We start from the raw sequence: 126,004 nt of genomic DNA, 5'->3' as shown, positions 1-126,004 counted from the left end.
GAGATGGACCTCTGACTTATCCCAACACATTTGAAAAAAGTACGTAAATACACAGATTTCACCAACACACACAGACACACGCGCAGGCACACAGACATACACACACTCACACACACATACACACGCACATACACGCATATTGACACGTTCGATGAACAACTGTTGCAGACGACTTGCATCCACCCCGACAAATTTGCAACTCGTTCATTTCATCTTGGCTCGCCTAATTAAGTTTGTAATGTTTAACGAAATAAAAAAAAACTTTACAGGGAGGCGCGAATAGAAAAGATAAATTGCCAAGTGCAAACATGCAACGAGCAATTAAATGGCATGCAAACATGCAAGGATGTGAACATGCAAACATGCAAAGATATGAACATGCAAACTTACAAACAAGCAAACGAGAAAACGTACAAACGTTTAGATCGCACAAACGTGCAAATCGTCCAAACTTGAAACAAACACACAAACATGTGAACACGGAAGATGCAAACATGCAAACGCGAAAACATATGAACTCGTGAAATGAGAACATGCGAACGACCGAACAAGCGATGGTGCAACAAATGAACATGCAAACTATTAAATGTTCAGCCATGCAAACATACAAACATGTTAACATGAACGTGCATCGATATACCAACAACTACTAAACAGTGTAGACAACAAATGTCTCTTTTTGAAACGAATTTATTTTTTCTGGCCGTACAAAAAACAAAAAAAATATTGAGAAAGTAGAAAAACAAATGACTTCCTGGAGTTTTTTATATTGCTTGTTATTTGCAAGTAAAAAAACGGTTAGTTTAGTTGGTTGGTTACCTTGTTGATAGTTAGTCGGTCGGTCGGTTGGTTAAATGATTGGTTTTTTGGTTGGTTGGTTGGTATGTTGGTTGGTTGGTTGGTTGGTTGATTGATTGGTTGGTTGGTTGGTTGGCTGGCTGGTTGGTTGGTTGGCTGGTTGGTTGGTTTGTTGGTTGATTGGTTGGTTGGTTGGTTGGTATGTTGGTTGGTAGGTTGGTTGGTTGGTTGGTATGTTGGTATGTTGGTTGGTTTGTTTGTTGGTTGGTTGGTTGAACGATTGATCGGTTGATCGGTTGGACGGTTGGTTGGACAATCGACATTCGGTCGGTCGTCCGATTTGTCAGTTGGTTAGAAAATTTTAATAAATGTTTCATTTTAATGGTTGATTAGTTCTTTGATTGATTTATTGATTATTTGGTTGAATGACCAATCAACCGGCTGATTAATTTATATATATAATTTTAAATTACAAATTGTTGTGCTGTTTTTTGTTTAAATGTTATATAAAGGAATTTTTTTTTCTTCATTTGATTTTATAGTGCAATGTGGTTGAGTAAACAACCAACCAACCAAAGCTCGTTGGATTGTCAATAAATATATGTTTGATTATCAACTGGTTGGATGGTTAAACAAGTTAATTTCTATGCAGCCTGCCAAACATTTTGTTTTTTACTTCTCATATCTGATTATTTTGCAGTTTCTTTTCTGATTTTCATGTTTGCGTGACTACAAATTTGTGCTACACATTTGCATGCAGCTAGGTTTGTATGTGTGCTATGCAATGTGCCTGAAAGTCTGCGGTTTTATTCGAACTATTGTGCTGCAGCTGTATAGTTCTTTTTTTGTGAATTATGGTTTCTTAACCAAGTGTGTTTTTAAAATGCTAACAAAATTTTCAGCCTAATTTGTTTGATGCTCATTTCTTTTTTCTATCGTAACCTCTCAATCAATATTACGGTGATGTCTTTTATTATATTAAATTCAAAGAAGCATAGATAATTTCATAATCATTCGTTTTCATCACTCAAAATGTAATTGAGAAAATATTTAATCTAATTAATCTTCTAACCAAGCACGTTTCGTCTGCGTTCGTATGAAACACGAGCTGGAGCACAGCGTGTACAAGATGTTCAAAACGTAGTACACACAATACACCTTTGTACTTTAGCGTCCAATGTGTAGTACAATGTTGTACGATGGTATAGTAAGTACAGTTAGGGTAGAACACTCGATCATTGATAGGCTCAGGTTGATTGACATGTTGTTCAGGTACGTACTCGTCGCTACGATCGCTGCGTTCCGTCTGAGCATGAAAGTTATTTGCAAATATGTATTGATATTCCAATCTATTGTGTTAGTGCATGTTAGGCCTTTCGTTATTGCTACATTTATTTTACTGTTAGACAACAACAACAACAACAATAACAAAAACAACAACAACAACAACTATCCTAACGTTATCGAACGTTAGGATAGTTTTGTTGTTATGTATCAGGATATTTTTGTTGTTGTTGTTTTAATTTTTATAATATTGGGATATTGCTGTTGTTGTAATTATTGTCACAATGTTGTTGTTACAAGCAATACAACTTATTTCATTAACATTTATAAAAGTGTTTTGTCAGTGTCAGTTCAATTTCAACGCTGTTAACATCATTTATTATTGCTGTTGTTATTATTGTAATTTTTCTTTTTCTAATTATTATCATTATTATTACTATTATTTCTTCTTTCCTCTTCTTTTTATTATTATTACGATTATAAAGGTTTTTCAAGCTGGTACAAACAAACCATATCATCTGCGATCTGCCTCTTATAAATTTGTCATTTCCTCATTCTCATCATCATCGTCGTCGTCATCATATCGTTTTTGTTCATTAACATCATCATCGGCAATCAATGAAGCATTCATTCTCATTAACTGCAATATACACTTCCATGACCTTTCATCATCATCATGACCATCCCCATCATCATCCTCAATATCAAACTTATCATCATCAACACACACACACACACACACACACACACACACACACACACACACACACACACACACACACACACACACACACACACACACATATATATATATATATATATATATATCATTATCGTTATAATCATCGATCATTTGATAAATCATCATCATCGTCGTCGTTGTCGTCCTGACCATCACATGCATGAGTAAAAATTAGTCTACGAAGTTCTTACCGCGTGATTCAATTTTATGTTCCACTTCATTCACAGTAATATCCTGAATTCCACATGACAATATGTATAAATGTGTGTGTGTATGTGTGTGTGTGTATGTGGTGCGTGCGTGCGTGCGTGTGTGCAAGTTCATGCGTCACACACACTTTCTCAATGAGAGTGTGTGTGTCAGTGTTGTGTGCGTGTTTGTCAGTGTGTGTGTGTGTGTGTGTGTGCGTATGAGTGTGACGATAACATTTCTTAAGTTAATAATAAGGTGAAATAAAAAATAACATTAGACGAGAATTTTTTACATTTTTTTTTTTGAAGTAACGCTCAACCCACTATTACATGAATGGGTCGGTCGTGTTCTCTCATCAACAAACGTTCAAGTCTGCGCTTGAGTTTTGCAGTGCAATTTTCGGTGTTACATTATTATTATAATTATTATTATAATTATTATCATTTGTTTATTTATTATTATTATTAAAAATATTATTTTATGCTGTATTAATATTGTTGCAGCTGATGTTTTTGCAATACCTACCTCAACTCTCAGAACATGCTCGTGTGGTTTTGGAGGAGGAAGTATGTTGCCCTAATAGCTGTTGTGCACGTTCAACTTTTTTATCACTATGTTACACGTGCTATACTTGAAAACAATAACTCTTCAGATGTTAATAGCGGAAAATGTAATAATATTTGTCCAGTTGCTTGTGCTACTGATACGAAATTATTTTCATTATTCTCTACAACTTCAATATTTACTGTTAATTCATAAAAATTCAACCGAATCCACAGCTTGTGAATTTATTATTAATCAGGCTCTGGAACAGGAAGAATGGAATATTTTTGACTGGCCCTTTGAATTCTAAATCAGTAATTAGTTGAAAATTGCGGAAAAGATTACATTTTTAAAAAGTTTTTAAAATAAATTCCTAAGGCTACGAGGCTATCTGAGTTTAAAAAAACCGTTGCAATAAGTTTCCTAGCCATTGAAACAAATAATAATACTACCACGCTTGGAATATTTTTAAACATACCAGTAGGGCCGCAGAAGCAAGATGAACTTTCTGTACACTCAAATGCATGAAAATTTATTCGCGATTAACAGCTCAACACCACATTCATTTGCATCTCCGAAGGCTTGAAAACGTTTGTTAATTAATAATTCTTCCATTGCATTTTGCTTCATAAATAAAAATTTCACTTTTCGTAAAATAATTTTTTCTATCAGTTGTTTAATTTTCGCATGTGAGAGAGGGCCGCATTAATCAACCCGGATTTAATTATATAAATGGTAGATATAATTAAATAAAAAAATTAATTTAGCATGTTGATTGTAGATATGTAAATGTTGTAGTTTCGTAATTCCTCAAAACTGGTTATGATTTGAATTGAAAATGATAACGAACACACCACCTGAAATGATGAAAAGATTATTGAGCCAGGAACACCGGCCTCATTTGCTGGAGCACCAACGTATGTCAATAACGCAGACATTCATAATTTGTTTGGTCGATAGAACTTTGTTCAGTGGAATGTAGTACCGTGTAAGGTATAACACGTTTGTTTTGTAAAATCAGTTTTGAAATTATTATATTGATTTAGTGGAAATTAGTGAGCATTTCAAGTATTTTATTTTCCTTCAAATTTTCTATCTGATACGAATGTTTATTATTATTATTATTACAATAATCATAATTAACAATACTACTAACGATAATAATAATAATATTATTATCAGATTGCAAGACATTTATGAAGAAGCCATTGAAATGTATGGTATTGAATGATCATGTTGATTTAACGATGCTTGCGTCCCACGGCGAGCTCGATGCAACCTTTCAACTTACATGCGTTCCTTCGAATCGTTTCTCCGTCATACCTGGGTCGTATATCTTTCATTTAGATTTCAAATATGTTGGTAATTTTTTAAGCAGGGATATATTTCAAAGACGTGGTTCTTTCGATTGTTAATACATTGATTTTATAAGGATTTTTAAAAAACTACATAACCAGGAGCAAATTTTAAATCAAAAGACATTGATGGCTTTAAAAAAAGTTATTTAATATGAAGTACAACATAATTATTTTTTTCTTTTGTAATAAACATAATTTTACAGGAAGCATTCGTTTGCCCATAACTCTGCATTGCTGACGCAAACGTGCCGCGAGAATTTGCAGACGTCTTACAGGTTGGCGCTAAATTATGGGCTCCTGCTGATATGTCATTGCCTGTCATAATATGTTTTTCGTTTGTTGTGTGATCTTTCATTTGTGTAAACAATTGATTAACTTCATAAACGCTTGAAAATAATTAGGCTCCAACAAAAAGGTTGGCAATGAAAAATTGTTTTAACATAAACTACAACATATTTAAAGGTTTATAAGTTTGAAAATCACATCCACCATACGTCATCGACACATCTTCATCAACAAAATTTAATAATTTATTTCGTTACAGTAGAGCTCCAACAACAAACATTTGTTGAATCGCGCTGAAGCGACGCGAAGACTAATTAATTTTTGCCGGCTATTTTCACTTTATAATGTAACATTAAATATATACACGTTTGTTTAATATTTATAGCAGAATTAACTTAATCAATGTTATTGGCAAGCTGGTTTGAAAACTGGAACAAACAACCATCGAGCGTTCTCACGACCTGACAACATCTTTTAAATGCAAACTTCACAATGAGGCCATCAATACTTCTGTCTCCTTATCACTGGTTCTGCTTTCCTCTCACTTCTGCAGGTAACTTAGTACCTACTTGCACAACTTTCAGTTGTATCTATTTCAGTAATTTTCGATTATCGCACACTTCATATATTCGTTCTCAATAAAACGGAGATAGCCAAGTAAACAAATCAAGAGCAAAAGTGTCTTAAATTAAAAATTTTCAAACATTTTTAAAATCTTATTTTTAATATTAGCTTACGTAATAATATATGCTAAAATTTTGTATTTATGCTTTTTAATTTTTCAATATTTATTTTTAAGTTTAAATTGGCAGCACTTAAAATAAAATTTAAACATTTTTTTATTAAACCGGTTTAAGTTTTTATCAAGTCAGAATTCAGGATTTGTTGCTGTTGGAAGGTTTTCAATGACAACTTTGCTACATCCATTTCCGTGTCGAAAATATCCTCATTGACTTGATTTTGCAAAAAAATTTATTTAATAAGTTTTAAATAGAGAAATTAATAAATAGTTTTAACATTTTTTTTAAAAAACTTATAAAAGTTTCAAAAGTTAAATTATAACGACAAGCAAATTAAAACCTGGAATGATTGTTTTTCGGTTCTTGAGGATGTGAAAGATGCAGAAACAATTGATGAACACGTCGAAAATATATTTGAATTACAGCTTGTTGGTGAAAAGGTTGAAATACTAAAAAAAGAAAAAGAAACCCTTTTGAATGAATTGGAATTTTGTAAGTTAATGATATGAAATTTTTAATCACGTTCAGGAAAACAGTGCTGAAAGAGTTTTCGGATCTTGATGAAATTTAATTTAGTTGTATGTATATATTAAAGAAACAAATTCAAATAATTTTAAATAATGGACTACTGGTCGGCAAAGGAATAAATCATCATTTTATTTCCTTGTGGCGTTTTTTAACATTCCGATTGATAAATAATTTTTATTCAAATAAATAAACTGTACGATAAATTTTACAATTTCTTGTTATTAATGTCTTCGATAATATCTCCTGATATGTGGGTTCTAGATAAAACCCCTAAAATGGAGCTTTATCAAAACTTTTGAATATTCAAAGTTGTCACGTGTTGTCAAATGAAAAAACTGGTAGTGCTAAAACTAGTAAAAAACAACAAAACATTCAAATTTTGTGCCAAAATTAAATTTAGGAACTTTATTTAAAACTAATCCTGGTCAATCAATTAAAAAATTTGTATTGCTTGGTTCAACGGCCAACAACAACATTCAACATTTGAAAATTTCGAAAATTTTGTCTTGAGATTTTTTTCAAACGTGCAACAAATGTTTTAAATGTATAAAATTTTGAAAAAAGGTTTACAAAAGTAAAAGTGCTTATTTTTAAATTTTATATAAGCTGTATTAAAAAATATATATAAGGTATTCAAAAACGAACGTAAAAAAATGATTTAGTCCTATACAAGTTTTGGAATGTATCAATATCCAGCAGAAACAATCAAACAATTATTTCATACACGAAAGTTAAAATATTGACACGAAGGTTCGATGAAAAACCTATGTTCAAAAATAAAAAGTGAGAAAGAATGGGACGTGAAAAAGAAGACAGCAAAGGAGCAACAACAACTAAAAGACTGACAACCAGCAGAAATGTTACGCACCGAATCAATAAGCTTGAAACGCAATAATAATAAAATAATAAGAGGCATTTGATCTATTGAAGATGGCATTAGTGAAAGTATAATTAATTATACAATGAGGAAAATAGAAATTTTTAAAAATAGAAGTTGAATAATTAAGCTTCATTTTTGATTTATTTGGATATTTAGTGTTTGTTTAATGTTTGTGTGTTGATTTAGTTTGCGTGAGAAGACAGCAGATAAGAAGGATATTAAAGTGTACTTTCAGTTTTTGATTTTTTGAAAAGTAGTTAGATACCTAACACGAAATTTAGACAGGATGATCATGACTATATAGGTACTTAGAGTAACTAATTCACTTAATACTTCATTTCAGATGTCTACTCTTTGAATATTTATTTTTTAACTTTTCTTAACTTTTGTAAAAATGTTCTTTTCCTATTTATCTACATTACCATTTAACAGATTCATGGCCATGGAGCGTTTTATCAAAAAGGACATAAAAGTTCTAAGAGGCTATGAAAACTATATAAAAGAGTTTTAAAAAAATTATACTCTTGGCTTTACTTAACTTTCAAATCGGAAAATTCATGTTTCGACTATAAGTTGTTCCTTATAATGAAAATCGTTTGAAAAATTCTAACTAAAAATATATATATATGTATTTTTTGATAGCAGCTTAATTAAACTACTTTTTAGTTTCTTCAGATTTGTGAAGGCTAGCTTGGCTGGGTGCCATACTATAAGGTCTTCATCTTTATACTACCAAGTTAACTAACGTCAATGCACACTTTATTCTTTATTTTTATTGTATATATATAAATAAACACAGTTCTATATATATATATATATATATATATATATATATATATTATGTACTTGATACAACGTTCCATAGCTATGAACATGGATATATATATATATATATATATATATATATATATATATATATATATATATATATATATATATATATATATATTATTACGGAAATTTATATACAGCGCTTTTTTATTGTTGAATCTCAAAAGCGCTACTAAATCATAGACAAATAAGACGGACATTCATTGTGCAAATAAATAAGTTTTAAGTTGACTTCGAAATTGTAAATATGATAGGTTAGGGTCACGTAAGTATGGAGGTAAACCATTCCAAACAATCGGGCCAAGAACCGCAAAGTTGCGGGAACCCGTCACCAACTTTGTGGTCGGGATAAAAAATAAATTGCGCTCGGTTGATCGGAAGGAATATTGTGAAAAATGAGATTTGTATGATTCCAATCTATCGATGAGGTAGGGAGGTGCTGTATTATTGACACATTTAAACATCAAAACTGCCAACTTGAAGGAAACACGTTTTTCAACCCTCAACCAGTGCAACCTATTCAAAATAGGCGTAGCATGATCGAACCACGAACCACCCAAAACCAGCTTGGCCGCACGATTCTGTATTGACTGAAGCTTTGAAAAAGACCTTTTGGTGACATCATAAAAAAGGCCATTGCAGTAGTCTAGTCTAGAAAAGACGAAAGAGGAAACCAAGCTTTGAAGAACAGACGTGTTTAGTGATTTTTTGACATTGCGTAATAAACGGAGTTGGTTGGAGCAGACCCTCACTAAATTATTAATATGTAAATCCATCTTTAAGTTTGAGTCAATAATAACTCCAAGACTACGGACAGATGTGGAAAATTCAATGATGTCATTGCCGACACTGATCGATGAAATTTTGACCTTCGACAGCTGCTGCCAAGAACCAACCGGTAATATTTGTGTTTTAGATTGATTTAACTTTAACTGATTCATACTCGTCCAAGATCCAATTTCGATGAGACAGTCAGTCAGTTCATTCAGAGAAGCATCAATCGAATCAACAGGACAAGAAACCAATAACTGAATATCATCAGCAAAGGCGTGGGAGCTGAACTCATATTTTTGAATGATATCAAAAACATCAGCAGTGTACATAAGAAACAACAGAGGTCCCAACACAGATCCCTGGGGGACACCAAACGATAGTTTGTTTATGTCAGAGAGGGTGTTGTTGTAAGAAACCTGCTGGGTGAGGCCTAAAAGATAGGAAGCGAACCACGATAAGACTGAATCAGAGAGAAAAAAATTTGTGGAGAGTTTATACATGAGACGAGTATGATCGACACAATCAAATGCAGCACTCATATCAAGTAATGCTAAAAAAGAAACGCATTGACTGTCAACTGAAGAGAACAGTTGGGAGAAAATATCAATGAGTGCAGTTTCTGTGGAAAAATATTGACGATAGCCGGATTGATTCTTTGGCAACAAATTGTTTTTGTTTAAATACTGTAACAATTGTTTGATAACAACTCGTTCAATGACTTTAAAAATGAATGAAAGATTAGAGATAGGACGGTAATTTGATAAAACGTTGTCGTCCAAATTTGATTTTTTTAGAAGTGGGGTTACAATAGCATGTTTCAAAGGGTTGGGAAAACTGCTAGTTGATAAACATTGGTTGACAAAAAATGTCAAAAATGGCAAAAAAAGATCTATAAATTTTTTAAATATGTATGTTGGAATCAGATCAAGAAAACAAGAACTGCCAGGGGAGTCACAAACTATTTTAGCAATTCATCTAGCGTGCACATTTGAAAATTTGAAAGATTAACAATTGCTTCAGGTAAGACGACCCTAGAGACATACTCAAACTGGATTGGTTTGTTAGTATTTTCTATAGTCGTGCTACGAATATTATTGATTTTATTGACAAAAAATGTCATAAAATCATTGGGGGAGAAATCATTTGAATGGTTATTATTGTGATTTTTAGATAAAATTTTGTCGAGGATATTGTGAGGGAAGGTCAGAACTAGAGGCAATTAAATCTAATGTTCCACCATGAACGTGGATTGGTTCATTTATTCTATTTATCAATTGATATAAATCAAAAATTTCAAACAATTTCAATGCATTAGGGTCGTTCAAAAGTTCAACATGAATATTCACATCTCCAATAAAAATAACATAATTTGCTAAAAGCAATATTTGATCAAAAACAGATGATAATAACTCATCAAAAAACAATGGTGATGGAATAGAAGACCCAGGACGATAAAATTTCACAACTATAGCCTCAAACGTCTTAAATAAAGGCAGCGGAATTCTATAAAATTTAAAATAATTTTTAAAAAATACAATTATTCCACCATGGTTAGGGTCGGCCGGCCTCAAAAAATCTATGAACACAAAATCAGGTGGTAGAGTGAGTCTAAGTGATAAATTATCGGACGACCCATGCCAGGATTCCGTAACAACAAAAATATCAAAATTATTAGAAAATAAATCGCGAACAGTTTTGATCTTATTCATAATTGACCTAATGTTCAACAAACCTAATTGCAGTTTTAGTTCTGTGTCTTTTTTGGTAACTTCAGGATCATTACTACCACTTTTATCGTTGCCATTACAACCATCTCCGCCACCGCAAATACCACCATCATTACCACCACCGTTAACATTACCACCACAACCATCTCCACCACTGCAAATACCACAACCACAACTATCATAATCACCACAGCTGAACAAACTTCCACCACCAGCATCATCAGCAATACCTTCACCAGAAATCACTTCACCGATGCTCTCTGAGTTTGACGATCCGCCACCTTCCCACCGTTCCCCTCACCTTGAATAAAAAACCCGGGCACGAGATTTTTCTTGATTTGGCTTCATCAATTAGTTTTTTTAACTCGGCACGCTGATCAACTGTTAAATCATGACTGATCCATACTTTATCAAGATCTTCATGCATAGTTTTTAATTTAAAGGAATTTTTTAAGACTAAATCTTTAATTGCACAACTCCTCATTTCAATCAGCACCGGTCTAATTTTAGTTTCAGCTTTTGGACCCAGTCTAACAATTCTTTTAATATCCTGATCCTTGACTTCACTGGATAACTTTTTAATAATTCCTTTGACTCTATCTTTATCATCATCAGTTTCTTGCAAATTGAACATCATTATGTTATTCTCTCTTTCTTTCATGTCATTTGCATTGGTTAAAGTTTTTTGAACACTTTTTACCTCATCATTAACTAGTTCAATATTTTTCTTCACTTCGCATCGGACAGCATCAGCAAAACTTTTGTTCAAATCGTTTTTAAGGTTACACAGCTCGGTACTCAAATCTGTGCCACCGAATCTTTCCGCCCCATCAACATTTCTCTGAATTAAACTTTTGATAGCTTCAAGTTCGCTCCTCAACAAATTGTTCGATTTATCAATTTTGTCAATTTTAGTGTTGAGCGCATCATTGCTATCACGCACAGCTTTATTTAATTACTTTACATCAGGAAGTAGTTTCATGCATTCATCACAATACCACTTAATATTGGACACGGAACTGATAACCTTGAAAGCTGATTTACTTATTCCGACACAGTCTTGGTGAAAAGCAAGTTGACATTGAAAGCACTGAATTGCGTCTTTATCTTCCATATTTCTAGCACATTGACATCCTTTGATCGACATTATTATTTCAAAAAGAATGTTTGCAAGTCAACTTATAAAATTATATTTCAAATGTCTTTAGAAAGTTAGCAGTCCGCAAGAATAAACACACAAGAAAAAAAACAAAAAATAAAAAACAGCAAAACACTTCAACTTTCAAAACAGTGCAACTTCTATAAACTATCCTTTATTGTTTACAACTTTAACCTTATTACCGCGAATTCAAAATTTAAACCAAAAAATAGTGAAAAATAAAACAAAATTAAATTGCAAACAACCAACTGAGCAAAATTTATATCCTCTTATTCTTCTAAATTTATACTATAAAACGAAATCAAAATTAAGTCGAACACTCTATAATATCCTATGAAACTTTAGAAAAATACGGAGAAAATCGAAAACACTATATATATATATATTAAGACTTTTTATATGTATATATATTATTCTCTTGAAGCTGCTAGATATTTCTTTTAATATCACTGATTCTTTCGGGGTACCTCAGGTTTCTATCCTTGGCCTTCTTCTATTTATACTCTATACTTCTGAACTACCACGTATTATTAATAACTTTTCTTTTACTAGTCAGCTATATGCTGATGATACTTATATTTATTCTTCTTTTTCTCCGTCTAATCTCAATAGTGTTCTTCATAATCTATGTCTTTCTTCAATTATCGCTTGGTCTGACTCTATGTGTCTTAAACTTATTCCTTCTAAATTTGAATTAATTTGTTTTAATAAATCTAAAAACTCTATTACTAGTCCTCCTATTATCTTACCTGATACTAAAACTCTTGATGTTTCTCACAAGTTTCGTAGTCTAGGCTCTATCTTTGATTCTTGTATGACTCTTTCTTTTCAGAGATTAATAGTGATGCTAGAAGTTCTTACTTTCATCTACGTAGAATAAAAAACTTACCTTTTCTTGATGATTCTACTCTTCTTCTTCTTGTTACTTTGTTACAACAACACACACGTTTAGACGACATTTTCCCCGAGATCGGGGGTTGCCGTTTGGCTACCTATGATGAAGCCGAAATACCCCTCGACGCCATCCACATCTGTCACTCGCCTCAGTATCACGCCACCCCGCTTTCACCCTGTCCTTCTCCACCTGCTCTCTCCATCCCAATCGCGGACGACCCCTTCCTACCACTCCTTCAACCTCGAACTCCAACGCTTGCCTAATCCCGACCCTTTCATCCCTTTTCAACACATGTCCATACCACCGCAATCTCGATCTCCTTATCAATGTCACAATGCCCTCATTCAGTCCCATCATCGACATCAGCTCTGTACTACTCCTCCTATCCTTCACTTTAACCCCACACATCATCCTCACCATAGCTCTTTCAGCCCTCTGCAGTACACTTTCTTTCTCTCTCCTCAACACCCAAGTTTCACCACCATATACCATCGCTGCTCTCACACATGCTTTATATACCCTCCCTTTCATCTTCACTGACCATTTCCTTCCACACAATACCCCACCCAGTTCCCTAAATTTCATCCATCCCACACGAACTCTAGCCGTAACTGCGCTCAAACATCCTCCATCCGCGTTCAGCTTATCCCCTAAGTAAACGAAGCTTTCCACTCTTTCAATACCACCACTCAACCCCGTCCATGCGTCCGTCCTATTAATCACACCATGAACACATTTCTTACATTTGAACGTGCCTTCCACCTTTTTCAGTGCCCCCTCACACCACTACATCTCTTATACACCCATTTCTGACATCCTATACACAATACCGAGTTAGCCTTCACTCTCCTGTCACATACCCCACATGGGTCTATTTTACTTATCACTCGCTCCCCACCTTCCCCACTCACCATTACTTTCGTTTTACCAATATTAACTTTTAACCCTTTCTTTTCAATAACACTTTTCCATCTGTCTTCTTGTTACTTTTTATTTTTTATTTATTTATTTGATTTATTTGATTTGAAGGATGACCAAAAAAGATAAACTTGTGGATAGGCCACCCTTAACTAAAATTTCTAACTATAGATGTAACAGAAATGTCATGAAATACATACACATAAACTCACGCTCACACATACTTACAAACACGCACCATACTACAATTCATATCACAATACTGTTATACCGAACTGAAGATACAGAATCGATGAAATGAAATGATCTGGAAACCAAACATACGCTCACTTACACACTCAAATAAATAGACACATAAATAAATATGGCCACACACCATACACATATAGGGCGTAGCCACATGTCTCAGGGAACAGCCTAGTGAATGGACATCTTACACATAGATATGTGCCCCTCCACATACACCCCCGCTGTACCCTGGTTAACGCTCCTAGAATACAATATTTATATACATATATACACATATCTACACATACACATGCACACACTCACACACATAGACACACTCACACACACATAAACACGCACACTCACCCAAACAAACTCACGCACACTTACCCACACACACTCTCACGCAAACACTCCCGCTCACACACAAACACACACACACACACGCACTCACGCACCTATACCCACCCTCAGACACACACACACACACACACATACATATTTCGTCGAACTTGATCGAATCTCACAGATTGTTAACGACCCGGCAGACCCAACCAAGCCCAACATAATTCATATTCCTAAAACACGCTGCCCGAATACACAGATATATACATACCTATAAAAATTCATAATGATTTAAATATGAAGTATATTTACTACAATTACGTATTAAAAATATCATTTATGGAAACATATGAAAACCGTATACACATGATAAGTTGGCCAAATGATAAGAAATTCTTGTTCTAGTAAATAATAAATGTAAATAAATGTTGTTCAAGAAAAGGTGACTATGATACATACAAACACAAACACACCCAACACACACCTGACACACACACTCACCCACGCACACACACATACATACAAAATATGATTGCCTTTTTGATATCAAGTTAAAAAAAAAGTATTTGGCTCAATCAAAAATTTTTTGACTTTGTTTTTAAATAAATGTTTTTGACATATATTTTTAATTTCTGTGTTAATAATTTTATCCCAAACTTTTGGACCAGAAATTTTTAAGCTATTATTTATTATTTTCAATCTAGAATAACTGGGACAAAAAGTTGATGCATTCCTTAATACTTTAGTTTGGATCGAGCTTCTTAAGTTGAAGAAATGTTTAAAAAACAACGGGAGTTCACAGTGTACATATTTATACATAAAAAGAGCTAAGGTATACAAGTGGATATTTTTAACATTCATAATTTGTAAAATATTGTAATAATTAGAAATATGGCAGCGAGGATGAAGATTGAAAAAGAGACGAATGAAACGGTTTTGGCTAACGGAAATATGTTGCAAGTGTAAATTTGGACTGTTTCCCCACAGCAAATTACAATACGTTAGGTTTGGGTAAATAAGGGTATAATATAATTCTAATAATACACTTTTTGTTATTTTATTTTTAATTTTATATAATATACCTATTGTTTTATTTATTTTTTTGGAAATAAAATTAATGTGCGTGTCCCAGGATAAGTTATCGTTGATGAAGATACCTAAAAATTTTGTTGAGCTCGATCGATGTATGGGATTACCATTGATTTGTATATTTAAGTCTGTGATACAATTGGTTAGTATTCTTGGTCCAAATATCATATATGTGCACTTTGTATAGTTTATTATTAAATCATTAAAGGTAAACCAATTGGCGATGGATTGAATTTCAGTGTTGATAAAATTTAAATCTTTGTTAGGTTCTTTAGTATGAAAGTATATAGTCGTGTCATCAGCAAATAATAAAAATTTAGCTGATGTAGTTATGTGGCATAGATCATTTATAAATAAGGTAAAAAGTATTGGTCCTAATATGGAGCCTTGTGGGACTCCGCAGTTAATCTGGAGCCTTTCTGATTCATAGGTTTCGATTGAGACATATTGTTTTCTTTCTCCAAGGTAAGAGGAAAACCATTTATATGCAACTCCTCTTATACCGTATCAATAGAGTTTTCTTAACAGTTTTTCATGGTTTATTAGATCAAATGCCTTTGATAGATCTATAAAAATTCCTAGTGTGAAGATCTTTTCATTCAATTTTTCCATCACTCTCTGCGAAAATTCTACTATAGCAAGCTCCGTTGAGTGGTCTGCTCGAAATCCATACTGACTTTCATGAATAATATTTTTAAACTGTATAAAAGATTTTAATCTCTGGCACATCAATTGTTCTATAATTTTTGAAATAGGCGAGAGAAGAGAAACAGGGCGGTAGTTAGATATATCTAACCGATCTCCTTTTTTGTAAACTGGTATTACTTTAGCGGTCTTAAAGCATTGAGGAAAGTAGCCCTGTGAGAAAGAAAGTTTGCATATGTATGTTAAAGGCTTTATTATTTCGTTAATCATCTGTTTGATTAAGTAATTACTTAAGTTATCCTGAGAAATACTTGTTTTGTTTTTCATATTTTTAACTATATTTAAAATTTCTATTTCATCAACTGGTCTTAAAAAGATGGATTGACATATTGAATTTGCAATTTTAAATTTCTCATGATAATGTTTGGGTTTATTTTGATTATCCAATAAAGTTTTGGCAATGTTGATGTAGTAGTTGTTAAATTCATCACATATTTCTTTTTTATTTTCTATTAAATTATTATCAATTTTTATGCTACTTATGCTAAATGTATTCTTTTTTCTATTAAGTATATTGTTTATAATATTCCATTTTTTCTTTGCATCATTTTTGGCGTCTAGGAACTTTTTATTAAAATATTTATTTTCGTTATGTCGTTTAAATGTTGTAAATTTGTTTCTGAACAGTTTATATTTATTTAAATTTTCAGTTGTCGAATTAAGTAGATATTTCTTGTACAATTTATACTGTTTATTCGACATTTTTTAAATATCAATTGTTATCCATGATTTTTTGTTTCTAGGTTTATAAGTTTGGAAAGGAGCAAACAGTTCAAGTGAGTTATTAATTATGTTGTAGAAGGATAAGCAAGCATTATCGAGATTACGATCATTCATTAAAGGAGTCCAGTCAGCTGCTGCAAGATGGGTTTTAATTTGATTTACAGTTTTTTTACTTAAATTTCGCTTATTAAGAAGTTGATGAGAACGGTTTAGCAGATTTGGATTATTAGATATTGAGTATATAAGAAAGTGATCGGAGAAGTCTGAGATGATTACTCCACTATTAAAAGATTCAGACGAATTTGTGAATATATTGTCAATTAGTGACGCTGTAGAAGGAGTTACACGAGTAGGAGATTCTATTAGCGGAATATAACCATAAGAGGACAATAAATTTTCAAACATTATTATGTTTTGTGAGTTTACGTTTAGCAAGTCAGTGTTAAAGTCGCCAACAATATAAGATTGTTGAGTTGGCTTTAGCGCACCCAAAACCAGTTCAAGTTTATTTAAAAAATAATTAAAATTAATGTCTGGCGGACGATACAAGGCAATCACATTTGTTGACTTGTAGAAAAAATTTGATTTTATATTTATGCATAACATGTCTACATATTCATCATTAAGAACACTATCATCACAAACAGAGCAATCAAAACCACTTTTTACAAATATACCAACTCCACCACCCTGTCCAACATCTCTATTTTTATATATAAATTTATAATCAGGTAAGTTTATGCAATCAGCCGTATTTTCATTCAACCAAGTTTCACTTATCACAATAATATTAAAAAAGTTATAAAATTGATCAGATAATATGTTAAGTGCTGACATTTTATTAACTAAGCTACGCGCATTTATATGCAAAATCGATATATTGTTTTGAACTAAATGTAATTGAGGTTTGATTAAGTTATTGATAATAATTTCAGATGTAAAATACTTATAATCTTTAAAAACAGAGTTTAATGGATAGTTATCAGCTGTTGCCTCCATGATTGATGTTGATTGTTGTTGGCCGAAAGTTTCCATCTTTCTTCTTACTTGCTGACATGTTGTAATCCCACTCGCGCAAGAACGTGTGCATGGGCCATATGTCAGGATTAACCAGTTTCTCACGTTCATTCAAAGGTATTATAATTTTGAAAGCCGTCGATTCCGTAGTTTGATTTTTCTCTACCAGAGGATCATCCGGATTTTTCTTACGGAGTACAGGAAAGCATTGTAGAAAAGCTATGTTGTTTTGTTTCAGATGGTCCTCAATTATATTTTTGTTGCATGTACTGACATTTCTGATATAATAGGGAATTTTTTCCTCTATTATTTTCGACGCTTTCAATGGACAGCTGATGCCAGTACCGTAGGTTTTCATTTGTTTTGAAGTTGGTTTTGACGCAGGTTTTGGGGATGCCAGTTGTGGAGAGGTTGACGATTTTTTTCGTTTCTTACTTCTCACCACTTGAAAACCATCGTCGCCGATAATTTCATCACACGACTCACTTTGCGACGTGTAGCGTTTAGCGGTTCTGTCGGCCCAAGATTTTTTACTAGCGCAGTTGTCAACATTATCACCTGAAAGAAGGCTTGCGCTGTTTACACTTTCAATACGTTGCAAACGACTTTTACCGTTATTGCTTTGTTGTTCACATGTGTTACACGTTCGTGCACTATCGCTTCTATTATTCAATTGTTTAGCTAATTGCACAATCAATTGTTTATTTTTCTCTATTTTATCATTTAATTTTATTAAATTATCATTAATATTTTTGCTATTATCTCTCGCTAGTCTTAAAGGTATTCGGTATATATTATATATTGTAAATGTAGGTAACAGGTCCATCAAATTATTATCAAAACATAATTTAATAAGTTCCAAAAGTTCACTAACTTTATCATATTTGGTATTACCACGAGCCATTAACTTAATTTTATCTTTTTTTAAACCTTCTATTTCAGTTAATAAAATTTTTTTGCCATTAAGTATTTCATCATTAGTATAGAATTCTACAACTTCCAATTTAAAACCCTCGTCATTTAAATTTTCTTGATTATTTAACAAAAACCATAAAATTTCCGCAATACAAACACGCTTAGCCGCCATTGAAAAAATCTGGCTGTCCTCATGTTAGTCTTATCTAATATATTTATCTTATCCTAATATATCTTATCCTAATTTATCTTATCTAATATATTTATCTTATCTAATATATTTATCTTATCTTATCCACCAATACCACAACAAAAACAAAACTACGAGGCGGATTCGTTTTCACAGAATTCAAGGCCTGTTTTCACTGGGCCGTCAAGTCTGGTCGGCTTTTGCACAACCACGGGCCTGTTTTCACTGGGCCTGTCAGTCAGTCGGTCAGTCGGTCGGCTTTCGCACAACCCTGGCCTGTTTTCACAACCATCACAAAACAACAAGAGTCAGAACGACACTGGAAACAAATTGTGTGACTTTAGTACGCGTGCGAAACTATGCCAATGAGCATAGAGTCTCGTACCAAATCCACTTTTGAGAACTTAAGACGTTTCTGAAAGTAGCATGAGCATAGAATCACGCATTAAGTCACTTAGATACCAGAATAGGCACTGATTACTCGAAGCTGCCTAACTGGTGAACCCAAGGAAGACTCTTTTCAAGAACTTAAGAGGTTTTCGTGCCAATGAGCATAAAATATCGAATTAAGTCTCTTAGAGACCAGAATAGGCACCGATTACTCGAGGCTGCCTAACTAGTCAACCCAGTTCGGACTCCCCCTCACTAAAGATGAAAAAAACTCTATATCAAAGCAAAATTAGATTTTGTTTCGGGTGTTTTTAAACATAAAAATTTCCAAGGTATGTCAAAATAATCAAAAAAACTACTAATTAAATTTTAAAATAATTTGTAATAATTTATGACGTCATCTAAATTGCAAAACAAGGAAAATCGTCTAGTCACCTATCAAGTAAATTAACTTGCATCAGGCCACCTATCGAGTGAATTAATTTTGCGTTGAAGGACTTTGAAGTATTTTTAGTCAGTATTATTTCATAATTCTGACAATATATATATATATGTATTTATTTATTTATTTATTTTTTATTTTAAAAATTTTATTAACCACAAAAAAATGGCTTGGAGACCATACAAGCTTATTAAGCTTTATAGGCCCCCAAAAAGAAAAACATGAACAATTTAAAAAATTATCAAGCGAATATACGATAACATAAATTGTTCGTTCAAATGTTTGACACAAAAGCATAGCACACTGCACATAAATTAAACGTTCGTAAAACAAAATGAAAATGAAATGAAACTAAAATTTGATCCTTGTAGTGTTATCTAAAATGTGTAAGATCATACAACAAATATATAATTCAAACTAAGGCCAATAAATAAATACTAACATATATTCATGACATGCATTCAAAAAATAACAGCAATATAATTAAAATGTTCAATCATATGATTTTGCCTGAACAAACAACAAATTGAATTCAAACTAAGTCCAAGAATAAATATCAACATACATTCAAGACATAATTCAAAAACCAACAGCAATAAACTCAAAAATATTTAATCATATTATATCAGCATAATAAATTTGAAATAACAAAGATTATTTGGAAATGTATAATAATATTTTATTAGAAAAATCAGAAATGCTATTTAATAATTTGAACTCTGAAGGCAATCTATTCCAAAGTGAAACCCCGGAGGAGAAAACCGATAATTTATAATTTACTAATCTAGGGTAAGGTTGAACATAATCATTCATTTGTCTTAAAACACGTAACTTTTTATCAGGAGCTTTAAAATGAATGGACAAATTAGGAGGCAATAAATTTTTATATAATTTAAACATAAATTTTAACAGACCAAAATTATATATTTGTTTTATTGTTAATAGATTAGCTTCTTGGTAAAAATTTGAGACATGGTCCTACTTTTTCAAGAAAAAAAGACATCTAACAAAACTATTATACTCCAATCTCAAAGAATTAAGATGGGTCGTGCAATTATTATTATTATTATTAAATGAAAATTTATAAATCGCTTTTTAATAAAATCTCAAAAGCGCCTACAATAAGTGCAAGAAAAAATAAACAAGAAAAAAGAAAGAAAGTTGATTGTCACTCAGTTAAATGTCAAAACACACATATATTTAACACAAAATCAATAAATAAATAGATGACCAAAAAGAAGTAATACTAATTCAAATGACGATTTTTAGGATTTATCCACACAAGTTACTAGGTATGTACAAAAATTCAACACAATAATCAACAAACCTCACAACAAATTATTAAACGACACAAGAATTAAAACAACATAATGATAGTACTGACTAATAAAGAACATAAAAAATAAAAAAATAAAATTTTTTTTTCATAATCACATTTAATTACAAGAACCGAAATGCTGCTTAAAAAGTAGCAACTTTAATTGTTTACAAAATAGAGGAAATGATATTCCAGGTAGACGGAGTGAGGTTGGCAAATTATTCCACACCATCGGTCCAGCAACAGCAAAATTTCTTCTACCAATCCCCAAACGGGTTTGAGGAACGTCCAGCAAATTCCTATTATTGGATCTCAATCCTGAATAACCAGACGTTGAATCACGTTTAGTTAATCTACCGACCAAGTACGGAGGAGCACGCCCATTTAAAACTTTGAACATCAAAACAACAATCTTGTAGATAATTCTCTTTTCAATCGGAAGCTAGTGTAGATCCCGTAAAATCGGCGTCACATGATCAGATCTAAAACCTCCGTCAACTAACTTGGTCATGCGATTTTGAATTGACTGCAGTTTGGAAATTCCCAACATGGAGACACAGTAAAAAAGGCTGTTGCAATAGTCCAGCCTCGAGTGAATAAACGCGTGAGCCAAACTCTTTAGGGTAATCTCATTAAGTGAATTTTTTATAGCCCTCATCATGCGAAGTTGTCGATGACATTCACCAGTTAGGGTGGCACTCCATTGTCATATTACCATCGAAAACAACACCAAGATTACGAGCAACTTGACATAATTCAATCTTACTGTTGTTAATCTCAATTGAAGTGAAATTTAATTTGTTTATTTGCTGCCACGTACCAATTGGCAATAACTTGGTTTTGCATCGATTCAATTTGAGTTTGTGCTTGATCATCCAAGAATCAATCGCCTCCATGCACCGACCAAATCTTTCAACAAGAGTTTGAAATGAAGTAGCTGGACCACTGACAATGGTTTGTATGTCATCTGCAAACCCATGATGCTTGAACCTGAATGAATCAATGATGTCGAAAACGTCAGCAGTGTATAGCAAAAACAGCAGCGGTCCAAGTACTGAGCCTTGTGGTACACCATGCTTTACTTCCTGAACAGATGATAAAACATCTCTGCGTAATACCTGTTGTTTTCGCGCAGAGAGATATGATTCGAACCAAATAAGAACAACACCTGAGATTCCAAAACATTGACGTAGCTTTCCAAGTAAATTCTCGTGATTAACACAATCAAAGGCCGCACTAATATCAAGTAATGCCAAGATTGAGATATTTTGATCATCAATAGCAGCAAACAACTCAGATGAAACATCTATCAGTGCAGTCTCAGTTGAATGAAACTATTACCCTATAACATTACGCCATATGTTAAATACGGATAAATTAAACTGTAATATAATTTTTTAGTGACATCAAAACTAAGCTTGAACCTCAATTTACGAATGATACCAGTAATTTTAGAAATTTTACTTGATATGTGCATTATATGATTTAACCATGACAAATTGTCTGTAATTACAAAACCTAAAAATTTATTTGTATGCACTCTTTCAATACTGTTATTATCAATTTTAATAGAAATCCCTAAATTATTAGTAACAATCTTAGAACCAAAAATCATATAGTTTGTTTTTTTATAATTTATATTTAAGTCATTTGATTTAAACCAACTGAATATTTTTTCCATTTCAGTGTTAAATGTATTGATCACAGAATTATAGTCTTTCCCAGAACATAAAATAGTGGTATCATCAGCAAACAATATACTTTCAAGTGATTTACTGACAGTGGATAAATCATTTATAAAAATTGAAAATAACAAAGGCCCCAAAACTGAGCCTTGCGGGACACCAAATTTAATCAAAACATTCGATGACCGATGATTACCCAAAGCTACATATTGTTTACGATTTGATAGATAACTTTCAAACCATCTGTGTTGTACTCCACGAATACCAAGAGAATATAATTTTCTCAACAATAACGCATGATTGATAGAATCAAACGCTTTAGATAGATCTAAAAATAACCCAATAGTTATCGACTTATCTTCCATTTTACTAAGAATTCTCTCAACAAGATCTAACAACGCCAACTCAGTAGATCTACCTTTTCTAAATCCATATTGAGATTTATTGAAAAATTTGATATGTTTCAAATAATTATTTAAACGATTTGACATGATTTTTTCTAAGATTTTTGACAAAGATGGTAGAATTGAAATTGGTCGATAATTGGACAGAAGATTAGTGGGACCATTTTTATGCAAGGGAATAACTTTAGCAATCTTAAAAAGATCAGGAAACACACCGGTGGCAATTGATTGATTAATAATATGACTAAGTGGATCAATAATGTTATATATTGTTTTTTTGATGAAAGAAGAAGAAATACCATCATGGTTTGATGAATGAGAACACTTCAAATCATTGACATGTCCGAGAATTTCATCATTATCAACTAAATCCAAATAAAAAGAGTTTACGGTAAAATTTGAGGAAATATTGTCCAAAAAAATATTACTTTGAGAACCATCATTGTGTTTAATAATAGTGGTAAAATAATTATTGAATGCTTCACATATATTCTTCGGATTATCTATTATCAAACTATCTACATTTATATATATATATATATATATATATATATTTATATTATTCACCGTTTGAGTTGTGTTGTAGTGGTATGTGGGCGTTCATGGAAATATAAATAATATATCCATGAGTGGTATGTGGGCGTTCAGATGTTATTTAAATAGCATTAAAAATTGCATAAAAATGAAGCGCCTTACCAAATATTAAATACCGGAAAAGGTGTTTTTTAGTGGTTGATACATAAATTAGAGGTTTTATTGTGAATTTTGTAGGATATATTTGAAATAAATTTAAAAAATCGCAATGTCTGGCAGAGAAGATGAATATGATTACTTATTTAAAGGTTGGTCGCTTGGATACATTTTTCGTCAGTGGCTCCACGTCATATTCTGTTCGTTATTGATATTGTTGATTGTTGTTGAATGAAATCTGAAATGAATTTTAAGTAAATTCATGAAGAGAGGTGTGTTGTGTACTTAAAAATTGTGATTTATTACTTTCTACACTAACCTTTCATGCAGTTGTCCTAATTGGGGATTCTGGTGTTGGAAAAAGTAATCTGTTATCTCGATTCACCAGGAATGAATTCAATCTGGAAAGTAAAAGTACCATAGGTGTGGAGTTTGCTACAAGGCCAGTTTTATACTTTTATAAATATATGAATTTATGAAGATGATGATTTTATAATTTATAAATTTTATTCTGTTTTTGTTGTTAAAAATTTGGAAATTCATCCTTTTTTAATTTTAAATTCATACATATATTTATAACAATTTAGGAGCATAATGGTAGACAACAAGCGAATTAAGGCCCAAATATGGGACACAGCAGGACAAGAAAGATATAGAGCAATAACAAGCGCGTATGTTTTTTAATCATTGACATATAAATAATATTGTTTGTTCTAAACCATGCCTGAAATATTGATGCCTTTATACACCCACAGGTATTATAGAGGAGCTGTTGGTGCATTAGTGGTTTATGACATAGCCAAGCATATGACCTTTGAAAACGTTGAAAGGTGGTTGAAGGAGCTGAGGGACCATGCTGACGACAACATCGTCATAATGCTCGTTGGAAACAAAAGTGATCTACGTCACCTGCGAGCAGTACCAACTGATCTAGCCAAGTCCTTTGCTGGTTTGAACTTTTAATTAGCACTAATATTACATTTTACAAATTAATTTAATATTAAATTTGATATCCTAGATATTTTTTTTCTTTAAACATTAAATGTCGTTGTTTAAAAAAATGTGGGATTGAAGGTATAAGGATGACATATTCAGGCTTAAACTTTTTTCAACTAAGTCACTTCACATTATACGGCACTAGTATTTATTAAAGGATCTAATGTTCACAATTGCTGAGTGGTGCTTATTTGTAGCCTAAAAATTAGTTGTTGGTAAATCACCAGTTTTTGAAGATTTGGTAGCAGATGATATGTTGGATTTACAAAGGTCTTCATCAAACATCTCCAAAGAATCATCATAGGATCTTTTTATTACAAAAAGTTCTAGCTTATTTAACTTTTTCATTTATGGGGATACATATATACATGTCGCTTAGAAATTTTGAAATGGCAGTTTATATTTATGTAATTGGTTTTTTTTTGTCTATCAGAAAAAAACTCTGTATCATTTCTTGAGACATCAGCATTGGATTCCACAAATGTTGAAGCTGCATTCACTCATATTCTAACTGGTAATGTTGTTTTTCTTCATGCTAACTAATGTTAATTATTTTTTTTGTCCTAACCTTATTTCAATTTGATAATAATGTTATTAGTCAATCGTTTAATTTGCTTTAAGGAACAGGTAATTGTATATAATTCATGTAAATCGTTTTTGTCATTCTGGATATAATATGCTAATAAATTTTCATAAATTTTACTATATATAAACATCATAAAATAATATTACCAGTCAGTTTATTTGCTAAATATGCGAGCTTAGTTTTAAATCAAAAGTTTAAAAAAATTAGTCTAAGAATAAACTATTGAATGGTAAAATATCAGAATATATGTATGTGTATATTGTATATATATATATATATATATATATATATATATGACTGGAAGGAGACCATAATTGATTCAATATTTAATTAAAAAAAGTTAAAGAATTTTTAGATTTTGAAAGTTTACGGTTGAGCTTTTCAATATTTCTAACAGTAAGACCTATGATTTTAATTTTAATAAATTGGATGATAATTATAAAATTACTGTTAGAAATATTGAAAAGCTCAACCGAAAAACTTTCAAAAGCTAAAAATTCAGTAGATTTTATCAAATATATGTATATATATATATTAGGGATATGACAATTTTTAAAGACCCTATACCCATGTTATTTTTTGTGGAGTTTTTATGCAAAGATCAAGAAAAATCCAATGGCAAGTGTCAACTTTAAAAAAATGTCACCCCCTTAAATAAATTTATATTATATATACATTGTACAAAATGGTTTTTTTAATCAGAAATACAAACATACAGGTTTTAGTGTTCATTTGTCAAAAGAAATTTAATGTTAATTTTTTCAATGCTTTTACACAACAGAAGTAAATCCTGCAGAACTTTAATTGCCTGTTCAGCACAAATGTTTGACCTTTGAGTTGACATTGGAGTCGGCTCAACTGACCAAAAAGTCCTTAAAGTCTTTATTGCCTTTGATCTTTGCAAACGGCTGCCAAATTATTGTAGTTATCCTGATTATAAACCTGACAAGAAAACCAGATGTCACTCCACGTGCCAGTAATAGTCACATGATGACTGACCTTCGGCTGACTGTCAAAATTCTGGAAGTAAAATATAAGCTAGCAAAGCATAGATTGCTCAGCTATTCTATCTTGCATTGCTCATAATTGGCAAAGTTCTGAAATTTACTTCTAGGATGAACTCCTTGTGTATCTTCAATTGTGGTGCAGTAGCCAGCTCTACCATTTCTTGACTTCTGAAGATTATAGAGGGCTTTATCTTTCTACACAACTATTCTCCATTCTCATCAGTTACGTTGAACAAGTTGGTAAAGTCTTTGGTTCCTGGTTTTCTGCTGTTTTTTTCATACTTGTTTAGTACATTCTCAATTTTTCTTTCCACTGTAGATTTGCCTTTTTGAATTGGAAGATTCAGTTTTTTCTATAAGATTTTTACTTCTTTGATCGCTATCACAACTCTCTCCTGTCTACTTTTCACATTTGCAGCCAAGCACTTAAATCTGTCCAGGATATGCTGTTCTGTTGGCATTTTGTTCATTTGATCAAGACTGTCAACAATCTTTGCATACTTTTTTGAATTCTTGGCTTTTTCAAATCTCATCAAATTTGATTCCCATAGTTTCTTATTCAAATCTAAAGGAAGACTATTTTTAGACATCTTGACTATAGTCCTGTCGAATTATAATTTGAGTGTAAATTTAATTATCTACAAATAAACAAATCTTATGAGTTTAGGTTATCAAAATAAGTTTATAAAATATCAAAAGTCAGATGATGATAACAAATATAATATATAATATGAAAGATTATGTAATAAGCATGCGTACATATAGCAAAATCACACAGCAATAAACTGAAGCTGTGATACCTTAAACTGTACTGTATCTAACAATAGATAGATGGGAGAAAACGGTTTTCAGCTTAGGGGGGTGAACTTTTTTAAGATTCAACACTTTCAAATGATATTTCCAGTTTTAAAATGTAATTTCTCCACTCATAGTGGCATGGGAAACCAAAAATTGCCAAAAAAAATTTTTAGTCATATATCTAATATATATATATATATATATATATTCAGTAATGTGCCTACAGCATACAGGAATATTTCAAAAAGGTTAACAAACAGGATGTAAAAAAATTTAAAAAGATTGAAATTTAATTTTAAAATATTGATTAAAACTGATAAAAATGTTGGTGCCTAACAACAGCGATATACAAGATAGTTTCTCAGAAGCACATGGCGGACACGGGTGATGATGGTGTGAGTAAACCTTACAATGCACAAGCCATCACCATTCCTCCCACTTCGACGCTCGACAAAAAGAACAGCAGCTGTTGCTCTGGCTGATCGCAGCTCCATCGAACCACCACTGCTTGTTTGTTGTCGTCGACGTGGAATTTAATTTATCACAATTATTTACTTATAATTTATTTATTTCTTTATTATAATATTTTGTTTACAAAATTTTTGTTATTATTGTTAACATTTTTTAAAAATTGTAGTAAATAATTCTTCAGATGATTCGTTTAAATTTTATATGTCTATGTACGGCACACATTAAGGTGTCTATTTTTGCTCATGTGGTTGTATGTTAGCATGGTTACTTTGTCCTTAGCACATTATTATTTACGTTTAAATTAGTTAATATTTAACAAAATTTTAAAGCTATCATATTTTTATGTTATGTATAAATGAGTGTATGCATTTCAACTCGTCTAATGTGTTGTATACTGGATTGCTTATAATGACTGTCAACCCAATGTTTCCATTAACACATTTGCATAACAACTTGTTATATGTATTTTTTTGACTTATTCACTTAACGCTTGTTAAATTATAAATTTCAATTAATTTTACTGCTTGTACATTATTATTTCTGAGAAATAGATTCATTATAAATATACACAAGCCAATGCTTGTTGTCTCACACAACACTTCATGTTATAATCCTATTTATTTTCTCAGTGTGCTTTTGAACCCGGTCTGTTGGCAACATTTGCATATTGAATTCTATTAAAAACATCTTTCCATTATGATGAGAATGAGAATAATAACCCTGCTTAAGTACCGTACCAGTCTACCTAATTGTCGAGGTCCATTAACTTTTTCATTTTTTCTTTGAAATAAGCCGGTAGATACATGATTATAGCTTCTTTGTCATCAAAGTTTTACTTTAGTTTAAAAATGAGCTCTTCAAAGTGAATTTCTAAAGATTCAGTGATTTCTGGAAGCCAAATGTTGACCCACTTTCGACTGTTGCCCGTTAGTCTAATGCAATCGCTTGTTGCACATATTAATTCATGAATTAATTCACGAATTCATGAAAATATTGATTTCTCTACTAATTCTACGGGGTTTAATTGAGGCTAGTTGGTTTTGTTTAGTTACATAAACTTAATAGTGGCATTGTTTATCATAATGTATGTGTGGATATCCGTTCTGCATCTTTGTGATCAGCACAACATTAATTTTCATTTTTTGTTCACCAATCTTAGTTTAACCAGCAAATATTTTCTGTAACTGCTGCCTAGTAATAATATTTAGATTTTTTCAAAATATTATAATATTATTTAAATTGTGATTCTCACACGTTAATAAATACTATTTAAAGCATTTTCAAAACTTTGTTTTCAGAACTCCAATATTTGTCATTGATTTCTCCTTTCGTTTGATCTTCCACATTCATAACCAGCCGTTACCGAGAAATTAGCAGCTCGCGTGGTGCGCCGTCTGCACAAAGTGTTCGCACCTACATCAATTCTCAACTCGGCTGTTGAAATATTTTAGTAAATTTTGATGTCTACGTGAATAATGAAATTTAATGCATCCTCTTATCTGTGTGTACGTGCGCATTGTTATGTAAATAGTAATAATCTTCTTGTACATAATAATTAATTCTCTTCCATCAAAATTGTTTTTGTTTCTTCATAACTAAATTGTTAGTATCTGAATGAATTACAACATAAATATTGAATTTAATTAATATCCTAACACTTGTGCTAATTTGTAACGTTGATACTCTGTTTTGTCCTAGTGATAACGATGATGTTTCATTCATTCCCTTTTGTTCGAGTGTTAATATTTTTCATTTCATTTTAAATATCGATATATCGTTGTGCTTGTTATATATAAATATTTATTTATATTAAATATTTATTTATATATATGTGTGTGTGTGTTTGTGCACGCGTAACTGCTAGTTTGAACGTACGGTCTTCATTTTAATTAAACCAAAATAACTCTTAACTCAATCACATATGATCCTTATTTGTTTATTTCATTATTTGATTGCATACATCAATGATTGCATTTTGTACTTTTTTTTGTTGAACTTTTGTTTCACCGTTTATTGAGATTGTGTAATTAAAAATTAATTCATTTTTTAAATAAATTTTTCATTTGTATGCATGGAAAAGGGATTTATTTATTTATATTTACAACTAGTTTACAGTTTAGCGTTTCGGGCTTTTGCAGCTGTGTCGTTAGCTTCTTGGACAGCTTTTGGACAAAGTTCGTGACGCGTTATTTTGCCGTTCTCAAAAAAACCTTCATATCTTGGCAAGCCACTGCTCATGTCTTTAAATGTGATTTTTCCTGTTTCAAAGAAATAGGAAATTTGCTACAATCACGCAAAACATCAAAAATTCAATAAATCCAAACAAACGCCTTGATGCCAGTCAGTCCGAATTTATCAATTTGTTTTAATGAAATAATAGAATGTTATTAAACCTGATCCGTGAATTTGTCCGTTCTGAAATTCTCCCTCGTATTTAAGACCTTCATTTTCAAGCACCCCGTACCCGTCAAATTTATTGTTTTTGAAATTCCCACAGTATCGACTGCAACGTTTGTTCAATTAAAACTTCTTAGCTTTATATTTTTACAAATAATATAGTGAATTAAATTAAACTTGGCAGAATTAAAGTTAATTTGGCAGATAAACGGTTAACCCAACCCGTTGACAAACTCGTAAGTTCCTAATCCGTCGCACAAGCCGTTGGCAAAATGACCGCAGTATTTCGTTCCTTGTGTTAATTGAAAATTTCCTATTCCATCTTTGAGGCCGTTTTTAAAAGAACCCTGGTAATTGCTGCCATCATTATATTGAACGCCTTTCATCTTATACGTTCACAAAAATAAAGCAATTCAAATTTATTATAAATATCACCGTGCTAAAATTAATTAGAGTTGAACACAAGCTAAGCTGTAGCATATTCAAGAGACGAAACAAAGCTAGCTCTTGGTGCACAGCATAGAATGAATGCTTCATGAATATTACGGTGCTCGAAAGAGATCAAACTTTTATGAATGTCTATCTTTCCTTCCATTCTGTAACACGTTTAATTTCATGCTTTTGAATTTTTCATTTATTTATTTGTTGTTCTTTAAAAATTCAGACTGATTGATACAGATTTGGTACAAAGTGAAAGGCAGAAAATGAATAAAACATGATGAAATTAATAGAAATTAAAAAATAAATATTATAAAATAAAGGTTTAAATAAGTGAATGCACTGCCGATTTGAAAGATAAGATTTTTTCCACACACAAAAAGAGATTACCTGAAACAAAAAGTTTCATAAACATGAAACTGTTTCATATTTTCATATCTTCATATATTCATATATATTCATTTTCATATATATTCATTTTCATATTTTCGTATATATTTTCGAAGTTTCATATCCAGCAATCACAACCACCTTCAATAAATTGAGAAATCACCGCCATAAAGAAACCTCAAAAACGATACGTTTTGGGTTTATACTTCACACATCTTGTTATAAAAATGCCTAAACTAAAGCAATTGCATTCAATCAATCAATCAATTAACTTGTAAAGCGCTATTTCCACGATGTTCAACAGCGCTCCTCTGTAAATTTTACAAACAGATGGGTCTTGGGATCCGCTCTGAACTTCGCAAGTGATGAAGAAGGAGGTAGAGACTTCCAGAGAAAAGTGCCAACAAACATCTAGCACATACCTCACCAATGCATGCTTACTTATTTTTATTTTTACGTTATTTCTATTTATCGTTAGACAGGAATGGCCTTATCAAATTTTTTCAAAATAAAAAGGACTTTTAACGTCCTATATTTTTTACATTTTATATATAAAATATTTAGATGAGGTTTTATATATTGGTTATGATTGGTTATGATAACGCCATGGAATTTTAAACTGGAATTGCCCTATCGTATCCTCTCCATTGTACGCTTTGCAGTAAGCAAAACAAGCAATGACGTCACGCATTTATGATAATTGTTGCTTAGGCACTCCATCGTGAAATATAGTGTAATGAGGTAATCTAACAACCACTGGAAAAGATCGCGGTCAATAACGAATAACATTCGCGAAGTACTTTTGTCACTTGTTGAATATCACCACATTTCAACTCTTACAATGTGTTAAAGATCGGGTTTTGTGAAAGTCGATGGTCGCCAATGTCCTGAAAGGATAATCAATCAATCAATGATCCTCCTTTGTCCATCAGGGGACCGTCGAGGCCGATGGTGTAACATCTAAGCATGCTTTTTACATTTCTATTTTTTCTTTTCAATAACTTTTTCTATCTTTGGCCAGTTTTATTGGATTCAGAATAGCAACACCAGTCCATCCAGTCCTGAAAGGATGAGGCACGAGAAATAAGATGAATGAGGTAATTGTTTCAAAGCCAATGTTTAGATAAAAAAAACTCTTTATTTTACTTTATATATATAATGCAATGTATAACGCTAAATATATGAACGCCATTGCTTTTTAGTCAATGTTTTAGTTTGAGACTATAGTTCGATTACTGTTGTTAGGGCTTTATTATATTATTGTTCGTAGCTGCTTAAACTTGCGTTGGGGGCTTCGGCTTTAGTTTATAATTCTCGCTAGTAAACAAAGTTGTTCGAAGGTTTATTAGTATTTTTAAATCTGGCGAACGAAAATTTTATAAATTTGTTGAAAATTAATTAATTTACAAGTTAATCATGGCTGGAATATTGCTTGAGACTATGAGCAATCGAAAGCTGATATGTTATTTCATTGTTCTCTTAATTTTCCAGATTGCTTTCTTTCTCATTGGAGGACTGATTTGTAAGTTAAATTAATGAATCTGATGTTGTTATTTATATTATTATTCATTATCATAATTAGTCAATTAGTGTAAGTTTCACCAATTTTCATACTTACAATTTTCATAATCATGAAAATGTCAACTATGCTGTCATTATGGAAAGCCAAAACTTATTTGAATACTGAATGAATACTAAACAATAAAACACAGAATAATATAAGAAGAAAACCAGATTCGAATGAGAATGAGGTTATTTAGAAAATTATTGGGTAAAAGACAATAAAAAATTTTGTTCAAATTACTAAATTAGTTTTTAATGCAACAATAACTACCTTTAAAAAAATAAATTTGATATATAATATAAGAAAAGATAAGTTAGATTTTAAAAAAATCTGAGTAGGTCTTCCTAAAAAATAGTATTAAATGAAAATTATTATTTTTAGTGAAAAAACAAACATATATTTTTATTATATCTTTATCTTAAAAGGGTTTTAATTTTTAGAATCTTGTTAATTCTAACTACAACAAATATAATGTGATATATAAGAAAGAACCAATATATAAAAAACATAGCAAACTGTGCTATTAAAAACTGAAAGTGTAAATATTAAAAGCATTTACATAACAATTGCAACATGTGAATGGTTAATATTTCATTTTATGTTTCTCATTAGCATTCAGATAGATACTGTCTGGATAAGCCAACTTTAAAAAAATATATGTTATTATCCCTAAACACTTTCTTTGTTTGATTCTTTATTTATTCTGTTCTTACATTTGTATATATTTACACAAAATCATATGTAGTAATTCTGTTAGTATTTATTATAATCATTACAGTTTTAAGTAAGTTTTTCTTATCAGCAGCAATCATTCTTGACATATACAATCAATTATCTTTCAGAATATGTACATTACCTCCGTACATTTTAATGGAAACATCAAAAAAAATTTTGGTCTGGATTTGAGTTTTTTTTTTAAATGAATTAATTTCAACTACAAAACATGTAGCTTTTCAAACAAAATATTTGATAAAAAATTCAATATAAATAATGTATTTATTGTATAAAGTCTTCTAGATGGTTATGACCTCTGTTTTAATAGTTTCACCATATTTTACCTTCACGACTGACAATCAAAAAATGATGCATTAATTTTATCTATAAAGCCATCCTATTCACCTCATAAGCCCATAAGATATTTGGTTTGTCAAGTTAGTTCAACTTTTCACTTTAATATCAACTGCTCTGTTATAGAACATGATTATTTGAATCTTTTGTTACCCCGTTTTTATTTGTCTCGACAGAAGTAGTTAACTTTTTGAGAGTAGGAGTGAGATATTTCCAAATAGTAATATTTTTTATTTACCAATTTTTATTTGTTTTAACAACATTTCTCTAAGAGTTTATTCAACAAATTAATTCTACATCTAGCTCCTCATCCAACTAACGTACAAGGACTTCTAAGCAATATATGCCTGAACCCAAAATCTGATGATTTTATTTGGTTTGCAAGAGGCGAGAAGAATTGTCTTCGTCCATTATCAGACTCTGACAAAAGCCTGGCTGAGAAAGCCAAAGTTTACAACATTACTGATGGCAAACAACTTGTTTTTTCCTGGAAATTTCCTTTGCCAAAAGATAATGAATATTTGCACATGTCTCCTCTCCACCAGAACATGATGGCCATGATCAGGATACAAATGAAGATGCCTGAAGATCAGAACAATTCTGCTTCAAGTAAGTTTTCAATATGTATTCTAAGTTTTGTACTTGTTTGTGCTTTTAACTGTTGATTCTGATTAAAACTCTTTCCGATGTTTACCTACTATTAAATTTGTAAACTAGGAATGTTCCCAGAATCCATTGTAATGGATGGTAGATTGGGATATCGAGATAATGATAAAGAAGAATGGCAAGAAATATCGAGATCTCAGTCTATGAAGAGATTTCTCAAATGCAATTCTGAAAATTACCACGATGGAACAAAAGTGCTGTCTTTCCTATTAAAATAAATTAATTAGTACATTAATGTATCTTTTAAGGGTTCCAATACTGTCAACATAAATTTTCAATACTAAATACAACCTCAAACAATTAGCTTGCCATTATTTACTGATTAAGTTTTTGAAATATTCTAAACAAAATTTATTTTTTTACTAGGAGCTTTTGCTTGATTGTGAACTTCTTCCATTTTTTGAGTTGGGAAGTGTTCATCACAGCGAATACCTCATCAATGTCAGGTTCCCATCCGAGGATAACGAATTTTTGGGAGAACTTTATGACATCTGGATTTATGTTGGTGTTATCTGTTTTATAATTTACATTACTTAATAACTTCCTTGATCATAAATTAATTTAAAGGTGATCCATCAAAATGGCGGATTCACATTTGTTTGGTTCTCCTTAAAAACCCTGGTCTTCCCTATTGTCACATGCGCTTTGGTCTGGTATATTTGGAGACTCTTGCAACTAAACAGGAAGCCTAGTGTCTTGGAGAGGTGCAGTGCATTTTATTTTTATTTTTCCTTTTTTATTTATCCTCTTTTAAATTGGAATATATTTAAATTATGGTTTCATCCAAGCATGGAAAATTAAATGAATAGCAAATTCTGATTGAATATTTTAAACTTTTCAGAACTTTGTTAGCTGTTGGCGCTGCAATTACTCTAATGAATTGTGAGTTTTTGAACATTTTGTTTTAATTTTGCATTTAAATGCAATAAATATTTTGATTAGTGTGATGCAAATTGATTTAATAATCCAAGTGACAAATTGATAATTTTCCAAACGAAGTGCCAATTGATTGGTTGACTCTCTGGCTGAACATGCCCTTCATGATGTTATACAGTGACATAAGGCAGGGCCTCTTCTACTCTGTGCTCCTTTGTTTCTGGGTCATCTTTGCCGGAGAACATATGATGGTGTGTTGTCATTCATTTCTTTCACCATTTTATTTTCCATCATCCTAATATGATTCTGCCGACAGATTTATGACTGTGTTGTCATAATGCTATAAATTTTTTCAAATAGAAATAATCCTTTTTTATGGTGCTTACAATAGACAACTGCTTGCAGTGTGAATTGATGCAAAATGTTTTTTCATTGAAATTTGTTAGTGTTTTGTTTCACTTAATTGTCATCAGGATTCAGTGAAGAGAGATGACTTGAAATATTATTGGAAGCAATTAACAGCTGTTGGAGTGGCATGTGTCTGCATGTTTCTATTCGATTTCTGCGAGAGGTTGGTTATCACACATGTGCTCAGGTTTTTGAATGGTAACGTTCGTTATTTAGATATGAAATTTTTAACAGAATTGTTTTATTGCAGTTTCCCTTTTATTTTCATGTAAAATTTTTTTTTACTTACCATTTACTGTGCTGTTCACTTACCAATTCCTATTCCTTAAAAACATTTTTAGCTTCTCAGGACGATTTGCTTGTACGTTTCTTTTACCTATTTCATTCCAATTAGGTTGATAATGAGATGCCAACTTTCTTCCTATCAAAATATTTTAATCGAACGTTAATTTTTTCTCAGATTCTTCACTTTGATTCTTTTTTGGTCAGCTTCTGTTGAAATTCGTGTCTGTAAAAACAAGAGCTTGTTTTCAAAACTTTCTCCAAGTTTTTCCTATTTATATAATACTTCAAACTGAAAAGTAGTTGATAAGAAAATGGATTTGTGCATATGGTGAACATATATTGGTAAGGGCCAAACATAGGAAGTATGTGAAGAATGTGAAGGCGATACCTGGTATGCTGCAGCATAAGTATGGTTGTGATGGATGTGACAACAAAAGAAATGGGGAGGAGGAAGAAGGATAAGTTTGTGGCAAAGAGAAAGACATGGTAGTTGCAGGATGCAGAGGTGAGGAAGGCATTTGAAGTGAAGGTGGCTGAAAATTGGGAGAGTGGTAAGGATGGAGATGTTTGGGAGAGATACAGGGACTGTGTGTTGGCTACGGCAGATAAAGTATGTGGATGGACGAAAGGAAAGTGTAGGCATGGTGAGACGTGGTGGTGGGATGAAGATATAAGAAGGGTTTTGGAAGTCAAGAAGGAGAGGTTTAGGGTATGGAGAAGGGGCATGACGGAGGAAGCGGAGTCTGAGTATAGGAAGGCTAAGAAGGTTGCAAAACAGGCAGTGGCAACTGCAATGACGAAAGCATCAGATAGGTTAATGAAGGAAATGGAATTTGATGTGAGTTCGAGGAAAATGTTCAAAGTAGCAAAGCAGTCAATGAGGGATAGGAAAGATGTTATAGGGAATGTATGTGTTTGGGATGGATCTGGCAAGTTGTGCATAGATGAGGAGGAAAAAGCTCAGGTGTGGAAAGCTCATATGGAAAGGTTGATGAATGAAGAGAATGAGTGGGATGGAGATGTGGAATCATCGGTTACACACGGACCTATAGAGAAGGTGACGATGGAGGAAGTAGAGAAAGCAGTTAGAGAAATGAAACTAGGTAAGGCGACAGGGGTTTCGGAAGTGGCGGCAGAACATATAAAAGCGAGTGGGATGATAGGAATTGAAGTTATGATGAGAATTGCTAACAGTATGTTTGAGATGAAGGTATACCTGAGGATTGGCGACACAGTGTGTTGGTGCCGTTGTATAAGGGCAAAGGAGATGTGAGAGATTGTGGGTCATATAGGGGTGTGAAATTGCTAGAGCACGGAATGAAGGTAGTGGAGAGAGTGCTTGAGAGGAGGTTGAGAAATATGGTGACAGTTAATGAAATGCAGTGTGGGTTTATGCCTGGTAGGGGAACGGTGGATGCGTTGTTCATGGTGAGAATGTTGCAGGAGAATTATAGAAAGAAGAAACGAAGATTGTACATGTGTTTCGTGGATCTAGAAAAGGCTTTTGATCGAGTACCGAGGAAGGTCATTGAATGGGCGTTGAGGAAGAAAGGAGTGAATGAGAGACTTGTTAAAGCTGTGATGCAGCTGTATGAAGGGACAAAGACAAAGGTGAGGGTTGGAAGGGGGGGGATGTCGGACGCTTTTAGTGTTAAGGTAGGAATGCATCAAGGATCAGTGTTATCACCGTTTCTGTTTGCAATTGTGATGGATGTTGTGTGTGGAAACATAATGGAGGGGTGGTTATTTGAGATTTTGTATGCAGATGATTTAGTCTTGATGGCTGATAGCATGGAAGAATTGCAGTTAAAATTTGACAGATGGAAAAGTGTTATTGAAAAGAAAGGGTTAAAAGTTAATATTGGTAAAACGAAGGTAATGGTGAGTGGGGAAGGTGGGGAGCGAGTGATAAGTAAAATAGACCCATGTGGGGTATGTGACAGGAGAGTGAAGACTAACTCGGTATTGTGTATAGGATGTCAGAAATGGGTGCATGAGAGATGTAGTGGTGTGAGGGGGGCACTGAAAAAGGTGGAAGGCACGTTCAAATGTAAGAAATGTGTTCATGGTGTGATTAATAGGACGGACGCAAGGACGGGGTTGAGTGGTGGTATTGAAAGAGTGGAAAGCTTTGTTTACTTAGGGGATAAGCTGAACGCGGATGGAGGATGTTTGAGCGCAGTTACGGCTAGAGTTCGTGTGGGATGGATGAAATTTAGGGAACTGGGTGGGGTATTGTGTGGAAGGAAATGGTCAGTGAAGATGAAAGGGAGGGTATATAAAGCATGTGTGAGAGCAGCGATGGTATATGGTGGTGAAACTTGGGTGTTGAGGAGAGAGGAAGAAAGTGTACTGCAGAGGGCTGAAAGAGCTATGGTGAGGATGATGTGTGGGGTTAAAGTGAAGGATAGGATCCCCGTAGTACAGAGCTGATGTCGATGATGGGACTGAATGAGGACATTGTGACATTGATAAGGAGATTGAGATTGCGGTGGTATGGACATGTGTTGAAAAGGGATGAAAGGGTCGGGATTAGGCGAGCGTTGGAGTTCGAGGTTGAAGGAGTGGTAGGAAGGGGTCGTCCGCGATTGGGATGGAGAGAGCAGGTGGAGAAGGACAGGGTGAAAGCGGGGTTGCGTGATACTGAGGCGAGTGACAGATGTGGATGGCGTCGAGGGGTATTTCGGTTTCATCATAGGTAACCAAACGGCAACCCCCGATTTCGGGGAAAATGTCGTCTAAACGTGTGTTGTTTGTTTGTTGTTTGTTTGTTTGAACATTTGAGTAGAAGATAATGAAATTACTTGCATGTTCAATATCATTTGCAAGAGTTTCTCTCCAGTCTACCAAACCGACCCTTTTCTAGGGTTGGGATGGTTGAAACCATGTTGTCATTCTGCCTTATCCGAAAACTTGTATGTAAAAAATTTTACGTCAATTGGTTCAGTAATTTTTTGAGTCGACATTGATCAAGCAGACAAACAAAGAGAGCTTGTTGTTTTTTTGTTGTATATAGAAAATATATGTTGTTTATTTATAAAATGTAATATAAATATAATATATATGAATACAAAAATGATGAATATTTATGATGCAGAGGAATCCAACTGACCAACCCATTTTTTTCTATTTGGTCCACCAGAGCAGGGGCCAATGTTGCTGTGAGTTTGTATTTCTTTTTAATTTTATATTTTCTAATTATTTAAATATTTACTATTTACCACTGAATTAGAAATTCATTATTTAATCTTTGTTTCTCTTATTTAAGAGACAAATATTTTTATACACTATTTTGCCACATCTAAAGTTTTCCAATTCTCTTAATTTTCAACACAACTGTACCTATTTTATTAACTTTTTAGCATTTTGTCAAAATATCTCTCTTTATTTTTATATATACAAAATAACTTTTTCTGGTCTTATAACATCATTTCAAAGTGTAGTCTGGATGACTAATTATGAATTTATATTGATTCAACTTTTATAAATTAGTTTATAGAATGAAATAGTTTTGCTCTTGCTTTGTCCAATTTTTGTTTTTTTCCAACTTCAGTTTTGCAACTGTATTAACGATTGCTTTTTTAAAAGTTGTTCTGATATATTGACTCATCCATCTGTAATCATGTTATTGATGTTTGTGTAGTTATCAAAATTTTATTTTTTATTTTCTACATTTAATCTACTACTACAGAAAAAACAAGCTGTTCTTAAACTTTTCACCATTATTTTATGTTTAACACTTTAAAATTTTGTCAATTACGATTATTTAAGATTATTTATTATCCAACTTGTGTGAACATTCAGTTTGGCTTCATTGTGTTGGCTGGCATGGCGGCATGCGTGTACTTCATATATTTGATGGTCACCATTGTTTGTGTCTTCAAGAATATTTGCGCCAAGAAGCATGTCATCCCGTCAATGAGCAAAGCCAGGCAGAAGTTCTACAAGGTTTTACGAATTTTGATCCACCTTTCGCCTTCTGGAAACTTTGATTATTATAGTTTTAAAGGAATCATTAATTATTATGCTGGATTTATCATAAAATATTAGTGATTAAACTTTTCTCCAAAAACAAACTTAAAATTATTTTTGAAATGATGCTTCATACGGTTATATTTCTTCATCACAAATATATTGAATGATCAATTCAGAACCAGATCTACCGCTTCTCTTTCCTGATGACCTTGACATGGTTGTGTGCTGGCATGACTGTGGTCTTCTTCATTGTTGGACAGGTGGAGGAAGGACATTGGAAGTGGGGCAATGAGGATGTCCAGTACACGAGCGCCGTGCAGACTGGTTCGCTCGTGCTTCTAATTTACAATTCGTTTTCATATTTTGTTTTAATTTGGTGAAATGTTATTGTCTCAATTTTCTTTAAAGATTAGCTATGTTTAAATAAAATTAATTATTAATAATTTATTTGTACACTATTTTTGATCATTTCAATAAATTTTTCAAAGGGCAGTGTTTTATAATTTGTTGTAACATATTCACCTGTTCTTGTTATTTAAAAGGAGTTTATGGCATGTGGAACTTGTACGTGCTGACTCTACTGATCCTCTATGCCCCGTCCAACAAAACTGTATGCCCAATTGATCTGGACGAGAATTCTCTTTATAGTTTGTTTCTTAAGTAACAACTGTCAGTAAGATTGCAAATGGGTAGATTCAATTTGTTTGCTTGCTTGATGTCTAGAATATTTGGTGTATTGGTGTAACAGTGAAGTCTTTGGCAATGCTAATGCAGTGACCAGGTTTGATTACATAAAGATCCATCCCCGCCAATCACATGCAATGTGTTTGATGCTTAGTTTCACGTGTATTTGCATTCACTGTGTGTTGTTGATAACTGTAAAGAATGTTGAAGGGGGAATTGAAATAAACACATAAATCTTGAAAACAAATTTGAAAATAACATTGATGAATAAGACTGGATGAATTTATTTTTTGATAGTTGTTGAGCCCGTGACAACGACCAGTGATGCTGATGTGGTCAAATACTCAACAGTTCCCGCTACCCTGACCAAGTTCATGCAGAAAACATCCATCGAATAAACTTTCTTTTTCTAACAATGACGGGCTGTCTATATTTTTTCTCTATCATGTATCCATATTTCAAAATCATAAATGAACTCATTTTGTTTTAAACCACATATATATATGTTTTATTTAGATTTTCATATTTACATGCACAACTTGAGATATTAAGAATTTTTTTAACTCTTGTCTTATTTGTATCACATTATATTGATTTTTATCATGTTTTTTCTGCATTAATCAATTAATAGATTTAACATTTTCGAAGAAATGTTCACCTGCTGATTATTCAAATCAAAAACATTATTTTTATTTTGAGAAATATATGTGCTTATTTTTGTCAAAATAATTTTTAGCAATACAAACATAATTTTTGTAGTTTAAAATGAGCTATTAAATATAGAATTTTGTCTTACGATATTTCTCTACACCACTTAATGTTCTCAATCGTTATGCCTCCAACGAATTTCACTTATAAATTTTGCATTATTGTTTGTAGTTGTACGTGGATGAGTTTTTATCATTTGCCATTTAAAGAAATATATTGCTACTGAAATTTTTCATCACTTTGTTATATTTCCTAATTTTTCAAGTAAATGTTTATCTTTTTTATATTTTGACGGTTAGGATAAAGATTTTATAAAAAATCTTTTATTAAATCATGTTGTCATATCATACAGGAACATCTCAGATTGAAACTTTAGACCACCTGATCTTCATTTTTCTCGTTTGCAGAATTTTTATCTCTATATTTTACAGCTGCTGCTAACAACGTGTAGCCGAAATTTCACTATTTTACCTATTATTTAACACTAAGACTTATTGAACTATTTTCAAATGTTCCAATTATTGTTTATAGATGTCGTTTTTTAAGCTTTTTTATATTAGATGTCCATTGTTTGTTTTATATTTTCGTTTTATATCCAGTGAGATGCGGCCCATTTAAGTTGGAAGCAAAACAGCCAAACCATTTCTTGCATGTCTGCTATAAAATATGTCCTATTAATTAATACCTAAGTAATTAGATTTCCTGACCCCAGTCCAAACTCTTTTCGTTTACCTCTGCGTAGCATTTGAGTTAGCCTGACCTCACCAAATGTTGGTCATTGCCACTAACTGATTTGCTGATATTTTTTGGTCTCATTATCTTCATGAGATATTTGCACGTTTTTAAACATTTGTCCAACGACAGTTATCAATCTTTTCTCATTTGCATGGATTCAACTTATTAGTTTTTTCAAATCTTCATTTTCTTTCGTTTTTAAAGTAGCTTTTTTGTAATTTATTAGTTTTTACGTTAATTATGTTACATTTATTATATGTTGCCTACTGCTTGTTATATTTTGTAGCCTAGTTTTGTTATAATTTTAGATTAGTCGTTATCAGCGTAAAGCTGTTTACATTTTGTTTAATAAAATGGTTGTCTTATTGGTTTTTGAATCATCGTCTTGCATATTACTATAGTTCACTTTCGGAATAGTAGATATTATTATTATTATAAATTGATGTCGGAGAGCTGTGTGTTTAAACATTTGTTGACAACTGGTGAATTGCTTTCTGGTTGGCGCAACTGAATATATGAAGACGAACGAGTAGAATAGATAACATAATGGAAAAAAATAGAATATTACATTTATGTCATATTTTTAGATAAGGGCTTCTTCAGCTTTTGTGTTGGCATACGCGTTATAACTTTTTGCCCAAGCGTACTTGAAAGACCGAAAATTGAATGAAAATTAATTAGATATTTAATATTTAGATATTTAACATTTGACAATGAAAATTGAATGAAAATTAATTAGATATTTAAAATATTTGTTAAATACATCAAACAAACTATAAAAACTTTAAAATTTAACACTTGAATAGTTTAATGAAATAAAACTTTATAATTGCTCACTTGGAATTTTGTAAATGGAAAGGATAGCTAAATCAGTAAGACGATCTTTATTAAAACTATTTCTTGGAAAAATTTTCATTCTTTTCTATTGTAAAAAGTTTTTTGCTTTTGATGACGTTGAAACTGGCTGCGTTGCCAAAATGAGCATAAATGTTTAAAACGTTTGGGAAACGATTGGTAGTGCAACCTACTAATGTCTTAATAGCTGATTTTGATTGTTCGCGGGGCTGCATTTTCTGAATGGCTGAATGTCGAAAGATGCCTATCCATAAATTTCATAAAAAAGAAACTTTTTCGAAGTCAATGGCGTTTTCTTGAGAGATTTTCAATGTCTCTACGTTCTTGTAGTCTTGTTAACATCAATCATCGAATGGGTTCTAAAAACGACTAGAGTTCAACGAAAGAAAATTGAAGCCAAAAAAAGAAAATTAAGCTAAGCTTAACAATGCATGGAAAAAGATTTAATACAAGGGACGCTGTCCGGATCAAAGCGAAGAGAAAAGCAGAGTAGAAAATGGATCAAATAGTTGACTATAAAGCTTCTAATTCATTACTGATATTCAACAGTTGTAGTCAGTTTAACTTTTATTATTAATATTGAAATACAACGATTCTCAAGAGCACTCCTCATATATAGAATAGAGAATAGGGCCTCTGAGAATAGTTCAGCAGAGGTCCTCTACAAGTCAAAAACACTATGGACTTAACACCTTTCCACATTATTGAACAAATGACGCACAAATTGAAAAAAGAGGAAATAAAATTTTGGTAAAATTTTATTTAGTTTAATTTTATTCTTCATATGTGGTTCAATACTAGTGAAGTTGCGCAAATGAGCGAATAGTAAATTTTCTTATTGTTATGCTTTTACGTCAAAAAAGAATTATGATCATTAGATTGGTCAACCTAAGTACATCAAATAACCAGATATTTTTGCATAGGAGTTAGCATTCAATGTTTTCGATAGCGGAAACTACATTAAAATGATCTGATTCGCGTGCTAAATAAAGGTCTGACCTCACCCAACCCAGTTTAATCTACAGCTGTTGAGAATAACCACACACACACACGCGCGCGCACACTCACACACACGTTGTGACCGAGATTGCACGTAAAACGAGAAACAATCACACTTCATTTTTCAAACATTTCTCCGTAAAATTGTATTTGTTTTATTTAGTTCAGTATAATGAGCATATCTCTCCTCATTAAGGCTGCAGATTACATTGAAAATTACAAAACGAAAGGTTTGTTTACGTTTCTTCACTTCACAGATCTCCCATTCAATTTTTCACTTGTGATGCCGTTCTAATTTATTTATAAAATGTCGTTCAAACTTATTTTCACTTGGTAAGGTAAATTCGTGGCAGACGTTCAGCTCTGGTTTATATTGAGCATCAGCTTGTATTTGTTTATGGGTTGCATTTTAAAAATATTTTCTTTTTATGGCAAATATTTAATGTTAATTTGTTATTTTATTTTAATCTTACTAATTCCCATTTTTCAGCAACTGCAGCCACAAACACAGCCACAAAAAAGTGGTGCAGTGCCTAGCAAGCTCTAGTTGCAGGCTGCACTTGAGATGAGTTGGTTGCTGCTCCTATTAAGTTTTAAATAATGTCATAACAGTGGCATATGATGATGCATGTTACAAATATAGTATTATTAACAAATTTTTTATTAAATAAATCAATAAATAACTGTCTATTATTGCACACTAGAATACTATTTGTGGTGTTTGTTCTTTATTTTGGACTTGATGAAATTGTGAAAGTTGTACATCATAATTTTTTTAAGTTAATAGATTTTATTTAGATGATTTATTCAGAAACAGTTATTAGTTAATGCTAGTACCATTTGAAATTTTATCATATAATAGTATCAATATTTTTTAGTAATGCTTATGTTTAAGCTGGGGTCATAATCAGAGTTGTAATTACAACATTTCTCATCACATATGATAAATATATCCTTGATCATAGTGAGGTTATCCAATAAACTTATGTAGCATTTTTACAGAAATTATTAGACTTCAAGGGTAAAAATTAAATGATTAAATATTAGTTATATACCAGTAGGTTTTTTCAAGTTTATTACCTCCTGAAAACATTTTCATATGGGGATACATTTTGCACAAATGTGTTTTTAACACCATATGAGGCTATATGTAATAAATGGAGTTAGATGCAAGAGGTGAAGAAAAATGCTTAATCTGCTTAACAATGATTGATCAGCATGAATGAGGTGGGGGGTTTATAAAAGACCAGAAAATATTTGAAATATTAAACATGAAGATTTTATGCTATTTGGTAATGGTGAATTTTACAGCATGTTTCAAAGTGGATTCAATTTTTGTTTATTCAAAAATTCTCTTTGCCAAAATTTACGGTGAAGCAAATACCTAACTATATATCTTTGGAGCAATTTATTGATATATTTCTTATCATTTTAATCCACAGAAACTGATCATGAATATGCATTAAGTCACCAACATTCTTGTTATGCAATAAAAACAACCATTCAACCAACATCTACTAAACCAAAAAGGAAAACCAAAGTAAAGAAAGTTGCACTAACCAAGCAAGTTTTTATAACTTTTTTGGTCTTTTCATCATTATTACTAAACAGTTAAGTGTAAGTTTCTTGTTTCTTAGGAAATGTCAGATTTTGAGTAATTTATTTGTGCACAAAATGTTTTTCAAGAATAATTTTAATGAAATATTCTTGCAAAGTTAATGCTTTTGGTTTTGAGGGAAAAATTTGGAGTAGTTAATTTGTTAAACTCTGGTTTATTGGGTGCTTAGCTATAAAAATTGATAAAAGTATGCAAATATTGTTATGTTTACATTAAAAGGTAATGGCTATTGTACAATTTGGTAGACCTCTTTCAAATTGTTACTATTAAGATGATTCATTGGAATGTATAATTTCTCTTGCGAAATTTCACTTTAAACCATGTCATGTTTTCATGATTTTAGTGAGTTTTTGAACAATATATAAAATTTAACATTGTCTGCAAATATGATTAAGGACCGTGTTTATTTCTATTTGATCTCTTTAATCTGTGATCTTTTTGATCTCTTTCCAAATCTTTAACTTTCCATGTAATTTTGCAAAGATGTTTTATCATTTTTAAGAATAAAATATAATTTACAAATAGACAAAATAACTTTTTGTAGAGTGTCCCATAATGAGCTAGAGAAGAAAAGGTTATTTTTTAATTGTTTTCAATAGATTGTTACATTTGATATTTTTGTTCATTTTTATATTTTAAGTTCGAGACCATTTCAAGCAAATTATAATTAACCCAATTTTGGGGTTGAATTTATTTATAGAAGGCATTATAGTAGGTAATTGTCTTTACAAGACTAGCTAGCTTGATTGTATTGTTTAAATAATTTGTTGGTTTCATAAGTGTTTATGGTTTTCAGTTTATTTTAATTTTCAGTGGTGGGTCTATCTATATGATATTTCTCAGTGATTGTTGTTTGGTCCTTTCCTTATGATCTTTTCATTCTTCTGATTCTTCTCATATAATCAGCTTGCAAAATTTCACAATATTTTCTGACACCCTCTTTTTGATATTCTTGGAATTTGAGTTGCAATAAAATCAATTAAATTTCATTAGTTTTTTTATTATATAAAATTATATTTATTTATTATATTTTTTTTATAAATATAAAAGTTTGATAAAAGGTAAAGTGTACAAAAGATAGCAAAGGCCTGTGGCTTGAGTATGGTTTAATTGAATCACTTTGGCTTATCAGGAAATGGAACAATTGATTCAATATTTATTACTTTACTGTCTGTGGATTTGGAGAAAGCCCATTGCAAAGTACCAAACAATGTAAGCTAGTAGAAACTACAAAGCGAAAAATGGCTCTAAAAGAATTGCGATTTGCTGCTATTTAAAAGTTGTACTGAGTCGGGAGTAGATTGGTTAGAGCAGTTGGAAATGGAATGAAAGCAGCTTGGAATATATTTTTAGAAGTGACATCTGCATTATTTTACAAGAGCGAATATAAATAGCTTGCATAGGAAGCTGTGTGCTCTACAGAGGCTAAACATGGGCAATGTCGGTAGAAGACTTTAGAACACTAAACAGAACATAAATGCAAATGTTAAGATGAACAACAGAATTCAACTTGGAAATACAATCGTATTTAAGATTTAAAAAATGAGAACAGATGAACTTGAGGCTGTACTTTGGTGCACTAGGCAAAAAGGATAGCAGTGATTGTGTGAAGAAACGTAGAACGTTTGAAATCATAAGATCAAGTTAATGTGGTAAATGGGAGCTCACATAACAAAAGTGAGTAGCAACAGAGTTGAAAGCTATGAGCCTAAAATAAACATGGCAAATGATAGAAATGACGCGGGACTGCCAACATTTGCGCTCTGCTATGTGCCTCGGCTGGTCACCCGTGCCTATAAACGCTTATGATAATGACTGAGGATGAAATGACCGTTTAATAATGAAGTTATTAAATTGTAGACGTGCGCACATGAGGCAGTGTTCCCAAGCTCTCCGCGAGGTCGTTCCCATGAGGAGAGACTCGTCGAGGCACACCTTGCTGGAACTCCTCGTGGAATCGAGGAAATATATCGTTGTGGGTTTCCATTTCATTTCGATTTGTTATAATTTTTCAAGTTTTGACCTGTTTATTTTTATATATTATTGTAACGTTCAAACACTGACTGATAAAACAACCGAACGCATTGATAGGACATAACTCGACATAGAAATGAGCTGCAGATGACTCTCCTGCAACTGAAGAAGGAGCAGGAAGCACTGAAATGGAGGAAGAGGCAGGTCCTCTCCAACTCCCTGGCTTACAGAGTTAGGTTGGGTCATTCGGTTAGCAGTGAATGTAGCAACTCATCCATTGGATCGTCCTCTTCGCCCTTCACTGCAGGGTCCATTTCTCCTGACCCTGGTCAGTTGGTTGGTCGGCTGGTTGATCAATTGATTGGTTCGTTGGTTGACCGTTCGGTTGGTTGGGTGGCTGGTTGATTTGTTTATCAATAAGTTCATTTATTATATTAATTCATGAAATACTGCTTTAACTACTAATAACGTAAAAATATAAAAATGTTCTTAATCATGTTTAATGAAAAATTTGTCATGCTATCAATTATATTTTTCTCCAGTTGGTCAGTTGGACATGGTGGGTGACTATGGAGATCTAAGCAATTCCTGTGATAGCATGATCAATATCATTGACGTCTTATGATCGTGACCACGCAGTAATATTACGATGATGATGGGGATGATGATGATGATGATGGTGATGATGATAGTGATGATGATGATGGTGATGATGATGATGACTGAGCTTTCATTGCTGGCTCATTCAATTTGTCTTAAACAAATTCCATTAATCATCATCAAATATTAATGACGTCATCATTCTAAATACTGTGTGGTCCAATGTGATAACTTTTCTTTAACATTTTTCTTATTTATTGCATTATCAAATATACTGAACTTAATTATTTTTGTGGTTACACGTGTAGTAGTGATTGTATACAATGTGTATGTGCGTGTGTGTGTGTGTGTGTGTGTGTGTGTGTATGTGTGTTTGTATGTGCATGTACTACTGAACACATTTGTTATTACCATCTTAACAGTTGTTGTTAGTATCTATTTATCATTAGTTTTATTCATCGTACAGTTGTTATGCACTTAATTATAAGGTTCATGTCTAATAATTTTTGTATTCTCATTAGCCATTCAATTTTCGAAATTAGCTATTAATAATTTTCCATCTCTGATTGGGTTTCCGGCGACGAATTTAAAGTAATAGTAATAAGATTGTGGATACCTAATTGGTAGTAGCATTAGGGTAATCTTGTTTGGTTGTTGTTTCGTTCTTCACACGTCATCTTATCAGCCAGTGATTGTTGTTCGTACGATTGTATCACAATTTTTCGTTCTTTCATTTATTATACATTCGTCATTCACTTTTAATAATGATACATTGCGTACATTTACTTATATTTGTAATTTAAATTACTTCTTACTGTACATAGAATCATAATTTTTTTCTTGTAGCATTAATTTTTTTTTCATTTAAATAGAAACTGCATTTCATCTTTTTTCGAATGATATTCTTCCCACGTTGTTCTTATATTTATTTATTTTTTTTGTATTTGTGTTTCTTCATTACTTGAACATTCACCACACACAGCAGTTTAAATTTCGAAAACTGAGTTGAACATATCTGAATAATTTTTGGTGCGTATTCACTGTGCGACATCTCAAAATTTTTAACATTCTCACATTTTAGCACGTCACTTAAGATTTTTTTTTTGTTATTTCACGTGTTGTGTTCATCTCTAAGTCATGGTGCGTCATGTGAAACTAAACTTTCGTTTAAAATTATTATGTCCTTTTTATAATTTTATGATAATTTATTAATTTGTTAAATTCTTTAATTGTATTGATTTGTTAGTTTTCGGTTGATTGTCTCTTCGCTTATCATTAGGTTAAAAATTTTGGCATGTATAACAAAATGTTTATTAAAAGTTATAAATGTACCTAGCATTTTTTTTAGAAAAAGTTTCAACTATTTAATTGAATTAAGCTAATATGTTGTCATCTACACAATATCTCTTGGAGTTTTGAAACTGCGGTTTAATTATTTTTTAAAGATCAAAATTAAATTTCTTTGTTCGAAACCTTGATGCCATGAAGTTCGTCTGTGAAAAACTGTGATTAACTCTGTCACGAGTGGTTTGATGTAAAAAGTTCTCCTTACTTCCGTTTCAAATGTCAAGAGCAACATCTTTCAAAACGAAATTCCCATTTTTCACAATTTGTAATTAGTTGTTGGGAGTGCTTATGAATCGGCTAGTGGGCTACACAAATTTTATTTAAAATTGATCGTGCAAAATCCGCTATAGCATCATCTGAAGCGTAAATGAAAGCTATTAGTTCAATTGTTGGATTGGAACAAGCAGTGGAAATAAAATAAAACTGAAGCGCACATGAGAAAATTTTCATCACCCTTAATACCGACACATTAGGCCTTCAATTATGAGCGCCGTGGTCACGTTCAAGACTTCGTTCATGAGGTGGTCACGTTCAAAATTTTGAATTCAGCTTCATTTGGTATCAGATGTACAGTTTGGATTCAGGGAATATGGTGCATTAAACTGAACTGACATTTTCTATTATTTAAAATAGTTTATCGTTAGCTTTATGGTATGGAATTTAAGTGAAGGAGTTGAATAAAGACGTGATTATAACGTCAAAACCTGAACAAAATGGATAAATTTGGGAAAAACAAACTAAATTGCATATTAACGCTCAACGATTTAACGCTTGTTAAATCTCATCTTAATTTTGTTATTGAAACGTGCCATGACCGACTGTTGGATAATCGTGTCAACGTTTAGCAGAAAATTTTAACAAAAGTGGTAGTTCACTGGAAATATTTATCTCGAAATTTCTCTCAGAAAATTTATTGTGATATTCAAATGATTTTCAGATTGAAATGCTTCGAAGTTATAAAATTTCGAGATTGAAAAATTTTGCATATTTGTTTCATTTGAATACTCGAAATTTGTTCAGTCTTCAGAGCGATTAGCATTTTTATTCCCTTTCACTTTCTCATATGATCTGAAAAATTATTTAAGAGAGGACTGCATTGCTCCGTTGCATTCAGAAAACAGAGGTACACAGTTATGTTCGTCAAATTTTTTAATCGTTCTAATTATAACTGATGTCATTTTTTCAGATAGATTTAACAAACTTATTAAACTTTCTTTAATTTTAATTAAAAGTTAAGTTATCGAAATAGAAAATGGGCAAGCTTCTTGCACTTCTATTCTTTCAAGCAATAGTGGTATCCTTTTTGCCATTTTATAATTATTTATGGACAGTTTTAATCGACAAATAGTTTTGTTTTATAAAAAAAGTTTAGCATCATTTGTTATACTTTTAATACAATTTTCTCAGATCTTGAATGCAAAGGAAAATGTGACATCAGAAATCTCGAAGCACGTTTTGCAGACTCCCAACGACATCTCCACCGATGAACACAAAAATAGCAGCAATGCAGAATCAATCCCACAAAATTTAAAAGAGAAGCGAGACGACGAAGCTGCAACAAACAACCAGACAAGATCACTAAACAATGAACATGTGAAAATGAGTGACGTGAAAGATGGGAACGGAACGAACCGTGCAATCGAAAGCCAGTCCACAGGAGCAAGCAAGGCAGAAGCTAAACAAAGCGATGTAAGTGCGAAGGACAGCGTAGAAAATTCAACTTTGTTCTTGAATAAAGAAACCAACGAGCATTCAACTGACGGAAAGAAAGCTGATGAGAGCAAGTAAGTTTGCCTGCGTCTAAATTTTTCACTGAATTATCAAAGAAAATATAAATTTTCAACTAACTACAAATTCTAACAGGGAAAAGCCAGCTGAGCAAGAAAACTCAAAGAAAAAGGACGAAAAGCACGATCCTACTGTTCACTCGGTTAATCACAGTATACATTACGTATTTCATGGTTGATTACATTTCATATTCATTAGAAAATAAATTAAACTCATGTTAGGTGTGTGAGGATAATAATTTTAAAATTCTTTTACGGCGCAACTTTGATATCATGCCAATCAACACCAAACACCAGATATCAGTGTTAGTTCAAACATCGATAAAAAGTTAATTAACATAATTTTTCAGATGACAAAATGAATCCATTACGCGCGGTGATGATTTTTTTAAAAAACGGTTCTACAGACGATGAATAACAAATAATTACAAGTTAAATGTTTCTGACTTTTATTGAACGAACCTGTTTTTTTTACGTGTTTTTTAAATAATTGTAATTTTAATTCACATAAAACGAACTTAGGTTTTATTGTTTTATTTCTCACAAGACTTTATAAAAATAAAAAAATTTAAATTTTAGACATTCAATATACATTAAACAATTGATTTTTAAATTAATTTCGATGCGGTCTTCCCGTTATTTTGTTCAATTGTAGGTACCTTACGCATCACTTTTAAATGAAGTTTTTTTTATAAAAAAAGAAATGTTTCGCAATCATTTTATTGCCGTTCAACACGCCATCTGAGACACATTATTTCAAATTTCTCTTCCTTTGAATGTTAAAGTTAAAAAACTTTAAAAAAATAATGTTAAATATGCTTATGATAGAACGTTTTCAAACGTCTGAGAGAATGTTTTTTGTTTCGAGGGCGCCTCAGTCGCTTGCCAGGTCGCTTTATAAGTCAACATTATCACTATCATTATCATTTTGCTTTTGTTTTTCCGTTGTTTGCATACGTTGAAATGTTTTTGCAATAATTTTTTTGTTCCATGGAAAAAACAATTAAGAAACCACTCCAGAGAATAATTGAAGGATTTTATGAGAGGCCGAAAAGTTAAAAAATAAAAAAAACCATATCACTACCCACCGGATGGGAACTTCACGCTTCTCTGAATGAATTGTTTGTTGAAAATTCAGTTTTTGTGCAAAACACAATTTATTTGACGACTACGACAAATTGTTTTTCTAACTTTTATTTTATTTTACTTCAATACAACTTTCCATAATTAGAAAGTTTAAAAGCTTCACAAGTTGCACGATGACCATACCTTCCATCAAATATGGACTGCTTCATTCACTGCACTCAACGCGTAAACCCCTCATATATTTCGTTCATCAAATCATTAATTTATTAACGAATTAAACGTTTGATGTAATAATAAGAAATACTAATAACAAAAACATTTCTTTTGGTATAAAGAATAAACAAATAGTTTGTTTCCTTCAAATGTTCATTTAAAAAATAATTACCAGTTTTGATCACTTTTGTATTTAACAGTTTTAGTATAAATTGAATTTATTTCACCACATTTCACCATTTACAGATTGAAATGGTTTTAAAACGTGTTACAATGGCTACATAATACTTGATGACCCGATGTGTTAAAGGCTTAAACGTATTAAACTTAACTTCAACTTGACAAATAAAACTTAAATGAATAAATAAATATAAAAAGATAAAATTTCAGAAACAAGAACAAAAGGAATTTTTTCGCGCCAAAACAAAACTCGTCGATTCATTACCATTGTTGCTTTCTTCCATACAGACTCATTTTTCAGTGTAACACTCAATGACACATTTTAAGGTTTCAAACTTTTATTAATGCATTCGGCTTTCCATTCAAATTCATGTCATTTTATACTTCCATACTTTTTCATATCACATATCTGGTTTCATTACAATAAAATATTATAGACTAAACCAAAGTTAAAATTTATAATAGTTTTATCAGAGGTAATAAAAGTTCAAAGTTAAATAGCGATATGATGATTTTCAACGATTCAGTTTAAAAACAAAAACAATCTTTTATGAAAAAATAAATATTTAATCACAAACCAAACAGGTATGAACATCACCACGCATCTAGGTTTGTCAGGAAATAAGAATTTGAAATGTTTTATGAGCAGAAAAAAAATCACAAAGAAATAATACCGACAGCAAGATAAAAACAAAAACAGTAATAAGAAAAAAATAAAATACTTACAACAACAAAAATAATAAACAAATAATAATAATAAACACATGACACAAGAATCTTTAAATTATGAGAAAATTTGTTATCGGTAGCTCTGCGGTTTATAATGCGAAAGATGTTTTCGTTATTGCTACAACGACCACACCACACGAATGAAAGGCGTGATGGCTCAATGGTTAAAGGCGCCTGGTCTTGCTATTGCTATGACTGGGTTCGAATACAAAGAGATCCCAGCCTATCATATGCAATGTGTGTGATGCGTGGTTTGCACGCGTATTCATAACGCTGTGTATGTTTGTCGTTGAAACTTCTGAAGCAAACGCAGAAGAGAGAGAAACCTTTATGAAGTAGCAGTAACGTATAGTGCATAATAATAAGAGTGGTCATGACCACACCACTATGGACTTTGTGACACTACCTTTCGAGCGTACTATATTTATATTCTTGAGTCACGAGATTGTTTGTACATTGAAACATTCATTCTGTTTATACAGACTAAGTTTTTAACGTTATAATTAGTATTTTAATAAACAATTTAACTGTTTAGAAAAAGGTTTTGTAAACATTTCATCACAAAGCTAAACAAATATTTTTTTAAACTGACAATGTTATGGTAAGGGTTTACTAAATTTCAAAGCATTAAATTCACTTTTAACTATAATCGGTCGGTTACTGCATGTCAATAAAGTTTGTTTTTCTAGTGGCTTCGTACTTTTTCAGAAAAGCGCGCGAGGTTATTTGGCAAGTTGTTTTGAAGAAAAGCGTGTGATTCTTGAGTAATAAAGACGTAAACTCGGGAAGTAGTACCAGTAGCGGATCAAAAGTGGAAATGTAGAGATATATCCTCCCAACAAACAATGAAAAACGAAAACTTTGGAGATTCTCTGTGAAATATAAACGGGAATCAGCCAAAAAATTACATAAATTTTAAAATTTGGTTTTGAAAGTCAGTTCCCATCAAAACTGGATTACGGGAATTAGCAAAAAGTGGTCATCATTTTTAGAACTTTGAAAATTATCTCAAATTAAAATCACAAAATTTTGGATAATTCGCAGGACAGAACCGACTTTGCAGTAGTTATGTGTCTTAATATTGTTATAAAATTGTTATAAAATAGTTAAATTTTTGTTACGATGTTGTTATTTATACCATAATAATTTAGTTTTAATTACGATTTGATATTTATCTTACAATACAATATTTTGCGGTAGTATTGTTGTAATTTTTTTTACGATAATTTGATGTAATAATGTTATAGTATTTTAGCTTTGTTGTAAGTTATTATAATTTTATTTTAATGTGGTTGAAACGTATCCACATTTGCGAGTGTCACAATGATACTGATAATTAAAATTAATAAATTTGTTTTATTGGAAAGATGATGGTGATAATACTACTACTACTGCTGCTGCTACAACTGCTGCTGCTAATACTACTACAACTACTACTACTACCACCACTAATAGTAATAATAATAAATAATAATAATAACAACAGAAGCAAAAATGACAATAAGTTAAAAGCAATAGTCTTTCGTAAATTTTATTTCAAGTGCAATCTGTTAAACTTTCTCAGTTATTGGATGGCTGGTGCTAATACTTAAAATTTCATTTTGCTTCATATCAGCTTCCTCACTAATGGTGCGACTGTTGCTATTGTTGTTACCGTTGTTGTTGCTGTTATTGTTTGCACCTGATGTGGTGAAATTGAAGTCTCTGGTTGTTGTGTGGCCATCATTTGGGATGCTGGCAGGAACTTGGGGATTTTTGTGCACTTGTACCAGGCTGTCTACGAGGCATGCATTTTTGTGAGTTTTCTTGTGTGGACAGTTTTTGGTGTGTTTGTTGTGTGCGTTATTATGAATATCTTCGTTTTGGTCGTTGTGTTTGTTAATGTAAATGTTTCTGTGCTTACCACTGTAGAGGACGTTGTGTTTTTCGTCGGAAGTGTCGTTGTGTACGTCAATGTCAGTATTGTTGTGTTTGCCGTCCGGTATGTTGTTTTGTAGGTTAATGCCAGTGTTGCTGAGTTTGTCATCCTGTGTGTTAATGTTGATGTTTTTATGTGTGTCGTCTTGTATGTCAATGCACACGTTGGAGTGTTTGTCGTTGGGTATGTTAATGTCAGTGTTGATCTTTGTGGTGTTATGTATGTGGTTGAGTGTGGGGTCTTGCGTATGGATTCGTGTATCGATAAGTGTGTCATTGTGTGCGTCGTTGGGTATGCTGTTGTGTGCGTCGTTGTGTGCATGGATATGTGTTTTGCAGTGTGGGCCATTACATCTTTTCAAGTGTGTTTCTTTGAGTATGTCCTTGAATATGTTTTTGTTCGTGTTGTACTGTCTGTTGTTGTTAATATGATTGTTGTTGTTTGAAACAGGATCACCGTTGAAGTTGTTAATGTTGACGCCGTTGGTGTCTTCATCATTGGCGATCATCGTGTTTTTATTTGCAGGATGTTGTTTGCAATCAATTGTCAGGTTGTTGTTTGTAGCGTGATTAGTTGCGTTTTTATTCAACATACCATTTCGACCCAAAATTGTACACTTTGTTTCTAAAGTAATGTTGTCCTCAAGATATGGACAGACCACATTTCTACCTGACCTACCTGACCTACCAACATTCTCATTGTAGCGATCGCAACCGTAGTAGTAGTTTATGTGAATATTGTTGACGTGTTTGTTTGCGTTGGTACTCGAGCTATTCAACTTATGACAGCGATCCAGATTCGTGCAACTTCTACTCGGTCTGGTGAGGGCGATATCTGGGTCTACACACACATTCCTGTTTTCAGAATTCGTGGCAGAAGTGCATTGTCTCAACGGATGGTCCACGAAATAACTAGTCAACAAAACTTTGTTCTCTCTTCGTTTCATCGGATGCTTATGTTTTGAAGAAGCTACCATGGTGATGCTTTTGTTGTTGTTGGAAATGCTGGACTGCTGCCTGCTTGCGTTTTCGTCGGCGGAATGTGCTGGGCGGGAATGGGAGTCGTGGCTGGAGGATGTCACACTCCTCTTCACTGCAAATGGTAGTTCCTGATGCAATCTATCGCTCTTTAAACGATCGGATGAAAACTTTGAAAAAAAAATTGCAAAACGTTTGTTGATGCCGCCTTGTTCAATTTTGGAAACGTGCATTCTTCTGTTGTCACTTTCATTACAGCACTTGAGAAGAGAAACACGAGATTTGTATTCGAGCTGTATGACATTTTGGTTATTTTTTTTACTGCTACTGTAGCCAGAACCAACCTTTTGAATTTGGTTACGTTCTACGCAAATTTTGACGCATTTTATTCTCCAGCAGATATTTTTTAATGTTTTTTTGCTGAAAATCATGTAAAGGAAAGGATTCAAAGCACTTTGTAGAAGTCCCAGTGTTTCGCTAAACTTTTTTGCCTCTTCAAATTTTATTTGATAATTAGAGTAAACTCTAACTAGCAAAATAAAAAAATATGGTGTCCAACATACCACGAAACAAATTATGACCGATAGCGTCATTTTGACGACGTTGCGTTTCGAGGCCATGGCCTGATATCGAAGTGTCGACATCGTCCTGTCGTTGTGGCGTAGTGTCGTAACTGCAAGCATGGCTGATGTATGCTGCTGCTGTTGTTGTCGATAGAAAGATTGAGTGTTATTTTTATTGCCGTTGTTTTGAATGTTGTAGGAATTTTGTTGCATCGTCTGATATTGCGAATGCATTTTACCGTTAGCATCCATTTTTTCAATTTTTGATTGCAAAATATCATCGCCACCTGTTTTTAAGAAAAATTTTCAATTGAGAAACATAGCTGTCATTGTTGATATTATAACTACCGGTGGAAAAAAAAAGACTACCATCAATTTGTAGCGATGGTGGCGGCGGGAGGGGCGATGGATTGTAACAGCCACCGCTGTCCGACGTGTTGGCAGACCTGCGTGAGGTGACGAAATGAATCTTTGGTACATTCAGCTGGTTCCCGTCAGAAGTTCTCAACCAGACGACTTTGATGATGCTGATGTAGCAGAAGGACATGACGATTGTGGGGATGATGAGGATGTACGAGGTGAGGAACGTCACGTACAACTTCCTCTGCCATTCCTCCGTGTATCCTGAACTAGAACAAGAAGGAATACTTTTCGTGGATTTCACGTCGTAGATCAATGTCTGAAATGCAATTCAGTTGTTTCCTTTATTTCAATTTATTTTTGTTCAATTTGTAAATAAGTGTTTATTTGCATATCAAAATCCAAAGTTTGAAAGTTTTTTTGAAATCTTTTTTATTGGACTTTTATTTATGATAGGACTGCTAATTTTTTAAATTTTGCATTTGATTTTTAAGTAAATTTAAAAAAATTCCGACTTCTCTGAAAATAAATATCTGAGGAAGAGCGAATAGAAGAGCGAGAGACCACGCAGCACAAATCTTCCTCCATATCGTCTTTGAGTTTCCTAATGATTGGAACGGTTGTACCAAGACCTGCATTGCAATGATATAAAAAAATCATTTACTAACTCAAAGTATTAAATTTTTTGATGAAATATTTAAATTTTCAAAAATATAGAACTGTTGTGAGCTTCATAACGCCAATTGTGAGTGTTTAAAAAATAAAATAGAGAATTTTTTCTCTCGAACCAAAGGAGTGAAACAGAATGAGTCACAGCAGACAAGTTTTGTTGAAATAATTTGTTTATTTTTTTAAAATATCAAACCATAAAATAATTATATTCCATATGGTGCAAATTCCAATCAACTCTTTTCACAGCATACACGCTCATCATAGAAGAGTTGTTGTTGGTAAAATCTTGTGTCTTTCTGTCAACCACCAACAAAACAGTGCCACAATAAACAATGGATATATAATAAAAATATACGTGATAAAAATTTTTTGCCTCAGTGCTTTGTTACCGTTATTGAATAAATAATTGTTAATGTAAGCACAATAATAATAATGTGAAATTTGTTGAGTGCAAAATGAGAGCAAAACACAATTTTAGTTATTGCCTCTTCCAAGATCTAACCAAACTAAACTTCATCTTTGGCGAAGATTTTTCAATTATAATTATAAAATAGTCGAAAAAAAACATCAAATAAATAAATTGAAAATAATAAAGTGAAATTTAAGTTATAATTATTTTTCAAGTTAGTCCCAGTTAGATGATCAATTATGATGTAAGTGAAAATTTGTTTGAAACATGAGAAACATTTGAAACCATTCGATGAAATAATTAATTGAACAAAAAAATCATACAGACTTAAACGATAATTTTTCAAGTAAAATCATTTATTTTCTAAAAAAATGTTACTTTATTTAACATTTTTTTAGAAGTGTCATCTACTATGTGTAACTGCAAGTAAAGAAAATTAATAATGTAATAAGATTCATCTTGCAAGCATTTTAGAGATTTCTTCGCTTAAAAATTGGAACGATCATTTTTAAACTTGAAGTTAATTTGCATATAGTTACGTCTTTTCTTCAATTTTTTGTACAAAGATTTTTTTGGCTGGCTAGTTAAAAGTAAATTAGATTGGTTGCAATAATAAGATGTTAAATATTCGTGTGGATATTGCCTCTTCTTCTGCATATTTTAACTCTAATCATCGTAAAGAAGATTTAGCGCTGAGCGTCAGGGCTCCTTAAACGTTCATATAGCAAGATCAAAATTAAAACCTTCTGTTTTTGCACCAACGAACCAAGCAGTAGATCTTCACTATATGCATGATGTCTCTCGAGTCTCCAGATGTCACATCAACAAAATAGCAACTAACAAATTTTTATTAGCACTATATTTCTTATTCTAAATATTCTCAATTACATTCAACTTTTTTTAAATATCCATGAATTTTTAAATAAATACTTTTTTCATTTATTTGAAATTTATACGAGTGTATATGTAATATAAACAAACAAACAGACAAACAAACAAACAAACAAACCAACAAACAAACCAACAAACAAACCAACAAACAAACAAATAAATATATATAAATAAATAAATAAACAAGCATGTAAAGTTTAAACATCTGAAACTTTTTAACATCCAAGCGCATATTGCTTCGTAATCACATTTTCTCTACACAATAGTGCCTGCTACAGTTGCACTCGGCCTCACACGAGCTGATTGATGATGGTTCACTGTGCACTCTGCTTCTTGGTTTTCGTAACTTGGGCTGGGTTTGTTCTACTTGAAACCGACGTTATTATTTAAGCGAGTAGGTATGTGTTGTATGTATATTCTACTTCTAAACTTATAAGAGAATGGTGATATCGTGATTTCGAATGATGATAGGCTAACGGCAGTGGAAAAGCGTAACTCAACAACTCATTGTTTGGAAAGACAAGTTTTATACAGTTGATACAAATTAATTTTTTATGCAAGAAATGCTTGCAAAATATAACAACGCCTGTTTTTCAATTAATTCTCCTTAGGCGACTAAAATTTTGTCTTTGGTGACAACGTGAAATCTGTCTTATTGTTTTAATTTTAATAGAACAATTAAATATTTAAGATGAAGTTTTAAGAAGATTTATTAAATTTTCTGTCATCCACAACATGTTCAAGTTACTGTGCTGGTTGAAACATTAAGCATTGTTTCCTGATCAATAAACTGACCGCACAGCAGCCATAAATAAGATCCCTGACAATGACGATGAATATCGACCAGTGACCGGTGCTAAATAATAATACCTTAATGTTTAAATGACATCGCTTGCTATTGAGAGTTACTTGTTATTATTATCATTATTTATTATTATCATCACTTTTTATCATTATTACTTATTTTCTGTCGTCGTTAGTTAAAAATACGCAGTGGAACAAATCAAGACTCAAAATAACGTTGAGCCACATCACCATTTTAAAATGTAGCTGAAAACCATAAAAAACAAAAACAAAAATATTTATAAGTTTTCATAAATATAATTTTAGTTTTTAAAACTCATTACCGTCAAAATTTTTTTTTCATCTCTTACAAAGCTGATTTTCATTCATTCACTATATTTAGTTTCAGTCCTATGAAGAAGGCTTAAAACTTTGAAAATTATCGTAAAGTCAGAACAAACGAAACCAATTCGCTTTCGTTTTCATGTCATATGCAAATATTATGTCACATAAATGTATCTAATATATACAATTTACATCAAACATGATTTTAAATTTCACATAATATTTTTTGAGTTTTGACTACTCAATTTCGAATTTATTTGTATTTACACGACATAATTAAACAATAAAATATTTATGGCATAAAATTTTTTTGACACAATGTAAAAACTTCCTTAAAGAAGCAAGGCATTTTGAAAGAACATTACAAAATTGTTATTAATAGAGTTACATATGTACATGTATTAGAGAGAGTTCATAATTCCATATTTATTTAAATAAAGAAGTATAGCTAATATTTTAAAATTCTTAATAATGGTGTTCATATCAGCATGATAATAACGATCATTTTACGACACAAAAGTTTAAAATTCCATTATATAATAATTTCACATTACAATTTTTTTTGTTTGTTGTAAATGTTTAAAAATGTTCACTCACACCCGTAGAGTTAATGTTCAATTTTTTTTTTATCACGGATCCTTCATGATCGCATTTCATTAAGAAAAGTTTGTAGAAAGAAAAATAAATATATATAATTTTTTAAAATAACGAGAATAAATATAAAAATTCAAGCAAATAAATTTTGTTGTGAAATGTGACAATTTAATAATTGAAAGAGCTGTTAATAACTGTTGATACATTTTGTTTAACAAAGAAACAAACCAGCAATGAATCAAAACGCTAAATTTTGATTTAATAAAAGCAAGTAATACAGATTTGTGGTGCATGGTCTGTGATTGTTTTTATTAAACGTGCGTGAAAGTTTGGTGACCTATGTTGCAATTTTGACGAAAAGCTCTTGTCGTCATTAATTAAACGTTACGAAGTGGAATTTAGTTGACTTTATGGGGTTAATGAGGTTTATGAATAATGATTGAGTGCCATGAATTATGCTTGGCGGCGGTCACGTGGGATGAAACCAAAAAATTTAATAAAAAGTAACGTAGAGAGAAAAATTGTGGAGAGTAAAATTATGAAAATTCTTGTGGAGAAGTGTAGATGGTGTTACTTGCTTGGTTGGCGTGCTTTCTAGTGCATCCTGCTTCACTATAGATCATGCGCATGAATGAACGGCTGACTCGTGAATGATGATGCTGGCTGGCATTAATAAATAAGGACAAACATCCATCCATATGATGGATGGATGGAAAAATGGATGGATGGATGGATGGATGGATGGAATGTTAGACAGATGAATGAATGAATGAATGGATGGATGGATGGATAGATGGATGGATGGATGGATGGATGGATGTATAGATGGTTAGATAGATGGATGGTTGGATGATTAGATTAATGGACGAATGGATGGATGGATGGAAGGTAAATGTACAAACTAAATTCAGGACAACTCTCATTTTTTACTGCAAAGAAAAAATTCTTATAAATAATTCTTCATAGAGGTTGAACAATTGCACAACTTTTCTCATATGCGCATATTAATGGTACATTCAATCAGAAAATACGAAATAATCCGATATATACAAGTATTATACAATTAGTGAATGAATCAATAGATAAATGAATCAATGAGCATATGAATGAGTATCGATCTAAAAAGAAGTACACATATAAATTACTTCATAAATATATACTTTTATTATTGAAAACAATACTACCATTTACAGTAACCAACATAGTTTCAATTGAAAACGAATTTTACGATATTCACGTTTTGATAGAATAGGTTGACCTTTCAAAAGAAATGCTCCATAATTTGTGCTAACGAATCATGAAATTTATATTAAATGCCTGAAAAATGCGTCTAGAAAAAAATTTGATTTTTGAAACATGCAATTTATAAACATGGACAAGAAATACATCTGGTAGTACACTCATTCGGCACATGCCATGCCGTTGCCAAAATTTTTTCGGTTACAGCCAAGATTCGGAACCTACTCCCGGCTGACTGATTTGAAAGTAGCCAACGCCATCACATTTCAGTTGTAATGTTTTCCAGATGGGTATAAAACATTAGTTGAGTTCAACAAGCCAAGCCTAACTGTTTCTTAAGAAGTTAACTCAGGAAACGCTAAACAAATTCACAATATAGCACACACACACACACGCACGCATACACATACACGTACGCATGCACATACCCACAAACACACACACACACACACACATACACACACACACACACGTACGGACAGATAATATAAATTGAAAAATTTTAGATTTATTTCACGAATTTCATGTTTGCTTCTTGATTTTTTAAAAGGCTACTTGACTTAGTTTGAAATAGATAAAAAAGAATTTGAATTATTAAATTCATCAAAATAATTTTGTCCAATAAAACCTTTAAAAAAATTTTTCCTGACTGGAGCACGTAATTATGTGAATTATGTAATTAATTTTTATTCCACTTGCAAGTGTCGCCCAATCCCTCCACACAACAATCCCACACAAAACAACCACACACACACACACACAACATTCACACACACACACACAACTACACAGAACGATCACACACGAAGCAAACACACCTAACAGACAACCAGGCTAAAGCCACAACACTACTTGCGGGATTGACAATGCATGAAATTGATGAAACTATTAAGAAAACATTAAAAAAAGCACTTACATTATTCATTACAAACACACAAACACACTCACACACACACACGCAGAACCCGCGCAAGTATGTTATTATTTATAAGCCATGTAAGCAAAGAGTGGAGACCAAGCAAGTTCCAGTCAACATTCTAGTGTGGCACCTGATAAATTGGTGCGTTTTAAAAAATATTTTAACTAATTGGTGTTTGTTGATTAAAAGATGAATTGTAGTAGTTGAATTAAAAAATTTGTTGGAAGAACGTTTAAAACCGAATCAAATTGTAACTAAAATTCTACCAAATTACTCGCTTCCACTTTTGACATGACACGCATTCGACTTCGATAACTGTCTTTAAGGATGAACAAATCATGCAGCTAGCACATCCTCGCTATAATAAGACACACATAAGGCACATGATCACAAATCGTGCTGCTGTTGGATATTCTTGAGAAATGTTTAATTTTATCAACAACTGCAATTTTCTCTTTCATAAAAATTTAGTTTTTCAATTAAAATTCTAGAGACTATTAAAAAAAAACTGACAGACTCATTCTCAACCTTCTTGCTCCAGTTCCTCCATTCTCCTTCCTATGCTTCATTGCTTTCTTGCTTCTACACGTATTAATTACAAAAATTCAGTCGTAACATTGGAAATTATATTGACCAATTTCATCACCTCATGTGAGCATGGGAACAAAACGTTGCAGATTTCCAGCAAAATCTCTTAACTATCCCGATTGCAAATTCCTACTCAGCTGAGTAGACAACCTCCCAAGCCAAGATAGTGCTTCTAATTGCGTCTTTTAAAAAAATGAATAAATTTTTTTATTCAAACTGAAGAAGCAATGTATTTGACACTTTACAAATGTAGCCATTATTTTTTGATGCTGACCACAAAAGATTAAATATTTTTCATCTGAATGAAGGAGTTGTTCAAAATATTAAACAACAATCTGCCGTTATGAAATAAGATGGTGGTTTAAAAAAGTTTTGAACAAAATCGTCAGTTTTTTGGTATGTATTTGTATTTAATTCAACTGTCTACTGGACGAAAAAAACGTTTTGTCAAATTCATGATAAAATTTTTTTTGTTTAAATGGCGGAAATATTTTAAATTTGTGGAAAAGATTATTTCCTAGTAAATAAATTATTTGAATAAATTTCTCGGAATAATTTCCCTTTGAATGAATGAGTGAAAATCTTTCGCCAAAAGAGGATTACTACAAAGGCACCATGTGTAAACGAAACATCTCCATATAAGGAACATTTGCACTTTATTTTGTATTTTCATCAAAGTTATATAACGTCTTAACAAAAATATTATCATGAAAACGATTGGCATAACGAGAAAGATTGGTCTGATGCTGAGAACAGTGGTGGTTCTTCTAGTAATGATGATGAATGTTCGGTGATGATGAGATGATGAGGATGGTGATGTGCGAATGCTGGCTTGGTGACGTCTGCCTGTCATTAAAAGAAAAAAATTGAAGTGGTGGCGTGACGTTGATGTATGGCCAGATCCTATCAGCTATGAGCATGAAATTCAGTTTTTTTAAACTTAATCATTAAAAAAATGAATTGAACAATTCAGTTTTTAAAACTTCATCATATAAATTGTTTTTATGCTGTTATTGTGGTTATAATATATAACGAGAGGTGTTGAATTGGTTTGAAAAATTTTCACAGAAAGAATGTTAAATATAAAAATATTTTATTGCATTCAAAATAATCATTTTATTTGTTCTGCAGTTGATTTTATGACATAGCGAATGTTTTTATAAGGAAATTTTCCATTACTCCATTTTGTTAATAGAGTTGAGTGGCCTTGAACTTCTAGTGCTGAGATGTTGGTTGTTTCAGAAACATTAAGCCAGACATGTGAGCAAATCGACCGAACATCTTTCCAGGACTGCAAACATCCCTATTCTTTCAAGAAAACATCAAACATCCCTACTCTTTCAAGTAGTCCCGTACGATATAAAATTGAAATATTTTGTTGACATATGAAATTATAAAAGTAAAAGAAATTTCTTTGAAGTCTTTCTCAAATATTTTTTTATAAAATTATGAACGAAAATTTTAAAAACAACGTATTTTAAAACTATGACGTTGTTCATCGGAGCGTAGGAGCGTTTTATCGATGCTCCATGATATTGCCGTCATTGTTATCATATAATACAGTTTTTTCCCTTTCATGTTTTTGGTCCATTTATTCTTAAAATTTTAAAATAATAAAAATTAATGGTATTATTGTTTATATATTTTTAATAATTTTTTATGTTTCATTCATTAATATGAAATAAATTGATTGAGTTTTGATGAGAGGATGGCACGAGCACGTGTAGTGGAGAAATAGTGGTAGACACTAACTAACTGTAAGTAATTGCTTTGAACGTTTGAATGCTGCGTTAAAAATGTGAAGAAATGAATTAAAGAAAATTTCACTAAAATATTTGCTTAAAAGTGAATCACTTAATTTTTGGGAAGCACAATGCAGGGTTTAAATTTATAAAGATTTAGATAAGTAGTTTTGTCGGTGAATGATGCGAAGAAGAGATGATGATGAGGATGATGATCGTAGTTAAATAATGAATTGTGACAAATTAAGTAATAATAATGTTGAAAAAAATAAAATTATGTTGATGGTGAAGATGATGATGAAGACGATGAGGAAGATGAAGAAAATGAAGATGATGGAAATGATGATGATCAAGAAGACGGTGAAGAAGAAGATAAAGAAGATTATTGCAACAACAACAACAAGAAGAAAGTGAATACTGTTATTATTTGTTATACAGACAACAGGTAATATATGCCGTCAAAACATCCAACACATTCTTATGTAATAATATTTTGTCTGGTACTGTTCCTTCGCAAATTATGACTTACGTTTTATCATATGCGAGCTTTGTAATGCAACCCAAAATGTATAAAAACATTTTTTACTTTCACTAGAAAAACTTTTTAGATCACAAAACAACGACTACAAAGATGATATGAATGAGCATTGATCCAATGTCGCTTGCACCGCCGATGCATGGGCGCTCAAGCGTGCGACACATTTCTGAAGTCAGTTTGCAAGGCATCAACTCTTGCCAGTGCACAGCCTATCACACAACAGTTTATTTTACGTGTACGTGCAGAAGTTATAGCTTGTGTGTTAAGTTTATATTTATTTTCAGTGAATTTGAAAGCGTGTGTTCGAAACCAATTCTAGCTCATTAATGAAACTGCTGTATTGTCATTCTGGATAAACAACCAATGCTCTGGGAATTGTACTAACTTTATTTGTTGTTTAAATTTTTTTTATGCACATATAAATGAGTTTTAAAAATCAGAATGTACTCTGTATAAATTTATCTGGTCAATAAAAAGCTTCAAAATAATTTACAATGTAAGAAAGTTTTAACTATAAAACTTTTGAATAAAAAAACATTCAATTGTCAAACTCACAATTTAATTGACAATAAACATTTAAAGATGCAACCATATGTTAAAGATAAAAACGGTGAAGTTTTAATTTCCAGAGGAACCAGATGGTACGCACTGCAATAATCTATTTTATTCTTTGAAAATGCAAGTGTGCCATACTTTTGCTTTCGATGAAATAAAACAATTTCTGACTTTTTTGAATTACCAGATATTTTTCCTCAAGAATAATAATTAATATTTATAAAAAATTTAATCACACTGTACGTTTGAAACAAAATTTTAACGCCGCGTTACTATGTTTCAGAGGTATGAAGAGTTTCAATGCATATATTGATAGCTTTCATTCACAAGTTACTATAAATATAATCAACAAACTTTATTTCAGCATATGTAAACATGAAAAATGTCTTATCACATTTATGTTAAAAAAATAAATTTTTTGTTCATATTTTTGCAAATTGTTCCAGGTATGACCAGAATTTTAGTTTTGCAATTACGTTGTTGTGACATTTTTTTCTGGTTTGAGTTACTTTCATTAGCAAGATTCCTTTTCTACAGAATTTTATAAATAAATAATGCTACTTTAAAATGTCAAAAGTAATTTTTTTGCACAGTTTTCTCTCAATTGTTTCCCAGAGGTCCAAAATTATAAAAACAGCCTACATAAGCAGACAGGAGAAGGCACGTATGACGCTCACTCCTGGGAAGGTAGGGTATCTTTATTTACATTCGAACACTGCCACTGCAGCGAGAGGATTGCTTATGATGTGTTCGTAACAGACATCATCATCATCATCGTCGTCGTCATTAGAATATTGAAACGTCGCTAATTAAAAAGTCTTTCAAAAGCGCTAACAAATGAACAGTTGTCAAAAACATCCAACAAACAATAAAATAAATGAAACATTAAATCAATAAAAATAAGCGTTGCTAATTGTTATTGCAACGTGAATTACAACGTGTTTTCAACCTTCTTTTGAACGTGTCAACACTGAGAGCAGGTCTTTGGAAGGACCGTTCCAGACTCGAGGACCAGACACTGCAAAGTTTCGAGATCCAAGCTTCGTTTGAGTTAATGGGACTGATAGATATCACAGATTGTCCGAACGCAAAATACTCTGGTGCCGAATTATGCATACGCTTAAACATTTATGTATAAACTTTAACAATTATTCACTTGTCGACAGTCAACCAATGAAGCTGAGCAAGAATCGGAGATACATAATCGAATTTATAGGCTCCATTAACAATATTTGCTGCACGATCCTGAATAGATTGTAACCCTATATATATATATTCTATATGTTCTGTATATGTTTTCTATATTTTATATCCTATATATATATATATATATATATATATATATATATATGACTGTAACATTCCGACCGATTTATAGATTTCATGATAAATCATGATACGTACTGCTGCATTATTTCAGCTGATAGTGTACATACGAAAAATATACTGGTTGCTACATTTAGTTTAATGTGTATCTATCTGCATTATTTTGATGAATTGGTACAGCGTTTCCTGTGTTTGACTTCAGACGCAAACCTTCAATATTTTCGATATGCGAGTTCAAATAACCATAAATATTGTTTTACTTGTAATTATCAAAAAATTTCATTTTTAAATATTGTTATATGAAGAAAAAGAATTTCATTTTGTAAAGTTTTTTTTATAACTAATGAAAATAACCAATTAATGATAATGAATATTAAATGAATAAATCGCTTGTTAATCGATGACCAAGTTAATTGAACGCAAATAATCTGGACCAGCACTGCTAAAACAATCAAACAAAAAAAACACAATTTTTTTTTTATTTTTTTGTTTCCTCCTAAAAACAATAAAAATTTATTACTTAATAAAACCCGCTATAAAATGCTGGATATATTACATCAACACATCCTGAATACATTACATCAACACATTCTGGATACATTACATCACAAAACATCCTTGAAAAATAAATATAAAATCTTTTTGGTGTAGTGTTTATTGATAATAAATATTTTTGTTGGTTTTCATTCTAATTTGAAAAATGACTTCTGGGTGAAGTAATATCCATCCTTGTGTCTTAATTGTGAAAAATAGTTTTATAGTAGAAGATGATTAAGTGAACGATGTAAAAGTAGTACTTTGAGTTTTAAAATTCTTAAAAATTAATTTGGCTTTTCATTAAATTTTTTTTAATAAGTTGTGCATATACAGTAAACTCGCATATCCACAGGACACAGACACAACACACACATACAGACATACATACAGACAGAGACAGACACACACACACAAACACAAACACAGACACAACACACACACACACGCATACAGACACACACACACACCACACACACACTATACACAAAGCTGGATATATTGAAGAACTGCGCGCACCCTCACACACTATGAAAATAAGATTTGAGTCGAAAATAAATTCATTGTTGAAATATATAAAACACCGAACCGTAACAAATTTTTTTTCCCCTTTCATTAAGGTAGCAACGCATCCGTGTTCCGTCCATGTTTTCAATTTATCAACGTCTGTCACTCCACTTGGTGAAAGAATTTACTCTTTTTGCCCTCATTTTATAATTTTCTCTCTCATTCTCTTCTTTTCTTTTTTCCATCCGTTTTTTTTTCAATTTTATCTCGGTATATTTAAATTTATTTATGAATACATGTGAGGGTTGAAAAATTGGAATAAAATAAATGAGGTTCGGGTTAGTTTGAATTATGCATGTCAGTCTGCTTGAAAACATTTTTTTCTGAAACTCAACCCTTTAGTGAAATAACTGTTGCGACAGTTTATTCCTCCGGACAGAGATGCATTCACATTCATCCTGAATATATGGAAAAATAATTTTTTTTAATAGTGATGAAGATTTCATTAATCACAAAATTGCAGTAGCATTCACGTTAAGTCCCGACGGCCATTTAAACATTTTCCTCATTCCTGTTTTTCCAGTTAAAAGTCTTCATATTATTAATTAGTTTGTCTAGACCGACTCACCACAATAAATTATCATCATCATCATTGTCATCATTATTATTATTATTAACAAAAATCACTCTTCTACAGTTCTCAGAGGAAATTAAACAACAAAGCACATAACTCTCTTTAGATCGTGACGAAATAAAATACGTCATATTTCAACCCAACAGCAGCAACGTCATGTAACGCCTGGTAGGATCACAAAAAAGAAGAAAAATAAAATATCGGACGATCATGAAATAAAATTTGATGCGCCGACCACCACTAATAAAATGGCCACCACCGAATGACAACCTTTCTTCAAAGACGTGACGTAAATGTGAAATGACGTTTTACACACGCACACACACGCACACACACGCATACACACACACCTACACACACAAACTCACAAACACACACACGCGTAAAAACACATACAGGCGTATATGTTTAATAATAATTGGCATGGCTCTGTAGGAACGGTTGACGGCTTGAATGTTTGCAGTGGAAGGTCAAATGGATTGCTTGGAAGGAGTTCTTTGAAAATGTTTTATGCGTGTAAAGAAACTATATTTCTTTAATTTTGATTTTGTCGAGCTTTGCGCGATTGATAATACACTGCGAATTTTTTGTCTGGGGTTTTTTGTTGATAGGTTAAAAGAAAACCTAAAAGTAAAGTTTAATTAAATATATTTTGTGACTGATTATAATTTGTGAAATAATAAACTTTAAATGTCGTTTCTTTGTTTTCAGGTGAGTTTTTTTCTCCAATAATGATTTTTTTAACATTTAACAAAATAAAATCTTTGTTTTCAGAAGCAACACATTTGTTTGTTTAAATCCTAAATTATAATCAAAACCCTTATATGCGTTTCTTTTTTTTCACGGTGCAATGTACCGGCAAGTAAGGATGAAAATAATGGATGGAATAATAAAAGAATAAATGAATGTGTGGAAGTATGAATAAATGAATGTATGGATAGTACAATGGATATCTGAATAGTTGAACAGATGAAAAAATTAAAACTTGTTTATTGACCCAGATTAATCACAGAAATTCAACAACATCTGATGATTCGAGTACGTCATCTCCAATCTTAACATTTACCATTGTACGTGCGAACCCATGACTGTGATTACCCAAAATAACCACCAAAAAACAGAAACGACCATCGTGTAATTAAGATAATATCCTAATTAGTTCCGAGTTTCAGCACGTTCCAATATGAAATTCTCATTTGAAATGATTGAACGATCGTTGGAGCTTGTGCTCAATCGAATGTATCCATTTACGTTTCGTGTTTTTGTTGTTTCCGATGTGATGATGATGTACGTGCACTGATTGAACGGAGCACATGAACATTCACACAAATTTCTCTCCAAAAGACAAATCCTTAAATGTTTTTTCGCAAAAGTTTGACGTGGTTAATATAGAAAAGCAAATCACTCCACGTTTTTTAAACAATTTTTCGAATACGAATGAAATAAATTTGTTAATCAGAGTTAAAATAGGAAAATATCAGGGCAAGGATGAAAGATGAAGCTGGAACATGGTTTCATCAGCAAATGAAGATTGAAAGGTTTAAAAACTAAGCCGTAATTAGACTAATGTTCTATGTTGCGGAGGCTGACTAGTAATTGAGCACATTAGAGCATCAGTTGAACTGAAACTTTCATACACACTAACACACACACACACATACACATGTTTATGTGTGTGTTTGCTTGTGTATGTTTGTTTGTGAGTTGTGAGTGAATGACATACGTTAAAGCTAGTAAGGAAGCTATAAATCAATAGCAACAATCTAAATTAACTCATCCGTAGATTACAAGATGTGCGGTGGTGTGTTTTTGTGTGTATGTTTGTCCGTGTGTGCGTGTTTTTTGCATATTTGAGCGTGCACGTGTGTGTTTCTTCATTGCAATAACGTAACAAATAACAAATTTTCCATCAAATTCAAACTTTTCATATAATAATTTTTCCCGTTAAACGAATTCAAACAATGGAAATAAAAAAAAATATTTTTTCATCATCCAAGTGGGTGATATATTTTGTAACTTGATCAATGTTATCAAATTATTGAGTGGTATGTAACTTCGTAATGATGGTATGTAACTTCGTAATGATGGTATGTAACTTCGTAATGATGGTATGTAACTTTGTAATGATGGTATGTAACTTCGTAATGATGGTATGTAACTTCGTAATGATGGTATGTAACTTTGTAATGATGGTATGTAACTTCGTAATGATGGTATGTAACTTCGTAATGATGGCATGTAACTTCGTAATGATGGCATGTAATTCCGTAATGAATGGCATAAAACTACGTATTGATCGTATAGCTGCTTCGAAATGCTAACTTGCTGATAATTGTTCTCATAATCGATTGTTTTTTTTTAACTAAACTGCATCTTTAACTTGTTATTTGCACTTAAATTACCATTATACGATTGTAGTTATACACTTCCATGGCATGCTAATAAATTATTGAAGAGACCTGCACGAGTTAATACTGCAACTAGACATGAATGATGACTGATGAGTATATTAAAAAGTTATCCAATGCCTGCCTACGTGTTCTTCTCCTCCTCCTCCTCCTCCAACAACAACCGCAGCAGCAACAACAGCCGCAACAAATCAAACGCATTAATATGGATTTGTGTCGGTCCTGTGGACGTTGTCAGCTTTAGCGCCACAGCCACACAACTTCTTCGAATGCGTCGGCTGGTCACGTGGACTTCCTAAATGCGTCGATAGAAATTGACAACCGGCCAGCAGCGATTCATGCCCAGTTGTAGCAGATCAACGAACGTGCAAGAAATAAAAACAAACTTCATACATAGAAAATAAACAACTAATTATACTTTAGCAAGAACGTACAATCAAGACAATTCAAAGATATCAACAAATTTAGTTTGCTCTAAAGCCAACGTTCCCTTCTTTCAAAACCACATTTTCTTATGATCGCGCGCACACACACACATAACCATACCCACACACACACAAACACACACACATACACACACACATACACTTTCAGTTTGATCATCCAATTAGATGCTTCATAAATTCTCGCAGTATCTTAGCGACGGCACAAACTCCATCACCGATGAATAAAAAACCAATTGATTTCATTTTATGGTCCGACATAAACGGCATTTGAAAGAAAAATGCAAGAACAAAATATTAATGTTGAATTAACATAAGAAATAAATTTGTACATATGCATTAATACGTTCGTTTCAACAGAATAAGTGTCTTCGTTATGCAAATTATGCTGGGAAACAATCCGCATGGCTGCCCACATTCCACAACAATGGAATCATCTACAGATAATCTACATATAAACAACACATAAACAACATATAAACAACACATAAAAAACCCAAACACGACGCGTGAACAACACACATTCCCATTGTATAAAGAAAAAACACAAAATTAACAAACACCAACACACACACACTCACAAACACACACACATCAAAATAAACAGCTTGCTTCTCAGAAATATCGTTACAAAAGTAAAAACATTTATGTTCCAATCTACATCATAATAAAAAGATTGCCGGCTGTCCATGAAAGCTGATTAAAAATGGTTATTCAATTACTTTTCGGATTAAAACTGATAACAGAAAAATTTTGTTTACGCTGTTGGATGATAAAATGATGAAGATTATAAACAACAAACTTGGAGAAAATTAACTTTCATGTCATTAAATCATTCCTAACATGTGATGATGAAGGATCATCGGTGCTACATCGACAGCATATGCAAGATTAGAGTTTTTAAAAAAATGGATGAATGGACACAAAAATTGTTACAAAGAAAAACTAATATATAAAAACAGTATTGTATGTAAAAGTTAAAACTACATAAAGAGATGACGAGATGGTGTGTAATGATTATGGCAACTGGTTCTGTTCTCGCTATGACTGAGTTCAGGTGCAAGAGATCCCCACATGTGTGACATGCAAAATGCAATAAGCAGGCGATGCGTGGTTTCATGTGCATTTATACGTGCCTGCTGTATTTGCGCTGTTTGTTGTTGATGACACCGAGAAGAATTAAAAAGAATAATTTAATTAAATTTTAACTTTCGTAAAACATTTCATAATTGTTCCAGTATTATACACGCCTGGTGTTATATATTTGTCTAACATCCGTTTTACATTTAAATCCAGTTTAACTTGTAAATATGGTTGGGCTTGTAAAATTGCGACTGGAGCCTCAAGGAAACAACAAATAAAACAAAATATTAATAGTAATAATAATAACAATATAAATAATAATAATATGCGATGCTATAGTCCGATGATGCATTCCATGACTGGCTGACAATCATTTTTGAAGCGTGTTGTTGCACGTTGCAGTGTTATTGTTATTATTATGCAAATCATTTGACAGGCAGCGTTGGTGATGGTAACAGTTGTTGCAATTGGGATAATAGAAATAATAAAGATTAATATTGTTATTGTTGTTGTTTTTGTTGTTCTGATTTTTGTAACGCAACGTGATAACAACAAAATCAAGTATCTCAAAAAAGTATGTAGAATCATGAAAATTTTTTTAAAGATTCTTAAATAAATATAAATAAATAAAATTGTTTATAAATGTTGAACATCAAAGTTATTTTTGACCTTGAAATAATGCGCGTGGTGAAAAAAAACAATTTTGTCCGTTTTAATGGAAATTAAATTAAAAACTTAAAAATCTCGGCAGAAAACATAGGTTAGAAAATTAAAATTTTATTTATATTTGAAAATAATAAAATTGCAGAAACCGAAGAAAGGATTATTTCCGTGAGATAATGCACCTGTTTGTCACGAAACCATTTGTAATATTTCTTTCCTAATATGTTTCAAATATTTACAGTTATAGCAAAAGAATTTTCCATTAGTTTCAGACAGATTTTACGACTTGTTAATGACATATTTTGAAACAAGATCATAATTTGTGAAGACTTATTTAGCGATATGCTTGGTGTATGCGCAATTTTTCATTTCAGCAATTTTATTTTCAATCGAAAAGCAAAGTTATTGAAGGAAAGAAGTTGCAATGCTGCATTCTAGGTGGAAAAAATGTACAAAACCAGATTCTTGAAAAAACTACAACTGCAGCAATATCATACAATTAGTGTAGGCCTACACCTAGTGTAGGATATTGCTGCAGTAGTATAAACTTAAACCAATATAAAGAGTTTGTGCTATTTTATTTCAAGTTAACACTTAACAAAAGTGGCGCGGTTGAAATGATTTCACAAGCAAGTCCTTTGTCAAATGCGAATCTAAAATAAGACTTAAGTAATATATTAATTGTACAATATACTTATAGTACAATATATACGTAAGTATAGTACATTGTAGAATAAGTACTTGAAGCGAGCTCATATGAACTTTTCCAGTCAGTAGTTAGAGAAGGAACTTTCAAAACCACGGACAGAAACATTAATTTGCCCATACGTGCAAACACCATAATGATTCTTCATAATTGAAACAAAATGCAGGTTCTGAGTTCATGATGCATATTATCGTTTATTCGGATATACAACGTACGCACATTACACATACACTTACACACACGCTCATTCCATTTATACATATATTTGTTAGTAATTTCAACTCATCCACTTGCTTGCTTATTTTATTGTCTAAATTTTACTTCAACTATCTATTATATTAGCAAACATGAATACTTGTTTGGTACATAATATACAACAAAATTATCTCAATTATATATTTATGATTAACATTATTCATCTTTATATTTAAGAAAAAAAAATACTTTTTAGTTATATTCTCCACAAAACTTCATATAGTCTTCATATAGTACGAATTTGCTTTATTCTCTTGCTACCGTCTGAGACATGTAGATGAAAGTATTTATTAATAAATATAAATGTATAAGGCTTATGCATGATTGTTTGCAACTGCAAATGAACAGCTTTAATGACGTTTCTATTATGCTTAAGAACATCGGGATGACCAACGATTCCGTCATTCCACTATTTGTTTCGAGTAGTTCTGTGTCGGGCTGTTAACGAAACCTTTGAAAAGTGTCGATGTGTCTCTTCCCTTTATACAGACGTCCATAGAATAATACAAATAGTCAAAAAGGAAAAATTGTACATATTATGGAGTGCAATTTTTTTTAGCCACATTCTTACCTATATCTTTTTAAGCATCCTCAACATCGTCCTCTTCATCATCACACCATTCTCAACCTAGGTACTACCGTCAACAAAACATCATCGTCGTCATTCCTAACTACCATCAACACCATCATCTTCCTCATCGTCGCCCTCAACACTTCAATATCATCATCGTCATCATCTTCACCACCGACACCACTGTTGTCATTTCCAACACCCAATCATTCTTTTATATGCTGCCCCATGCATTAACTTTCTAAGTAAAATGCTTGCCTACATTATTATTACTTTATTGAATTAGAAATTATTACTACAATCACGTTATTCCTATTTTGTACTTTAATAAATATCGTGTTATCATCATATCATAATGCAATCATTTTTCGCGTTATCATCCAATCTCTCTCTCGCCCTCTCTCTCTCTTTTTCACACACACACCACACACACACACACACACACACCACACACACGCGCGCGCGAATGTTTGTTAGACAAGCATGTATCATTTCATTCCTTTCGTTTCCAGTAAATGTTGGCAAGAATCGTGATGTATGAGTGAATTTTTTAAATGCTATAAAAGACCATACGATAATCTATCTTAATTTTTTTCTTAAAACGTACTTTGTAATAGAACTCTAAGTTGATATGGAGACGATGCGATGACGATGATGATTTACAACTGCTGAGTTCGCTAGCATGGAACATTTTGAAAAAATTTCAATGGCAAGCAATGCCAGAATAAATAAAATGTTTTATGCCTACCATTAACATTAGGAACACCAACGCCAGGGACAATATTGTTAATTTTGTGCATTGTTGGTAAAAAGAAAAAGAAAAAATGTTTGGAGAAAAAATGTAAGGTAGCTGACCGATCGAAATTTAAAAAATTGTTTTCTATTGTTTGAGGTTCTTTTTATGTCCTTCTTACATTCACTTTGTCAATAGCGCCATCATGCTAAGATCAATTTTTTCCAACGTTAATTTGTTTTTGCAAAAACGGAAAATAATGGAAAAAAATTTAAATTATAACTTTTTTGAAATTCTGAAACGATTATATATGGGCAATAAGAGCATGCAGTTTTATTTATAAGTTAGAAATGAAAAACTATTCTTAAAAATTTAATCTGTTTTAGTGAAATATTGATAAATTTATAACTTAATTCAAATTGATAAGCATACAAACAAACAAACACACACAAACAAACAGACAGACACAAAAACACAAACAAAATCACACATGTAAATAATACCAATGCATTCAAATAAATATATATGTAGACAATTATAATACTAAAAAATAATATTTAGATGAATTTTATAATCTATAGGAACTCTGAACATGAACAAACAGTCTCAACATTGGCGTTCCTGTATGCGTTCAATTTCAACTTCTGATAACTTCTGCAGTGATGGCTCATAAACCAACTGAATGGGTCGGTTATGTATATTATCAATAATTTCAAGTTTGCGATCCGACTTTGTTTGGTTTGACTACTTTCCGAATCGTTTGCACAAGTTTCAGACAAAATTTGTTTGTCTAACAAAAACAATCTATTCATTATAAATAATTTCCAACTCTATTGAATTTTTAATGAAACAAAAGTAAAGATGCTGGCTCAAGAAAACCCCAATACCACATGATTTCATTTTAAATTTATTAAAATTAATTTTTCAAAAATTATTTTCCTCGTTTTATGATCAGTTTGTTACTTCTTCTCATTGAAGTCAGGTAAATGACTCCATGCACTTGTTCGTTACGTCACTGCATGATTCAGCAATAAGTTAATTCACCTACAGTCCTATGCATGCATAGTTGCAAACTGAACAGTACAATACCATGACTGAAAGGGTGATGTTTACGTAGCTCAGTTGAAACAGCATTCAATGTGAAAACAATGCTTATATTGCATCACACAACACATCATGACATTATCTAACACCACATCGCGTTATCACACCTAACATCACATCACATAACTTTACATTACCAGCCACTAACTAATGTATTTTATCTCTCATTTCATTCCTACTAAAGTTCATGTATAACGGTTTTTAGATAAATATATGTAACCGTATACACGTTTTGTTAGAACAGCATGTATGTGCAGTGCATGCACATACGCACATTTATCTTTATTTACAAGTGTGGACGTATATAACTATTACGGCCTACCTCGTTGTGTTGTCTGTTCATCTTCTCGTTATATTGATAGGCTCGCATTTTGTAATAAGTGCTCGCTGCCTCCCTCCCATGTTAACGCTCTAAGCCAGTCGTATATCTACTTTTTTCCAATACTTTCTTTTCGCTACCTATATAAATACCGTTTTTCTGCCTTTTTTTCACATGTCTCGTTCGCTGAATCATTGTTTTTAAAGATTTTTTATCATTCATTTTTTTCCTATCTGTTTCTCATTATCAATTTAATTTTTTTAATTATCTCCTATTCTCATTGTAAATTTTTTCCATTTTCTTCGTGTTTGTGTTTTTTTTTTAAATAAATTTCACTACGTTAAACTTTCCATTTAACGTAGTGTTGGTTTGCATCGTGTGTTTTGAAACAACGTTTGTTTTTATTGAATTAATTAACAATTAAAACAAAAATTTTGAATTTAAAAAAAATAAATTAAATTAACTTGAATTGTTAAGCACAATTAACATTTTAAAATAGGGATAATTTATTTAGCAAAGCATTTCGAGAAGCATTTAGTGAAAAAAATAATTTTTTCAAAACTAATTATATTTTGCAGAAATTTATAATTTCAATCTCTCATCAACAAATTTTGAAAATATTTGATAAACTTTGGCTCGTGTTATTTTCGAGTACCCATTAGAAACATTTTGCAAAAATAGCATTAAAAAAAGGTTCATCCATACATCGGACATTTTCAAAAACAGTTCTTTCTTGTTTAACTTTGAATATTTCGTTGTCTAATAACATAAAGCATAATATTAATTAGAAACGAAATATGAAATTTGTGACACTTTTAAGGACAATAAAAGAAAATCTATCTATTGATCATTAGAAAAGTTGCTTTCAGAGGTCTAGTTAAGTAAGGAAAGCTTTTATATAAAAATTTTTATCTCGGAAGGTAGTAAAAATGTTACATATAAATAAATAAATTTGACAAATTATTCCATTTAAAAAATTAGCATTAGCAAACTGCGACCCGCCAAGCCATTTAAGATGGCCCACAAGGTCAGCCAGACATTATGCCCCTCAAAGTTAAAATAATTTTTCAATGCGACCCTCACAGTAAAATGTTTGCCCACTCCTGTACTATGGCATCAAAAAAGCTTATAATATTATAAATAAATAAAAAATCTAACTCTGTTTTTAAAACAACAATAATTCGTTTTAATTGAAATAATGAATCAAAATTTATTATTTGCTTTAATTTCCAATTGTGTGTACAACTGTTACGTCCCATCAGCAGCAAAATGAGTGACCAATGTGACTTAGCTCATTTCTGCTCTGACGCCCTCTTATACATTTCATGCTGTTTTCAGTTACGTGTCTTGCATTGTTGCTTGGACCCCGCAGTTATTTTCTTATTCCTGTTCTGATGTTCCACGCTAAATTAAAATAGAATTACTATGAGGAAGACAAGAATATTTTAGGTGTATTGGTCTTGTGTGTGTGTGAGTGTGTGTGTGTGTGTGTGTGTGTGTGTGTGTGTGTGTGTACGTTCTGCTGTGTGAATATGTAGTTTTGTTGGACAAAAGTTCAATTGTAATTAAGTAAGTAATTGACGTAATGTAAGCAATCATTCTTTGGCTAGGATTGCACAATAAAAAACGAAAAAGATTCACAAATTAAGTTAGAAGCAAGCATGACTGCAACGCTCACTCAGTCAGTGCATTACATTCCCGTAGACGCCGGCATGGCAAGGCGCGAGGAAGTCCTCTTATTATGGCATGCATGTTGCTCTCTTAATTGCAAAATAATTGCACGCACCCTGATTACCAGGATGGAGAGGATGTTGAAGAAGATGGCGATAAACCTGGTCATTTAGATCTGAATTGCCCTTTGATGTCAGACGAGAGAGAGACTGGAGGCTGGAGAAGAAGAAGATATAATCAGACAATTTTGAAATTAAATTATTAATACTAGCATGTTACATGCTAGTATTAATAATTTAATACTACGTTCCTTGTTTTATTATTAATACTAGCATGTTACATGCTAGTAATAATAATTTAATACTACGTTCCTTGTTTTATTATTAATACTAGCATGTTACATGCTAGTATTAATAATAAAACAAGGAACGAGCACCGCTAGTGTAAAGAGTTCAAATGAAGTAAAAACGAAATTAAAATAATTTTCATACCAAATGATGAATATTGAATACAAAAAAATTAAATTTTGGTTAAAATTTTTATCTTCATTCATGTTTCTGAGCGATCATACTGAACATTAATTTATAATTTATGCTTACGCTACTATTTAAATAACATAATTGATGTTACTTACTGATCGCACATATGATCGGTTTAGTCATTTAAACTCGTCAATTGAAAACAAATATTTAAACCTTGGTAAAAAAAAAGTACGGAAGGTATTAGAAATGGATCAAGAAGTTGTGAGGCGGCGAATTGTTAGTCGCACAATGAGACCATATTAAAAAAAAACTTCTTCCTTCTTCAAAAATATGTTTGCTCTTAGTGTTCAAGTCGTTAAGTTGTTTTTTTTAAAGCCTGAAACAAAGTAAGCCACTGTTTCGAAGCAACGTAGTATCTCAATTTTTTAAGGCCTCTATTACAGTAAGAAAAAAATTATTTAAAATTTCAGAATGTTGTTGGAAGTTTGTTTTCCTGCTATCAGTAGGAGTGTTTCAAAGAAATCAATTTTTTTAACTCATTAAAACATAAGAGCCTCATAAAAATTTAATGAAACTTTCGTGCACGTTGTTTCTTCTTGCTAGTTTGTTTTTGTTGAAATTGAGAATGAGAAAAAAAATGTTTGGATTTGTTGATGTGTATGTGTGTGTATACTGCATGTTTTTATTTTAAATTGATCATTTAATATGAATAAATATAATTGTTTGTTTGATTGTTGTTAGTTTTTACATGTTAGAAGGTTAGTTGTGTTGAGATTGTTTGTTGTTGTTATTATGCATTGATGGGAGCGTATTATTATTTAGTTCACTTAGTGTTGTTTCGTCGGAGTTGTCTTCTTGCTGAAAGGTTTGTTTTTTCGAACGCAATTATTATGAAAACTATTTGCATAATAATGTATATTTTGACTTATTTATTTATTTAGTTGTTGAATATAACGACAAAAAATAATTAAGATATAACGATTATTCAAAGTTGAACTACTTTAAAAGTTTTCATATAGTTAACCTAACCTAACCTATTACGTCCTACCTCGGAAAACCGGGTCTCTGGACGCAAAACAAAGATTGATTGATTGATAGTTAACCTATTGCATAATAACTTAACGAACCGGCAACCTAATAACCATTAGACATTTTGCAACAAACAATAGACGTCTGCAACAATCAATAGACATCCTGCAACAATCAATAGACATCCTGCAACAATCAAGAGACATCTTGCAACAAACAATAGACGTCTGCAACAATCAATAGACATCCTGCAACAATCAATAGACATCCTGCAACAATCAATAGACATCCTGCAACAATCAATAGACATCCTGTAACAATCAATAGACATCTTGCAACAAACAATAGACGTCTGCAACAATCAATAGACATCCTGCAACAATCAATAGACATCCTGCAACAAACACTTCAGGCTAATTCAATGCGCTCATTGCAAGCCTTGCATTCATTGCCATTTTTCTGGCAGCACACATTAACGCTGAAGATCAGTCGGTCATACATCAGCCACCCATTCCATTACTCACAATTACGTTGATAACGCTACTCTCACATACAACACACGAACACGTACATAAACACACGCGCACACACCGCATACACTCGCACAGATAATACATTTGCAAGCACACATTCGCAAGCTCACATAAAGTGCAATATATAAAAACACGTTTATATAATCCTAAAATAATCTAGGTACACATGCATATTTATGAAGATTTATAACACGAAATAATGATTATTTATTAGTGTTTTTAATGCATTTTTTCTTGCCGATATGCGCATGAAAGTGTAAACTCATTTTATGACGATTGCAACAAGGAGCTCAATGATTGGCACATCCATCTCTATATGTTTGTGTGAGCGTTGAAAAGTTATGCCGTGCGTTTAACACTTTTACGTTATGGTTAAAAAAAATTACAAATTCATGAATTTATCTCACGTTAAAAAACTTTCTTTTTTTGAAAGTTTTCAAAAGAATAATTTGTCAGCAAGCAAGGGGTTCAGATTGAAACACTTGCACTTGCACTATTTAAGTTTCTGTTTGAAATTTAAACATTGGTTTAATAAAAATTTAAATTACCACTTCTTTGAGCTGATATATTCTAACTGATTTGTTTTAAAGTATTGAGCAAAATTTGAAGTTTGAATAAAAAAAAAACGAATGTTTTTGAATACATAATTTTTGCACTCGTTCATATTTAGCAGTTTGCATCTTTACTCTAAGTTTGTTATTCAAACAAGCCAATTTTCATAAACTAACTCGTGTTCAGATGCATGTTTGCGTATTGCTTATGTCGTGGACTTGTCTTTCCCTCAGTGAAAATAAATCATACTGTTATAACTGCGGGAATGATGAAGATGCGCTATATTATTTGTTATCGTAATTATTCGTATCTTTGCTATGTTTTTAATTTTTGGATAGAGGATCGTAGAAAGACATCGTAAAAATCTCGGCTATATATAGGTCCTGCGTAGTCAGTCAGGTTTCAAGTCAGGTTTCTAGCAGAGAAAGTGAAGTCGTATATGTGATTTATGTAGTTACTTGGATTAGTTTGATGTTTCTATTACTGTTGGCATTCAAATAAACGTTCAACAAAGCTTGCGTTTGAAGCAGTTGTCTTCATTTATCGAAAATTTTGAACCTACGGAATAACGAATACTTGACGATCGTTGGAAGCTACAACACTGGTGTTGGAAATATGGAGATCTTTTGAAATTTTAACATCGGTGTTAGTAGATACGAGCATCAAGGGTTACAACAATACGCTGAGATTGAACAAGTGATCAAGCTAATTATAAAGATATTGAAAAGATTCTATTTCTATTGAACATTTTGTATCAACGTTTGATCAATTTAATGTTGTTAATCTAATTTAACACGGTCAAAGATACTTTTATTACAATACATAAACAACTCTTAATAGCCAGTACGATGATACTTATGAAGGATGGTTAGTTTGTAACAAATATACTTAATATATTCAAAGGTTTGATGACTTCTGCTAGCATCTGTCAACACTACACACACAAGCTCTCTCTCACGCACACACAAACGCGCAGCGATCAGATGTAGTGTTCGATTTAAATGGATCTGAAGTCGCGTGATGTACGGCGTGTACACGCTCGTACATTCCACATACTGGATTGCTGTGTGTTGCACGTTTCATGCTGTTGTTGGTTGCTGTATGTTCTTTATGTTGCATAGTTTTGTATGTTGTATATTGTTGCACATTGTTGCATATCTTTGCATATTATTGTATATTGTTGTATATTGTGGCATATTGTTGTATATTGTGGCATATTGTTGTATTATGTTGCCTATTGTTTTATATTGTGAATTGTACGGTAAACTTTGAACAGAACATAATTGCATGTCGATATCTACCAGTTTTATTACGCATTCTTGACAAGAGGAACGCCCTATCGCGACCAAATCAATGTCAGAATTCAATCTATTTATTTTTTATACACAAAAGTTTGACCTGAAAAGATCCTTTTGGATTCTTTTAGAATGGAGACATATTACGAAATATCTATTGTTTATTTCTGTACGCATTAACAACGTTCTGTGAATGAAACTTTAGAAATGGAGTTATATTTATCCTGTCAAAGCATATGCGTTTTTGTTTGAACAAAAACAGAAATGTTAATGACATGCACTAATTATGCATTCATGTTATAAAAGCCAATATTGATTTATAACTACAAAACAATGACAATGATTTATGCACACAAGCAGGCACTGATGTCGTCAACCCAGACATTGATGTCATCAACCCGAACGTGATGTTACGCACCCAAACATTAAAATCATGCGGACTGCTATTGATGTCATACATACATACGTATGAATGAATACATTGATGTTATGATGAAAATTTTTAATGTTGTTTCTTCTTACTCCTTTCTGCAAAATCAACATAAGCAATGCAACCTAGGACCAACGATCAACTGTTGTTGGCATTCATCATTATCAGACCTCTACGATTTACCCGAGACACACAAGCCTCACATGCAAAGTTACGTACGGGCAGGCTGTGATGCAAATAAGAAAATGGATGTATTTGTACATTTTTATTTTAATAAATAAATGGATACAAATATTTAACAATAGATAAATATGAATTAAAATCAATAGGCATTAAAAATTTATGAAAAATTAACATGATATTTTTTCTGAAAACTTTAGTCCTAACACCTGCTTTTTCTCGCTCCTGTTACTATTACTATTATATTGTTTCCCAATTAGTTTATTCTTATTTAATTAGTGAAGTAAATTTTAAAACATTTGAAATCAATGATAACCTTATAAAACAGAGGTGGGCAAACTACAGCCTGCTAAGCTATTTTATGCGGCCCGCGAAGCCTTGTTCGCCAAAAATATGATTGTCAGCCAAACATTATGACCAGTAAAAGGAACCACAAATCTTAAAAAATTTTCCCACGGGTCAGAAAATTTTGCTATGTAAGTACGTATGTGGCCTTTCAATGGTAAAATGGTTCTCAATGCAGCCCTTACAACAAAAAGTTTGCCCACCCCTGTTTTAAACGATTTGAAGGGCATTATTAAATAACCAAATGAAACTTAAAACATTTGAAACAATTGTATAATCACAAACGCGATTGAGAATATTGAGAAAGGGAAGAAATAAATTGGTTGGTTCCTTCTTGGAAGTCACACAAATTGACAAATTTTGCGTAGAGCGGATTGAGCGATGAGATAATTCAATTCATCACATCTTCTTCTCCGATGCCGTCTTCAAGCCAATCATTTTGCCACTCACTCATTCGTTCGTTCATTCATTCTTACACTCGCTAAATTAGATTGAATTAATTACATTTATTTCAATATAAACAATTTTATCCACTTTTCAACAATTTCGAATTTTAGTAATAGATGTTTTTAAAGAAACTATTTAAAAACACCCAATTTACATTGGAAAATATGTGTAAATTAACACACTATACACATGTAAATAATATGATAGAAGATCTTTGCAGTTGAAGCCGGTCAGTTTGACACGATATAATTAGACGGAGGTCTAATTTTATTGACAATCAATAACGTTTTGCCTCAATGTTTTGGTCATTTTTAAATTCAACTTGCTTTTTAATTTATGGATATTAGTTTTTTTATGATTTGTTAAATGTGAAATAAATTTAAAAAACTAATAAAGATCATTATTAATACGAAACCATGTTCATCAGCGGTGTTTGTGTAATGATGACGACAATGATGACGAGAATGATGATAGCGATGAGGACGATAATAAAAATGATGATGTTGTTGATGATGGCGACGAACATGGTAGGCAAAATCTGCAAATGTTTGGTGTTAATATACTTGATCTCTACATTAGGCAGTACTGATGCAATTTTTGAGGCAATAAACATATCTTGTCAGGCAGTCTATATACAGTCTATATAGACAGTCTATACATAGTCTATATACAGTCTATATAGACAGTCTATATACAGTATAAGGTTCATTATACGTTTGTGTTTATTTATAAACATTGTTTATGATTCACTCCTCTTATCATGTTTATCATTTCTGTGTTGTACCATAGAGGATGTTGCTTCAAGATGGCGTTTTGTGGAGTATGATGTTTTTCAATTTGATGTTTCCAAGTTAATGTGCTGCCAACTATTTTTGAGTGTAATTGTTTCACGTGCTATTTCCAAGTTTTTTTGTTGGAATTTTTTTTTTATTAAAATCTAAAATATATTTTGCACATAAATTATTGTTAAATAGTATTAAATATTGGAAACTTTTTTTAAATGAAGAAAAAGATTTTAGCTGTTTTATATATTGCAGTATTTCAAACAAATTAGGAATGACATCCTTATTGCTACGTCCAACTTTCTGACATAAATGCAATTCATTTGCGAGACAATTTTTCACGTAGTGTTCATTTTTATATATCATTAATTTCGTTATTTATGTTGTGTAGAAAATTAAACTACATTTAATAAAGAACAAATTAATATATATTGAACCTAATAAATACATGTTCGTTTCAGTCTCCAGTTTACATAAGACACCGACAATTTGTTTAACACGGCGGAACTTAGTTTGAAATTAACAAACATATCAATGTTTTTGTTATTTTTAATGTTTATCCATAATTCCATAATTAAGAATGAAAGCAACTCCCTGTGACAATCCTTGCAACACTGTATCTTCTTTCAATAAAAATAACTTTGAGTTCAATGTCGTCTTGCCTGCATACTTAACAAGCCATTTCTATTGATGACTGTTTCAAACGAACGACTGACTGCTTTAGGGAAATACGATTAACATAAATTTATGCTACTTTACATAGATATCTCTCTTTAACGAGATGGTACGATGTACGAAGGCATTCAAGTTGCAATGGCCTGGTTCGTGTGTAAAGAGATCCCGACTACCACTACGACCAAAATGTGCCTGATGCGTTGTTTTGACTGTATCTTCTTTCAATAAAAATAACTTTGAGTTCAATGTCGTCTTGCCTGCATACTTAACAAGCCATTTCTATTGCTGACTGTTTCAAACGAACGACTGACTGTTTTAGGGAAATACGATTAACATAAATTTATGCTACTTTACATAGATATCTCTCTTTAACGAGATGGTACGATGTACGAAGGCATTCAAGTTGCAATGGCCTGGTTCGTGTGTAAAGAGATCCCGACTACCACTACGACCAAAATGTGCCTGATGCGTTGTTTTGACTGAACTAAAGTGAGAGCTTGTTTTGTGTTTTACCTGAAATCTGTCGGTTTTGTCGTAGTTAACTCTGAATGACGAGTAAGAAAGAATTTCATTACATCTTCAATGTTCAGAATAAAGTTTAGAAATGATAAAAAAAAGAAGCAATACCTACCTTCTAGTTGCATAACTAAAGATTTATACATGAAAAGTATGTGAATGGTGTTAATTAACATTTATAGAAGAGGCGATGGAAGCAATAAACACGCTCCAACGGATCAGAGCTTTGTGGAAATGCACCGGTATCTCCATGCATGCATAATCATTCAAACAGAAACTTCAACAAGTATTTCATTTGTATGAAAATAAATTGTCGATAATTTCTGATAGAGAAGTAGTTGTTATATTTGTCGTTGGTATGGTTTAGATAATGTTTATAAAGATGACAAAAACGAGTTAAGCTTCAAGAACATTCTATTAAGAAATGACTTTCAACAAGTGTTTTTGTTGTTAGGAACAAAAATTTACCGTGAAGCAGCGTGTGATTTTGGGAGAAAATGCTTTTGGGACCATGTTTTCAACGCAAATGTATCTATCATCAACGAAGAAACTAACAAAGCTGATGCAGTTCGGTTGTTTAAATTAGGTAAGTGTGTTAATCCCAAAATCAAGTATTTTTGAATTAGAATTGTTTACAATTATTTTTCTTTGGACGTTTTTAAAGCTTCATTCATTGCTTTCCTGAAGTTTCAAAACAAAATGATAGGTTAAACTCATTTATATGAATAAACTTGTAAAACAAAATTATGCTTGAATTATTTCAACCAATTTTATTATTTTATTTTCAAATGTTATTTTCTCATCTTGGCGACTACATAAATTTTCATTCAAATTATTCGGAAAATTTTATTAATCCAAGGAGAATTTCAAAATAAATATCATCCAAACTGAGGAAGCTGAAACGGCTTCAGCAAAACAACCACGCACCATAAAATGATCATAAAAAATGAAAGTTCGTCACATCTCATTCTCCTTGGCACAAACATCCTCATCAATATCATTACCATCGTCATCATCATCAATATCACTATCATCATTATCATCATCATCACCAGTATCACCATTAACATCATTATTAGTATCATCATCAATACCATTATCATCATCATCACCTCCAAAGTTTGAGTGAAACATGATTACTTGCTGGAGCATCTCAACTCAACCCATTCCAACTTCTTTTTAGTAATAATATCACTTCCAGTAGCGTTAATGTCTTCACCGCCATTCCTATTCACCACGAGTAACTTTGTCATCATCATCATTTTCATCATCGTCATCATCATATCATCAACAACATAATTGCATGTGGATATTACTTACAGCATTGTTGAAATCACATTATCATCATCATCATCATCATCGTAATAACATCTTCATCACATCGTCATCATCGCAGTCACAAGTTTCCAACTCACCATCATCATCATCATCTTCCGGTATAAAAAAGTGACGCGTGATATCAATTAACAGACCAGGGATGTGTTGGTGGGACCGAACCATCATCAATACCAGATTTTGCATCCACGATTTGCATTCACAAATCACCATCATCATCACCGCTTCAATAGAAAGGCTTTTGAATGGTGGCCTGGTTTAAAATTTGGTCGTGCGGCAAACTAGAAATTGTAAATTTCTCAGGGCTGGAGGCACCAATTTGAAAATTTTTTGAAGCTGCAATATTTTAGAAGAGTTTGTTGCGGAGAAAATTATTCCAATGTTCTCAAATGTTTCAATTTGACTAAATAAGAAAATTCAAGAGTTGCTCTCTGGTCAAATTAGACACATTCCGGAATGAAAAAGGCAGAAAAGCATGAATGAATAAAAATACGTTTGAATGAATGAATGAATGAATAAACGAACAAATGAATGAATGAACGAACAAACGAACAAACGAACGAACAAACGAACGAACGAACGAACGAACGAACGAACGAACGAACGAATGAATGAATGAAGTAACAAATGCATGAATGAATATATGAAAACACAAACGCATGAATAAATAATGTTACGAACGCATGGAAGAATGTGCGAAAAAAGGAAATATTTATTTTCTGTTGATATATCATGCCGAGTTTGTATGCAGAGTATTTTCCTTAGAAGCAGGCAGACGACAGGGTGGAGTACCTCAACTTCCGCCAGCCACCAAAGCAAGCAAACAGCTTCGTAACAAGTGAGAAGAAAATAATTAAGATGCGAAAGTAATTTGTTACATACGATGCAACTTCATATAAAATGGATGATACACACCCAACAGAATAATTGATTCCACAAACTTCCACATCACTACATGACAAATGTTTATGAATTCAAGCGACGAAAGCAAGACATCACAAATTATAGTTATCCATGCTTTATCATTAATCATTGTGCTCCCTTGAAAAATTGTTGCAAATCAAATAGTTTGTTAGTTTTTAAATTATTTACTTGAATATATATTCTACAACTATAAAATAGTCAATATATTTTAGAAAAAAAATTAAAAACACTCCTCAGTTAGGTAGAACGAAGTATTACAACCTCGCTTACTACAAAATTATTCGTGCTGCATTCAACTCTTATCACAACAAACATTCTCAAAAAATCATTCGTGAAACATTCACATATCCATTTGCCTCAAAAGCTGTGAACGAACGTATGAGTATAAAAATGAGAGTCACATGAGTCCGACATTTTCATATTGGAAAATCATCAGCATCAACCATCACATCACAAGCACACTCTTTGAGATACGTTTATAAACGAGTGCGTATGTATAGTTGAATATATATTTGCTTAAATCACTTTGGACCTATAAACTACTTCGAACTTTTTTTAGATAATCGTTATGTAGATATGAAAATATCATTAATGTAATTTCATTTAAAAGACAGAGCAAAACACACAAAATTCTTTGCACTTATATAGTGATGTCATGATGGTTTAATCAGTGGCTTGTAGAGAGGCACGCGAACACACGAACACACATGAAGAAAACGCGAAGTGATTTGGTTTTATAAGCCGATCATTTATTTTCCGCGTTCAACGTAGTTTAAAATTATTGATCGGATGTTATCTTCAATGTGTGCTTCACTGTTATTGTTTGTCACATTGTTTTTATCTTTTATATGAAATCTCATTATTGCAATGCTAAATGTTTGATCTGCATTTGGCTTATATTAAGACTGTTCAGTAACAGCAGATAAATTTTTGTTCAATAAATTTAATAATGCTGTAATGGAAGAACATTATTTTTATATGAACCTGACGATACACTACTGCCTAAAAAGCAAATTATTACGGAATATTTTAAATGGTAAATGGAGCGCCATAAAATTACTACTTTCCGTTTTTTCTCTCAAGCTTTATACCGTGGTGTCAAAGACGTCAGAGTCGGTTGTTCGTAGTCGCTGGTACTTGCTGACGTCAAAATCAGATATATCGCAACGCCTGGTGTCCAATATTTTAATTACTCTTGAACGATTGTTAACAATTTCAAAAACTTGTTGTTTATTTTCTAACTTGTGTTAAAGAATTTATCGAACTTGCGTTAGAGAATGTATTTGATGATGCGTCATCATTGTCCAAAATATTAAAGCAGATGTTACCGAAAGCGTTACGCAGTCAGCTTTCTTTAAAAAGGTGATGTGTTACGTCACTTAATAAGGACACTGTTGGTTGCTGAGCGAGAAAACTGTCTAAATTTATAGTAGGATGACATTTTTTAACATTATTTTTGTTTGTTGCATTAATTATATTGGTGTTAAATAAACATTTTGCTGTCAAAATCTACGCCTGAAAATCACTTAAATTTTTTCAACCAGTCTGGAAATATAGTACAGCCTCTCCATTGTTTTTAAAATGCACACATTCTTACGTTGAATATGTGAAAATGCTATTTTTCAAACTAGAGTCCTGGCAAGCAAACATAATTTTGACAGAATTCTTACCTTTCAAAGTAAACAATGTAATTCCGGGGCAGAGTAAGGGTTTAATGCAATAACTCATGTACCTTATTTTTATTGTGGTAACGTTTTGTATTTTTCTCCAAATTGTTTGATGTTTTACTATTTTTGATATTTTAAATACTTACCGCTCAAGATAAATTTTTTTTTAATTTTCTATTTTTAATAATTTTTCAACAAATTTCCGTTATTAAACTACATTTTAAAAATATAATATTTAATTAATATTTGGCAATTTAATCAAATTCACAACCACGAAAAATTTAGGAATGTTTTTCCGATTTTTGTGCATTTCTAAAATTTTATAACTGAAAAACTTGCAACAAAAAAAATACTACATTCTTTACCCTTCCACGAACAACTACATTCTTTACCCTTCCACGAACAACTACATTCTTTACCCTTCCACGAACAACTACATTATTTACCTTTCCACGAACAACTACATTCTTTACCCTTCTACGAACAACTACATTCTTTACCCTTCCACGAACAACTATATTCTTTACCCTTCCTCGAACAACTACATTCTTTACCCTTCCACGAACAACTACATTCTTTACCCTTCCACGAACAACTACATTCTTTACCCTTCCACGAACAACTACATTCTTTACCCTTCCACGAACAACTACATTCTTTACCCTTCCACGAACAACTACATTCTTTACCCTTCCACGAACAACTACATTCTTTACCCTTCTACGAACAACTACATTCTTTACCCTTCCACGAACAACTACATTCTTTACCCTTCCACGAACAACTACATTCTTTACCCTTCCACGAACAACTACATTCTTTACCCTTCCACGAACAACAAACACTGTTCATAAAAATTAGAAATATATTTTATTATTTTAAAAAATTCTTTGAAATAAATACTGAATAGTTACTCTGAGATGAAAATATTACTTACGTAAACTAAATTTAAATGGTTTTTAAAGTAATTTGTCATCCATTTTAATTTTTTAAAAACGAAAGTTAAAATATTTTTGAAGGGTGCCAAAACAGTCAGTGTCAAAAGTCTATGTCAGAAGATTTAAATCGATGAATTGGAGTGGAAGTCAATGAAATTTTGATCCAACTCCGCTTATCCAGTTAAGCCATCTTTTAGTCATTCAAATAAAAATTTTAGTTGGTAAATTTCCTTCAATGGAAGTTTGTCTTTGAGCAAAATACCAAATATGTAGAGTTCAAATAATCTCACTATTGTTGAAAACATGTTAAAACATTTATCTCTCGAAAAACCATTCCGGAACAAGCGACGTTGTTTTTAGTCGGATGCACGTTGATTGCACAAGCAAAAATCCTCTGTCCGCAAAGCCATTCTAACGCATGAAAGTACCATCATTCATTTGGACGGACTGATTTATTGATACTCCAACGAATGCATCTATTGAGTGTATTGGGCTCATTTGCCGCTCTCATTACCACAATCTTTTCATCGCATGTTTGTAAAATATTTTCTAAGTAAAAACTACATATCACGTTGGTGTGACGTATCATTTTTATTATTTACATTTTTATATTTTCGCCTGGTCTTGATGTTTTGCTTGTAATCAAACCAAACGTGAAATATTTCAAATCATGGCATACGCTGGCTACTTTTCATAAAATTTTATTGTAATACGAACTACATTGGTTCAATAATGTTTTTTTTTTTGATCGCAACAAAAAACTTTTTGTTGTGAACAGGCAAACATTTTTGTTGTTCACCTGTTCCCAAAGAAATACTTTTCTGTTCATTCGTTCACAACGGACCACATTTGGGGTAGCATCAGTCAGTAGCGGCTGGTGGTAAGCGTCGATACAATTGATAGATGTTAATTGGATGAATGTACACTCATTACGTTGGAGTTAATGATTTGTTGGTTGGTGGGTCGAAAATTTGAAAAATTGCTCCACTGTTTTCATAAATTAATCATTTAAGACTTTGTTTATCTATGAAGAAGATATGATACGAATATCGTGTAAGTAAAAAAAATATGAGAGAAGATATGACATGAATTTGTAGTGCTCATAACAATTATTTGCACAATATAGAGATACTCTATAAATATACATATATTATGCATTAGTAATTTATAAAAATTCATTTACATATATAATAAACATTATACATTCTTTAAAAATTATGTAATAAATTAAAAGTTTGTTACATGCAGAGCCAGATAATAATTTACAATTGATATAAAACTAAAAATTGATAAGTTAAATCTTGGAACAATGCATTTGAACGGAAAATGGTTTGCCACACAAAAATTTCAAAACAATTGAAGAAGGAAGTGTCAAGTGGCATGACTCCATGCAATGACAACCTTAATATATCAAACCAGTTGAAAATTCAAAAAGTTAATGAGTCAAAAAATAAAAATTACCACTTTGGCTGGTGAAAATATTAACATGTGAAAATATTCTTTGACCGAAGTAAGTAACGCTCACTTGGCAATTTTTTTTCTTGGCATTGTTTTCTATTTAGCATTATAAAGTAGATCGTAATTCGGTTTAACGTCTGTTTGAGAGATATTTCAAGTTTGCTAAACTTTTATTTGATATTTGATTTTAACGATATTTTTTCAAATTTACTTCAATTAGTTGCACCTCCATCTTTATAACTTCAATTGACATTGATCAAAATCATGAAATGATTCATAGAATATCTTTACAGATATATTAATAATTATTAAGCGAGTGTTTCATTGCTTTAACGATTGTTCAGTTTTCTGATTAATGGATGACTTGATTGAAACGAACGCAACATTAACAATAGTTTGTTCTATGATTCATATGTGAAGTAACATTTTCAGCATTATACACTAGGAATTGTTTTCCCATCAATATGCAAAGCATTCATTCATCAATCCAAGCAACAGGAAAGATTTCCTTTCTTTGATGAACTCCATTCAAGCACTCTTATCTTAATATGCACACTAACCAATTCATCATCTATAAGGCAGTTATTATAACAAACTTCTCACCGAACATAAATTGCACATCAGTCAATTTGTCCGTCGGTAGCGTATGTAGTACAAATGCTTGCCAGAATGAATTATAATATCACTAACAATGAACAAAGTTAAACAATGATAAACATAATCACAAGAATGTCTGACAATATTTGAACAGAAACAATATAGACATTGATAAAAAAAAAGTAACACCAGATTATAAATTAAGATAAAAAAGATATTCAAAAGTACAAAGGTATTTTAAAAAAGTTTCAAGTGGAATGAAAATAAAAATTACACAAAATAATTTTTTCGTTGAGAATGATCGTAATACTGAAGATATTCATCATTTATTTCGCATCTACCCATCTTTAAATTAATAGCCGAAAGAAAATTCATTATTATAAACACATTATTCTACTTTTTGAATTTCTTTCATTTGCTGTTTTTTAGGCAATCTATAATAAAAACAATTCATAAAAATAAAATTAGTCCTGCCAAGCAAGCACTTTGAAATAATTCATTTACGTCTGAATACAAAAGTTTAATCATTTAAATTTTTCTACACTTTTAAAGGGCATTTTTAATTTAATTAATTATTTTCGAGTAAACTAACTTGAAAAATTTTAAATATTTAAAATGATAAATTTTATTTCTACATTTAATTTACGCTAAAAGAAAAAAACTTCACAAAAACTTACTCAGAAAATGAAAACTTTTACTATGGTTATGTGAACAATGTAAAAATTATTTTCAAACATTTTTTTTGCTAAATTCTCACAAATGTTTTTCATTTTACTTTCCATACCGCCGGGACATCGATACAAGTGAAATATTTTACTTATTCCAACCACTTGCTTAGAAAAGTAATTCACAAGCAGCGTTATCCGTACCATATCTCAATTTGCCATAGAAATGTGTTGTTTTTTAAATGTAGCACTCATGTTCTACTCTAATATTCAAAAGTTTTCCATTAAGAAATAACCAGAGTTCAACAAATCCATAGTAAATTAACGGGAAGAGGAAGATAAAAGTTGCAGGCATTTTAAAATTTTAAGTAAGGTATTAATTATTTTGGAGAAAATGAAGAAAAATAAATAGAAAAAAAAAAACTATTAACTATAAACGAGTTTCATTTATTTGCGTTGAAAGAGTTTTGCTAAAAGTTTATTTCTTAGCTAGTACATATAATTGTCACTCGGCGCCTCAGGGCGAATCAATGATCTCAGTCTATAATTGAAATATGTTGCAGCATGTGAGTATGTGGTGACGTAACTTCCAGTACCACCGGAAAAATATTAAAAAAAGTTTTGCTAAAAAGTTCGTTGTACGTTGAATAGTTTCAAGTGTTCTTTTGCTATCTTATTACGACTGACACCAAATATTGTTTAAATAACTGCTGAAAAGAATTTCAGCCAGTTATTCTTACTTGTCCGGTTCATTGTTCGTTGGGATTAGCTCATTCAAATTCGCTCTTCTTAATTAATGTTCCTTGCAATGATGGGAATAGCTGATCAGCATAATTCAAAGAAGAAGACACAAACTTAACGACTGGGTTATTGTCCTTCTTTAAACAGAGTAGTAACACTTGCAACTACGATGACTACGACGCAGGTAAATAATTTTTGCTTGAAATTTCCTTCCATCACTGCCAATGTTTTTCTCAACCGCAACGCCAATTTGCCACAAACACATTTTGAAAAATGGTAAAGATAATAGAAAAATTTTCTTGCAACAAATATAAAAATGCTAATTTGTCAGCACCACGTTGAAACAGCGTCATTAAAACAGACAAAATGATATTCTTTTATGGCAATATTGCTTGTTGATTGAAGTTTCAAAATTAAAAACATTAATATTGAAAACAAGTAATATTAAAATAATCAAAGACAACAACAATCATGAATTGAGAATCTACAAACAGGTTATGAATGGTAATTAAGCAAATAACGTTTGATGGCTGCATTCGATTCGATTTTGAAGTAAGAAGAAATATGATGCTTGCATGGCGGGAATGTTTACGATTAGCGTCGTGAGGATGGTGCACTGCACATATCAAACGCTCTACATCAACGACACCAACTGCAATGGTGGCTCGTAACTCAGCAAACACGGGCGTGCAATAATTTCAATCAAATGTTGCAATCATTTCTGTCTCTGCCTGCGTCTGCTGCTTTAATAAATAACTCCACACTTCTGAAAGATGAACAGATGTGAGCTGAACGCAAGCGATGTTTGTTTTTCTGGCTATCGACCTGAGGGGGTTCAGCGTGCAGAGTATGATTATCAACAGCAATCGCTCTGAATGTATTTGCTGCTATCGTCAATGAAATTATCTTTTGCCATGAACGTGACAAAAATTGTCTAGTCGCGTGTGTACATCAAAACATCAAAAAGGCCGTGGCCAAATAAAATCCAAAACTAATAAACTGAGGAGAGTATTAATTTCAATAACTGACACGTGGCGTGTTCACAGTTTATTGTTCAGATAATTTGTGTTAACAAACAAACAATAAATAGTAAAAAAACAGATAATTCAAAAACCAATAAAGGCAAAAAATCGAACCCAACCAAAAATGGTGCCAAACAAAAATGAATGAATGAGCGAGCGAGCGAGTAATTGAATGAAGTAATTAACGAACCAGACTGCATGTCAGAACTGTGTGGATCGATGAACGGACGGACGGATGGATGGAGGGATGGATGGATGGATGGATGGATGGATGGATGGATGGATGGATGGATGGATGGATGGATGGATGGATGGATGGATGGATGGATGGACGAATGAATGCATAGACGGATATATAGATGAACTTATGAATCAATAGATAGACGGATAGATGGGTGGCTAGCCAAATAGATAATTGAATGGACAGATGAATGGATATATAGATTTACTGAGAAATAGAATGTAAAAAATATGCACATGTGAATGGATGAATACAAGTTTGATCTATGGATAGAGACAGATGGATAAACAAATGGATGGGTGGAAAAATAACAAAAAGAACTAAGGAATGACGGATGGAGACAGTGGATGACTCGAGTCATTGTCAGTGGTTGGAGGATGTTTACTTTTGTGTGTTTTATTGGATTGCTTGTGTTTCGCAAGGTTTTGCTTGTGATCTCAAATGTTTGCATGTGTTTTTATATGTTTTCATGTGTATTCATATGTTTGCACGTGTTTGCCTGCTGTGTTTGCATGGGTGGAAACTTATCTCTTACCTCTTTTTGATTCAGCAATGTGTTCATGTCTATTGTTTATCAAATTGGTTGGATCATATTATTTCTGATTTGTGCAGAAATGTAGAAAGTGCGATGGAAAAATAAGTTTTATTTAGTTTTGCACGAACTCAAATTATAATGTTAAAAAAATTTTAATAAAATTTCAAATTGAATATTGCCAAGGTTTTATATTAAAATTTTGCAACAAATTATTGAAGGCTTTAGAATCAGAAAAAATTTCTAAGTTCTTACACGATTAAATATACATTATGCCATATTATATTGTCATATTCCATTGTTCGAAAATAGTTTGAAACTGAAGAATTAGTTTTAAAAGTAAATGTAACAGATCCATCATTCGTTGGAAAAAAAAGTTTAGCAAGGAAAAATTAAATAATAATAATAATATTAATAAAGGTTTTACGAGAAATGATACAACTTATCCAAGAAAGTATACAATATCTCCAAAATATTTTACAACATTTACAATTGAACATGTTTTATTTACCTTATTAGAACTACAGAAATAAAACTAACTAACTCTGAGTTCAGTGGTAAAATGTTGCTTGCGTGTGCAGTGTCTGAGGAGTTCAGTGTGATTGAAGCAAATAAAATGATGACATTATGTTCTGTATACTCTTCGGTAAAAATATAAAAAAAAGTTTTGTCGTCGACGAAGCAACTACACCAACTTCAAATGGGGACATTGTGTGGAAGCTCTCCGAGTTTGCTGCCTAAAAAAATTATGAGTCATCAATCTTCATTAAGTTGATACTTCTAACAAGCAATTGTTTTTTTTTCAAAGTCGTCTTGGATTTCAATTGGTACACCAGCACTTACGCACACATTGTTCAAAATTTAAAATCTTTTCACTGTTTAATATTTTTTATATTTTTTAATATTTTTCTGAAAATCAAAATTCATACAACAAAATCAGTTTTTTCAAAAAATTGATCGTAGGAAATTTAAAAAAAAATTAACAATAAAATCAAAAGATAACTCAAATACTAACAAACATACATCTGAACTACGTTTCAGCTACCATCATCGGCCAATAACTAATGGACCACGCGTCACTAACAAGCCACACCACAAAAATTGAACCACACCAACCAACCAGCACCAACAACTAACCTGATACCTGTCGATACTCATTGCGGTCATGAGGAAGGTGGTTGAGGCTAGCGTAACGATTTGAACGTAGAGCGTCAACTTGCAGCCGATGTTTCCGTATATCCACTTTTCAAATATCTCGGCCCCAATCTCGCTGGTCATTGTGAAGAGGCAGACCATGAGGTCGGCTGCTGCGATGTTCAGTAGAAATATGCTGACTCTCTTGCGTCTCAGACTGGCGTAACATGTGATGGTCGTTACCAGGGAAATGTTCCCAAGCAGGGTGATGAAGATGATGATGGCCAGTGCAATCACTTTTGTTGTTATGTGGATTGTTAGTTGTTCGGCTGCTTCCGTTGTTGTTGTTGTCATTGATGCTATGGTTGTCGTTGTCTTTGTCAAGGTGTTGTTGGTGGTGACGATGTAGTAGTGTGAGTTGTTGTTGTTGAAGTGTGATAAGAAGGCTGCTTTGATATCGTTCATTGTGCTTCAGTTAAAGGTATGTTGCAATTTTCATATTCACTTCAATCGAAGTTCAAATTCTAAAAGGTTATTTCATTGAAATTGTTCACTGGAACATAATTTGAACGTTGACTAATTTTTGCAGTTTATTTTGTCAATATAGGATGATGATGAAACTGATGAAAATGCAAGAAAACACGAAAGTTGTCGGTAAAAACAATTCAAAAGCATCAACCACCATCACAGCATGTGAATGTTTGGATTTCCAACTTCTCTTCATCCTAGGTTTTTGTTAAAAAGTTTCTTTTAAAAAGAAATTCAAACCAAGTATTTTGAAAAATTTGACATATAATGCCTGGTTGAAAAGAATTTAAGACAGCGTCATTTAACAACCAATTAATTTCTTCCGCTGCAGTGCACACTGGCTCAAGTGGCAATAGTGGTAATGTTGCAAAGTAATGATGCAAAATTTATGACTGCAAAGTGGTCTTAGAAGTACTAGTTTTAGTGTTAAAATTATTCATTACTTTAGTAGTAGTAGTAATAATAGTGTGATAGTTGTAAAAAAAAGTATTAGTAGCAAGCAAATGTGATATTGTAGTAGTAGTAATAATAGAAGTATTATTATTATTATTATTAGCAGTAGTAGTAGCAGCAGCAGTAGCAGCAGCAGCAGCAGCAGCAGTAGTAGTAGTAGTAGTAGTAGTAGTAGTAGTAGTAAAAGAAAAAATGATAGCAGTATGAAAATGCTGAAAATGAACAATCTATACACTTTAGTTTTTTTTGTTACTGTTTAATGGTAACTGTTAAAATAATACTTTGCAACCGTAATAACAACATAATAAATAATCTATCAAAAAATTATCAACAACAACAACAACAGCAGCAACAACAGCAACAGCAACAACAGCAACAACAACAACAGCAACAACAGCAGCAACAACACCAACAGCAACAACAACAGCAACAAACAAAAATATAAACAAACAAAACCAGTAGCAAACAATATAGAGGAGAGAATTATAAAATAAAACCAGCATACGGGTTGATGTGCATGCATAGTTAATTATCTTAAAAGCAATAATCAACTGCCATCTAAGTTGTTGTTTGTTTTTATGTCAAAAAAGAGAATGGAGATTGTTCATTCGATACAAGCTGTTGTTATTGATGTTTTCTTTGTTGCTGTTATTGCTATTGATGTTTGGTTGTTGTAGTTGTTGTTGTTGCTGCTGCTGCTGATGTTGCTGTTGTTGCTGATGTTAATGTTACATTATTAGCAGTATGTAAGCTGTTAGTTTTAGTAAATACTATCGATCCTAATTGATTTGTTGTTTGTTTGTTGATTTCACGTGCTGCAAGTTTCTTTCATTGTTTTCCGCAGATTTTATTGTTTGTTTATTGATTGCGTGCTTGTTCGTTTGTTTTTCGTTTGATCGTTTGTTGTTTGTTGTTTGTTTGCATGTTTGCATGTTGTTGGTTGTCGATTTGTTTGTTTTTGTCTGTCTGTTGCTGCTGCTGTTGTTGTTTCATGTTGTAGTCTCATTTACGTTGTTTGTGAGCAGCTGTGCCGTATTTATTTTAATGAACAGCATGCTGACCTAAGAGTGAGTTTGTTGCTTATTGCGCATAGTTACTATGTGTTGTTATTATTCGTTTGCTGTCTGTGGTGTCTCAACATTTATAATGAAGAGTCTGGTATGAATGTAAAATATAAAAATCTGTCCGGATGTACGTGAGTTGTATGAATGTGTGAGTGTGTGTGCATGTATTTGTGTGTGAGTGTGTGTGTATGTGTGTGAGTGTGTGTGTATGTGTGTTTGTGTGTGCGTGTGTCTGCAAGAAACATGTAGACATGCATAAGAACCTAATGCTGCATCATTTCCACCTCATAGCGGGCAGGTGTTGGAATTTCCTGACCAATGTGTGACGATGTGACAGTCGGACATGGTAGTGGGCAGTACATCTGAGAAGGTGTGTGGAAGATCAAATCTTTATACCTTTTTCACATTAGCTGAACTTCAATCTTCTCAATAAAAAAAATACCTAAATGAGTTTGTATTCACTTGTTAAATTTTACTATGAACTCATGATATTTTTCGTTGGCTGTACAATTATTTGAAGGTTTAAAGATTAATCCACATTTTAAAACGATGAAAAAAAAATTTTGAAACCAATTTTTTTTTACTTAAAAAATGAAACAAACGTCAGAGTTCGTGGAAAATTGAAAGATGGTTAATGTCAGCATGTGCACCGCCTTCAAATACCTCACAACAAACTTATTGACATCAGTTGAGCAGCATGATGATGATGATGATGATGATGATGATAATGATGATGAAGATGATGATGACGCTGATGATGATGATGATAATGATGATGATAATGATGATGATAATGATGATGATTGATATTACGATGTTTGTGTTGGAGCAAAGATGTTGCTTATAATAATGATTGTAATAAAAATGATTGATTGGCGATGATAATGATGATGATGATGATGATGATGACGACGACGACGACGATGATGATAATGATGGTGATGATGATGGTGACGTAGATTATCTAATAGGTGTGATGATGATAACAAAAATTAATGCGATTAAATGTGGTGATGATGTTAATGTGATGTTGGTGATGATAATGAAGGACGTCACCATCTGCGTGACGTCACAGTGATACTGAGAACGTATATGAGATAGAATTGGCGGTGTTAGCGAAAATTATGTAATCATTAATGATGACGTCACTGATCAAAAACAGTGAGGGTTCATGATTTTTTTTAATTGCAATAACAAAATTATTTGTGAAAATATTCGAATTAAGACTTTAAAATGATGTGCCGAATGGTTTGGTGATAATGATGATTATTTCAGTTAAGTAAGTACGTAGATGATTTGAATATAACTTTTGTACTGTTATTGATTATATATAAATTATTTTAGAAAATTAATTTGTTTGGTTATCCTAATACTATCACAATCAATCAATCAATCAATCAACCTGCCAACCAACCTACCAGTCAACCAGCCAGCACACCAACCAACTTATCAAACAACCAACAAATCAACCAGTCAATCAACCAACCAACCAACCAACCAATCAACCAACTAATCTATCAATCAACCAACCAATCATTCAATCAATTAACCATTAAACTCCAAATAAGTATAACTCACTTGATCGGGATAAATGGTATTCAATGAGAAGTATGTCGGCCAAGCAGATTGATTGTTTGTTTGTGGACGTGATCAAACAACATTTTTTTTTCTTTGTCATTTCTTTGACATTTGTCATCACCGTGTTTGTTTTGAAATCACCTGATTAGTTTTGTTATCGTCTTGTTTGTTGTGTTACCATCAACTTCATTATTGTCATAAAATTTGCTCGTTAACATATGATCATTTCAGTTACCAACCACTTTCCAAAATTGTTTTGCAACAAAAATTCTTAAAATGTTTAATTCTTGAAACGATTTCATATTTTGTTGTCAAATTGTAAAAGTCATTTCATTGAGATTATAACCAGCAGAAACAATACAATTGAAATAAAGAAAGTCTTCGAAGATATATCAAATTGCGTTATTAAAAAACAATTTATTTATTTTTAAATAAAATGGTGAGTAACAGTATTCAATAACATTGATAATATTAAATAAATCAATCCTAACGTGGTATAAAATAGAAAATAAAATATTCATCGGGCAATTGTTCAAGTTGTGCATCCATACCAACGCATGTGTCGTCAAAATAGTATGTTCACATGCTAACACTATCAATAAGTATGTATGTTGTTGTGTATGTGTGTATGTATGTATGTATGTATGTATGTATGTATGTATGTATGTATGTATGTATGTATGTATGTATGTATGTATGTATGTATGTATGTATGTATGTATGTATGTATGTATGTATGTATGTATGTATGTATGTATGTATGTATGTATGTATGTATGTATGTATGTATGTATGTATGTATGTATGTATGTATGTATGTATGTATGTATGTATGTATGTATGTATGTATGTATGTATGTATGTATGTATGTATGTATGTATGTATGTATGTATAAATTCAGTCATGCACATACATTTACATATCAGTTATATCGTTAATATAAATTTTCTTTAAATGTTTTCAATTATTTTGATATTTTCAATGAAACAAACAACATGAAATAGTTTTATGAATCTACCTTAATAAATAAAATTTTGAAAAATTAACCCGTATTATCAAGAAAGCATAAATATTCAGGCGAATGTGATGGTTTTAACAAGACCAGGATGCACATTGCACAGTTGAACCAATTAGTTGAACTATCACACCACATGTTATACAAAGCCACACAACCAAACATCGATATGTTCAATTGTGTGCAAACATGCAGTCATCATTTCATCATCATGATGTTTTCATTTCATCGTGATAATATATGTAAGGAAGACGTTTCATCAGTTCTTCACGTTTTATTGTTTTTTTTTGCAGAAATGCTCTGTCGGCTTTGTTGTATTCATTAGAAATTTTTATGCATTAGTGCCATGGAGAGATTACGCTACTCATGAAAGATATTCTCTCTGTCTAAGTTTGTATGTGTGTGTCAGTGTATGTGTGTGTTATGTGTGCGTGTTTTGTGTGTGTGTGGGCATGCGGGTTTAGGTTGTATCCGTGTGCATTAATTTTTGCATGATATTACATAACAAAAACGTAAAAAATGGGTTAAAACTTAAACGTTTCTCTACCCATCCAGCAAGACCATGTGGAATGTGGATGCATTATTGTGATTTCCAACGTTCAAACAACGGAATACTAATTAAACAGACTTGAAGCAGAAATTTTTAGCAAAAATTTTGCCATAGATTTTTCAAAAAAGATTTTTTGTTAGACTAAACATCCTTTATATAAAATATTGATTGGAAAATACACACAATCCCTTCCACCATGAGTCTGGCGAAATGACATACAAGACAATGAAAATAACAACATTAAGTAATACACATTGGATAAATGGTAAATAGCACTCCATGATTCTATTTGTATCGGTGATGTGATTTACTCTGCTCTCTGCTGAACTGATTACTAGTATATCCAATGTTGGTTGGGAATGCATTTCGAAATATTCATCGCCTTAAATGATTTCGAATGAAAATTTACGTTTTGTTAATAACAATCGTAACGATAATTCTATAGAGAGTTTTTATATACAGTTAAATAAAATGTTAAGAAATTAATCAGTAAACAGTTGAAGAAAAAAATAATTTTTTAGTAAAAAGAATAAATTTTTTAGTGAAATGAAAGCAAAAGAACTGATAGTTTTCCAGCAAAAACATCATGAAACATTATAAAAACAATACCGGAATAATAAATGAACGAACTAACGACGAAATATTCTTTGGATGTTGCTCAGGGACAAAAATAAACGTTAAAAACAGAAGTGTAAAAAATTGTTCTCATCTTAAAAAGTTAATTTATGTCTTGTTGACGGGAGCGGTTATAGCAAATGTGAGCCTTTTTAACAGTAATTAACATCATAACTTGTCTGCATTGAATAATTTGTATGTTTACACTCTTATATGTGTTTGCGCGTGTGTTTGTATGTGTGTGTGTGTGTGTGTGTGTGTGTGTGTGTGTGTGTGTGTGTGTGTGTGTGTGTGGGTGAGTGTGTGTTTACACTCTTATATGTGTATGCGCGTGTGTTTGTATGTGTGTGTGTGTGTGTGTGTGTGTGTGTGTGTGTGTGTGTGTGTGTGTGTGTGTGTGTGTGTGTGTGTGTGTGTGGGTGAGTGTGTGTTTGCAAAGAATTCTGTTGCAATGAAATGGGATGACGTTTTTGGTGTTGAAACATCTGAAATGTTCAGAATTATTTTCACCTTCTGAATTATACATGAGGAAATTGGAAATTTTGAAATTTCAACGCTGAAATCGAATTGGTAACTTTAAAAATGTGGAGTTGTTTTAAGTATGGATAGAAGTCTTGCGATTTGAAGATTGTCGATGCCTCAGTCAAATCAAAGTGCAGTTTAATTAATTAATTGTCTTTGTTCTTCTTCGTCTGTTTGTTCGTCTGTTTGTTTTGAGATTGTTGCTACGTTGTGCTGTTTGTTTCTTATTTGTTTGTTGTTTTGATGTTAATTGATATGTTCATTCTTTTTATTGTTTTTTGTTCTTTCGATATTTGCTACCCTTACTTAATGAGGCAACATTTGTTGACTAACTGTTTTTTTGTATCAAATTGCACAACTTTTTATATTGTTGTCAAGAATTTTTTTATTGATTTAAAAAAAAATTCGTGCAATAAATTTTTATTTGAGTCATATACAAATTAAAATAATTTAAATTAAAAATATTAAAAAGCACATTTAAAAACAAAAAAGAGTAAACTGTTTAATAAAATTCGTTTCTTATATTCAGCGTTGAATATCAACAAAGTATCAATGAAGAAAAACTATTTGAAAAATAGAAAAAGCTGTAAAATTTTGATAATTCCGTTAATTTCACATCAAAAGAATTAACTAATATTAAATAGATAATAATAGATGGCTGATTTATCTGTCGTTGAGTTAAAATTTGATTTTTGTTAACCGCTTGGTTGGATATGCCTCAGATTTGAAGAAACCATCATTCAGATGGATCCATTAAAAATATAATAAAAAACTATCTACTAAATGATTATTATATTATACACAAAAAATGTTTTTATTGAAAGTTTTTTTAAAAAATGGAAAATATTTTGCAGCATTTAAAATTAAATTGTCCAGTAACAAATTGCTAACTTTTAAAAATTATTGAAAAACACTAGAGGAAAAATTAATAGTTTTTTAAAGATTTTGTCATATAATTTGCCGCAAGTTATTTCCAAAAAAATAAATTTTTGGAACAATCAAAAATTTTATTTTTAACAATCCTCATATCACATATAAAAAAACGTTTATGACGACTCATAAAAAACAAAATTATAATGGTGTTTCGTGTCATCATTAGACAATGGACATGGCCACATATTTCAAAATCTTTTACTGTCAATTTTTCTTTAAATAAAAAGCTGCACATTACCATCAGTAATAAATACTGCCTTAAAGTGACCCTGAAGGTTTAAAACAGGAAAAACCATGTTATTTATGACTGAGGAGAGATATGGTAAGAACTTGTTTGAGTGTTATTTGAATGTTTAAAATTAGTAAACATTTAATACAATTTAATATAAAGTATATTAAGTACAGGATTTGAAATGTGAAATATCTGAAAAAATATGGAAGCTACAATATGAAATCATAAATAAAATGTGTTCACTGTGGAAATTTCTTTTAATATATTGTTAGTTCTCAAAAATTGACACATATTCTTTTATTTTTGATATATAAAACTCTGATTTGCTTTCTCAAAATATATATTTACTACATAATTTATAGCGAACAAAAAATTTCAGAGAATCAATTAACTTTAATTTGTAAATTGTTTTCAATTAGAACTCTTAGAATTTTTAAAATGAACTATTCAATATTAAAATTGACTTTCTGAAATAATTGATGAAAATTTTATTTTCAAAGAGCGTTTGACAAAAAGTTCATTCATCTGTGATGATAGAATGATACGTACATAGACTCTTCTGAAGCATCATTCCATCACACCTACTCATCGCCAGTCTGATAATCTCTGTCATTCTATTCAACTGCACGCTACGCACACAAATTTAAAGTTACTGACTTTATTTCTAAATGTCTCACTGATAAAAATGAAAGATTCATCAAATAATCTAATGTGCAATTAATTTTTAATTTCCATTTCAATAATTTTATTATTTCTTTTAACATTTTAAACCGTTAGTTCTAAAATAAGATTTAAAGTTATCATTCTCGAATTTTTCATGTTGAAAATAAATTCAGATCGCTCTAACCTATTTTTAAAAAGTTAGTTTTTTGTTAGTAAATCTAATGCAATCATTCATTTGGGAACAATTTTTTGAACGCGAGCAAATGTACGGTGAAGCTTTAAAAACACACCACGCAGTAAGGTTTGAACAAATCCTGCGTTAAAAAATTTTACAAAAATATTCAAAAATTTCGTTGTTTGACGTGACCGAGTTTCTGATATCACATGTTTGTTTGTTTCTCATGTGAAGTTATTTTGATAAAAAATTGGATGCAAATTATGGTTTAACATTTGATTGCAGATTTCATTGGCGTTGCTGCGTGCAGTGCATGTTTCTCTTATTTTTTTGACAGCATCAATCAAACCATTGAATAAATTTATCTCGTAAAAATGTAGGCACCAAAACATCTGAAGTGGTTTTAAGGGTATTCTATACATTTCAATATTATTGTTGAAAAAAATTGTTTGATAGAAATATATCTAACAATTCAAACAAATTTCATTTTATTTCATTTTCTTTTATTTGCTGGAAAACAAGCAGGAAGACCTTAAAAAGCTATAATTGGCTTTTCAGGTACTGCTATCATGAGTAATTGAAGCAAAATGTAAAATGACTTAACATAAACAAAAATAACAAAAACAAAAATAAACAAACAGACAAATCTATTGAAGAATACAATGGGGTTATTGAAATAAATGTTTAGTGACGTTAGGAGAGTTTGAAATGAATTTATTGGGCCGTCTAATAAACAAAGTTTGCCCTGCACAGCGTAGAAAAAAATATTAAGAATGTCTGAACATCTATAAAAGTAGAAACTAATGAAATTTTAATGCATTCTTCTTTTATTCATTGAAAAACTTGCTGTCTGATTTGCACTGTTTAGAAACTGAATCACACATCATGCATGTAATTCCCAATTAAGGAAACAGTGCCGCGGTTAACGGTTTAAAGTTTTTATTAACCATCAACTTCCTTCCGGCGCTGGTGATCGATTGATGAAATTTCCTTCCAACAAATTAGTTCAACTATTTCCATGCACTACGACGCATACGTTTTGAAGCATTCCCTCTGCTGAATCGTTTCAATTTAAGACTATGATTTGTATATGAAGAAAAACTGCATTCGTTGTTTTTTCTTAATTTTAAATATAATGATACATTTCGAAATTATAAAATATATATGTATATGTAGGCACGGTTCAGGGTGAGTCGATGCAACAAAGTGCATAAATAACAAGAGATCTGACTATTTAATTAAATTACTAGCAGACAGACAGACAAGCAAGCGTTTATTCTTCCTTCATTTGATTAATAACAGACAAACGGATTTTCATCTGATTGTTTATCTGATTGTTCATCTGATTGTTTATCTGATTGTTCATCTGGATTGTTCACCTGATTGTTCATCTGGATTGTTCACCTGATTGTTCACCTGTTGTTTTCTTACAAAATTACATAGATCACATCTTTAAAACCGATTTTTATTAACATGCAATGCAGAGCATTGCCTTAAATCACTCGTACGATAGAACGCAAAGAAATATTGTTTATTTTATTGTATTATATTGTATATCTTTATTTATTGTTGTATTCATTGTACGACTCGGTCCTGGTAATTCCGTTTCTCTAAATTCGCCTTCCGTTTTTAAGGACACATTCCAAGAAAAATGTTTTAAAAGCAGCGCATCATCTGACTCCATCACAACTTCTTTCTTTGTAGAGTGTTTAATTTTTTCCCAAATAATTCAGTTGTGATATATCGTGAGAAGTTGAGGAGGATCATTTTTTACGTACAGGACATATTTTTATTTTATGTAACGATTTTTAATTTAAAATTTTTTCAAAAGTTTTGTTTACCAGAAAACAAGTATTCTTTTTTTAAACGTAACACAAAATTATTCAAATGTTTTTCTTCTATTTTATTTAATTGATAAAAATCAACGAACAAATTTTTTCAGGGTGATGGCTTCAGATGTGTCCATCAATTTATCCGTGCCTCATCAGTGAAAAAAAAAACAAACAAAAAAACAAGCAAATTTAAACATTCAAAAATATCTCAATTTCAAACTGAGCTATAATTATAATCTATAACTTAAACATTCAAACCCACCCAACGTTCTTGTCTTATAGGCAGTACTTTCGTGCGGCCCATTGTTAGTTGGTGTGTAAGCGCATACAACGCTTACAATTCTCAGCTCAGTGTGTGCAGTGCGGTTCACATTGCAGCTTATGACCATTACTTTGCAGAGAAATTGAACACGAAAGCACGTCTGAATCGAACGGTTAGCAGTGCAATTATGTGTTGCTGGCAATGATGGTATTATCTGACACTCACACACAATCTCACCGCTAAACACATTTTCTTCATCACGTAATCAGCCATTTTTGCGTGTGTAGGTGAGTTTCTTCTTTATACATCACCCATTAGAAAAGTACTAAGGCAAAGAGGAGTCATCTAATTTTCTCGCAGTTTCCTAGCGCTTAGTAGAATATGATGCATTTCAAATGTTTGTAGGCATAAAAAATATCTGAAATAATAAAAAGATGTTTATAAGAATACATAAAATTTATGAATGTATAATCTTCGATCGACAGTTTATGCGTTGGTTTACCTGTCTTATATTGTGTTAAATATACATATATCAATTTCATTAACTTCGCTAACTTATTTGAAAAGTAGTCGGTTATCAACATGAATAATAAAACGAAACGTTTTATTCTTACGAATACTTCAAACAAGGTTGATTAAACATGTTTAAAGTTGATGATAATAATAATAAAGAAAACGAAATCTTTCTTGCAAAAAAATTTTCAGGCAATGAAACAAACCTCAAGTCAGTCGTATAATATTTATATTTACAGTAGTAAAAAATTTCACAATGAGCAATTCTGCTAGTAAATTTCTCACGATTCATAGAATAATTTGACTCATTAAGCCGACAAAACTAGTAAATGATTGATGAAAAGATGAAAAAAAAAGTTAAAACAAAGCGACCGTTGATCGGTGGGCGGCGAAATTTGTTAAGACGTTTATTTGTGGTCATCTATGGCTGACAACATTTTTTGGTCATAATATCTGACTGACAAGCTGATTTCATTTTTATAAATGCATAGGTACAAGGCCTCGTCGGTCGCATAAAATGGCTTATAGTTCACCCACCCCTGTAGCAACAAACATTGTTAAATAAAATCTTAAAATCTTTTATAGAGAAACGAATTAAATATACCATTACATGACAGCATATAAATTGTTCTAACATTGTATTTAATATAAATTAATATAAGTTTTATATTTAATCACGTGATTAATTAGTGCATTTGTACTGGAAATGTAGAAAGATTCGGGACGAATATTTTCAATTTTTTTAATCGACTAATCCAGCCTGATGTTAGTTAAGCCATCAGTTGAACAGGAAGAAGATGGGGTTAATGAATTAATGCAATTGCTTTATTAACTCGTCGATTTCGCTTTATAAAAATATCTTGAAAGAAGTTAAATAAAAACTCTAATGGCTCTAACACTATTACTGCAGATACTACAAATACAACAAATTTACAGCAGTAATAAATTTACATACATCCATATACTTATGCAAGCCTGCCTGCTCTGTTTCATACACACGTGCATCAGTCTAAATGCTGATTATAACTTGCTACTCCACAGTAGATAAGACGTTCCAGGATGTTTATTTTTATTTCCCGGACGAAAAACTCGGTCACATCATTCTGAAACCAATAAATTATTTCAAATATGAACGGCTCCTTTCAGCGTTTGAATAAAATATTTCTAATATGCCCCATCTGTTACGTGACACGTTCGAGCTCTTTATTACCTTCATATGCACACATTAGATTAGAAATTAAACAATATATTAATAAACACAAATGTGTATGCATACATTTATATATATATATATATATGCATATATATATATATATGCATATATATATATATATATTATATATATATATATATATATATCGGTTCAGACTGTCGTATATACAGTTATTGAGAAATATCACCGCATTTCCGCATTGTTGAGTTTGTAACTAAGTTTTTCAATTTTCCGAACAATTATTTTATTGATATTAATCAATTTATTTAAATTAACAATACAATTTCTAATTATTTTAGACTGCATTTTTCATATATACATTCACATAAAAGCTTTTTTCGGTAACCTCTACCATCATCAGTGTAACAGTGTTTGTGATATTGTTAAATGTAATTCGTCTGGTATTTATAGTAATTGTAACAAAGGAACTCAAAGTTCCATTGTTTTTTGTGTTAGTAAATTCTTTGTTGGTAGGATCGTTACAGCCTGTTGTTGGATGAATATTACAGGGTTTCTATTTTCTATTAAAAAAGCCTCTGCAATTAGAAAATACATTACGGTCTTTAATTTTGTGCATTATGACTCTTCATGTATATATGCATATACTGTTGTAATATATAGAGGTATTTGAAGTTGTTATAACATTAGTGTTGGCAGTAGATTTTTATAATCCTCTATGGTATAAAATGATTCTATGATTTACAAATAGCGAAGATAACAAATACAACAAGATAACAATATAATTAATTATATCGCGTAATTCGACCATTCCCGCGGTTATAACAATTTATACATACTATGTTCAATCAAGTTTTATCTTGATATATGCTTAGTTTCTCGTGTACACAAGTGCCTGCATTCACCCCACAACCGCACGCACGTGCGCTAATATTTTTAAAGTCAATAAACTTACAATAAGAATAAATGGCGGAAAAATTGTCACAAAGAAATATATTGTCGCATTTTGAAACATTAAAAATAAGTGATACTTTCTTCGTTAGCCTAATAGAAGTAATAATACATAGTAGTAACTGAGAATGTAGTAGTAATCGTGTTATTGTGCGTGTGTGTGTGTGTGTATGTATTTTTACTAGTAGGAATGAACTTGAATTGTGAGTACGTTAGGATTGTTAGTACTGTTACCATCAGCATTTGTAATTGTGAGGAAATTAGTAAGAGAAAAAGCAGTAACACCAGAGGTAGTATTGGCAGTTATATTTGTTGTAATGTTAATAAATGCAGTAGTGTATCATTCAGCAGTGTTACAACAGAGATAATGTGAAACCATTTTGGAGAGTATCTCATATGGAAACATTAGAAATCTAAATGGCTCTCGGAAGACAAGACCGACGTAACATCACTGACTAGACAAACTTAGAAACATTTTTAAAACATAACAACCATTGAACGCAGCAATTATAATAGAACAATATTCTTTCAAGATTTTTTGCAATGAGAAAATGCTGCGAAAATAGTAAAAGAAAAAAACCTTCAAAAATTGTCTAAAAATGAAATTTTAAAATATTTTAAAATTTGAAATTTTAAAATATGAATTTTAAAAATACGAGATTCATTCCAGATCTTGTTGACAATCTAATTGCAAAATTTTTGTTTAAAGTTTTATGTACTGGTATTTTAAATGCTTGAAGAAAATTTATCAAGTAGTTCGTTTTAACTAACCAACAAATTTGTGACTGAACCATGTATGTGTTAATTCATTTGTGGAAGTTTTTTTTCAGTTTATTACAATATTGAACTTATAAATACTTGGTTTTTGTGAGAATTTTTAAAATTGTCAATATATAAATGTTTAATATTGATGTTTAAATGGTTGCTAAAAATAATTTGATAGCTAGGAAGCTTAAACAATTTCAGCACAGTTTTAAAACGAAACTTCGCACATAAACAATATATTAAAATTGCTTTTAACAAATCCTGGTTGGACTGATAGCCAATTTTTCCTTTGAGACTACTCAATAATTAATGGAATTCTCGTCTTTCCAACAATCTAATAATTAATTTATAAATGATTCAAGTTGTTTGTTATTCTTGTACTTTTCATACTTAACTCCATTTTTAACTTTACTTAACTTAACTCCATTTTTATTATATGAATTATTTCTTAAAAAGTTGAACATTATAATAATATATTTAGCCTGCGTGTCTTACGTGAATTAATGTGACTGTTGATTTCTTCTATTGAAGTTTTCAATATCGTTTTCGTTCATAATTTTTCCAACTAAAAATTTTTGCTCCCGCGCAAATGTAAAAACAGGAAGTAAAATATATTCTTGGTGACTTTTGCACGATTGAGTCCAACAACTACATCCTTCTCCTAGTAGAACGAATTCTCATAAAATGTTTTTCACATTCCAGAACTATTTTATCAAACGGAAAGACAAGCCATCTAGAGACATCTATGCACAACACAGCACAACACACAACGTTTAGAGAGCCATGGAAAAATGTTATTAAACGGAAGTTTTGTTGTTTATAGTCATCCAGACCGACGCCGTTTGCATAAAACTGGCGATACATTCCCCGAACATCACTCGCGGATGATAATAAAAAATTCCATTGACATATTTTACTAATATAGAAATAATAATAATATAAAAATATTTTTTTATTTTTCCAGATAAGATTTTTGTTTGATGTTTTCCAGAATATCTATGTTTCTCTTTCATTTAAATTAATTTTCTATAGTTTGCATTGCATCTAGCAAGGCAGGCTGACGGGTTTATAAGTTTAATTCCCAGATTTATATTTTTAAAAATTTTTTCCAAGTAAGTCAGTTTGATTATATTTGTTTCCATTTAAAATTATTTGTTTACTTTCATATTGAATTATTTGCACTTGTTCATCAGAAGAAATATCCATACCGGTACATAATATTGTTGCGTATCTTAAAAAATATGCAAGAGTTTGTATGGTTTGTATTGTTTGATACCTTAAAAAGTTGTTATCCTCTGGTTGTAATTTTTGGTTTTGAGACGGAATATTCTTTCAAAAAACTATGTTGATTGGTCAACAATTATTTGCTGGCTGAGTATTTGATGGCACAAAACTGCCAAATAAAAATAACAGCTAATGGATTAAAACAATTTATTACATAAATGTAGACTATAATGTATAAATCCCATCAGTATTTAATAACAGGTAATAAAAATGTCAGCCAATAAACAAGTAAATATACTCTAGAACTAGAAATCGGATGTTTGGTGTCGTTCTTAAATGCACTTAAACATAGAGATGGGGAGGTTGGAGTCGTGAAGATATGGCAGGTTCTTCGCTGGTATCAGCTTCGTTCAAATTCTTCAATGTAAAATTTCTTTCTTTTACTCAATTGTTCAATTCCTATTTGGCATATATAAAGTGCCAAACATATAAAACACTAATGGCGTTCTTCAACAGAAGAAGGTTTCAATTAAATTCTATTAAATTTAATAATAAACATTTTAAATTTTTTCAATCTATTTAATTTCGGCCGTTTTCAAGATTTATTTTTCAATCCTAAATTGAATTGAATACTCCTATGTCTCCTGAGTCTGTTTGATTAGCGGCTGCTGATGACATTTTAAATGTGCATTTTTTGAAGGTCATTTTTATTGTTTTTAGTTTTATGGTTTTAATTTCATGCTCTAAAATTTAATTTACTACAAGAAAGTAAGTGAGGCGCGAAACCTGCCGAACAAAATGAATATTTCTGTTTGGGTTTGTTTAGATTGAGATGCTTGAAAAGTAGTAAAATTATTTCGAACATCCACGTACCACAAATTTTAAAAAAATTTTAAGTAAAAATTTCTCAATATATTTTTTACCTCTGAGTAGTCGTCTCAGTCTTTTTCACTAAAAGTTATAAAAGTTGTCGCCGTGGAGATCATAAATCATCTCCATGTCAGAAGTTTGATGTCAAAAACATGAAGTTATTTTTTTAATATTTGCTTTTAAATTTTTTGAAATTGAAAAAATTTGTTTAAAAAAGGGAAGCTGAACATATTGAATGAAAATTTCATATAATTTGACAAAAAAGCCCAGCTAAGCAAATTATATTATTAGAGAATCAAATATTTTTATAAATGGTGTATCGGAACCTCGAGTCCATTTTTCAATTAAAAAAATGGACCAAATATCTGTAACTTTCATTCTTTACTAAATCACTTGAACTTACAATACTCAAACTTATAGAGATTAAAAATAAAAAATAAATTTTTTGAAGGAAATATTTCTCAAAAGGATGTACAACACAAAAAGTGAAAAATAATATTCATATCTACGTTTGTGAAAGAGTGCATTCATCGAATATTAGGAGTTGAACGCACGTGAAAAACTTTTTAATTACATAATACAGGCCAATATGATTTTATGAAGCGTGTTTCAAAAAAAAACAATCACAATTCTCAAATAAATTTCAATATAACATAGTCATAAATTGAACTGATGTTGATAATTATTTGATGATACCATTCTTATATGGTTCTCAATAGTACAAATCATTTTAATTTGAATTTATTTCTCAACGCGCTGTTTAAATATAGTTAAAAAAATAGTTAAAATTGTTGGTTACGTACGTGCAACGCATATATAAGCATATATGTGTAGTTACATTGTATGTGTGTTTTCAACTTTTGAATATGAATATTTATTTTGAACGATCAAACAATCAATTGTTACGTATTGTTACGAGTTTACCGATGGATTCAATAAAATACTTCCAAACTAATCAGTCCAATGACTGAAACGATTGATTGTTTCATTCGCTGTCGAGAGACATGGATGGAATCCTGCCTAGCAACCAGTAAGTCACCATTGCTCCCTTACCCTGCAGTATTTTTAAGACAAGTATTCGGAATTAAATATAGTAAAACAAATTTACTGATTAGACTGGCCAAGTATTGTCTAAGCCTTGCGCCTACCAGCTCAGGTAATACTCATTACACCTTCATGATGCAACACGTGCTGGTATTAGTTGACGTTGCGGTGTGAATAATTTCAAGTACACCTACCTCTTGCTGCAGTTTCCTTAATTAAATATCTCACATAGTTCGTAACATTTTTTGATTGATGAGCACTTGAAATAAAATTAATTTTAAATTTTACAAAATATGATGCACCATGTTAATATCTAAAACATTAAAGCTGATGTTTAAAGCAATAGAATGATGTTTAAAACATTTAGGTGACAATTAAAACATTGCGAATGGATGCTTAAAACTGTACATACCTTCACATTGATCTCGCCTCTGAGCTTGGTTTCAAATCCTCCAATTTTTTGCAGGGCGCTGTCTGTGGCCTGACTGATATGGATGCGATGGGCTGAAATTTTTTTTATTAATTATAATTATATGCTTGCAATGCATCTGTAGATTCTTGCGACATTCAATAATGAAGTTTAATGGAGCAGTTCATTCGTGACCATGTCGTGTGGAGTTCATTATAAATTTTAACTTCAATAAGTTAATTATAGAACAATATGATATTATTTGTGAAATTGTTGAGACATATAAAGTTGACAAACGAAGTCCGTTGGACTGCATTCTCGAGGCCGTGTTGACAGTGTCGCCGAACAAGCAGTAGCGTGGCATCTTGTTGCCCACAATGCCGCCAACCACGGGACCTGCAGACATCATTCCATACACCATAGTCAGTCACAATAAGTTTCAAATTAAATTTTGACCATTTTTTTCAAATGTTTACAATACCACGCTAAACAAAAACTTTGGAAAAAATTTTTTTCTTAGCATGGAAAATATTTTGCTTCACGTTTAAAACAATTATAATGTGGTTTTTTTTTAAATCTTCTGTATAAAAGTTTCGCGTTGAATTCCAAAATTGGGCTTTTTTGAGTAACACTGTAACTTCAAGAGCCATACAAATCGGCGATAATGTTTGAACAAATTAATATAATGTTTGAACCGCTTTCTAGTCACAATTTCATGTAGTTTATAAATATTTTTGTCTGAAATACGGCTGCAAACAAATTTTTAAAATTAGTAGAACAATTTTCAGAACACAATTTAACAATAAAGTCTAAATGATCTAATTTCGATAAAATGATGGGCAACGAACCTGTGTGCACTCCAATGCGTAACTGGAGCTTGTGAGTTTGCATGTGGGGTATGACGAATTCATCACAGGCCTGTATAAGGTCGATTGACAACCTGGATATTTCAGCACAATGCCTGTCTCCATTGCGGCTGGGAATGCCACTGGACACCATGTACACGCATCCTATCGTTTCAACCTGACGAAACAAATCTCAACCAGCTGTAAATTTTGTATCTACATTTATATTTATTTATTTTATTACCTTATACACGTCGTATTTCACTATTTGACTATCGATGAAATTATAGACATCGTTTAGAAAGCGCACAATATCAATAGGCGCACTATTTATAGAGATTTCAGTGAAGTCGGCAATGTCACTGAAGAAGACTGTCACACATTGAAACTGTTCAGCACAGATCTGCTCTCCTTTCTGCAAACGATAGGCCATTGATTTTGGTAACATTTCGTGAAGGAGTTTTTCCGTTTTTCGTTTTTCTTTTCGGATTTCCAAACTTTTGATCTCGGTCATTCTAACGTAGCTTCGCAAACTGTTAGCGGTATATAAAGAGCTGAAATAACTTAAAGGTAGGGTTAAAAATACTATTACAAAGAGAACGACAGCGTGCAATGCAATGAGCCACTTGGTTTTGATGAGTTTGTATCCAACATATGTCAACGTTTGTTGTCTCAGCGACTCAAGAAGCAGATCAATAATCTGAATGTTGTACTGACTTTTGGAAACCCAGTTTAGTCCTTTAAGAACATTTGTTTCGTTCAAAAATTTGTTATTTGATATCTCATCTTTCATCTCTTTTAACGATTGCCAAAATTTTGTCAAGTGCGCCTGTTTATAGTCCCAAACTGATTTTATAACTTTATTTATGGGAAGCAGATTTACCAACTCCTGGTTAATAATTTCATTGTTTTCAATAAACATTATCCATTCTAAGTCATCCAGATATCCATTAAAATAATACAGCATGCCCAGAACTTCAGTCTGACCACAGTGAGTCATGATGTTGAAGAGTATGTTACCGACAGTTGAAAAAGAAAATATGTGATCATTTGTTTTTAGAAATAAATAATTTGTTGTTGCTTCACCAATTTCAAAAATGAGTTCACCGTAAGAATCAATAGCTGAGGTTGTTCTGCTGTTTTTCAGATCTATTTGCGCCAATCTATGCTTGCTTAACTCATAAAGCAAGTCATTTTTGCTAGCTATGTATTGCAAGTTGTTTGGATTTAGCATAAATTCATTACGAGAGCCCAAACTCTGATTAGTCGTCTCGTAGATTTCTTGGAGAGATTTGTACGAGTTTTGAGATGAACTTCTCGACATCAGTTCAACAACCTGTGTCAACTCAGCTTGCAGTGCAACGATGGCGACTCGCGAGTTATCCAGTGGCTCGTAAATTGTTAAATAATTTGAAAGACTTCGAAGTTCGTTAATTTTTGCGTTTAATTCAATAATAGAATAAACAACAAGAATCAAACTCGGTAGGACAGTTAGACCGGAGGAGCAGAGCAGCTGTTTAATGTATCCATAATTTGAAGAAGGATCTATGTAGCATTCGAAAAAATTTCTTGTTCTAAACTTATTCAATGCCTCGTTTTGATTGAATTTTTTTTTAATTTTACGCCAGTTTAACATTTTTTAGTAATATAATTAGTTTATTTTAGGTAAACCCGAAATAAGTAAGTTTATTTTTTAATTTTATTGTGGCGACGTTGTGCAAGTTTGAATTGCTTATAAGCTCCAATCTGGTACGGAAGATTAACATTAATTACTCTCGCCACACTCAAATTTTAATTAACGCACCTGCAAGATTCCTTTTTATGTGGGTAGTTGAAATGTATGCGCTGTGCTGTGCTGTATATTCTGCGTCTCTCTTCCTCTGTGTTCAGTAACTATGCGACAGTCATTTTTTATTGAAATAACTGGAGGATATTTACTTTTTTTAAACCTTCCCAATGTTCGTGTTTCAAAGTTTTTATTTTATTTACATGTCGAAGAAGTTTTATTTCCCAATATTCGTGTTTCAAAGTTTTTATTTTATTTACATGTCGAAGAAGTTTTATTTCAACAACCAAAAATATTACAAAATTATTGTTGAAATTTGAGAGAAAGAGATAGAGAGAAAGAGAGGGCGAGAGGGAGGGAGAGAGAGGGAGATTAATGACAAAAATTCATACAAATATCAAACTCTATAGAGTAGACGACGTACCTAGTTGAAGTATCGGACCACTATACATTCAAATAAATATTATATGAAGTTAATATACAATTAAAAAAACGGAGAGTACATGTAAATAAGCGGATGAAAATATTTCATGGTGTGTTTAAAAGAACGATGGAAACGCCGTTGAAAAAATGAACTAAACAACACCTAACAAAATTAAAAACGAATTTAAACTATTTTAAAACATAAACATTGTGTTTCTTTTTCAATAAATGTGCAATTAACGTGACGATGACGAGAAAGAACCGGCTCTACAGACGGCAGACAAAATTAAAACTTTAGCGACGCGTGTCGAATGCGACTAAACAAAATTTAAACTACAAAGTTGGTTGGCGGATGGTGATAGATGATAAGAATTTTTTATGATTTAAATTGACGATAGTCGTAAATGAATCAACTGATAATAAAATATTGATACAAATGAATATGCAAGTCATGTGGGAGGGTATTGTGGGGTTATCTCAAAATATGACTTCGTAAAGAGTGGCCTTCTTGTCTCCAGAACCTGTGACGATGTACTTGTCATCCATCGATATGTCACAACATAGTACTGATGAGGATTCTTTCGACTGTTTTTCAAAAATATGTTTGAACATAAAAAATTATTGAAAAAATATCGAAATTATAAAAATCTTCATGAAAGGTTTTTAAAAGTCGCATAATTTCTCAACTAAACAATAAATCAAAATAAAACTAGAAAAGAACGATAAAACCAAAAAAAAAGAATTAATATAGCAGCATTTTTTTTACACATCTGCGAAACAGTCCCGACCTGAAAAATACTTGCACCGTACGGAGTCCTCCAGGCATTCAACAAATTGTCCTTCCCAGTGCTGGCAAACCACTTCCCACAATAAGCAAACTTCAGTGAGAGGACACAACTTTCGTGCAGATGGAGTTGGTACTTCTCTGGTTTCGTGTGGTGTAGGACCTCCACGTTACTGCTCTCCATTCTGTGAACGTTGTTCGATGTCATTATATGACACAGTAAACAAATTGCTGGAGGTTATAAACGAATTTGAAGCTTATGAGCTGAATTTTTAGTTAGAAAGCTTAATATAACAATATTGAAAATAGCTAAAATATAAATGGAGACAATTCAAAATTCATCGAGACCAACCCAACAGCCAGCCAATCGCCAGTGGGACAATATCCAAGAGAAAATATTTGAGAAGCAAAATCGTGTTGTTGGAGTTGTCGGCCCTCCCTCAAGTCCCAGGATCTCATGGAATTGTCTAGTCCGCCCGTCCACAACTTGTTGCCATCAGGCGAGATGTCGATGCAACTGGCTCCGTCCGTGTGGCCCTGGAATTGTCTGTGCGGTCGTCATCATTTTGTGTTTTATATTTACGTACATCTACAACTTGTCATGAAAATAATAATTTTTATAACAATTGATGAATCAAAACAATTATTCAACCAGTTAACCTAATGAGCTTTTGATTGTGTAAATCCCAAACGGCAATGTTTCCATCGCTGCAACAGCTGAAACAAATCTTTCCTTCGGGACTGAGCGCCAGTGCGTAACAGGCAGGGGCGGTTGATGTCAACTCAGCTTTTATGCGCGGACTCGCCTGGTTCAACGCGGGAAAATAAATTTAAAAATTAAAAAAGAATGCAGTAAATGTTTTTATGGGTTGTTGTCTTCATTCAAAAAATATACCACGAACAAAACAAAAGAGTTGAGAATGTGCGTAAAATTGAACATAACTGATGAATGAAGGAATTAAGAAATGAAGAAATTGATGAATAATTCAATAATTAAGAGAATAAATTAGTGATTAAGAGAGCTAAAAACTAGTAAATAAATAAGGAAAAAAATTACACAAATGAAAAAATAAGCAAACGAATGAATGAATGAATAAATAAATGAATGAATGACAGACCGAAGCCAGGTCCCATATGGAAATAGTGCTTGCCTCACCGCCGACGACCAGCGTGCGACCGTCCTGAAGTAACTTCACAGAGCGAATGTAGTTGTCTCGTTGCTAGGCGGTAGGGTGGAAGTTGTTGGAAGATTTTTTTATAATTGTTCTAATAACACAAAAAAATAATATACTCTCGTGTGTAAAATAAAATTATACATTAAAACTCAATCATTCATGTTAAAAACTGCGATGATTGCCCGAAGCTCTCGATATATAAAATATCTAAAGTTCAAAAAAACTTAGCTTTTAATTCGTCAATAAATGTACAACTAAATTTTCGTTAGGCGTTTACATCTTAAATTAATGTTCAGCAGGCTTTGCTCTAAAAAGCTTCATATACCTAACCATTCCAAAATTTTGCTTTTTATAAAAAGAATGAATTTCTGATCTATTATCAAAATTGAGGTTTGTCTACTGCTGATTCAAACGATTTATAAAGCCAACAGTTTTTTCATTTGATGATGAAAATTTCATTAAACTTTTTGAACGTATGGAACAAATTTGAAATAATTTAATTTTAACTTTGGCGCAAGTTCTGTACAAAACTTTATAAGACAACAACATTAGCTTTGCAGTTTCGTATAACAAAGGTACTTACTTATGCCTGAGGTTATACCGTTACAATTCAATTTCCCTTCCGGTGGTTCTCGTGCAAAATTTGAATTAATTGCAAATACTCTATGTAAGGCCACGATCATTAAAAAAGTTAATTAACTAGAAATAATCTAGTATTAATCAACAATAGCAACTGCTATACTACTACTACTACTACTACTACTACTACTACTGCTACTACTACTACTATTACTACTACACTAAACTATAATAATGGGAACACTGCTTTTATTTTATCAAATATCACAAAATGAATATAAAGATAGATATAAAATAATGTTTAATATAATAAAGTATTTAAATTAATAGGCTGTTAGTCTAATTTGCTCATCACTCGACAAAAATGAGTACAAATAGAGGATTATAGTCAATAAAAATATTCCTATCGCAATATATTGAGTAAGATGATGATAACACAGAGTTTATTAAATTGTTTCTAAAATCGTTCGACCAAATTAAGTTAACCAGCGATAAATTAAAAGTATTGTAAAAACCCATTGTAGAAATTTCAAATGTTTTAATTAAAAGTTTAAAATTATTGTATTCACTCTTTAAATTATGTTGAAGGGCTTGAGAGTACTTTTCAATTTTGTATTCTTTAGATTTTTTTAAATTTGTTTCGTGGCATATCGTTAGTTCTAAAATCTCGATCGTGTCGTCGCGGACCAGTGCTATATCAGGGCGCAGAGATTTAAACAGCGTTGATACTGGACGAAAATCTTCACACTCCAGATCGGCAAACAACGAGACTTCCAAACTTGCGCATTTTTTAATATTTTCTAAAACTATTGAGAGAACTTTGTTGTGACGATTTGAATATCTTTTCAAAGCTGCAACGGAGCTAAAGTTGGACAAAACATGCTTGTTTGTTTGATAAGCGTCACATAGTGGACATTGTGGTTTAGACGTTTTGCCCCATCTTGCTAGGTTGGAGTTTGTTGGAAGTTGTTGAATGATACTTTTCCTAATAAACTTGTAAATAACCTCTGACTGTGTGGCCGTAGACCTTGACCAGCGAACTATTTGATCTGATTTGATGTTTTCCCTCACTGTCTTCAACCCTATTTCTTGGGAGCTTAGTGATGATAAATGGTCGAACACCTTTTCTTGCTGTTTGAGCTTCAAATCATGGAGAGTGGGATTTATATCTTTGGTGACTGGGAGCAAGTTGTCTATTTTTGTGTAGTCATTAAATGACTCGCTCCACAGACTTTTCATTTCTTCGTTACCGTTAGATTTAAGGTAGTTGCGAAGCTTCACTCTCAATGATTCAGCATAATGTTTCAGGAATCTGATGTTCAGACCTCCCAATTTTACAGCAGTGAAAGAATCTCAGATAGACAGCTGCTTATCGGTAAAGCCAGCCAAGTTCTAACGGCATTGTTAATCAATGGATCCAACTTGCTGGCAATCCATGACAGTGATATATCGTAAACTGCCTTCGAACATCGATATATCGATGTTCGAAGGCTACTTGAGCTGGGACAAAACGACGTAAAATTTGAAGTTTCCACTGGGCTGTGGTGTCCAGACTTGAAATCGTTGACAACATGCCTTGTAATTTGTTGAGCAGCAAATCTTTAGCTTTGGAATTGTTGCATTCGAAATCGTATAATTTACCTAGATATTCGAAATGGTCACCAATGCGCATCTGCGGTACAGGGGTGTCATCAATTGTCAACCTCGGCAGGAATTGTTCGTAGTAACCATTTTTCTTCCTCATGCCGAACGTGCAGCGTTTATCTATCCTCATTTTCATCCCGGTAGCTTTGCACCAAGCTTTGTTTAAGTCAATTAATTTTTGGGCACCTTCTGTGCTGTTGGCGATGATTGCTAAGTCGTCAGCAAATTGGAACCATGCCCTTGATTTTAAATAAGCTGAAGGGCCCCAAATGTAACCACATTGCTGGTATTCTCTGCCTTCTAACAATTTCATGAGTGGATTAAAACAAAGGTTGAACAGCAACGGTGACGCAGGATCACCTTGTAGTACACTACGCTTGACCGGGATCGGAGGAGTTAGCTTTTCGCACCCAGAGACCGATATCGAATAATCTGTGTATATGAATTTTATTAAATTGGTTATCGCTGGTGGTATATGATGGTAATTCAGAGAAGCTGAAATAAGGTCATGACTGACTTCGCCAAAAGCGTTGCGAAGATCCAAAAGTGAGACGATGACTGTTCTTTGGTGCCTCTTTGCATCTTTGAGCATATGAGTTAATAATTGAGTATGCTCTGCCAAACCATCTACTTTTGGATAGAAACCTTTCTGGATATTTTTATTAATGTAATTGTTGGATTCTAAAAATTTGTATATTCTGTTGTTGATGAAAAATTATTGGTCTGAAGTTGGCAGGGTCATTGGCGTCACCTTTTTTGTGAATTAAAATTGAGAACCCTTTTTTCCAACTGGATGGAATCGTTGATGATGACCAACATTTGTTTAGAAGTTGATGAAGGATTGTACCTAGAATCGGACATTTTTTGAAGGGTATCGTTGAAATCTGGTCAAGAGGGCATGGAGATGCTTTAGATTTGCATTTGCGAATAATTGATGAAATTTCTGCATATGATGGTGGATTTATATTAAATGGTATCGCAGGTTTTTGAAGATTTTGTATCCAATTTGGAAGGTTGAATTTATTGTTTGGAGAATCACTTAAAATTGAATGGAAATATTTCTTGCATTCGTTAGAATTAAATTGAGGTGACAAACTTGTTGAATAGCGATTTGCATGTTTTCCAAAACCGTTGTTTTAGTTGCGTTGAGATGTCATGCGTTTTTTCATTAGGTGCCGATTTTTTTGACTTTAATTTAAATCGAATAGCTTAACTTTTTTCGCTAATTTGTTTGTCGAAGTTATTGTTGTTGTGGCCTAAGAACTTGAGTTGTTTTAACTCTTTTTTTAAAATTTTAACTGATTTATTCGAATTATTTCCTTTCATGGTGGATGGGGATTCAATTATACCATAATTTGTGGCGAAATAATTGTAGATAAAATTTTGAAATTTGATCGTGTCGTCGTTCAAGTTGCCAAAATCTGTGAAATCGCTTCGATGGATTCAAAAGTAGTCGTTGGCTTCGGTCCATTCTGCCTCTGTTCTTGGCAATTTGACTCCCGGAAGCAATGATTCAGATGTATCGACATCAGTTGATTCTGTTGACGTAGACGACGGATCAGTGTCGGATGCTGAAGCGGAGGTTGGCAGCCGTGGCGAAGAGGGTGAACTGGAGCAGTCATTTTCATGGTTTGATTTTTTATTTGTAACTCTCAGTGTTTTGAACATTTTGCATGAACGTTGATGCATTATAAGACCTCTTCGGCCTTTGCAATATTTCCCGCAACAACATAACGATAAATTATCTACATTATTTGAATTAATATTACAGAAATTAGAGTTAATATTGTTAGAGCTATTGTTTACGTTTAAGTTTGGAGATACAGATGCGGTAATAACAGTAGAAATATTAACATTTGAGTTTGTATTTAATTTTGTACAGCGCCAGGAATGTCTACCAATTGATACAAATGATTTATTACAGTGAATACATATAGTAGCCATATTTAAATTTATGAACCAGATATTTAAAAACCCGATATTTTTTCGATAAATTAAACTATTAAAACCGAAATAAAACCAATTTAAATTAAAACTACAACATTCTAGAAATTTTTCCGAATAGAATGAACCTATTTTTAAAAACCAATTACGACAATAAAAACATAAACTATGCATAAAAACAGTGAATTGCACCAATCGGCCAACTCTCTTGTAATATACCCGCATAATCGTAATAATAATAATAAAAATGAAAATAATAAAAATAATAATAATAATAATAATAACAGCAATGGCAATATTTAAAAACAGTAGACATAAATCATCATAATAAAGGAAATAGCGCAAAAAAATAAAAACGATTCATATAAAAGAATAAAATAAATATTTATGTGCGAAATGAAAATAGCGAGGAATAAAATAAAAAGGGAATGGATAATATGGAGTAAGAAGAAATGCAATTAACCAGACAGTCTAATGTAGATATGGGAGTTTTGTTGTTGGTCGGGTGATTGATATCCCAGACTTTGACGCAACCCTGAGTTTATGTTTAAATGCAATTTATATGCCTCTATTTCTCCATTTATGTACGTTTATTTGTGCTTTCTTGTATGTTTGCATGGCTATATGTGTGGGATTATTAATACAATGATATGTATGTATGTATGTATGTATGTATGTATGTATGTATGTATGTATGTATGTATGTATGTATGTATGTATGTATGTATGTATGTATGTATGTATGTATGTATGTATGTATGTATGTATGTATGTATGTATGTATGTATGTATGTATGTATGTATGTATGTATGTATGTATGTATGTATGTATGTATGTATGTATGTATGTATGTATGTATGTATGTATGTATGTATGTATGTATGTATGTATGTATGTATGTATGTATGTATGTATGTATGTATGTATGTATGTATGTATGTATATGTATGTTTTGAAAGTTAAATTTTGATGATATTCAGCCGCAGAGCCCACCTTGCCGCCAGTGTAGATCTGCCTACATGGATTGCTGACAGTAACAGCGCAGACGACGTCGCCGTGGTTCAGCGTGTTCACCTGCCTGGCATGCCTCGGAATGCCCGGACCCACCAAGGCGTCTGGCGGGAAAGGAACTGGCTGCATCTGTCCGTCTGCACTCACGTGGAATGAGTAGGCTCTGTGGTGGGGTGGTTGTTGGTGGTAGTGAGTTGTTGTTGGTGGTGGGTTGTTGTTGGTGGTGGGTTGTTGTTAGTGGTGGGTTGTTGTTGGTGGTGATAGTAGATTGTTGTTGTTTGTAGTGGTGGTTGGTTGTTGTTGGTGAGTTGTTTTTGGTGGTGTGTTGTTCTTAGTGGTGATAGTGGGTTGTTGTTGTTAGTGGTGATAGTGGATTGTTGTTCTTAGTGGTGGTGGTTGGTTGTTGTTGTTGGTGAGTTGTTGTTGGCGGTGGTGGGTTGTGTAATGGGTGATGGTGTTGTTTTCGATGGTGGTGTTGATGAGGATGATGTTAATGAAGAGGAAGAATATGATGAAGAGGATAATGTTAATTATAATGATGATGATGTTTATTACAATGATGAAGATGCTTAAGTAATGATAAGTGTGATTGATTGATCGATTGATCGATCGATCGATCGATCGATCGATCGAATGA

The 126,004-nt window shown here is 32.0% G+C and overlaps 12 protein-coding genes across 12 annotated transcripts in view; 5 read left to right on the top strand and 7 right to left on the bottom strand.

The window, feature by feature from the left end:
* Window positions 1–10,929: 10,929 nt before the first annotated feature.
* Window positions 10,930–11,829, bottom strand: HELRODRAFT_171602 (hypothetical protein; the record flags this gene model as incomplete). Its single annotated transcript, XM_009018311.1, has 2 exons — window positions 10,930–11,557; window positions 11,642–11,829. 2 exons carry the CDS (start codon window positions 11,827–11,829, stop codon window positions 10,930–10,932), a joined length of 816 nt encoding a protein of 271 aa, XP_009016559.1.
* A 5,897-nt stretch (window positions 11,830–17,726) lies between these two features.
* On the bottom strand, window positions 17,727–18,848 carry HELRODRAFT_171601 (hypothetical protein; the record flags this gene model as incomplete). Its single annotated transcript, XM_009018310.1, has 1 exon — window positions 17,727–18,848. One exon carries the CDS (start codon window positions 18,846–18,848, stop codon window positions 17,727–17,729), a length of 1,122 nt encoding a protein of 373 aa, XP_009016558.1.
* Window positions 18,849–23,708: 4,860 nt separating this feature from the next.
* HELRODRAFT_185511 (hypothetical protein) lies at window positions 23,709–29,732 on the top strand. The gene is given in 7 exon segments (XM_009018309.1): window positions 23,709–23,947; window positions 24,126–24,237; window positions 24,383–24,466; window positions 24,551–24,744; window positions 25,225–25,305; window positions 27,525–28,629; window positions 28,644–29,732. The coding sequence occupies 6 exon segments, from the start codon at window positions 23,908–23,910 to the stop codon at window positions 27,662–27,664; spliced, it is 651 nt and encodes a 216-aa protein (XP_009016557.1). The 5' UTR covers window positions 23,709–23,907; the 3' UTR covers window positions 27,665–28,629; window positions 28,644–29,732.
* A 30-nt stretch (window positions 29,733–29,762) lies between these two features.
* Window positions 29,763–30,436, bottom strand: HELRODRAFT_77792 (hypothetical protein; the record flags this gene model as incomplete). Its single annotated transcript, XM_009018308.1, has 3 exons — window positions 29,763–29,911; window positions 30,047–30,156; window positions 30,273–30,436. The coding sequence occupies 3 exons, from the start codon at window positions 30,434–30,436 to the stop codon at window positions 29,763–29,765; spliced, it is 423 nt and encodes a 140-aa protein (XP_009016556.1).
* Window positions 30,437–34,229: 3,793 nt separating this feature from the next.
* Window positions 34,230–43,002, top strand: HELRODRAFT_156872 (hypothetical protein; the record flags this gene model as incomplete). Its single annotated transcript, XM_009018307.1, has 12 exons — window positions 34,230–34,370; window positions 34,543–34,677; window positions 34,744–34,880; window positions 35,018–35,058; window positions 35,176–35,303; window positions 35,526–35,623; window positions 38,843–38,906; window positions 39,550–39,693; window positions 39,897–40,044; window positions 40,263–40,367; window positions 41,284–41,285; window positions 42,943–43,002. The coding sequence occupies 12 exons, from the start codon at window positions 34,230–34,232 to the stop codon at window positions 43,000–43,002; spliced, it is 1,203 nt and encodes a 400-aa protein (XP_009016555.1).
* Window positions 43,003–46,632: 3,630 nt separating this feature from the next.
* HELRODRAFT_191421 (hypothetical protein) lies at window positions 46,633–49,851 on the top strand (the record flags this gene model as incomplete). Its single annotated transcript, XM_009018306.1, has 5 exons — window positions 46,633–46,757; window positions 46,778–47,082; window positions 47,108–47,294; window positions 47,411–47,542; window positions 49,714–49,851. The coding sequence occupies exons 3-5, from the start codon at window positions 47,160–47,162 to the stop codon at window positions 49,849–49,851; spliced, it is 405 nt and encodes a 134-aa protein (XP_009016554.1). The 5' UTR covers window positions 46,633–46,757; window positions 46,778–47,082; window positions 47,108–47,159.
* A 641-nt stretch (window positions 49,852–50,492) lies between these two features.
* HELRODRAFT_171595 (hypothetical protein) lies at window positions 50,493–51,206 on the top strand (the record flags this gene model as incomplete). Its single annotated transcript, XM_009018305.1, has 3 exons — window positions 50,493–50,534; window positions 50,648–51,024; window positions 51,104–51,206. The coding sequence occupies 3 exons, from the start codon at window positions 50,493–50,495 to the stop codon at window positions 51,204–51,206; spliced, it is 522 nt and encodes a 173-aa protein (XP_009016553.1).
* Window positions 51,207–55,123: 3,917 nt separating this feature from the next.
* HELRODRAFT_135773 (hypothetical protein) lies at window positions 55,124–55,569 on the top strand (the record flags this gene model as incomplete). The annotated part of the gene is given in 2 exon segments (XM_009018304.1): window positions 55,124–55,232; window positions 55,244–55,569. Coding segments are annotated over 2 exon segments (435 nt in total), but the record flags the coding sequence as incomplete, so codon positions are not given.
* Window positions 55,570–56,528: 959 nt separating this feature from the next.
* HELRODRAFT_77874 (hypothetical protein) lies at window positions 56,529–98,159 on the bottom strand (the record flags this gene model as incomplete). The annotated part of the gene is made up of 4 exons (XM_009018303.1): window positions 56,529–56,778; window positions 57,140–57,372; window positions 57,569–57,685; window positions 97,809–98,159. Coding segments are annotated over 4 exons (951 nt in total), but the record flags the coding sequence as incomplete, so codon positions are not given.
* Window positions 98,160–100,113: 1,954 nt separating this feature from the next.
* Window positions 100,114–102,582, bottom strand: HELRODRAFT_171591 (hypothetical protein; the record flags this gene model as incomplete). Its single annotated transcript, XM_009018302.1, has 3 exons — window positions 100,114–100,212; window positions 101,920–102,020; window positions 102,477–102,582. The coding sequence occupies 3 exons, from the start codon at window positions 102,580–102,582 to the stop codon at window positions 100,114–100,116; spliced, it is 306 nt and encodes a 101-aa protein (XP_009016550.1).
* Window positions 102,583–115,100: 12,518 nt separating this feature from the next.
* On the bottom strand, window positions 115,101–116,534 carry HELRODRAFT_77993 (hypothetical protein; the record flags this gene model as incomplete). Its single annotated transcript, XM_009018301.1, has 4 exons — window positions 115,101–115,270; window positions 115,473–115,571; window positions 116,024–116,198; window positions 116,265–116,534. The coding sequence occupies 4 exons, from the start codon at window positions 116,532–116,534 to the stop codon at window positions 115,101–115,103; spliced, it is 714 nt and encodes a 237-aa protein (XP_009016549.1).
* A 1,502-nt stretch (window positions 116,535–118,036) lies between these two features.
* The window catches only part of HELRODRAFT_99110 (hypothetical protein), a 13,885-nt gene continuing 5,917 nt past the window's right edge, over window positions 118,037–126,004 (bottom strand). Inside the window, exons 5-12 of the mRNA XM_009018300.1 lie at window positions 125,350–125,530; window positions 124,819–124,890; window positions 122,322–122,408; window positions 120,132–120,233; window positions 119,674–119,819; window positions 119,366–119,560; window positions 119,018–119,198; window positions 118,037–118,814 (exon numbers count right to left, since the gene is read on the bottom strand). Coding sequence (XP_009016548.1) covers window positions 118,707–118,814; window positions 119,018–119,198; window positions 119,366–119,560; window positions 119,674–119,819; window positions 120,132–120,233; window positions 122,322–122,408; window positions 124,819–124,890; window positions 125,350–125,496 — 1,038 coding nt within the window. The 5' untranslated portion in view covers window positions 125,497–125,530 and the 3' untranslated portion in view covers window positions 118,037–118,706. The remainder of the gene's footprint in view (window positions 118,815–119,017; window positions 119,199–119,365; window positions 119,561–119,673; window positions 119,820–120,131; window positions 120,234–122,321; window positions 122,409–124,818; window positions 124,891–125,349; window positions 125,531–126,004) is intronic.

The sequence above is a fragment of the Helobdella robusta genome (genome assembly GCF_000326865.2).
Source record: "Helobdella robusta unplaced genomic scaffold HELROscaffold_21, whole genome shotgun sequence".
NCBI lineage: Eukaryota > Metazoa > Annelida > Clitellata > Rhynchobdellida > Glossiphoniidae > Helobdella > Helobdella robusta.
Note: the sequence above shows the minus strand (reverse complement) of the source record. Positions and strands in the feature narration are given on the sequence as shown.

Coding starts and splice junctions, on each gene's coding strand:
- HELRODRAFT_185511 (XM_009018309.1), top strand. CDS start 23,908: ATGTCTGGCAGAGAAGATGAATATGATTACTTATTTAAAG. Junction 24,745..25,224: donor TCTAGCCAAGTCCTTTGCTG/GTTTGAACTTTT, acceptor TTTGTCTATCAG/AAAAAAACTCTGTATCATTT. Junction 25,306..27,524: donor ATTCACTCATATTCTAACTG/GTAATGTTGTTT, acceptor GCCTAACAACAG/CGATATACAAGATAGTTTCT.